Source organism: Streptopelia decaocto (genome assembly GCF_964273445.1).
Source record: "Streptopelia decaocto genome assembly, chromosome: 3".
In the NCBI taxonomy this organism is placed as follows: Eukaryota; Metazoa; Chordata; class Aves; order Columbiformes; family Columbidae; genus Streptopelia; species Streptopelia decaocto.
The window spans coordinates 69,595,114-69,739,292 of NC_138656.1; the positions used below are offsets into that span (position 1 = coordinate 69,595,114).

At 41.2% G+C, this 144,179-nt stretch overlaps 2 protein-coding genes across 6 annotated transcripts; one reads left to right on the plus strand and one right to left on the minus strand.

Annotated features, from left to right (window-relative positions):
* Window positions 1-6,694: 6,694 nt before the first annotated feature.
* ROS1 (ROS proto-oncogene 1, receptor tyrosine kinase) lies at window positions 6,695-79,882 on the plus strand (the record flags this gene model as incomplete). Its single annotated transcript, XM_082049306.1, has 44 exons — window positions 6,695-6,817; window positions 8,576-8,629; window positions 10,305-10,364; window positions 12,003-12,029; window positions 14,828-14,888; window positions 15,574-15,722; window positions 17,137-17,275; window positions 17,765-17,966; window positions 18,616-18,692; window positions 20,870-20,992; window positions 21,890-22,074; window positions 23,226-23,323; window positions 23,860-24,371; window positions 24,979-25,191; window positions 25,933-26,043; window positions 26,527-26,708; window positions 27,673-27,864; window positions 32,049-32,149; window positions 33,713-33,927; window positions 34,245-34,402; window positions 35,007-35,169; window positions 36,000-36,262; window positions 37,185-37,248; window positions 37,885-38,087; window positions 38,831-39,042; window positions 39,545-39,831; window positions 40,764-40,940; window positions 43,370-43,587; window positions 44,264-44,405; window positions 48,410-48,642; window positions 51,228-51,404; window positions 52,433-52,607; window positions 53,082-53,199; window positions 55,271-55,452; window positions 56,093-56,185; window positions 56,960-57,095; window positions 57,502-57,664; window positions 57,936-58,000; window positions 60,646-60,775; window positions 61,404-61,501; window positions 62,540-62,743; window positions 63,995-64,129; window positions 68,986-69,149; window positions 78,811-79,882. 44 exons carry the CDS (start codon window positions 6,695-6,697, stop codon window positions 78,954-78,956), a joined length of 6,930 nt encoding a protein of 2,309 aa, XP_081905432.1. The 3' UTR covers window positions 78,957-79,882.
* A 10,401-nt stretch (window positions 79,883-90,283) lies between these two features.
* VGLL2 (vestigial like family member 2) lies at window positions 90,284-96,692 on the minus strand. 5 transcript variants are annotated; one of them, XM_082049251.1, is made up of 4 exons: window positions 96,574-96,692; window positions 94,062-94,353; window positions 91,807-92,310; window positions 90,284-90,984 (listed from the first exon to the last, which is right to left on the minus strand). In XM_082049251.1, exons 1-4 carry the CDS (start codon window positions 96,652-96,654, stop codon window positions 90,944-90,946), a joined length of 918 nt encoding a protein of 305 aa, XP_081905377.1. In that variant the 5' UTR covers window positions 96,655-96,692; the 3' UTR covers window positions 90,284-90,943. The 5 variants fall into 5 exon arrangements, with proteins under 5 accessions (XP_081905377.1, XP_081905376.1, XP_081905375.1 ...); XM_082049250.1 differs by having other exon boundaries at window positions 90,284-91,146; XM_082049249.1 differs by having other exon boundaries at window positions 90,284-91,146; window positions 95,914-96,628.
* Between the last annotated feature and the right edge of the window lie 47,487 nt (window positions 96,693-144,179).

The following is a 144,179-nucleotide window of genomic DNA, read 5'->3' on the forward strand; positions in this document are numbered from 1 at the left end:
CCACAGCCCTGCCCTGCCCAGCCAAGAGCCCCACTGAGCCATGGGCCCATGTTCCAGCCTGGCCTCAGCCTGTCCCCATCCGCAGGGAGGTGCCTGATGCCTGGGGCTGCCCCATTCTTCCTGGCTGCCCTGTTCCTGGCTGTGGTTGGGACAGACTCTGCCTGCCAGGCCCTGCACTGAGGCAGGGTCCCAGTTGTGGTGACCAGATGCCCCCATCCCTGGGTGAACCTCTGGGATACCCTAAAACAGGGCGGGTATCACCAGCAACCTATATTTAGGCAACAGGACAGAGTCCCAGGCATCCCTGGTGTCAGGGAGCAGATGCACAGTCATGGGGCTCAGCACCAGCTGCCTCTCAGCAGGGCTTGTTCTGGATGTGGCAGCTGTGGAGGAGTGTGCAGGCTTTCCCCTCCACGCAGCAAGGTGACAAGTGACTCCTGAGGAAAGGCCACCTCTTAAATCATGGCTGCTATTGATACTCCAAAGGGATTTGAAACTGTTAGAGGATACAGTCTTAAGAACGGGGTTGCCTATGGTGTTGGCATACATTAGCTACGGCTTTCCCACAGCATTTACCTTTTCATCTGTTAAAGCAGATGGAAACGATGTGCCGGGTTACCATCCCCAAGATTTTTCATGTCAGAAGTCCCAGCTAACCATGGTCTTCCCAGGGGATGTTTCCCTGTCCCTCAAACAAGAAGACATCAAACTTATCTCCAGCCATTTGCAACAGGCATGTGTTTGCCTGTTGGAGACTCAAAAATGTTTTAGAGAACTTGTTTAAAATTATCATTCTTTCTACTACAAGGGGCTTTGTTCTTGCTTGTGTAGAGAAAGGGAACTACTTGTTCCTGTGGACCAGTGACAGTACCTGTACCCAGGGGCACTGCTCAGCCAAGGAGAGGAGGACAGGAAATTTTGGTGGAGAGGGACTGAAACTCTAGATATTTATTGAAAGGTTAGTGAGCAGTGCATCCAAACAGCACTCCAGAAACACACTGTCACAAGCAGGTGATTGAAATGGTCAAAACCAGGCCCTGCTAACTCCTGCCCCACATGGTGGGCACTGTTGCTTCTCCAGCTGTCACAAACTCTGTGCAGATGGGCTCTCTTCTGGGTTGCTGGATGAGCAATTTCTTTTCATGAAACTACTGGGAGATTAAATGTTCAGGTATTTTGGAATACCATGGAAACCAGGAGGTGTTAGAGGTAAAGCCTTTTATGGGAGATGTTTATGCAGGCTGAGCATGACTGTTCTGAAGATCTCTACAAAGATCATGTAATCTGCACTACTGCTTCTGCTCCTTTTGTCTTTTTCTCCTAATCTTGGCTTTATATCTTCTTATACACTGATCTACATGCTCAGAGTGATAAGTCACTCCCTCTGCAGTTTGCAATCTTCTTTCCTTCTGTTCCTCTCTAAAAACCTTTGTAACTCTTTCCCACGCAGTCCTCTCCAGACATGCTGCATCAGGCCACTTTACATTTACACTGTTGCCCTGTCTGCTACTTGTGTAGTTTGAAATGTAGTTTTCTTCAAATTTCAGACTGCACATTTGATTAGTGACAATCACAAGATACCTAATAGATAATACAGTTGAACAAATCACTAAAGTGCTTTGCAAATACCTTGCCAACCTATCTTCTTTAAAGCAATACAATACAAAAAGCAGTGCAAGCTTTATCTACCTGACAGCAAGGTTTTTATTGTTACATTGTTGCTTCCTTTGTCCCCGATGTCATATAGGATGATTACACAAAAGTAGTTTAGTAAGCCCTGATACAGGTTTTTTTTTCTTTCTTTTTTCTGTGTTTTTTTTTTTTTTTTTTTTTTTTTTTTTTTTTAGCAGCATATTTATAGATCTTTGTTACCCTTTAGCATTCCTTATATTTTGTGTCCTGGCCTACCTTTCACATCTCTTGCTATTGTTCATCTCCACAGCCCAAATTTGCCTAGTCTGAAATCCATCATTGTACTTTGCTTAATGAGACATTTCTCCAGTCATCATTACTGCAGATCAATAGAAACAAATCCCTGTCTCCTGACTGGTTTAGCTAAGTATCTCATGCATGACTGTCTTTCCAATTTGATCCAGTTTAACAGTCTGCTTCTCCCCCCTCCCCAACCCCACTTCTCTAATCTGCAGAGATATAAATCTTGAGCCAGACTCCAGGGGGTTTCTCTTGTACGAGTCTTCCCTCTGTTTGTGCAAAGCTCTCCCTGACCGACTGGCTGCTATTGCCAGACAAACAACTGCCTGAGCAGTTGCACTAGCAAATAAAAGGGGAGGGAGGCAGGGGCAGTGTAGGGCAGCTTTTTGCCCTCAGGGTCCTTGTTCGCTTACTTTACTGAGAAATTCAAAAGCTAATGAGGGCCCATTGCTGGAGGGAAAATGAGAATAATCTGTGATCTTTGGAAAAGAGTGAGAATCTGTCACCACTAGTGAGCGCTTCACTTGAGCAATATCTTTTCAAGGCTACCCCCACAAGACAAAGGGGTTAGAAACTGATAAGTAAAAGCTGAGATTTTCCTTTTCATTGCTCTGCCCTGTAGGCTGGCTGCGGGATTTAGTCTTTCCTTTCTCAGCTCTCCCAACTTCCCCCCTACCAAGACAGGACTCAGGAATGTGGTCTAACTTCAGGGAATTTTTAGTGCTATATAACTTGGTACAAGCAGTCCAGATTATACATACGCATTTGGGGCCTTTGGGTGTCCCCCTCCTTGCCTCCCCAGGCATCCCTTTTTCTGTTTTGCAGTCCTCCCAATTGCTGCAGAAAGACGTGGTTTTGTGAAACTATGTACAGACATGTTCAAATGATGGTGCATGGTCAAGTGTTTCGTTTGATGTGATTTTAGGTGCCGGACTCACATGTGGGAGCAGATCAACATTAGATGGCTGGAGTGGGTATTGCCCTGAACTGTTGGCCTCCCTTTTTGATGGAGTTGCTGCCACTGGGGCAGGGATGATGGCATGGCTCCTGGCCTGGGTCGTCTGGGACCTGCCCTGAAATTTGACAGCTTTTCCTCTGGAGTATGAAAATAACCTGAAGTTGGCATCAGTTTGTATTAATGTGTTGGGTTATAGCCCAGGACTTGCTTTCCAACAGATGCCTCCGGCTGTAGGGGTAAAACTTCATGTCTGCACACTGGGGTGTATGGTAGGGGAGGCTGCCAACCCACCCTGAGCCAACAATTTCAGTATTCTGCTCTAAGTACATAGGAGCTCTAAGCCTCTGTCTCTTAGGATCATTAATCTGCTTATACAATACCATTCATGTGTACATATGCACAAATATGTGCATGCTCACATATAGGAAAGATTTGTCTTTACTGATCATGATAATTCCAGGTATAAAGATGATGTTAGGTGCCTTACTGGAAGTAATAATATGTATTTTTCTCCTCAGGATATAATAGTCCATATTCATTACTATCAGGGCTGATAATTTATCTGTATATAATTTTATTGCTTTCAAGGAAGTTTAAAAGATGAATTCACAGTTTGTGAGGTGCTCTGATATATGCTGCTGTTCAGGTAAGGAATTGTAATAGAGTCTGCTTTTCTCTGTTATGCATTACACTGCTATTTTTCTCATTTACAGTCTCCTCTCTTGCAGACCCCCAGATTTTGTCTCCCTGTGCTGGGCTTTGGGATTAAGAAAATTATATTCTATATGTAGATCTACTATATGAAGGACAAGGTTTATTAATGATGTCCCACAGAGTCTGGATTCCTAGTTCTGTGCCAGGATGCAGTTTTATGGAAGAGATGCCCTTAAAAATAACACATACCCCATCATTTACAGATTTTACAAACCCTCCTTTTAAAGTTTGGTTTCTAAAGCCCATAAATACTCTCTTCCTGAAGAATTCTTTAAATTTAGGAGAAAAATTAAAAGGCCTAGGTTACTGCTAGTATTTGTTTGGCCAATGTGTCAGTATAATCATAAACAAGAAAGGAAACAGTTCAGTGGTTTTTTTCTTTGAAGGTCCCGGTTTATGGGATGTTACAGTGACACCTGGTGGAAAACAGCGCTGAAAGTCTATGAAAAACTTCTGCATCCTAAAACGAATTATTCTTTTGCATAATATCTTTAATATTATTTTATTAATTATCTGCAGTAATGGCTAGAGCCCATTTGTTCAAGGTGTGCATGTACTACACATATATGAATGTGAAAATTCTTACAAGATCTATCAGCATCAGTATTTGCAAATCCTTCCAGTGATAAAGAACGGTTTAGTTAGGCGTTTTTTATAGTAGCCAAATTTTCTTGCCCTAAGAGCCAAATGCCGACATTTTTATGTGTCTGATACCTTCCTCAGGCTTTCAGGTGCACCTTGACTACATTCCTCACCAGAATCTTAACTTGATCTCTCCTTTTCCCCTCCCACTGCACCTCCTTATATACCTTCAAATAAGACCCAAGACACACCCTAACAATAAATTGTTTCCTAAAAAACAAAACAAAACCCCGAAGTGTTGAATAATAGATGCAATTATATATATATATATATATATATATAAGATTGAAATTAGACACATTTGTTAACCTGTGCTACACCTAAACTAGCAATTTAAAGCCATGCCTGGCAGCAGTGACCACATAAACCTACTGTTAAACTGCTAGATTTGTGCCTGGCTGGTTTTGGTCCATGTCAGCACTAGCCCAAATAATATCCAGGAACAGTATGTGAGTTAGCAAAAGCTAGGAGTCATTTCTCATCAGTGTTAGAGTTGTGGCCATCCTCTCCTGGAGTATGAATGATTTTTGAAGTGTGGATCTGACTTATCCTATGCCACCTGTTAGGGTGTGGATGTGGGTACATTTAATCTACTGGTGTAGAACTAGAGGTCAAATCCTGAGGGTCTTAAGTCTCCTAAAGATCTACCCAAAGCACAAAGTGCTCTGTCTCAGGAAGAAATTACAGCCTACGGCTGCCTGTCACCAGATTCCTCTTCAGTTATGCTGCTCATGTGAGCTCTGACAAAACTTCTTCAGCCTAGATGAGCTGGATTAGCAAAGAACTACTATTTAAGCAGTCAGACTAGACTGGATTATTTTGACTGGAGCTAAGGAGTTCCCTGTTGAGCAGCTTTGCTGGTGGGCTGGAAGGCGGGCAGCATCCTTCTGGAGCAAAGAAGCGACAAACAAATGGGGCAGTAACTCCCCTTCACCTTCCCCTTCACCCTTAGCTGAAAGCTGAGCTCACTGTAGACAAGTCTTATTCTCTTTCAGGAGTTCCCTTGAGTAGTGGTGAGGAGGCTGAAATAATGCACAAGCAAATCCCCAAATGCTTCGCAGGACAAATGGAAGAAAAGGAAGAAGCCTCCTCCACAAAGCCTTTCCTTCCTCTGACCACCTTCGAGCCATGTGCTTGGGAATATCCATCGCCTCTCTCCAGCCCGGCTTATCTTATGCTTCTGTCTCGGTGCTTTTAGTGCCTCTCACCTGTCATGCATGGGCACAGCAGCACATGAGGCTGTGCTGCAGCCTGAATCAGAGAAAATAGCATCAGGATGATGTTAACCAATTCACTTTTGTTGTTGCTGGGTTAGTGTTAACCAGATTCTCAGCCTGGTTTATCGCATGGCTGCAGGATGTTTGCATGGCAAGGGAGTGGGGCTTGGGAAGGTAAAGGAACATTTACATGTGGTAGGAAAGTGGGTCCCCTGTTTAAGCAGCAATGACACAATGTGCCAGCTTAACCTTATCATTAATGCTCTGTTACGTATAAAATAGCACATTTTATTTAGAATGCCTAATACACATGCACATAAATTATGTATCATTTGTTTATATATACATATATATTTGTAAGCTGGATCAATTTCCTATTGCAGTTCACAGAATTACTCTGTGGAGGGTCCTGTGATACAACAGAGATGTACTACAGACTGGGAGCTGGGTGTTCTCACTGACCTCTTTAATGTGAGTCTCCAACTTTAGGTAGGATTCTTCAAGTCTTTTAAAATTAGATACAGGAAAAATCCATCAGGTTCAATTTTATTGCATGATATGGGCACAAACTTACTAGTACCTTTGTGCCCACTCATGTGGACACTGCCTAACAGATTTGCTGTTGTTAACGTGTCTACGTTGCATCAGAAGACAGACAGGAGCCTGTTTTGAGTGGTATTTTGGTGTAGAAATGGGACATTTGGAAACAATCATTAAAATAGATAATTAATTATCATTTTTTTACTGACTGATACAAACTCTAGTGTTCTAACAAATTTATTCACCACCACAAATGAATTTACTTTATTGTATCCACTTGAAAATACTTAGAAATAGCTTAATCACAGTGGAAATGAAGATTAGGCCAGTTTTCTTTCACTCTCTCGCTGTTTTCGTGTTGCTTGGAGCACCCGATTAACAGCATTGCACTTAGTTTCCTCTGTACATTAATTATATTTATGTAAGGAGATACGCTGTCTTTCATTGGTCGACTCTTTTGTTTCAGTGGTTTAATAAGAAACTATGAAATAGATGTTACGCAATTTCAAGACAAGTGCTCCAGGAAGCTGAAAAGTTGTTGAAGGAACGGAGCGTGAACAAGGATTTTAAAAACATTGAATACACTGAAATGCAGAAAGTTCACAGTCGCATCTCCGTCATCTAGCCTAAAAGGAGCTCGTATGGCCAAGTCAAGGAAAGAATCAGACTGCCAGATGAGACTGTTCAAGTTATGAGGAACATTTGCCTTTGGGATCTCCCGCTAAACAGATTTGCTGCTTTTTACTGTGTATGGATTTCTGCAGTGTACTGTACTTTCTCAAAAAACTGTCAAAACTTGTGTACAAGTAACCTGGTAAGTTTTGAAAAACTGTGTTTAATCTTTTGAAACATAGATGGTTATTAGCATTGTAAGAATTTTCCATTACATATCAGCTTTTTTCAAAATTGTTTTAAAGAATGTAGCTGAGTAAAAACAGAGTTTGAGAACTAATGTTTCATATTTGAATTTGTGGAACTGGGTAAGGAATAAATGCCATTAACCAGTTTGCATGTGTTTTTGTTTTATACTTTATATACTTCAGCTCCAACAGCTCCTGAAATTGCTATAAATGCTAAAGACCCTGGAGGGTGAAGGAGATAACCCTTTATTATTTCAGTTTATACACTTTGCTTATCAGTTTCTGTCTAGTATATGACTTCTCTTTTACAAACCTAGGAAAACTGTAAATTCAGAAGAAATTGACTGGGAATCTGTGGCTTGCACAATTATACCAAAATAGTTTCAGCTTCTTTTTTAAGTCACTTATGCTTTAAATTGTGGATGTTTCTTTAAGTACTAAAGTAAGTGGTTGGATCCTTAAACTTGTACTTTCTTATTGCTCCTTTGAGTACTCAGGTGGAATTTATTATTTTTCCTTCTATTGATGCACAACAAAGATAAGCAAAACCTCTCAAATCCAAACAAGAATTCTACATGAGGCTTTCAGGAGTGACCTCCTTGTTTCTATTTGCCTGAAATGTTGATGTTGCTTAGAAGACCATGTACCTTTGCTCTGCAAAAAGAACATTTTGTGCCCTAGGGGTAACTAACTGTGGAAACCTACTGCAAAGGACTGTCACCTGCTCCATTTTATTTCATACATTTGTCTGACAGTTCCTTTAAAACTATTTCTAATTCTTGCACCAGTGAAAGAGTTAATTGCCTTCCCTGATGGAGACCTATCATGCAATGATAACTTTAATGGGGATCCTTTGATTTAAGCTTAAATTAATTCAGAGTAAGAAGTAAGTTTTTGTTCCTCTCAGCTTTGAAAGACAGGAAAATCTCATTCCTGTTCAGTGTAGAAGGGATTCAGATGAGAAAAATATGATCTTTGAGTCTGAGAGCTGTAAATCTTATTTTTCGCCTCCAGACTACTTATTGCATTTAGATTTACTTTGTGACACCTTTGATTCTCACTATTGTCACGGTGTGCCCAGTGTGCTGAAAATGTCTTCCTGAGAGTCATTTTATTAAGGATGTTCTTACCTCCTTGCTGGACAAAGCTTAAGACCTAACATTAAACTCTCCAAGGCTGTTAGATACATCCTCAAATCATTTGCATTTCACAGGTTGTGACTGGTTTTGCACACTTTGAATTATGTGAAAAAGTAGGCACCTTAGCCCAAGAACACTTTTGACAGGAGACAAAGGGCGGTCACCATATGGCTGTGTAAAATCCCTTCAAAAAGAGGCCAGACAAAAGAAATTCCACTTGAAGGAAGGTCTTTATGCTCTCAAGAGGTCAAAACCACTTGGCTTTGTCATTTATGCCTAACATATTTATGAAACTTTCATTATTGATTCAGTGAACCAGAATCAGATGAGAGCCAAATTCCTATCTAAGGTAATGTAATTGACACCAGCTGATTATGCCAATGTCTTTGATGGTACTCTGAAATTATTCTCAAGTGAGAAGCTACTGGTCTGTCAACAATAAATTTCTCCAAATTAGGAGACGTTAGACAAAGAAAATTTGCTTTACAAGAAAATAATGCTTTAATATATTTCAATCAAAGAGTTTTGGGGAAACATTTTGACTTTGTAAAAATGTATGTATTTCTCTTATAGGAAGGAGAACTTGGAATTACTAACCTTTGCAATGTTAGTGACATCACTGGAGCAGTGAGTAATAGTTTACTTTGTTAATTACTGACATTTTATGTTACTGTTATTTGAATAAAATGGGTACAATGATTATATTGTCAAAGACTTCACATAAAAGTGCACAGTTGCCTGTCTGGCATAAGTCAATAGGTTGTGTGTTTAGACTTGGCTCAAGTTATTGCAGACACAATTGTCTTTTTTGTTTAAAGAAAATGTGTAAAGGGTGTGGATCTCTGCTGTGAGCCATGTTCACGTTTATGATCTACAAAGTTGGTAAGCACTCATTTTTGAGAAAATGAATAAAAATCAGTGTTGCCTTCAAAATGCAAATCAAGACAATTTTATTTAGCTACCTTTGTACAGGTAAGTGTTTTGTTCTGGTTTTAGAGCAATTTGATGGGAGAAAACTTAAAATTACAATTTTTGAGAATTTAGAGATCTATAGGATTTCAATTGTCTGTGTCTATCACGGAGAACTCTTAAGCTTCACATGAGCTTTCCATAACAGCATTCTTGCAACTGTTTGAGCTAATGTTCTCCTAGTTCAGATTTCAAATGCAATTTAAATTGGCAGTTATACATATTCTTTGAAGAGTAGTGGAGAATTCAATCATCAATATTTTCCACAGAGACTAGTGAGAAGCAGCCTCTCGGCACTTGGCATCCAGCAAGGCCAGGTCATTTATGATGCTGGGACCATAAAGGCTGTGTTGTCATGACAATGCATAGCAAGGTTGGCTCACTCATTTAGGTCACTGTGTATCTTTTCTCAGTGTTATAAAGTCTTACTATTTCTTTCATGAGGCTTTGCAAGGTTCAATGTCAGTCTCCTGCTTCCAAAGCCATTCCCTTTCAGTTTCCTTTTAAAAAGAAAAATATACATGATCATGAAGAAGTGAACGGGACTGAATAAACAAGTGAGGTCCAATATGAAGTCCAAACCACATCGTATTCATTATATCTTTGAAAACTCCTTGTTTTAAAGCCAATGCCTTGCCTGTTGGAGAGTAGGAGGCTCGTGTTGTGTGGCTTTCCATTGTGCTTGGCTGTGCTGTGTGCTCCATATCTCTTCTCCACAGAGAACAAGGGGTAAAATAAAGCTGGGAGAGAGGGTGCACTGACCGCACGCACTGTGGCTGAATGACTGGACGCGGACTGTCATTAGCCAGGGCTCCTTCTGCTCCTGGAGCTGTGCGTTAGCCCTTTCCCAGGGCTTGTGTCAAGCTGAGCACTCTCCCCAGGTGACAGTCACAGTCTGCTCAGGTGTCCTGCAATCCTTTTACTGCCCTCAGTACATGCAAGGGTGTCAAATACTTTAGCAGAACTGAACAAGTAGTTGAACATCTACTCTTCTGCACAAACCAATCTTTAAGAATTATTTTTTCTTCTGCTCTATATTTGATTTTGCATTGAGAAGAACACTATGCAACATAATTAACTTAGTGTACATAGCATGTGAGTACCTATAATCTTTGATATATTTAATATTTTTGTTACAGAGTTTAAGTGCTGTAAATGCCTACTTTATTGCTAAGGAACCAGGGCAAGAAGGACCTAAGTGACTTGGTCATGCAGAATATTTTCCTTCATCTGGAAATTGAACTGTTGTCCTCACTCTTAGCATATGGAGTATCCTCTCTCTTTAAAAATGTGCTTTCAAAGTCCTTTTTAAAGCCACTGTCTGTCTTTGCAGTGCACACAGGGATGTGAGTTTTGGAATGCAACAGTGCAAATCGATTGCCCACTGAAATGTGTGAGTATTGCCTTAGCCTTGGCTTTATAGCACTTGTCTCCAGTCCATCAAGAACCTTAGCCAACACCAGATGTGGAAAACCTAACCAGAGGAGTGTTTCTATGAAAAAGATATAATGAACATATTCTCAGTGCATTCATAAATTCTGTCTTCGGAAGTTAATAATCTATGGGAGTTACAGAATCACAGAATGTTAGGGATTGGAAGGGGCCTTGAAAGTCCAATCCCCCTGTTGGAGCAGGAACACCTAGATGAGGTTACACAGGAATGTGTCCAAGCAGGTTTTGAATGTCTCCAGAGAAAGAGACTCCACAACCCCCATGGGCAGCCTGTTCCAGTGTTCTGTCATCCTCGCTGTGAAGAAGATTCTTCTCACATTTAAGTGGAACCTCCTGTGTTCCAGTTTGTACCCATTGCCCCTTGTCTTATTATTGGTTGTTACCGAGAAGAGCCTGGCTCCATCCTCGTGACACTCACCCTTTACATATTTGTAAACATTAATGAGGTCAACCCTCAGTCTCCTCTTCTCCAAGCTAAAGAGACCCAGCTCCCTCAGTCTTTCCTCATAAGGGAGATGCTCCACTCCCTTAATCATCTTCGCGGCTCTGCAGTGGACTCTCTCTAGCAGTTCCCTGTCCTTCTGGAACTGAGGGGCCCAGAACTGCACACAACATTCCAGATGTGGTCTCACCAGGGCAGAGTAGAACGGAAGGAGAACCTCTCTCAACCTACTAACCACCCCCCTTCTATTACACCCCAGGATACCATTGGCCTTCTTGGCCACAAGGGCACAGTGCTGGCTCATGGTCATCCTGCTGTCCATCAGGACCCCCTGGTCCCTTTCCCCTACACTGCTCTCTAACAGGTCGTTCCCCAGTTTATACTGGAACCTGGGGTTATTCCTGTCCAGATGTAAGACTCTACACTTACCCTTGTAATATTTCTTTAAATTTTTCCCTACCCAGCTCTCCAACCTGTCCAGGTCTCGCTGGATGGCAGCACAGCCTTCTGGCGTATCAGCCACTCCTCCCAGTTTGCTGTCATCAGCAAACCTGCTGATAGTACACTCTATTCCCTCATCCAAGTCACTGATGAATAGATTGAATAATACTGGTCCCAGTATTGTCCCTTGAGGGACTCCACTAGATACAGGCCTCTAATATCAAAATTTTCATTGTGTTTGTCAAAATGTGGGGACATTTTACAGTTCATTAAGTTCAACCACTCACCCAGATATTCAGGCAGTGAGAAAGAACTAGTACTTTTCAGGATTTTATTGTGCTGGGGTCTGTGTCAGAGTTGTATGCAGATGCAAATGAAGCACCTGGTCTTTACTAGATTGATTTCTTGCTTTTATGAAACCAATGAATAAGAATTACCATTGGTCTGGGACAACTGGCCTGATAGTTTTTTAACTGCCTTTTTTTCTGGACCTCTTGAAGACATGAAGCTGGCATCATTTTAATGTTGACTTTCTGGTTTTTCAAGTGTGGGTTTTCTTTCTTTCATTATTTGCCAGTGATAAGGTTTTGTAGCATACTTTCACTGCAAGAAATTTTCAATTAATTGATACTATCTGAAATACTCTGTGATTATATTTATGCTAATTCTGCATTTGATTTATTTGCTTCTTGGCAGAACAAGACATACATTAGAGCATGTGAGGTAAGTTAAATGCTATCAGATCAATATAAAAAATCATTATTTCGGTGATTACAATGTTCATATAGTGCTAAGAAATACAATGTGGATACATAAACTTATCAATCCGGGTCTACTGGTTTTGTGCTCCCTAAAGCTGAAGAATGAGTTAAGTACTGAATCCTTTCTTTCCAGCATGGTGAATAAGGACATATTCACATTTAAAACTGCTGTGTAGCAAAGAATATTGCTTTCAAGAAAGCAGACTAATCACACCAGTATGGTACGGAGTACAGATAGAAGTCTTGTTCTATCTAGTTTTTCATTAATGCCATCAAAGATGAAACAGGTGAGAATCAATGCTGGTATGACACCAGTTTGGTGAGAAATGGCAACAAAGAGTGGGAACTAGAAGGCAAAACACACTCGTGCCTCAGTAGAGTCTCGAAACGAAGTAAAATGCAATTTAGTAAGAGATCTCAAATGGGGAGTCTGTACTGCAAGATGGACTGGGTTTACAGTGATAAATATAAGGCAACGAAGCGCTGCTAAAGAGATAGTGCCTTTCTGGGGCCCTTTTAACATGAACATAGAGTGTACAACCAGATGGGGATGGGACTGTTGCAGGATTGTGTTTGGGACTGTTGAGGTCTCTGTCCAAGGGCTGTACCCAGATGGGAGTAACGTACTTCAAGCAGGAGATGGTGGAGTTGGAGGGAATCCTGAGTAGGAACAAAAATGCGTTGGCAAGCTGGAACTTGGATTGAAAAGACTGACTTTTTAAATGCTTTTTAATCTGTGAAATTGTAACCATGACAAAGGTTTACAAATATGCTAAATGATGGTTTTGGAGTGTAGGAACAGTCAAGAAGTAACCAACTTTTGTAGAAACACTGAATTAGTGTGATTTTTGTTGTTGTTGTTGGCTTTTTTTGGTTAGTTTTGTTTTTGTTTTTGTTTTTTTCTTGTCTGGCCACACAATATGCCAGCTAAATTCACTAATTCTACAAGGGCTTTTGTGAGATTATTTTTCCACTGTATCAGCTGGCTGACTTGACTCCCCACATGGTCAGGTGAGCAGCAGGTCACTGCCTGCAGAGGAACAGGTCACTGTGTCCTGCAGGGGAGAGGAGGGTGAGTAACTGTGTGACTTTTCCTTTGGTGTTGGCTCAGCTCTGTCCTGTGACTACACCTTGGGACTGGAATCGGGTAATATTACTCCAGTTGGATATTATCTCTCACCTAGAAACACGGGAGTGCCACTGAATTTGGTGGGAATATTCACAAGGGCAACAGAATCTGGCTCATATAGGGGCAGTTCTGATCAATGAAGAATATGTGACTATTGCTTGTTTTCAGGCAGAGCAGATGGCAAATTTCCCTCTAAGTTTCTAAGGCTAGGAGCTTTAGTAATCCTCTTACCTCAAGCAAAAATTGTGTTTATGGTTCAAACAAAGATGAAGAGAAGAAAGAAAAACACTGCATAAAACAAATGGTCAGAAATGTTTGTCATAAATGAAGCAGAAGACAGTATGAATCAGCACGTAATCTGAGGACACTATCCCATAACAAACTAAACAAATCTTGGTTGTAAATGAAAGCTCCAGTGTACAGCTGGTAACTGATGTCTGCTAATATTTGCCTGCTAACCGTCATGATAATTCACTTGGAAGTATTTTATTTCTCTGAATATAAAACCATCAGAAAAAACTTTTTGAGTACTTGCACTTGGCACTGAATGCCTAGATATGAGATAATGTATGTAGGAATACACTGCTAAGCAAGTTTATAAATCCATCTCACCTGCAACTGTCTTGTTTGAAATAACATGCCTTATCAGTTTCTGTAGGGTGCCGGAAATGTATATCCTAGAATCACAGGAAGAGCAATTAAAAAATTTTCTCACTTAACATAATGAATTGTTTCTGAATGATCTGAAGGTTAATTATCACTTGAAAGGTGGCTGCTGTATGAAGCAAACTTCAATATTTTATAGGGTGAATGAACTTGCAGAATAAAATGAGCCCAAATAAAATACTTGTCTAGAAAAGCTCAAACCATCACTTCTCAAAAGCTTTGGCTTTCCAGAAAACACAGTCTTTCATGTAATTTTTAAGCTACTGAGATGCACCTGGAAAATGTTACTACCTTTTCTTAAGTTGTCTACCTGTAAAGCAGGGTAGCACTATATCTATGTTCCTTTCCTAAACTGAAAACTCTTAGGAGTTTTCTGGTTTTAGGATGTGAGCATGGAGAACTCATTGCCCTGGGGTATTTGTTATATTTGTAGCTTGTAGACATGACTGTACCAGAAGGAGTAACTACTAACAAGGAAATGTGAATTAGACATGGCTGCTCTGATGAATCACTAATTTCAACTATTTTGAAAACTGACTGGAAATACATTTGAAAGAGTGTTCCTCATTCACAGGAAAGACAGGAAGCAGGAAAGAGTGAAACCAAACATGTGGCACGTAGCATTAACAAATTAAAAAGCATTATTTCCTGACTCCATGGTTGTCACTGAATTCTATTCCCAGCTTTAATGTAGCCCCATAGTTGTGCTTTCCACGAAAGGACAGTGTGTGAGGAGGAGAACCCTAATTCAGTGCCCAGTGAACCAATGGAAACGCTCTCAGGAAGTTCTTTGGATTGAGTTTGTGGAACTGCTGTTTTTTAGAATGAATGTAATGACTTCCACAGGGTTTGTATGTATTCAATATGTCCATAGGATTTGTACGTGTTTAAACTGTGTCTGTGTAATTCTAGGAGGAAGTTTGCCTTTGCACAAAACTAACCCGTGAGTTCTGTACCCTACACAGACAGTTTCCTGTAAATTTGGCTGTAGCCGTGCAGAGGATGCATATGGAGTTGAAGCACAAAGTAAGTCTGAATGGAGTCCTGTGTCTGATTCACAGTCTGATAAATTCAGTTTTAACATTATAGTCTTGTTCTACTCTCTGGATTTCTTTGAAAAAATAGGAATGTCTTGAGTATTTTTATTTATCAGAATATTACCACTCCTCTTTTTTCTTTTAACAAGTACAATGAAGTTAACCATTTCTTATGATAAAACTCATTTTCCTCCCTTTCATGGACATCAGACTTTGAAAATTCAACCTCAGCTGTTTAAGATGATACTTTGTCAAGACCTGTCTACTGCCTTGAAATCATTGCCAAAAGCTCCTGAGACTTACATGGGAACAACTGGGCTAATACAGTGCTGTTGAAATAGGCTCCTTGAAAATGTCTTCAGAAGTCTACCACAGCTTCTCTAGGTCTCTATTTAGCAAAATTTTACTAAGTATCTGTAACTAAAAGGGCATTTACCAAAGCACAGAGTTGTAGTCACATACGCTTGCATTGAGTTTGGCCCAGTTCGGGCTTACTTATCAAACTGTGCTTAAAATGTCATGCAATTTATTCAGCAAAATTTTCAATGTATTCTCTTCTGTCTTTTCATTGGCCTCACAACTTTTGAGTATGTGGAGTGACATGCTTTAACCTTTAAGACCCAGAGATTGTCATGGAGGTTTTTTCTCACTATTGAATTATATTTTCCCTTCAGACTACTTGAACAAGCCTAGTGCTCCATTTGCATCTGCCATTGGAAGTCACAATGTCACATTAGGGTGGAAGCCAGCTAACATCTCTGGGGTGAAATATATTATCCAGTGGAAGTTCAATCAGCTCCCTGGAGACTGGAGGTACACAGAGGTAAAGAAGAACATTTCCTTTTACTTGGCAAGGAAATAGGTTCTTCATTTTATTTATAATCCTATCCCATTTCACTGGAGAAAGAAAGGGTAATTTATTACTAGGGTGCAATCATATAAAAAAACTCACGAGGAAAGAAAGTAATGACTAGATTTTGAAACAGAAGTGGCTGTAATTTACTACTGAATTAAGTTCTTCCTTTATCTTTTCCTAGCAGTTGACTAAGACTGGTAAAATACTTTGGGATTCTTAGTGTATTTGCAGGACAATGGTTGTGCTTGTTACCTCTGCTTTTCACTTTATTTTAGAAAAACATTGGATAATATGTTAGGTACAAGAAAGAGGTTTACAAAATCATGAGTATCATAGAGGAGTTGAGAAGTGGACAATTATTATCCATTTCCTCCAACATAGGAACTAGGGGTCCTGATAGAAACTAGCAAGTGTCAGGTTCAAAACTAGCAAATGAACGTATTTTCTCACAGAATGTGTAGTTCAAATGTTCAGCTGCTTTCTGGCAGATGTGGATGCTAAATTACTAAATTTCAACTACTAAATATTGAAATAACTAAAATTACTAAGTGGAGTTCAAAAAGTGACTGGATCAATTAATGGAAGAAAAAATTAGGTTCTAGTAAATGCAAACATTGCCATTGTTTCATGTTGAGCCATGCTTATAAAATGACAAGACTGGGAGTATTTAAAAGAGATATCACTGTAGGCTTTCTCTTTTTTTATACCTTTCCCTAGACATTTATTTTGGTTCTTGTCAAAGACACAATGCTTGGCTTCGTAGACCTTTGTTCTGACTCAGTATGGTTATTCTCATACTATGTACTTTTGCGTCAACTGTACACGTGTTATCTTGCTATCAACTCAATTGGACCAATTTACAGAGCATGGCAAGTTTGTGCCACAAATCAAAGGTAAAGATAATTTGCTAAGCAGGAAGTTCTGATGAATTAATCATTGGTGAAATAATGGGGAACAATTGCTTTGGACCATAAATATTTTAGAGTAACTAGGAGCTATTGGATCTTGAACTTGTAGTATATATATCAACAGTTCAAAATACATTGCCCATAATATGTTATTATTTTAGTTTTTTACCTTATTCTTCAAATTTACTATTATACAGCATCCATCCTTCCATACATTTAATCATTGTTTAGATTTGGTAGTGTGTTCTGAAGAAAAGAGAGGAGAAGGGAAAAAGTTCTGAAAGGATGGGAAATGAAAGTCTATGCTGAAAATAGCTTCCAGAATTTCCTCTTATTTAAACTTAGGATGTTACTTTTCAGTATCCTGAAATATATCTGTTGTTGTATGAGACCTCTTTTGCCCTGATAACACTCTACATAGCAACTGCAGATGGAGGAATTAAAAAAATGATTGTGTCTGTGCATTGATCTAGGTAGTATCTGAAAATTCATATACAGTCAAAGAACTTCAAGCCTTCACAGAGTACGTGTTCCGAGTGACTTGGATCATTACATCTCAGCTGCAGCTCCATTCTTCATCGAGTCCCAGTTACCGGACACATGCTTTTGGAGGTAACAAATAGAACTTTAAATTGCAGCTTTCGGGACCATATCAGAAACATTTAGATTTCCTTGTTGTTTCTTTCACGGAAAACATTGATGCTTAACCTTCAGAATGATGTCTATGTTGTCTGCTGGGTAGCTGCAGAAGACCAAACTAAAATTCTATGGGCTCTTTTTATTTAAACTGGAAGATTTAGGACTACTTCCTGCTTTTAGTTTGAAAAACATGTACAGAAAATAATGGTCAAAATTGTGAGGGCACACTGGATACCTTTGTGCATAATTATGCATGTTAACTTTTTGACTTAAATACATGCATGTTTTCCTGGTTCAAAAAAAGAAAGGTTAACCATTGCTGAAATCTTATGCTGTCCATAATCATATTTATTAGTATAAATGAATTAGTAGGTGTGAAACCTAAAAATGTACCTAAAAAAAGAAAAAAACTATTAACGTATTAAATGCCATCCCAGAGTTAATTACTTCTGTCTCTTGCAGCTCCTGCAACAGCTCCTGTCATTGAAGATATCCAAAGTTCAAGTCCAAACACTGTTGAAGTTAGGTGGTCTCCACCACTCTTTCCCAATGGGCTGATTGTTGGATATAACTTGCTCCTGACCAGTGAGAAGCATGAGCTGCTGAGAGCCTCGAGAGGGCAGAGCTTTCAGTTCTACTCCACTTTCCCAAACAACACTTACAGGTACAAAAAGAAAATACAACCAGGGTGGCCAAGTGTGCTGTAGCTCTTATTGCCCCGATAGCACAAGATATGCCTAAACACCACTGCTGCACAGTTATGCAGCTTACTTATGTTCTTGCCGAAAGCAAGAGTTCCTTCCGTGAGATAAAGGAGTTATTCCAGATAAGTTGGCTACTTATGTGCAACTGAGATGGGGAGGAAGGAAAAGCAATAGATCTAGAAGGCTGCATTTTCTTGGCTGCTGTTTTTCATTTTTTTAATCTTATGTGGCATGTTTTCAGTATATGCAGGGAATAACAGAGCAATACTTCCTAGCCCCTTAAACATCTGGAAAAATTCCTTCATTTTTATTAAACACAAAGGCCTGCATGCTGCTTGCACTCTTTTAAAATGAAGTTGTATTGCTCTTGAGTCTGAAACCCCATCTTGAATTTTAATTTAGAAGATTCTGTTGTTGCCCCACCTTTGGGGAACTCAGATTCTGGTTGGTTTTATTTTTATTATAAATTTCTCAGGGCATTATATTTAAACAGGCATTTTCTGGAAGTCAAGCACTTCTGTAGCAGCTGCCCTACTTGATAAAATATTTCTCAGGGAATCTTTCAAAAGAAACCTGCAAACCAAAACCTGTCTCTTTTCTTTAATGTAGGTTCAGTATTGTGGCAGTTAATGAGTTTGGTGCTGGACCTCCTGCTGAAGCCAACATCACAACCCCAGAATCCAAAGGTACAAAAGTAGCAGAGTCCTTATCATTGTCTGTTTCTGGGGTCAAAGTCATGTTTGCTGGGCTACCATGTACCTGGCTGTAGAGAATAATATTTAGACTGTAAACAGTGCATGAAAAGTGCACTGAGGAGTCAGTAGCATATCAGAGAGACTCCTGTGTTTTATCTGTAGACATTATTGGGCTACACAGCATGGTAATAACCTGCAATGCTGGTAGGCCCAAAGAAATTTGGCCTGAGGTGTATTACAGATGAAAAACATCTCAGTGGTTAGAGACAGTGCCCGACAGGACATACTTTCATTTTCTAGGTGAGATTTTAACAGCTGACAAACAAATGTATTCTTCTTCTAATAATAAGTACTTAATATGAATCTCTTTTGCCAAAACTTCCTCAGTTATCTCATGTCAAATATAAGAAATCCTGTCAATATTTATTGCTCTTTCATAGCTGTATTTATCTTACTATATTACCTAATTAATAATGAAAGTAATGATACTCTGTAGGTATCGCATTGTAGAAATATTAATTAATTGCCAGAGAAAGGTACATGTTGAGATGGAGCACAAGTGATAATTAAATCAATGTTAGCAAAATGTATTTTTAGAAAAGAAAACAAAAAGATGCTCCCCTCCTCCTGAAGAAATCCAGTTGTCAAACACCTGGAAACTCTTCAATTTTAGTAAACACTTTAAGTCTGTCAATCTCTAATCTTCTGCCATTGGTTGGAGAAATTGAGCTTATAGCTTCTCTGGTGCTTTTAAAATCTGTTATGTTTTGTTTTGTTTTGTTTTTTGTTTGTTTTGTTTTGGTTTGGTTTTTTTTTAAATAGCTTAGATACTCTCATATGTCCTTATCTGGAGACTCCATAGAAGTTTGCCCTAGGGCTGGCTGACCCTGAGCCATAAACATTTGTGCCATTTATGAAATGTCCAGGCTGGTACATTTGACTGTGTTCATTAAGCCATTTACCAACCAATTAATTTCAGGTAGAAAACTACCAACCAACCATACCCCCCCTAAACATTTTCTGGGGGTAGAGAACCATTCCACCTCTCCTTCTGAGATAAGGAAGTGATAGTGGCCTCTTGCACTCTGCTTTGGAGAGTTCATTACTGAAATGACTCATTGTGTGTGTGTCATGTGAGAAACGTATGCAGCTCAATCTATGCAGCTTATGCAGGAATTAATTAAGACGGCATCCAGCCACAGTCTTGTGATACCCATATGAGGAAATAATATCTGGTAGCAGACAGCTGTTTAACCTAGAGGGAGAAAAAAAAAAGGAAGGATTATTTGGAAACTGCAAGTAGCCAAATGCAGACTTGAAATAACACACCACTTTTGAAAATGATGGTAACTACTTGTGAATCCATTTAGCAAGTGATGTGTAAGGTTTTCAGGGATCTGAGATTCAGAAGCAAGACTAGCTATCTTTTCCAGAGCTATGCGTAGCCTAGACAGGAGGTATGGATTTGCTGCAGTGTTTTGATGTGAGTTACTTGCGACTGTATAAGCACGAAGTCACCTTATGTGAACAAAACTCTCCTCTTGATTTCAAAATCTGTGACTTAAAAAGAAAAAAACCCACAACATTTTTAAAATCTGTCAAGTCTGAAGGAGATAATATTATCCCGTTATCATCTTTACTTGTGAAAACTACTTATTCCTTGAAAAAACTGGTCAGTATGATGAAATACATTAAACAAACATACTTCCTTTGCTTTTCCCCGGCTCTGTGGGATAATATTCTAGTTTGAATGGGCTTTTCAAAGAGGCCCAGGGGGCTTAAATATCCCACTTACATTGGATTTTGGACTGACATGGATGTCTCAGTGCCCTTGTTTCCTCGGGAGTCTGTAGGGCCTTGTTTGCTCCAACTTCCTTTCCCTCACTGGGGACTCACTGCTGTTACTTGAAAAGATGGTGTGAAATTCCTGTGGTGCATCTTCACCCTGTGGTGAGCAGCCAGAAGGCACTGTAGTGAATAACTCCATCCACTTTCAACATTCAAAGAGTTTAAATTTTAGTCAGTCATTGCTAGTGTAAAAATATATATGTACACGTACATAAGTGTGTGCATGTGTATGCGCATGTCTATTAGCGCTGTATCTGAGTTAGAAACATTTTTCTCTGTGGTGCAGTCACCTATCTTAATTCTGATTTTTTTGTTTTTAGTTAAGGAAAAAGCAACATGGCTCTTCCTATCCAGAAATCAGTCTTTAAGGAAGAGATACACAGAACATTTCCTCGAAGCAGCCCAGTGTCTGCAAAATGGTATTATACACCACAACATTACAGGTAAAAACAGATAGGGCTCTCTCCTCTCATCTCAAGTATGGCTTAGACTTCTGTGTTCACCAAGGACAGAATGAACCTCACCTAGCCTGAGATAGTATCTAGCCTCCCTTCATAGTCAGTGAGGAGCAACAGGAACTTTCAGGACATGATTTGAGCTATTTGAAATGACAGGCATTGGGAAGAGATTAATTGTTCTCCCCAGTGCAACCTTTCCTTCACTGAATCTAGGCAACTACTTCAGAGCTGGACTTTTACATAGTAAGTAGCTAAATTGAGTTAAGATGAAGCCAAAGCAGATGTTTCCCTGTAATTAGTTGGTCCTGTTTGACCAACCTGATCTTCTACGGCAAGGTGAACCACCTAGTAGATGAGGGAAAGGCTGTGGATGATGTGTACTTAGACTTCAATAAGGCTTTTGACACTGTTTCCCACAGCATTCTTCTAGCAGCTCATGGCCTGGATGGGCATACTCTGAGATAGATAAAGAACTGGCTGGATGGCCGGGCCCGAAGAGTTGTGGTGAACGGAGCCAAATCCAGTTGGTGGCCAGTCACGAGTGGTGTTCCCCAGGGCTCAGTATTGGGGCCAGTTTTGTTTAATCTCTTTGGAGGAAATGCAAACCGCATCTGTTTGCCCTGCAGGGGGGAAATCAGTGCCAGTTAGTTTGCATGTCATACATACACCCCCTTCTGAAGGGGAATTGTCTATGATAATGTCACTTACATGGCAAATAGGAAAGTTTCCTTATTATCTGAAAGTAGAAGCGGAGGAGAAAACTGGTTAACTTTTCTCCAATAAAGATGGGTTGCAGATTGAAAAATATTTCTTTTTAAGGCAAGTAGAAAAAGTAACTGAAAAACTGAAACTTTTATCTCTGCACATATCTTTCTATTTTAGGAATTTCTGTGAATGTTTACCAGGAAGTTGTCTATTTTTCTGAGGGGAATTCCATCTGGGTGAAAGGAGCTACAAATATGTCCGATGTATCTGACCTAACACTCTTTTATGCTGGCTGGGGGAATATTACATCCATCTCAGTAGACTGGCTTTACCAGAGGATATACTTTGTCATGAATGAAAAGGTAGTGCTCTAGGGCTTAATTAATTTCTTATTTCATTTGAACCATTACTGTGATTTATTTTACATAAGAAAATTTGATTTATATATAGATATGCATGCACAAAATATAATTATAGAAATAGACTTTTAAAATTTAATAATATTCACATATTTCAGAGATTTAAAAAAGAAGAAAGGCTTGGATATCAGGTCATATTTAAAGCAAAGAGGCTATATGAAACTTTGAGTCCATGTCTTATTTTTCTTCTTAGGACATAAACCACTTTGATTTTAGCTGCTTTGTTTTTGGGACTGACTTCACACCCACCTCATACCCAATATAAGTGACTTCGTTACTTTGTTCTCCATCTAGCTTGTTCAGTTCCTGTTCTGTCTCAAGAACGAGGTCAAATAAGTAATTAGTGATATAATGGGCTTCAGAATTGGCAAATGGTGTTCAAGAGGGAAAGTGTTTCATACATATGATGACACCTGAGATTACAACTGTTTCAACTTGAAGTAAAAGTGATGGCAACTCTGCACTGGATCCCCTACTCATAAAAGATCAGTTACTCTAATGGTCAGACTTTGAATGTATCTTTGTAGTCTTCTAATGTGCAAAGAACTGGAAAGTTTCCCTAAATGGTTAGTGGGGGGATTTATTGTTTGTTTGTTTTTGTAAGCCTCTTGCCATGTCTGATTTTTTTCACTTACTGCTCAGAGAAGAGGGACCAGGAAAAGCAGTAGTAAGAAAAAGATACAAATGAGCTGTAGATGAACAGACTGATGACAGGGATTTCTGAATCCATTGTAGGTTATCGAAATCCCAAGGTATTGCTGCCAGGATCAGAAAAGCACTTGCTTCCCACTTTTCCCTTCTTTGCTAGATTGTTTTCAAAGCACAGTCTGCCTATACCCCCAAAATTGGGGGTTTCCCTCCAGGCAGGAAGTTGAGGATGACTGACAGACAGCTCTTTTAGGGTAAGCTGTCATGCATGCATTCATACGTGCCACACTGACTCGGTGACTGACAACTCAGGAGCCCAGAAGGACCTAAGATTGTCAGAGAGGTGTTTCATTGTCTGGTTCCCCTGAAGGAATCTCAGGTCAGCTCATTTGCTCATTAGCAAATGCGTTATGAATCCATCACCAGATTTTCTTCTCGTTCCCCAGATACATGTCTGCCATTTAGAGAATTGCACAGCAGCTGAAGACATCACTCCTCTTAATGTGATGTCCCCCAGAAAGGTTATAGCTGATCCCTTTAACGGGTAAGTGTCCTCCTTTGAGCATTTGGTGTCAAAGGTGCTATAAAGCTCCTCTCTCATTTTCTTCACTTCATTAGTCATCTAGGTTCCTGCTTCAAACTCTTCCCTTATCAAAACAGAAGTGCAATTGGCAATACAAAACAAACGACGACACAATTGGAACAAGAGTGATGTCATGCAGTATTGTTTTCTGCATTTTCTTCCGAGGGTGTTAGGGGAAATTAAGTATTTCCAATGCATAAATTTGGTTTCCAGACATTCGTTGCTTTTATGAATATGAAGCTCTGTATATTTTAAATGTCCATGCTTAATACTTGAGGTATTATGGAAGAATATTCTCCAATAATCTGCCAGCCAAATCCCCCGAAGGTAAAAAAGTGATATGCTTAATTCTTCCAGGATGTATATTAATAGCACTGAAAGCATTTTCCTGTTGTCTGCATAAAGACAGGCACATCTCTGAGCTGTTAAAATATTTGTGACTCATCTATGGAGTTCTTGTGCTGTAGTTATTTGGGTCTATTTTCCTCCATGGCCAGCTATATTTTCTGTCTCCTGGAGGATGGCATATACAGAGCAAACCTTCCACTCTTTCCTGGCACTGCCTCCACAGCTTCACCAGTAGTGAAATCCAGTGCTCTGAGAGACTTCATGATCAGCTTCCAATCTAAGAGACTTGTTTTCTTCAACAAAACAGAACAAGCCTTTGTGTCAGGTTTTCTTGATGGTTCAGAGCTTCACACACTGCGATCACACATGCCACTTAATGATGTGGAGAGCTTTGTTTATGAGGATGGCACATTTACCGTCACAGATGGCCAGGCAGTTTACCATGAGGAGGTCTCTCCAGTGGGGAGTTCTAGCTTCAATGAGTATGTTGTGGATTGCAATTTGGCCTATCCAGAGTACTTTGGCTTTGGCAACTTGGTTTTCTACGGAGCATCTACTCAGCCTTTTCCTTTACCAACTCCTCCTCGTTCTGTCACGGCACTGTTTGGATTGGACCAAGCTGTGATCAGCTGGAAACCACCTGAACACACTATTGGAACCAGTAAGTTTGGTTGTTTCTTCCTAAAAGTCCAGTCCTTTTGTTTCTAGAAGAATAACTTCCTGGTTTCTCTTCTCCTGATGCTGGGCTTTGGTGACTTCAGTTTCTGATTCTGCTGAAAGTTGTGCAATTACCTGAATTTGAAATACTTAACCAAAAATTCGCCGGTAGAATAGGTAAATTGTCTGACTAAATTAATACAAGTTTACATTGCTAACTCGTTTGTCATCTTCAAGTTATTTTAACAAGGCAAGTAGCAGTAACATTGGTTGCTGATATCACACAGAAAATGCAGGCCAAAGATGTAGTGACTTTTGTTCAGTGTTTGTGCTATAGTCTCTGTCCTCTGTGCATGTGTCTTTGAACAGCAGAAAATTACCTGGTTGGGGAAAATGTTTATTCTTTCAACTTCATTCTTTGTGAGGGATGGAACCACTACTCTTGGTTGGTCACAGAGTGAGCAAGTGTAAATTTTTAAGTTATCCCTTTCCTAATTCCCCTGATACTGACATTTTAAAAATGAGCCTCCAACATTCAGTTTTCTCAAAGAACACACATCTTCTGTTACAGCTATCCACTCTGTAATAACATGATCATTTCTATCTCATAGGTCTGTCTGCCTGGCAGAACTGGACCTATGATGTGAAAGTGTCACCTCAGCACCCACCTGAGGAGGAATGGATTGTCTCAAACATTAGTGACACAAGGTTTACAATGAAGGATCTGTCCAGCTTCATGACATATGAAGTGGCTGTTAGAGCTGTGTCTCCTGCTGGTGAAGGACCATGGTCGGAGTCATTTAGAGGCACAACTTTAGCAGAGGGTGAGAATCGTTTTGTCATGCAGGAGAAAGGAAGAATGAGTTATGCATACAGCTTTCCATCTGTTGAGGTCCAAGCTTTGGGCAAAGACTGCAAAATGAGAGACACAAAAAGAGTTGGTTTAGAACAATTAAAGAATACAGGATAAGTAAATTTGCTTTTAGTTAAAGTAGCAAGATTTTCAACTACAGTAATGGTATTATATACTATGTATTTCTTATTGCTACTTATATACATTTTTCTAATGCAAATACACTATCAAACACATTATTTGATATGCTATCAAATGAACAGCCATGAGAGGTGTTATTCCTTTCCTGTTTTCTGTAAAGCACTTCCTATGATTAAGTGGTTTGAGCACTGCCTTGAGGATTGATGACAGTTTATGGGAAAGTGCAGGCTCACTGAAAGCTGAAAATCACTGGTTTGAGCATAGATGCTAGGGGAAGTGGATGTGTGCACAACGTCTGAAGTTTGTAGACCTTGTAGACCCACAGTGGTTTTTAGGCATGTAGTAGGGTTCCAAACTGTCTGACTGTTCCAGATCTAAACCTGCTCTGAATCTGAGTTTCTCAAATGATGATGTTTTCACGCCTTTCTTCTTTGTCTGTTATTTCTTAGGGCAGGGGCAGATTTAACTGGGCTTCTGTACCTTTCAAGAAACAGAAACCCTTGGTGTTGGAAATATAAATATTATGCATCAAGTATTGGTGTGTACAACTGCAGTTTTCTTTCTTTATCAGCTGAAGAAGAACCATATATATTGGCAGTGGGGGCTGAAGGGCTCTGGAAGCAGCAGCTGGATAGCTATGGGCCAGGAGAACTCCTCTGTCCTCAAATAAGAAATATTTCAGGTAAAAACTAAACAAACTACATGCTGCTGCTACAGACTTGTTGGCATTTATTAGCTCTCCATAAGTTTCATCAACAGAACTGAAAGACGAGTTTTCACTGCAGCAATCTAGGCTTGAATGCAGTGCAGTGCCGCATCTTTGCTGAGCCAAGCCTTTGTGTTCATCTGCTTTCTTCTACTTTGTGGGTCAAATTAATCCTTAGTGAAACCCTGCTGACATCACCACAGTTACAGCAGAGCTAAAATCAACTCTCTGAGCTAAATAGTTCTGCCTCCAATGTTGTAATATATGTCACACGTTTATAATCATCAGGGCTATATATGTGCATTGTATTCCTGTAAGGAAGTATTTGTCTTCATGTCAACTGAGCATAACTGTTCATTTGTATTGATTTTTCTTTCAAAAAATATGTTTTTTTTTTATTTACATGTTTGTGAAATGCTTTATATATATATTTGTTTTTTGTTTTTTTTTTTCTTCAAGACTTCGACTGGTATAATGACACTCTTTATTGGATTAATTCCATGGGCAAAGTGCAGACCTGGTCACTGAGCAAAAGAGAGGGTACCACTGAGAATACTTATATATCTGACATCAGAAATGCAAGGGTGTTGGCCTTTGATTGGTTGGGTCAGTGCTTGTACTGGGCTGGTAAAGCAAATACGGTAGGTATAGTTGCACTTCTTGAAAGGAAAAAAAAAACGCCTTTAAGTCAGTAAGAAAGACTGTAAAACAGTGTTTGGGAAGATAATCCTTACTTCTTGCAACCTGAGATGCACTTGAGCCTTTGCTATTACAGTGTAGAACAAGGAGGCCTTTTCTGTGTGATTTTCCAGAGCTGTACAAAAGTTTGGGGTAAAATGTTCACTAATATTCACTAATGCAGGATACTGAACTTCAGGGGCAAACCAGGCAAATCAAACATGCTATCAGCAGTTTTGTTGGATTCAGCACTGTAAAAAGAAGTGAAGATAGTGAAAATGGAGGCTGCCAAGTTGATCTCAGTTAAGAAGTAGATGGACTTTATTTTAATCCCTATATATGCAGCAAATTTGACACAATTTGTTTACAGAGAGATTTTCATGACTGGCCTGTGTACTGTGATATTTTGCAGATCACTGCAGATAAAAAATAATTACAATTGCACTTTGTACTCTCTCATATCAGGAACATTGACATGCGAATTATTTAAAAGGTATCTGCCTTCAAAATTGCAGTGCTAATTTATGCAGTGCTGTCAAATTATGCCTTCCATTTCTTGTAAGTGCAAAGTCAGAAGCTGTTTTAAAAACTGGAGCTAGAAGGCCAGATTTCACACTGCCTTGCACCCTCATTTACACTTGTGAATAGTGAATAAGAAGTGGATGAGAAACTCTGTCAGACAGAAGGCTGCCAGAACTGGGAGAGCCAAGGGGAAGAGATATTTCAGCTTTTGCTTTTGTTACTTTCTGGCAAACATTAACTAATAATTTTGCCTTATTCTTCATCCTTATACCTGGAATGCAAAAGGTTAAGCTTTGAAAGCTGAAGGCTTACATAAGCTTTTGCTAAACAGATGTGGAAATGTCACTCAATTGATTATGGCTGATAACTTAGGTGTGATGTTAAAAGCAATTCTTTTGTCCCTAGATCTATAGAAAATCGCTGCTGGGAGGCCATATGGATGTTGTGGCTCATGTTGTGTTCCTAGTGAAGGATCTAGTAGTGGATTCAATAAATGGCTATTTGTACTGGGCCACAATGTATTCAGTGGAGGGTGCAAGACTGAATGGAGAGGAGTATCTTGTGTTACAGGAGCAGCTACAGTTTTCTGGTAAACAGGTGACTGTTTTGTTTTTTTTTTTTCAGTTGGGGATGTGTGGTTAGATCTCTTAAATATAGTCAGTGTTCATGGTTGTCAAGATCACTGTGTTACGACCAGAAAAGTAACATGCTTACAATATTGTTATATCATTTCAAGAACAGGATAAGAATTAATTCTTGTAACAACTGTACCAAAATTCTGGCCTGTAATTCTAAAGTCAGACCATTGCAACAAAATGTGATGTAAAAGATGTCCTTATGGCTGTAATGCTGCTTCTTCCCATACGTGAAAGTTACTTGCTTTTTCTAGTTGTCAGTTCTGGCTTTCCCATCAAAATACAGACCAGGAGCTCCATAGCGTCCTGCCTCTTCTGTGATGTTTCCCACCTCACAGGTCCTGACAAAGCTGATTTGGGGGGCAGACACTTGCTGGGGACACCAGAGTGGCACTTCATGCTGCAGATGTGCTGCTGCAGAGACAGCTTTTGCTCATGCTGATGAAAGAGGGGGCATGGTAACTGGTGCCATGCCTGTGCTTGCTTGCTTGCTTGCTTGCTTGCTTGCTTGCTTGCTTGCTTCCTTCCTTCCTTCCTTCCTTCCTTCCTTCCTTCCTTCCTTCCTTCCTTCCTTCCTTCTTCTTCTCCTCTTCTCCCCTCCTCTTCCCTCCCTCCTCCTCCCCATGTAGCTGGGAGAAGAGTGATGGATGACCCAACTCCCTGATAAGAAAACCCCCTACTGCCACAAAAGGTACTGGAGGACGCTGTGAGTCAGTAGGATGGGGACTGCAGACCCGTTGAAGCACACAAGGTCTGACGAACCTATGAACCTTTCCCAGCCTGTATCCTGAGCAGGTCAGGCCAAGTGACTGTCCCATCTTTTGCAGTGCTTTTACTCTATGGAGTCTCTCTCAAAGAAAAGCTGAATGCTCTCCACCTCAAATCACAGCCAGTGTGGGGTTTTACCCTCTGTCCCAAGTGTTAGACTGCCACAGAAGAGGTTAAGTTAGCTATGTTATTGCTGCAACAGCTTTCTTTAAAACACAGCTCTTGCTAAAGAAGCCTTTAAAAAAATTACCATCTGTCTTACAATTTGTGCTCCGATTTTACCTGAAGACAACCTCTCAATTAAAGACCCTTTCTAAACTTTAGACATCTGTGTTTCTTGGTTACCTTTGTATCATTGCCGAGAACATTTCCAGTTACTTTCCTAAAGGAGAAGAGACTGATGTTTCTCTGATCATTAAAACAAAAGCTGGGCTTGGCTTAGTCTCTGAAAGGCATTTAACATTCGGAAAGGCCAGCCAATCTCACAGATCCCTGTTACATTGATGGGGGCCTTGAGGGCAGAGGGAAAGCTGGTTCTCATGTTTGTAAACCTAACTACAGAAGAACTGAACAACTTTTGTCACATGTCTGTGCTGCAAATGGTCACTGTATTTTCCATGGCTCTTCACGGAAGCTGGCTGGTGTGGACTGTCTTCACGGGAAGAGACATGCTGTCCCAGCTCAACAGCGCACTTACCACATACCTTCTGGTTGATGTGTTGCAAAGCACTGACAATTTGCAGTTTATTCTAAGCAGTGAACATCACCTTCCTTGCCCTTTTCTTCTGTTTCGCTACCTGTTTCTCTGAATTGCCTCATGCTAACCTTAAATTTTCTTGTTCTTGTTTTCAAGAACCTTGGCAGCAATAAGACTGCTTGTCTGTTCCTGTCATTTTTTTTCTGCACCTTTATGTCAGTGATACCAGCCTTCAACCATCCACTTATTCACACCTCCTACAAACAAACGTCTCCTCTCCTGCTTCGATGCTGCCCCTAATCTATGCACTGACTTCCTGAACTCAGCCTCCTGCTGTGATGTGTACAGGAAAAAAGCCAAATCAAAATGTCTAGGTTGAGAAGTGACCAGTTATAGCTGACAGGTGTTTGTTCATTAAAATAAACCTAAAATAAACCCAAAATAAACCTATCAGGAAAAAAAGGGCAGTATAACATTATTTAAAGGTGGAATTACCAAGCTGGTCATTATGTTTTGCACAAATAATAATATGTATCTTCCTTACACAATGGAGTCCTTTATCCCAAAAATAGTACCTCTTACCTCAATATTAAAACACAGATGTAATAGTTAATTTTTGTTATCCAACACTTAGAGCATGTTCTCTGCCTAACTGGTTGTTACTGGTATTTGCTAGCTCTTTTTATAATAAAGAGTTGCTGCTCAGCTTGTCAATACAGAATCTTCATCAGTATATAGCTGTATCTTGTTTTAGCTTGAAATCTGACTTATAAGAATAGAAGTGACTACTTTGTAGATGACAGATTTCCTAAACAAATATGAAGGCAGAGGTTTGAAAGTCTAATTTCTTTGGCTGAAACTAGATCCTTTATGACAATTATTTTATTTTCCAATCAGTTGTTTAGCTTAACTAGTGCGTATTGGCATAGCTTGATTGATTTTGGCAGAGCTACTTTGATTTATTCCAGTTTAGGATCTGGCACAGAATTTCCAAAGCCCTTAGTAAGTCGTTTACACGGTACAATGTGCCTTGGACAGAAGTAATTTATAGGGGAGCAGCAAAGTGTTTTGCATGAAGGAGGAGGCAGGACCCTCTCGGTGTGGCCTCTTAGTGTTTCTGGTCAAGGGGTATTTCAAGAAGCTAAATTTATCTTGCATCTCATGATGTGGAGTTATGTTGCATGATCACAACTACATATCATGTCCAGACATTTATAGCTCTCTTGAAATGAAAAAAGTTTGTCTATTTTTGAAGTGCAACAAAAGGAAGGTGGTAAACTACTACCTAAGTCCTCAATATGAATAGTACCAATATTTCTTTGCCTTTTGTTAACGGGGAGAGAGGGATCAGAAGAAAAAAAGATGGGCACATCTATGGGAAAATGTAATAGTTGCGGAAAATAGTGGGGCAAAGAAAGAGGACCCAAGTGTTTCAAAAAACCAGACAGATCCAGGAAGATGTGATTTGGTGTTGAGCATGAGAGGGTGAGTAGGTAAATGCGATAAAATATATCATGCTTGATTAAATATACACTCAGGCACATACATACTGTAAAATATTTTTAACAGGAAAATCTACAGGAGCAATCATTCAAACCTTGATTTTCTGACACACAATGTCAACAGAAATATGTCAAGATTGTTGTTACATAAGGACCAACAGACAAGTAAGGGATGTGGCATTTGCTTTCCTGTCATCATCTTCTGCAGTTTATTAACGAAAAGTTAAAAAAAAAAAGTCTGCTCCACTTACATCCATAATGGAAATCTAAGCTTATAAAAGAATAACTCCAACTAGTGTTTGGATGAGAAGTTTGAGAGCTGCCAGAAAACACTTTCAGAGAAGCCCCTAACAACTTGTAAGCTGTGCTAATGACTGAACTTGATAATATTTAGCAGACTAATTTGTGGAAGCAAATTCTTTGTTACTCACAGAACAGATTAACAGATATCTGATTTCTATTATTTTTGCATATGGTATTGAATATGTTGTTTACTGCAAGAGCAAGAAAGCTCTATTTTTAAATATGGGATCCTATTAAAAATCAAATCTTGCACCTAGTTTAGATGAAGATGAAATATTGAAGTAAGGAAAAGGAAGATTGTTTAATTTCCCTCCCTGACTCTTATTTAATAATAAAAGATTTACAAAAATGTAAATATTTGAATTTCCTGTTTAACCAAAAACATCAATAAAAATTTTGCACATATATTCCATAAATAATGTAACACATTAAATATTTTATGCATAAAATCCAAACTAAAAAACAAAGACAAAATATATGAAATACTTATTTCAAAAAGTGAGTTTGACTTTCAAACTGGATATCAACCACCTGTTTCTGATACAGAATATTAAAATACAACAGATGCTCTGGAAATTTTTATAGCTAGTTTCAGTAATCTCTTGATACACCATTGTCATAATATCAGAAGTTCTCAGATACTCCAGGGGTGAACACTGCCTAGAAAATGCTGCCTAAAAATCATTGTTTGCTATAACGGGGTGTCTACCCAAGACCAGATTATTTTCTAGTGCTACTTTTCTTTGTGTTAGAATAAAGCTTCACAGTAATGTTATTTTTGCCAATAATATTTTTGCCAAAGAGCTACTCATGATGCTGTCAAGACATCAGAAGAGAAGGCATGTTTAAACTGCTATTTGGACTTGTTTTCCTCAGGTGGTTGGTTTAACTTTGGATCTCACCTATGGTTTTCTCTACTGGCTTGTGCAAGATAGTCTATGCCTAAACCTATACAGAGTTTCTCTTTGCAAAGAAGGGTAAGTAAATGCATAGCAGAAGTAAGAAAGTCTGTATTTTCTAGTTTTTGTGATACTCTTTAAAAACAAATTTCATGCAGTGCTGGGCAGACTCATCATTTCTAATTTTACGATGAACGAAAGAGAGATAATGGTCACACCTGACTGATGGCGAACTACATGTTGGGATGGTTGTTAACATGGTTTTACAGTAAGAGTATGGATGGTATGGATAGTATGGAGTATGAATAGTACAGATGCTTAACTGAACTGAGGTTATGCTCATAAATTCTAAGACTTAGCTTTAGGAAATAATCACCATTTATTTTCTATTTTATCTTGACATTTACAACAGCTGACAGTTTTCAAGTGCCCAGAGCTGTAACTTGCTCATCTTGCATGGAGCTTAGGACTTGAACTGACATCACTTTCTCACCTGAGCAATCAGAACTCAGCAGGCTTTCCTGAACTTGAAATGACTTCATTATTCTTGAAAGGCAAAGTTTTTTTAAAAAAATAATAAACCCATCTTTATAGGTCAGCTTGAATATATGCTAAGACCTCGAGAAAAATGGTAATTTGTTCTTTAAGCACCAAGTGCATGATGAGTGGTGGCTCATGAAACTACATTTTTGCTTCTTTTCATATGGAGAGTATGGAGAGTGCCTTTTTTTCTTTCCCCCAAGCATCAGGTTAAATCTCTTAAACTTAATTGAACAGTATCTGTATTTGCATGTGCTCATGAAGTTGCTGGCTTTGTGTGGAATCACCTGAACTTTCTGATTTTAGACTTGCTATGATTAATGGTAAACATTAAAAGAATCAAAATGTGTTCATTACTTTTAGTAATAACATGTATCTCCATTATGAACCAATTGGCAGCCGTAAATCATTGTTCCTGGCATGCCAGAACAGTGAGATTAGAAATAATCCATTCTAATGGACCTGATAGCCTGTGAAAGCTTTTAAAAATTTGTTTTGGATAGCATGTGTCTAAGAGGAAATACATTTCTGACATGGCAAAATGATGCCTCTTATGCCTTATTTAATCCCTTACCCAGAAGACAAATTGAGACCAAAAAAAGGCCTGTAAATTTTGACATAGAAATAACAAGACAGATTAAATAACCAGTGAGGGTGGTGGAGAAAAATGTTAACAGAGTTGAATAAATAATGGAAGGTTATCAAAGAAACTAGTAGGGTCAGATTAACTGGGAACTTGCTGTAATGAAGCAGAATGAATCTCATGCTGTGAAGTAGACTCCACTGTTTCAGTAGGGCTGATGTTTCAAAATCTTTAATTTTCTACATACATACATCAAAATATTAAGTTGTTTTATAATTGTTTTCTAAGGAGATCAAGGGAATGAAGGCTTTGTTTTGTGGGTGTTCCTGCAATGTGCCATTCTGAAAAGTGTTCTGCTGCAGAGAACTTCATGAAAACTTTTTGAATTATTTTCCTGCCTCCTACATGAGTATTAAAAATTTGAAGGATAAGAATCTTATTAATGTGTCAAACATTGCATAAATTTTGTTCTCTCTACACGTGTTTTCAGTTTGCTAAACTCATACACGTTTTCGCAGTTGTGGTAATGCTATCATCACAGAATTTGTAGCATGGAGTATCTCAGAAGTATCTCAGGTTGCACTGGAGTACTACAGTGGTCGTCTGTTCTGGATTAATAGTCTTCAGTTCATTACAACTCAGGAAGTCAATCAGAGCCTTAGCATTCCCTTCTCACAGCCAGCAGAGTTTGAAGCCTTTACACTTGTTCACACATCACTTAAACCTTTGCCAGGTACATTATTTTCTTTATCTAAACTCCTCAATAAAGGTGTTCGTTGTCACCCCATAATTCCTCATTCTTCAAATTCTTTAGCCATTTGACAAAAGATAATAACAACAACTTATTAATAAATATATCAGACTATTACTGGATAATGTACTGATGGGTATGGCTAAAAAGAAAACATGGTGGTGCTAGTCATGGTTTCTATCTAATGACAGCTTACAGGATTTTCCATAGTACTTTAATATTCTAAGTCAGGTTTGAAAAGTCCACCTATTGCTCATATTCTTTAAATTATTATTATTTCTTCCTCTCTTTGTGGACAGGAAATTTTTCTTTTACACCCAAAGTGATTCCAGATTCAGTGCCAGAGTCTTCCTTCAGGATTGAAGGAAATTCTTCAAGTTTTCACATCACTTGGAGTCCTTCCACAAATGTGGACTGGGGAACCGTCTTTTACTGCACGGGATCAAAAGCTCTACAAGTGAGGATATTCTTGCAATCCCTCCTTATTATCCACATGTGTTTCTGTGTCTGCTTGCTGGTGTATATATTTTAAAATCAAAATACAGTTAATTTCTTCTCCGGCATTTGCAAATCAGTCAAACAATGAAACTAAATAGTAAATATAAAGCAAGTTGTCCTGTTTCTCCAGCGCTGAGGCCGGCACAGGAGGAGCACAGGCTTAGCAGTAGCTCTGGGTGAGCTGCTGGGGTGTGAAGAGTGGGTGAGAAGCTCCCAGTGCTCGAAGTGTGAGAAAGCCTTTCACAGTAAGTCAGAGACAAGAAGTGTCCTCTGAGCTGCCAGTGGGACAGCCTTTGTCTGAATGTGAAATCTAGCCTTCATCCATGCTTAATTTCAGCATGTTCAGCAGTCTGTACTTTAAATCAAAGGGCAGATTGCTAGCAGATTGCTACGCATCACTGCGGTGCCACAGAAGCTGGTGGAAAAAAAATCACTCACAAGAAGAGAAACTTTGTCTTGAATTAGTTGACCAGACTGGTGAGGGAATGTTGGAAAACTGAAGGCCTTTCTGAGAGGGAAATAAATGCTTTGTTTTATTTTTTTCTGTTTTGTTTCATTCACAGTCTTTGGAGGGTGAACGATGGCTCCATCACCATAACCTGAGAGTGCCATCCTACCGAGTTGATGGCCTGGAACCATTTGCACTCTTTGATTTTACTGTCACTCCATACACATACTGGGGCAAGGCATCAACAACATCTGTATTCCTTCGAGCTCCTGAAGGAGGTACCAGAATTTTAAATCCCATTGCTCACCTGTAACAGGTACTGGAAACAGGTCTGTGTCAGCAAGTGAAACCCTGGAGAGAAATGAGGAGGTTCAGGGCTAGTCAGCTGTAGGCAGAGTTGCAAGGACATGTTCTTGAGTATCTTTGGCAATTATCTACTGCACACAGAAATGCCTGCAGCAGCAGCGATAAAATTTGGAACAGAAAGCGCATGACAATATGCACCATGTGCCTATGACTCTGAACAAGAAAGAGAAATTGAGATCCATTACCATGACCATCAAAGGCTGCATGTAATATATTAACCGCTTATTAAGTTTTTACTAGAGGTTATGCACTTTTTACTTCAGTGTTTAATTTTGTACTCATGCAGGTCAAAGTCAAGTCAGCTAAAATATAGTGCTGAGTGACTGGAGCGCTGAGAAAGCTTATGAGCTGCAGCAGATTTTGAAGTGGTGAGGAGAGTGAATACAGTACACTCTATACTGAGAATATTCTTGCAGCTCCATTGTTATCTACAGGACTTGGCTAAATAGGTGTGTCCTAAACTAAGTGCAGGAGTGCATTTTTCTCTTTATACAGCTCTTTTTTGCTAAGCAAGTTAAAATCAAATACCTACACACCAATGAGAAACAGAAAGGAATTACCATTAAGTTTCAGATATTATTATCTAATTTACACCTCACCAATTGCTATCTGCTTCTGCCAGCATTGGAGCTGTAAAGTTCACGCTCAAAACTGAAAGAGTTATTTATGAAGTAGAGCTTGTGTTTTAATAGGAGTACTTCGCTCTGTGTTTTTACCTTTTTTCTTTTTTTCTTTGATACAGTTCCTTCAGCCCCTACGAATCCCAGAATATATGTGTTACGAAACAACCTATATAGAAGTGATGAGAGCGTCCTTGTGGAGTTCAGATGGGACAAGCCCGAAAGGGACAATGGAGTATTAACACAGTTCAGGGTTTACTATCAACTATTGAGTCAGAATGGCACTGCTGACACCTCCACAGAGTGGAACATGAGCAACATCAAACCCACCCTGATGGTCTTTTCTCTCAAGAATGTGTTTTCTAGCCTCACAGTAAGGTTTCAGGTATGAAAAATTACTGAACTTAGCTCATGCTAGATGGTAGATGTTATCAGTGCAGCCTGATGGGTTTGCCCAGGAGATGGTATTGAACTTGGGGCAAGAACTTGTGGTTTTTGCTTATAGAACTGCTGATTCGCTGACTCACCTTTGGATACCTGGCTTAACCTTTCTACATATTGTATTGTTCACTAAATAGGGTGCAAAACAACGCTGCAATATTATACAGGTTTGGTGAGGCCCGAAAGAACATTTTCTAGAGGTCTCTTAAAACCACTGCTAAGAGCTACAAGTTAAACACAGATTCTGCTGAGCTAGTGGAGGGAGATGGGTTATTAAAACAGAGCCACAGAGTGAGATAAATTCCCCTGCTGGAGAAATGCAAGGGCTTGCATGGCTTTCATAAGAAGAGACTTCCACATTAAAGCTTCTCAAGAGGTCATGCTTTCATTTTGATAGAAGGTTTAGAACACACAGATTGTGTGCTTGAAAGACAGGTTAAAAACACAGGAGCACGTAATAGGCAGGGTACTGATGGGAGAGAACACCATGTTGGTTGCAACATCAACCAATAGTGGTAACTACTCCAGCCTGGGGAAGAAGACAAGCCTGTCTGGTGTCCTTTGAGCAATAATTGATAGATGCAGCATAAATTGTCACTCTCTGGACCACTGCTTAAAATTCTCTTCATAGCCATGGTCCAGCCCTGAATGCAGCCTTTAAATTGACCAGCACATCTTTAGGTCAAACAGAGCACATGGATGGGTTCCTAGCTGAGCAGCCAGGGGATCTGTTTGTTGTTGTTGTTTTGTGTGTGTGGTTTTTTTATGTTTTGTTTTGTTTTCCTCATTATCTGTGATTCTACAGACTCCCAGATGCAGTGACTTTTGTTGCTATTTAACACATATAACAATCTTCTGTCCCACAGGTGCAAGCCTTCACCTCTGTGGGTCCAGGACCTTTGTCTGATATAGCTGAGAGGAACTCATCAGGTATGTATGACTTAGATGCCATCTCATGGTTTGTGTCTAATATCTGGTGAAATCTGCAGTATGGGAATTTGGTAATCTGATAAATAGCCTCCGACACTTCGTGTGACCTTTGTTATACCCTACAGTAGACACCATAGAGTTACAGCTTCTGACATGAAATGGTTAACATATTTCTTATCATTAGATTAGATGTCAGGCATTTCAAGCCTTTCCTCAAAATTATGTAAAATTAACTTTTCTAGGCAACCTCAGGAGAGTACGGAACAGCAGGTTTTGATCTGTAACCTGCATATTGCTAGAGATCATAGAATATTTCTAATTGGGCTGTGAAAAGTAACCAGGAGAGCTAGAGACCTAGTAGGGATCATAGACTATTTATACTTTGGTTGTTAAAGATAATTAAGTGAGCAAATCTGCTTTTACTAGGCTTTTAAAAAAACATTTAAAAAACCTCAGGAGTTTATACATGATGACAAGAAGATATCTCATTATTTTATTTATTTGCTGTGACATATGACCAAATATAATTTGTGCAGGGCCATAATTTATTTTTATCTTGTACTTGCTTTCCTTTTGAACGGTTGCTATTGTCTAGATTGGTTTTTTGTAAATTCTGCTGTGCACTTTTCTTTCCAGATCTTTTCCCTGTCCCAACTCTAATAACTGTTTCTGCCAAGAAGATGTTGCTTACTGACATAGACAATAATAATACCATATGGGAACTTTCAGCAAAGGCAAATGTAAAGGACATCTGTTATACTGTTAATGATGACAAAGCGTACTATATTGTAGAAGATTCTCTTTTTCTCCTGGATATAAAGACTACTTCAAAGCTTCAGGTATTCCATTGTTCATTCCCTTTCTTGAGAGAATATAGGAAAATATGTGGCCATTATTGCATTATTTTTTGGTTAATTATGTTTTTGAAAAAATCAAAGCTTCATATTTGAAACAGAAAAAAAGCAGCGTGCTGAACAAAGCACATTTAATGGCAAAATACAGAGGGGAAAACAGAAGTGGAAAGACAATTTTCTTAATGACTGTCAGTTTGTTTGAGATGTAATATGAAATAGATTAGCTGGAAAATTTTCCTTTCTAGCAGTACAATAAAAATACATACAATTTTAAACTAATAACATAACATAACATATTTTTTGTGGTCATCAATAGCTATTAGAATAGACCAGAGTATGCCAGTGGTAAACTTTTTCTATTAAACATGTATGATTTTACTGTCATCTGCTTTGTTGATAAGATATTTCAACAGATATTTAATTTTAAATTAATATTATTAAATACAATATTTTCTGTTTGTCAAATGTAATTGAATTAAACTTGATTTCATTCTAATTTCAAGTACATGGAAGCAATATTGAAGCAACAATTGGTATTTGTGAGATAATAATTTCAATTTGTATAAAAATATTGAAATCTTTACTCCATGGGATCTCTTTATATTTTGACTTCTACTTGTCAAGTAGAAACTATTTCAGAAAAAAATCTAATTTCATAATGTACTAGCATCAGGTGGGAAAATTCTGCTCTCAAGTAGCATTAGTAATGTCTTTATTTTTCTCAAAAGTTTTTCAAAGATGCATATCTTCACAATGCCACAGCCATCACAGTTGACTGGATTGCAAGACATATCTTTGTTGCCCTGAAAACACCATGGAATGAAACTGAAGTGTTTGTTATTGATCTTGAGCTCAAGATAAAATCTCTAAAAGCCTTGAACATACAGTTGGGTAAAAGTAATTCAACTGTAACATCTCTGTTGTCATATCCTTTCTTAAGGTAAGACATATATTACTAGTAACTTTTAAAAGCATATTCTAAACAGGATTTTCATGAAATCATCAACTGTTGGGACCAAAAAGGACCTTTTATAGTATACGAATCTTTGCATCATGTAAATCTCAGAAGCTTCGGGATGTAGTTCTACTTTTATGCTGCTAGTTGAGTTTGGACACATCTAATTTCAAAAGATGTCTGTGTTTGAGTAAAGATTTCAAATGACACTTAAATACTGATAGGTTCTTCTACTTAAGTGATGCAAAGTCAGCACCAGACAAAAATTTTTTACAGTAACTGTTTTATCCAGAATACTAAGTTATTTTGATGTTCCACTCAAAATTATCCTTTAAACACCTGGAATCACGCTGCAAATATGCTACTGTAGTTACCTTGTTTTAAATGTTTGGGAGGTTTGCAAATGTAGTCACTTATAGAACTGCATTTAGGGGAGATTGCTCAGATTGAAGTTTCTCAATTATAAGCAATGCATTTTATTTGATAGCCGCTTGTACTGGATTGAAGAGCTTGATTATGGCAGACGCATGTTTTGTTATGATATTCTGAATAACACCGTGCACCACATTTTGGGATACATATCAGTAGAAGAACAGATGAGGAACTACTGCACCTGTAACGTAGCAGAAGCAGAGCTAGGAAGACCTATGAGTATAGATGTGTCTGACTCCAAGAATCCTCAGCTGCTCTTTGTCAAAGGAGGAGAAGAAATATGGGCCTCAGACATGGATGGTTGCCACTGCTGGAGAATTACCAAAATACCAAGTTTCCAAGGTCTGAGCACTCTGTTATGTTTCTAGGTAGTTTGTGATTCTTGCTGTCTCTTATGTCAAACAATGTTCATTTCAGCAAAATAACATTTATGAAGCACTTTATTTATAAAAATGATTGATCTATAGGCAAGATGGACAAAATGTTCATGTTCTGTGTTTCCAGCTGTGTATCCTGTTGATACAAACTAAGAGGAGGAGCAGTGTGAGGATATTGATGCAAGTATGTATTCTATTAAGATGTAAATCAAAGGGAGACACTACAGCCTCGAATGTTAAATGTCAACAGATTTTACTTATAGTATTAACACATTTTTTTGCTAGGGTTTCATATTAGATACACCTGTTCCAGTTTATATCGATGAAAAGTTACAATACTCTCTTAAATTAGGCCTGAAAGTGGCATTGCAGACTTCAATATGTGGGGAGGGTACTTCATACTGGTAGTGTCTTGTATGACAACTTATCAATGTTGTGCTTCTTGTAATAATAACATTTAATCTTCGTTGCTCAATTTTCAGCTTGATTCTGGAGGAGTGTTGGTAAAGCTGTTCTGTTACCTGAGGAGCTGTCTTAATTGTTCCTGGGAGATGGCAGAGCACTGTGGTTTTCATCTTGGAAAAATGAAGTTTCCATAGGCAACACTTGCTCTTGTGTTTTATTTCTGGTGTTTGTTAATTGTATTGGAGTTCTCATAATTGTGGATAATAAAAATCCTTCCAATCTACACTTGTACACTGAAATAACAAAGTATCTCAGCTTCATGAGACATACTGAAAAATATCAGAAATCTCTTTTCCAGGGGAGGTCTTTGAAGATATGGTATGACCAAGATACTCATAATGACTCACTGTGAATACAAACAACAGTTTGCTCTTGTAAAATTGTTTGCTCAGGGTTTATTCTGAAGCTTAACTGTACAATGTTTTCCTACAGGTAAGAAAATTGGCAGCTTGACTGTAGATAAGAAATTTATATACTGGAGCACTGAAATGGCGGAATACACGGAAATCTGGCTAGCAAATAAAGCAAGCACAAGACACTCTCTTCAGAAGAGAGCAAATCATAAGCTGAAAATCTTAGCGTACAACTCAGCGGCGCAGTTGTATCCAGGTAGAGGAGATCTGGGGTTGTTTTGTAAATGTAACAAATTTATTTCAGAGCACGTATGTAAGTTGCAGACCATGCTATGTGTATTTATATAAAGTGTGCTTTGTGGATTCAGATGCCTTCTACAGGGAAACAACTTGCTATATATGTTTTTAAAAGGATGAATGCAAGGACTGACCTTGTGTTGGATCACATGGAAGGTCATGATGAGGGACATTGCCCGTGTTTCAAAGACTTAGGACGTTAATGCCAAATCATGCCAATTTTCAAAGTTGTGCCAGACCTGGAGATTTAGAAAAGGTGGTGCACTTTAAAACATAGAGAAAGAGCAAACATGTCCACAAAGTGTAGCAAGAGTTTGGTAATTATCCCCGATACAGATTTCTAGTTTTGTTCACAATTATGCAAAGTTAAAACAAATGAACAAACAAAACCCCTGCCCTTCCAAAGACAAATAAGAACTGTGCTTATTAAAATGATTTATAAAGAAGTACCTGAGAGGCAATTAAAGCTCACATTATAGTAAAGCCAGGTTTCACTTAGGATTCCTAATAATTTAAACAAACCGTTGTAGAATGATAATGAAAGAAATAAAAATTAGTTTTAATAGAAAGTTAGGATTCATGGTCCCTCTAGGGATTATCTTTGTAAATGTAGAGGTTTAGAACACCTATTAGCCCAATGAATACATTAAAAATAATTCTTTAACTTCAGTTTTGCACAATAACCTGTCAAATATACAAGACAATATTTTAACAGAATGGACTTTTTGGAATAAAATAACGTCACACTCTTTTGGGCAGCCAGTAGTTGCTCCTGCCTGCAGCTGCCCTGACCAGTGCCCAGGCTATTCTCTCCAGCACTTTGGGCAAGTTTGTTCCCATGAGGTCTGTGTGGGCTTGGTGTTGGTGTAGGAGCCTGGTTTGGAGCCCTGTTCCCAGGGACAGGGGGTCATGCAAGAGCCTCAGGCTTAGCTGATGCAGAAGGGAAAGAACCGAATTTCAGTCCAAAGAGATTATTTCTACCCAGAGATCCCCATAGAGCTTTTCTTATTTACATTGACTGCTACAAATATATTTGGAAAAATACACAGCCTTGGCATTTTGGGGGTGGGGGACACACAATGTTCTGAATTATTCACACAAGTTTGAGATAAATGAACACACTAAAATAAGAAAATAAATTCTTCTTTCAGTACCAAAAGCAAATGGTGTATCTGTGGAAAAGTGATATTTGCAAAGACCAGCTGGTTTGACTGACATGCTTTTTGCTGCTTTAGTGATGTGAGCAAGGAGTACTGCTAGAGTTTCCTTTCTTTCTAACCTATTTAATTGCCATCCAGAGATGTGATGTCAGTTGATCATTTAAAACATCAGAAGTACTCAGTGAAAATTATTGTCCTGTCACAGATTCTGTGAGAGAATGATTTCTCTTCAGGGTTAGGAGGAAGGGGACTGAATATGAGTGAAGGATTTTCTTGTCAGGGTAAACACATTTCTATGGAACAGCCTGACAGAAACTTTGACTCTGAAAATGACTCAATTCTTTATTCCATCTGGGACTTTTCCCGTGGGAGTTATCCTACTCTAAGTAACTAAAAAATTGACAAAGATTCAACTTCACATTTATTTTTGTTAAACAGAATTTGTTATTCCCCTTCCCTTATGTGCATGAACCTGCCTTTTGTAGGGCTGGTGGGGTTGCCCCGAGAGAAAAGATTTCAACAATGAGGTCAGTTGCTCTGGCCTAAGGGCAAACATTGGTCCTTGTACCATCTTCCTCATGCATCTCCTTAATCTTTTCCTTCTTGGCAGCAAGTCCATTTAGAACCATAGAATCCTTTCACTTGGAAGAAACCCTCAGGATCATCGAGTCAAGTGATGAGGGGTGTTCTTTTGTTACTTTTTGTTTACTATCAGAGAGCAGTTTCCTATTGTGTTCTCTCTATAGACTCCTTTTCTGCTTCCAAAATTTGTCTCCCCTTTCCCTGTTGTGTTACTGTGAACTTTGCAAGTGAAAATCTGTTTGGAAGAGAAGAGAGAAAAAGTTGCTAGAGAAAGTTGCTCTCTGTTCTGCATATCTGTCCTTTCTGCGACAAGTAAGTTCATACTCATCAGTGTGTACTGTCCTCGATAATACAGCAACACGATCTGGATTTCCAAGGTCTTTAGGTACTTGAACTTAAATTCTTCAGTAAATCTGTACCTTAAGTGAATCTGTTAATGAGCCTTTACTTTGATGACTGCCATTTTTGTGTCCATGAAAGTGATCAATAAAGTACATTCAGGTGGGATCTTTTTTCTATTTCTGTTTGTGAAAGAAGAGAGAATAATTTATGGTTACACTTTCTCATAGGAATGGTAATTGAATGCCATGTAAGTTTGAATTGGTCTAGCAGTAATTTTTTTTTCATTTTTTGATGTTTTTCCTAGATGAAAGATGCCTGATTCTATTGCTAGACACTGAGAAACCTACTATTCTTGATACGACAAACACCAGTATTACATTAAGCTTGCCATCTGCCACACCACAGCAGCTATGTCCTGGCATATCGCAGCCTACGCCAACATATCTGGTATTTCTTGGACAAATGACTAACAGCCACGGGAACTCAAGCTACCATTTGTCTGCTCTACAGCAAAACCCATTGGTATGGTTATTTTGGAGTAAAAATGGACATGATATCATATGTGAACAGGGAATGTGATATCACTGCTAGTCATTTTACAAGCCATTTTGTTACTTTAAGTCAGGGATTTTTTCCACTTCTATATCCCCAATAGTAATTCCCCTTTCTCATCAGTATTTGTTAAGTGGTAGATTCTTTAGCTTTCCTCTGTGCAAGCACTCCTCTACTTTTTAACATGTCTTTGCTAAAATCCTGTTAAAACAGGTTTTCAGTTTGTACTTGTAAAAAGAGTAGTTGTGGTTGATATTAATCTGTTTAAATAACCCTTGAGACTCTCCAGCAATCATAAGGCCTGCCTTCATATGTTTTGTGGTAAATGTACTTGCCTAAAGTAATTTTTTCTTCTGTTACATATTTTTGGACTTTGCCATTTCCTATTTAAGCACCAGCCACTGAACAATATGCTTTCGTAGCCATGCTAATTACACCTCAGCTTGTTTTTTAGCATGTATTTTCCATAGTGACCTATTAATAAAACTATCATGTTAACTTTTTTTTTTTTTTAATGCTAAGGTGTATTAGAATGCAAAAGCACTAATGTATTTTTTTTAATACTCGTTTTATTGACAGATGATTGGATTGACATATGAATCTCTTTTCTAAGAATACTTGTTTATTGTCTGATTTTGAATTACAGGAATTTCAGGGTCCTATAGCCATCATAGACAATCTACAGCCATTTTCAAGTTATGTCATACAAGTTGCAGTGAAAAACTACTATTCAGATCAGGAAGGGCTGCCTATGGGAAAAGAGACAATTGCCACAACTCTGTATGGAGGTTTGTTTCACATTTTATTCTGGCTTTGAACGCAATTCTCATCTCAGTTAGAGGTGTGCATGTTTGGGTTGCAAATCAGAAAATAGAGAAATTTTCTGCTTAAAATGTAACCTGTGTAGATCTTCATAACATTTTGGCAACCAGACTTGATGAATCTGTAAGATTCATAACACATGTATGTATTCTTCAGTGCTTTTGCTCATTGGCTTCCTGAGGAAAGATAAACTGTGGTCATAAGTGGCTAAACAGTTCCAGTTTCTGCCTTGGACCACATTTTTAATAAATTGTATTTGAATGTATATGTGGTTATGCATGTTTAAATACATGCATTATTCAGCATTAAGATTTTTCGCCATGGCTTGACATTATTCTCATAATTACTATTTCTTAGGGTAATGCAGGTTTGATTTATTGTGAACCAGGCCAAAACCACAACACTTTATTTTTACTTCTCTTGGTCTGAATACTAATTGCACATTTTCAGCTGATTTCAATAATTTTGATGTGCCCTTCTCAGGCCCTTTTACACTAGAAGAAGAAAGGAGTAGTGTTTTGAACTTGAATATTCACTGTGTAATTTAGGGCAGAGAGTGGACCGGTTAAGGATTACTTACCTTCATAGTTATCCTCTCCACCCCGTGCTGGACTTTCCATTGCAGAACATAGATCTGGTGCTGCCTTAGTTCCCTAACTAAATAGAAACTAGAAATGTTGGACTTTGTGCATTCAGATGTCTACTTGAGTCCAAAACTACTGACTACTCATCTTGTTGTACTTGTTGAAACATGGGGCATTTCATAATGAGGAAACTCCACTCTCTGCTGCACTTCAATGCAGACCCAGGTGCTGACACTAGGAGTGCCAGCATGTCTCCCATCTGTCCTTGAAGCCAACATGGCCCAGAAGCTTTGCTCAGTTGCCACAAGAGCAACTGAGATTCATAGGCAGCCCAAGTTGAAGATGTCCCTATTCTTTGAGAATACTACTAGTCTGAGCTAGATGTTTTCTGTGGTTGGAAATATCTTAATTAGGGCAGTAAGTTGCATCTTGTCATCCCCCAGAAAGAAAAGCATTATCTGAAGATGCATGCTGTGCCTTTGCATGGGTTGTGTTGCCTTGCAACCCAACACACTAGAAGTAGCTGCTCAGGACTTTTTCTTGTTTTGCATGTGTGTGTATGCACATGTACACTTGTATCTGTCTTCATGAGCAGCTGAATTTGCACTGCTCTTCAGATAATTTTCTCACCATTCGAGTGGAACTGCTGGACTCACTTGATGAAAACATGGAAAACTACGATGAGAGCTAACTATTTCCTGTAGTATACATAGCACTTGCTCTTCTACTGGGTTGGTTTACTCTGCAACTGTGCTCCATTGACTGTGCCTGGTGTCACCAGCCAGGGTCAGCTTGATCCACATAAACTCACCACTTGCAGAGCCATCAGGCACCTCTGACAATAACCAGGTCAGCAAGGCAGAATTGTAACTAAGCCTACATGGCAGGCAGTTTGTATTTTGCAGGAAAGACTGTGGAGATTGTACCCAGAGATGATTGCTGTTGAACTCACAGTGATGTGGGAATGCTATAGCTGCACCTTCACTAGCTTTCCTGTCTGGCTCTTGTCCTGCAGCACTGGAGCAATTCTTCTCTGAAAGAAGGTGATGGAATGAAACTGAGAGGCACGGCAACACCTGGTCCTTGGGCATTAGCTCAGTTAACCCAGCTACAGCAAGGCTGCCCATAGCTGGTGTACAGCTCTGCAGACTATGGAGCTATGGAGATATTGCTGTGATATGCAGACAGGATGCCATAGCAGGAGTCCTATGTTTTCCCCTTCTCTTTCTTTACCTCTGCTTGGCCTTTGGATGCTTCAGAAGGTGCTGAAGCAACTGGAATTGGAATAAGTGCAGCCACCGCTGTGTTTTTCTTACTTGTCTCAGTGTTTCTTTAAAGGTCCATCCATAGAAGAAATAACGTTTCTTTTTGTCACTGTTGTCCACAGGAGAGCATCACCTGTGAGCTGTCAGTGGCTCCTCTTAAGGACAGATCATTCCTTGTTTCTTGTCCTGAGAGCAGTTATATTTTTTCTGTTAAGAAAACCTCAATTTAAGATGAGCCTCTCTTCGTCTTTCAAATGAAAGTGGAACAAGAGGTGCAGGCACACTGCCACTCTTCTTTCAGGATCCAGGGATGCTATGCTTTGGAAATTCTCTTCCACCATGCAATTTTTTTTTTTCCTCTTAACAGTCTGACCTTTTAGCATCTGCAGCATCAAGCAAATAGGCTCTCATCCTGTGTGGTTCTCTGGCTATTATGAGCGTATTTTTTAGGACACTATGGCAAGAAATAAAAAAAAAAAAGCTGGCCTCTGATAAGTAGATGTCAATTCTTTGCATGGGAATCCACATCTGTATTGTAAAAATCTATATGACACACTGATCGGATAAGCCTGAATACTATTGGGATGTGATAAGAATTCACACTCTTGCTTCTGAGCCATCCTGCAGCAACGTACACCCTCTCAGGGACAAAACACAAAGGTAGCATAAGAAACGGGAGACTGGGTTGCTCCACTCAAATGAAATTTTTCAGTCAAGTTAAAATGAAACATGAAACTAAGGATGGGCTTCTCTAGTTGGGACAAAACAGAATGTCATGATCAGAATAATGTCCTAAACAAAGAAAATCAAGCAAAAAAAACAAACAAACCAAAACAAACCAATGAAACAAAAAAGGCAAACCAAGCAAACAACCAACCCTCCAAAATCAAACAAGAAACAAAAAAATCCAAACCAAACCCCAAACCACACCAGCCCCAAATCTAGAGCATTTTAAATATATATTTGTATCAGCATTCAGAACTTCTCACAATTTGTTAAAAAATTTCCAACCAGTGTAAACAGAATGTATATGTGTTCTTGCACTTATGTTCTCAATTTATTGTATGTAACTGCTAGTTTAAATTGTAATCAGATGCTGCTAAGGCTTTTTGAAATGTGTACACCATTTCGTACCTCTGAAGCTGTGTGAATTCTTTCTGTCTTTCCCTCAATTCTGTAATGAAATGAAAGAATTTTGGATTAATCTGTACTTTCCAACAAAAGGCAAGGAAGACAACTTGGAAAAACTACTGCATTGCTCTTGCCACAGAGTGTCACTCTTTCTCCACATATGTTTTAGCTAGTGAAATTAGACTTTGTCTTTACTAGTCCAGCTTCTGTATGTTTCAGTTAAATAATCTGCAGTCTTGCTCCTAGAATATACATTATAGCATATGTACTCATAATTATTTTATGCTAGGAACATAGATAATGCCTTAACTTTTTACCTATGTAGATAGTTCAATAGGAAAAAATAATTTTTAATGTGGAGTTGGGGCATGTCATATATGATTTCAAAGTCTGTGATCTCAAAGTTTCAAAGGAAGGTTTAATTTTTCCAGAACAATTAGTGAGTAACCAGTTGGCATGGACATTAGACCAGCAACCCAGTTTCTGATCAAAACTGTAAATGATGGCAAACAATGCTGAGTTTAGGGTTTTCTTCCTTCAGACTATTCGGTTCAAGAAAGGACTTTCCAATTGGAATAGTACATGAGTACTTTTGCCAGTGCATATTGAAGTAAGCATCATATTAAACTCACATCTGAGACCCTGATTAGGAAACAGACAGCAGGAATTCAGTGATACGACTACAAATGTAGAAGTATAGGACAGCAGCTGGTGTTTTTTTTGTTTGCTTGCACGGTAGGATAACCAAGGCAATACTAAAAAAGTCCCTCAAAATATTTTGAACTTGTCTGCAGCTGACTGACTATACAAGAATATAAGTTTTACATGTGTAGAGTGGCAGTCCTGTAAATGAGTTATATCCATACACTTGTAAGCCTTTTTTCAGTGATATTTCTTGACTTCTCTAAAAATAACACAAGAAAACAAACAAAAAAAACCCTCTAGTGATATCTGTCCCTGAAAGGAAATTATTTTTTCTTTCTGTTTCAGTCCCAGAGGCAGTTGATTCCATTAAGACAGTGGTTTTGTCTGACACCACCATCAACATCTCTTGGAGCGAACCTTTGAAGCCAAATGGACCTCTGGAATCTGTCCGCTATCAAATCTCTGTTAATTTATTACCTCCTGTCCCAGCGACACCCTTGCGAAAAAGTGAATTTCCAGATGGGACACTTGCCTGGTCTGTCAGTGGGCTCCAATCTGGAACAATCAATTCATTCAAGGTATAATATAAGCAGCTTTACCTGCACTAACTTGCAAATCTTTAAGTTGCTCTTCTGGAAAGCTATATGTGTGTTTTGAAAATATGCATTCAAAACTTGGCAGACATCTCTCAGTCCTTTAGTCTTAAGGAAAAATAAACACCACAGTTTATTCCTGCATAGATAGTTCAGATAAAATCCTAGAACTGAGGTCTTTTCTATTTGGGGAGCACATCACAAATCTCAAAAATAAATAGGAGTTTCTGCTGCAATCCTGTTGTTACTGCCCTCAATCTCCATGCAACACTCTAAGAGAGGGTCAAGTAATGGCTAACCTCTGTTCTGAAAGGAGGTTGCCTGGAACTGTGACCTGCTTTTGAAGGACTAGTTGTAGTGCAATAACCTGGGCTATGTGAGTGCATGGCCAAAAGATAAAAGCTTTTCTCAGGAAAGCAACATATCTGAAACCTTCATAAAGAGGAAACCTCCTTATGTTACATCAAGAGCAAACTCAGTCATTTTGTGAATTGCTGCTTTTCATTTAATCAACAACTTTTCATTTAGAAAAAAAAAAATTCTTAGTCCAATAAACCAAAAAGTATCTGAAATATTCATAGAGATATAGTACATGACCGGATTAATATTTGCCTGATTCTGTCTTCCAGCAGTCACATTTTAAAGAAAAGTGTACTATAAAATATGCATGCAAAGTTCATAACAAGTACAATATATCAATGCTGATCCTTTAACAGATGTAGAGGACTAACAATAATTCAAACATGCAAGTAGGGGCTTGGCTATTTGGTGGCCTTTGAAGACAATTTCTGTAGACAAGAATATTGAAGGGTGGTTATAAACCCTCTGATTTTGGATTGCATTGAAATATGATGCTGTCAGTGCAAGGGAAGAAGTAGTTTCTTCCACTGTCCAAGCAAGTCATAGACAGAGGAAGACAGAAATAATAAGAGGCCAGCCGCAGGCTACCTAGCAGAAGCAGCAGAATGGGATATCCATCCATCCGCTGCTGCAGTTCATGTGGACTCCCACGCCAGTGTTGCACAAAAACTTCGGTGTCTTGTGTAGTTATGCTGGGCTATGAATGGTGAGAATTGGGGGCAGACAGAGCAGCCCCCCACCCCGCCCTGCTCTCAGACTCAGGCAGCGAGGCTTTTGGGGCAGCCAGGGCAGGGGAAGCATCATCCTAAAGTAATGTCAGTATTACCTCCCTGAGCAGTAGTCATTTCTGTAAAAGTGAGCAGGAAAAATACCTTAATGTTGAAACAAAATCAAGAAGGTGGAGGAACAAAAAGAATTCAAAGCAGCAAGGACTAAAAAGGCAGCTGGGAAGGCTCTATTAGTATGCTGAAGAGGAAGACAGTAGGAAGAATAGGTTGCGGTATCTAGTGGGTTTTTTTTGTTTGGTTGGTTTTTAGGAACAGGAGGCTTGTGACTAGATATTTAACACAATTGCATGAAGCCAATGTTAGCAGAACAGATCAGGAGAAGAAAAGATCAGGTTAAAGAATATTTATGTAGGTTATATATATTTAAGTCAACAGCACCTGATGGCCTTAAGCTACCTAAAGAGCTGGTTAAAAATAGTCTATGAATGTTCATAATTATCTTCAGTAACTTTTGGAAGAGAGGAAGTCCCACAGAACTACAAAAAAAATAAAGTTACACTTCACTTCAAAAAGGGAATTATAGACTACTTTGTGTGAATTTAGTACCTGAAGTTATTTTAGGGATATATATGGTTTTACTAGGACTATATCAGAGCATATATAGGTATTATTAGGACAAAATGGTAAATAGTTGGTCTACAACCATCTAGAGGATAACAGAAGAATAAAAATGTCCAATGTGGATTCATGAGAACAAAACATACTGCTTCACCCTTTACAGGTGAACGGTTAAAAGGAAAATAATAACTGATGTATCAGGTCAGCAGGGCTATCACCAGGGTGACGTTTTCAAAAGCAACCAAGTAAACATGTCTGCAGAATGCACACTGAGTGCATCACATACTCTGAGAGAGTGGTTATCACAGTTCACCCATGGTCAGAGAGAATACTGAGGTGATGACCGGACGGTATCTGTTCTCTCCTTAAACTGATTTTGTGCTTCTGTGAATGATTTAGATGGTAAAATGAGGAATACCTACAAACCTGTATACCTTTATGTATATCTGTAAGTATGCATACTCAAACATCTTGTCATATTTGTGGCTTCCTGGAAGGCAGTATACTAGGGCATTTCCTTACCTTGTATTTTTTTTATTTTGAAACACTGCACAGTATGTGATGTGAGACCTGTATGCCTGTGTAAGAGTTTGTGGCATTTAAGAGAAGTATAGAAAGAGTCTTTTTAGAAAGATAAAATTAGAAATTAAGAAGAATCTCTGAGGAAGGGAACTCTAGGCTGTGAACTTCCAGTCTGAAGATGTGTAACGCCTCAGCTGTGAGGCTCAAAGTTTTTCTACACCTATACCTATATTGCCTGAATATTGTCTTGTTGAAAACAGCCAATCTTCCAAACACTTGGAGTTGCTAACACTACTTTTCCAGTTGGTCTGGTGTTGTACCGTTTATCTGTTTCCTGACCAGGTTCTTGCTTTTCATCCCAATGAGAACTGGTTTTCTGAAAGTGTCCCTGTTATTGCAAAGACTTTTGAGACTCCAGCTGCACCTGACAATATAGTTCCCAGAAACACCAGTGTCCAGCTGGAATGGAGAGCTCCTCTACATGTCAATGAAACCAGCTTTTGGTTTGAGCTGCGTAAGGTAAAAATATCCTTTAATTTTTTTTTCCAGATGAGAAAATTTAACCCACTCTGTCCTCATGAGCAGCATGGGGTAGCAGGATGAATCTGAAGAGTCTCAGTGGTTAATTTGGGCAGGGTGATGTCAGTCTCAGTGGCTCAGAAGGGGCAGGATGGAGGCAGTGTTTGCCAGGAACAAGGGGGAGTGCAGCTGTAGCATTTAATACTCCATAGTGCCAAAGGACATCCTGGATGACCCCACCAGAATTCCTCCCAGGTCTCCTGTTTCAGTAGAGTCTCCTCCCTTTTTCCTCACTGCCCTCCCCCAAGCTGGCTTGTAGCTACATATCCTATGTCTGCTCTGCACAAGAAAGAGAAGAAAGGGATTTTCAGCATTTAATATGAGCTACAAGCTAGTATCTGAATTTTATTTTCCTGTAATAGAGGCTAGGAGAAAATGATGGAGAGAAAAATGGGTCTGGAAGTGCAGACTGTCGAGGTAAGTGCTGCAGTGAGAGCAGCATGGATGGAAGCTTCAGATTTTAATGTCTGGACCACTAGACACAGAAAATGTCATGTGCTAAACTGGATCACGTAGATTCCTTAATATAGATCATCAGATTCATTAGACCTACACCAAACATTTCCCATCTGCCCTAAAACAAATGTCATAGCACAATTCCACTAAACTGCCTTCTTTCAAGTGCATCATGGCAAGCTGAACTCATGGGTCCGTCACAGTGATCCAGAAATACAAGATGTACAGAGATAAGCAAGGGAAAGGCTCCTTTTGGCTGTGCAAAGGGGTCACTTAATCTGTTGTCCTTTGTGGCTGCCAAGACTTGTAGGTCTCCTGAAAACAAAGAAAAAAATGGGTTTTTTGTCCTTGGTCTCCAGGAGGACAAAGTCGTGTGATTAAAACAGCGCATGCATAAACTTTCCCCTATGATATTAAAAGGCGGAAAAGTAATTAATCTACCCAGGAATAGAACTGTGACACACTTTCAGCAGAGTAAGAAAGTTGACCATGATGATATTTTATTTTTCTAGTGGCAAACAAAAAGTGACTGGTTTTCTCCTGCAAGCGCTGCGTGCACAGCAGATCTTGTTTACACATGCAATCTCACAGGAACTCTTCCTTCAACCAACTACTTTGTAAGAGTAACAGTAGTTTATGTTACAGGAGTGCAAAGTACTTCCTCTTCAACAAGCTTTAAAACTACAGGTAAGCACTGAATGTAGCATAACAAGGTTTTAAGACTCTTTTCAGGACATGAATATTCAAACATGATATTTTATAAAATTTATCAGGCAATTTTCTTGTACTAAAAACCAATAGTTGTGTGTGTTTGAAAAATAAATAGCACAGTATCACATCTGCAAAAGTAAAAGGGTGAAACAAATGAGGTTCACTTTCAAGTGGAGCACAGGAAAAGAGTGAGGGGAACTGAAATGAAATGCCTATATGCATATGACCTCATAACTACAGGTGAAAGGCTGCATGTGAATGAAAATTTGAAAATTGTCCATCAAAAAGCAAAGGCCGAAGATTCATACTCCATGGGTATTATTGATAAAGATCCTCCATTGCTTTGTAAACACTCATGTGCACATGTAAATTTTTGTCTGTGCCTATTAGCCCCTTGTCTTGCTATAAACACATTGTAAGTGTTCTGTTTCTCCCCTCTTCTGGTCTTAGCTGGTGTTCCCAGTAAGCCAGGAGTTCCAAAAAAATCAGAAGACACCAAAAACTCTGTACAGTGGGAAAAGGCTGATGACAATGGAAGCAACCTGACCTACTACATCTTAGAAAGCAGGTAAGCTATGCATGGAGGTACTCTTCCCATAGAGAGCTGCCCGTAACAAATCTGGGTGTGCAGAGGCTTTCAGTTTGGCTCCGATAGGAAGAGTGAAATATCAATGACCCTTCTCAAAATGGCCTTTTTCATGGGATCTCTTTCTCAGGTAAACTAAGTAGCCACCATTTCCAGAAATTCCTGGAAAACTTAGAAGAAAATGCACACTAACAATATTACAGACCAACCCTGAAATACAGGGATATATTTGGATATATGTTGGTGAATTAGAAGAAGATTTGGAGATACTGTCAAAGCACAAATTTTAAACACTTAGTATGTATTCTCAGCTAAAATATATGTAGAAATAGTGTTCAGAGGAATCACGGAAAGGTGTTACAAAGTGGCCAGAAAGAATCATAAGGTATTACCTCTAACTTGGGATGACCAGATAATTTTTAAAGCATTCTGTCATCAAATACAGTTTGTCTGGACTACACATGTCACACTCATTAGGTATCTATGGAGTGCCAGTTCTCACTCATTCCTGCACTGGCATTGTAAGGGCTGAATGGACAGGTTAGAGTGTATTGTTGTGGTTAATGACTTTGAAATTTCTAATTTTTTAGGGTTTATTTAAGGTAGGCAATGCAAGACTTAAAGCATTATTTAAAAATGGGGAAAGTCCATCTTCTGATATATTCCTATGACATGTTTAGAAATCAGGACTGATGGAGGGAAGCAATTTTTTAAACTCAGATATTATTTCCTTTTCCTCGGCTAACTCTGTGCTTATGAAAGCTAACGACTGACAGCACCGTGGAGCTGGGCATACTTTACCTATATAAGTTTTCACCCAGACATACTTTCCTGGTGCTGTAAGCTTCCTCCATACAGTTCTGTGAGTGTGTAGCAGCACTGACCTGCGTGCTATGAGACCACCATAATTTTGATATGCCAACTGCCAGTTTGTACCTGGCTTGCTGTGCATGGGTAGAGCCCTGGCCTGTGTCAGGGCTATGTGTTAGCCACTGTGTTCTCTAGGCTCCAGCTTCTCATTCATCTCTGAAATCTTAATACATTGCTAAGGTGTTGGGTTTTTTTAATGAAATGAACATTCTTCCTGCAGTTTGAATGTGCACATGCTGATATTTTTGTCTGAATTTAGCTTTGAACCTCATGGTCATTTTACACCAGGTAGAAAAATGTTAGGCCAGTGGTATAGCATTCTAGAAAATATTTGCACAGACTTTTGAAACAAACCCTGTTTTTCATACAGTTCTGGTAGGGATATGTACACACCAAGGACATGAACACACAGTTTTCCCATGTCTTTCTGATTTAGAAGTGTTTGACCTTTTTTTTGCTTCATTAAAGTGTGTTGGGAGAATGATTGACATGCACATGAAGGTCACTTCATATGAAATACTAGTGTCTTGCGTGACATGAAATGATATTTCAGATATGGCCTTTCAAGTTGAAATACATGGTCTGCTTTTGGTCGGTGAATAATCAGCTCTGAATTTATTGTGAGCAATCAATCTCAGTCCAATGGGGAAAGGAAGAAATATACCCAGCAGTCAGCAGATACTGTGGGAAACTGGCTAGCTGAAGAATCGGGGCTTCCCTGCCAATGACCTGCTTCCTGTTTAGCTTGTGAAACCTGATGCACAAGAGCCACTGAATTACTCTGGGCCCAGGAAAGCAAAAACCTCTAGCAGGACACAAAAATAAATGTCTACTTTTTTTTTTTTTCTGAAAGCCAAATAGGAAAGTTTTGAACTCTTGGCTGTGAGGTGTTTACTGAAACAGGTGAAACAGTGCTGGAGATTTTTTATGTCTAAAACATTCTAGCATTTCATTTCCAATGCCAAGCTAAAGATGTGTAATTCCTAGCATTGCTGAAATGGCATAATACAATCTTCTGCTCTGTAGCCAAAACCCCATTATGAGATTGAGCTTTCTTTCATGCAGGCAGAGAGAGATATTTTGAAGGCCATGGAACTGAAGTGAAGAAAGATGGGAGGGAAAGAAGTAATCTGCCCTGACTATGTTAATGACATACCTGTGTTTTTTGCTCTGCCTGTTGCAGGAAGCATTCTAACAACACCACAAAGTCCTTGTGGGAGGTGGTTTACAATGGCTCCTGTACCAGCATTTGCACATGGGAGGCCAAGAACCTAGAAGGAACTTTCCAGTTCAGAGTGGCAGCTGCAAATTCCCTGGGACTTGGTGAATACAGTGACACAAGCAAGGATATAATTTTGGGTGAAGGTATGTCCTGTACTTTCTTACTCTGTTAATGAAGTTTTGTATTCAGAATAACCATACCAATTTATGAAGACAGACCTACTATTTTAATAATTATATTGCTGAACAGGTAACGTAATGTGTCTAAGCACTGGTAAATGGCGACTTTTATATGGTGAGCCCAGGTGCTGGTGCTCATCCAGGCTCTTCTGCACAGCACAGTGGGCCTGAAATTTGCTTCTGATCATTTATACCAGTTAATCTCTGTGGGCCTGAACCCTGCATTGTGGTATGATTCCTGAAATAAAGGCAAGCTCCCACACCAGGTAAAGATGTGAGGATTACTTTTTGCCCTTAGAGAGAACATTGGACCTGCACTTTGTGAGTGTTTTTGAAAATCCCACCTGGAGTGGTTAAACAGTTCAGCATTTTCTCTTTCCATGTACACAGTAGGTCATCACCCCAGGAGTGGCTCAGAGCTGTGGGAGTAAGATTAGTTTGACCAAATGTAGACATCTACATACAGCTTGCAAGAGAACTTTGTGCAGATGAAAACATTTACACAGCAGGCAGCTCAAGGGTTCTCTCAGGTTTGCTCATCTCTTTAGGACTGATTTTGTTTGTGTACAGAGTCACTAACCAATTTTCCCCTTCTATTTAATAGATACAGTTATCTCCCCAGACACCATCATTGCCATTGCTGCTGTGAGCGGAGCTGTTGTGCTGAGCTTGACTGTGGCCACGCTATTTGGCTTTGGTATGTAGCTGAGTTTTTCGCATATCCTTGGTTTGCCAGGTCTCAGTAAAAGGCAGTTCAAATGGTGGGACATGATCAGCCCCTAGGTTTAGGGAAACGCTGAAAAATCCCCAGGGTAAGAGCTGACAGGAATTTGTATTTTCTCATCCTTTGAGGCCCTAGAGATGGTGGATTATGTTTTCAATATCAAGGGCAGGATTCCAATTCACGCTATCCTCAGGCAGCTCTTGCTGTCGATTCCCTGCAAGAAGAACACAGGATTGCTGAAGAAACTCTCAAGTTGGATACTGCTTTTATTCTGCAAAGGGTCCCATTTTTTTTCTCTTAAGCTTTGTGCCTGAAGAACGGATGTAGAGCGGGGGTGTCAAACTCATTTTCAATGGGGGCTACATCAGTCTCGCGGTTGCCTTCAAAGGACCGAATGTAATTTTAGGACTGTATAAACGTAGGCATAGTTACTGATCTCTACTCATGTAGAGATTACCCTGAGATGCAGGTGTTTGTATGTGGTGGTCCTGCCCTCTCACTCCTCACCCTCTCCCTGGGATACAGTAGTAGCCCTTTGTGTTCAGGTCTTGACTAATTTCTCAGCTCAAGGACCAGTTGTCTGTGTTTTGTGGGAAAAAGATGGTGACCAGACAGAAATGTCTTGCTTACATGAGCTCTGAGGGGTCATATTGAACAGAATACCAAAACAGCTGTAGCCTTTCAGCCTGCTTGCACACTGGGGTGCTCTCAGAGTGAAATGTCTGATGGTCTGCTTTTCTGTTCCAGTATGGCACCAAAGATGGAAATCCGGAAAACAGGCCATGCCTGGGCAGATACTGTTTATGAAGGAAGATGAAGAATTATCTCGACTCAGGGGAATGGCTGAGACAGTGGGACTAGCCAATGCCTGTTATGCTGTAAGGTATGTTCCTGGAGCAAATTTATTTTTCAGGACAAAAACATCTAAGAGGGCTTCCCTGGACTGGTTTTCATCAGTGACACCTCAAGGTGGAGTTAAGGGCTGCATCTGCACTGCAGGGCAGGTCTGCTCTGAAGTAGGCCATGCCACATTGGCTCTCTGGTGTGCACCCTGGCCTGGGTCGCCCCCAGCCCACCCTGCACACTCACATTGGCAAGAAACACAAGTACACGGGGAAGGTAGAACACCTAATGTTTTACAACAGCTTCCAAAACATCCAGGCCTCACTTGAGCTCCCTTTAAATGTGTCAAATGAGACAAATAGTACCAGATTCATTTAAGGAAGAATTTTAATAACATTTCAAACATTCTTAGGTATGAACAAGTGACTACTATTGCTGTTTTGTAGCACTCTTCCTTCTCAAGAAGAGATTGAATCATTGCCAGCTTTCCCTCGGGACAAACTGAACTTACACAAATTGTTAGGAAGTGGAGCATTTGGAGAGGTGTATGAAGGGACTGCAGTAGACATCCTGGCAGATGGAAGTGGAGAATCCAAAGTAGCAGTCAAGGTAATTGCAGCTATGCATTCCTCTGGCAACAGAGTGGGGTGGGCAGAGGGATTTGGCTCAGAGGTTAAACCACAGAAACAGGTGTTGACAGATTTGGGTATTTTACTGCAGTATTTCTTGCAAGTCACTCAGGGCTGAGCCTATCTCCTTGTAATGATTGCTAAATGTGTATTTTAAGGCCATGTCTACGTCTGATTACTTTACTTAAGTGCTACATGATAATGGTGGTGGTGACCTAAGTGCTATTACACTTTTGCTTTCTATTGAGTAGACTTTGAAGAAAGGTGCGACAGACCACGAGAAGAGTGAATTCTTGAAGGAGGCACACTTAATGAGGTAGGGACAGCTCTGCCACTGGGCACCCTTTGGAGCCAATATCATGTGAGGGTGGTGGCCTTCAAGAGGAATGAAAGTAACACTTTCCTCTAAACAAATTACTGTGGTGTTTTGTGGGTGTTCTCTTGCTGCAAAAGAATTAAATCCCTGTTGATTAATATTTTAAAGATAAAACTATGAAACTGATTAACAAAATTTAACATACAGACAGCAAGTTCAGTGTGCTCATGTCATGGATTTATTGGGTTTGTACAGATTATTTCAGTATCTTTGCTTCCTTATAACTGCATTTGTTGTTAAAGGCAATTGGGTAACATTTGGCTAATCCCATTTTACCAAAATAAAAATATCAGAACCAGCTGGTGCCTTGAAGTTTCAAATAACTGTTTTTTAAAAATGTACATACTTACCACTAGAGGTTGCCACATACCTCTTCTATTGAAGCAGACTTAAAAAAATAATGTGTCTGTCATCAATGAGAGAATTTCACATAGTCTGATTGTCAGCTAGAAATCTGGTTTTCCAGAGCCTTCATGAAAACAAATAGAAGTTTGGCTGAGTTTTCAGCTGGTAACATAAGACTGAGAATGTGGTTTAGTTTTCAGATGCACTTCTGCACTTCTCTTCCTTAATATTCATGAATGCAGAATTAGAAGCATCTTTCGAAAAATGAAGGAATTTATATCCTACACAGAAAATATAATGTTATTAAATTTGAAATTTGTTTTCATGGCATTCTTTTTTGTACTTACATACTTGTAAAAAAAATCTTGTGTTTTTTGCCTTTTTCCACATACCATACACTGAATGAGATAAAAGACTCCTGAAAACCAATATGGATCCATGTCATTAAAATGTAAATTAATGGGAAATAGTAAGTTTCATGTGTAAACTTCCTACAATCTATTTTTAGTCTACCTAGCAGTCATAAACCCAGTTAAGGTTTCTTTTCTATGTAGTGTGGAAATTATACGTACCCATAGTTCAAAGTCTCTGAAGATTCCCCAATACTGCTTTCTTGTTGCAGCTAATAATCCAAAACTAGAAATCTTGGAAAAATATATAATTGGAAATTAATACATTTAAATGTAAGCATTGATGTACACCAATACAATCAGGCATAGTAACAAAGAGAACAAAGAAGCTAAAACATTATATATTTCCATTAAACAATATTGTTTTTAAATAAGTATGTTTTAGATGTTTTAAATCTTTCACTTTTTAATGTGAAAAAAGAATGATTTCATTCCCTCATGGAGGGCTTAATGATGTTTCTTGATGTTCATCTGTAAGGTCTCATAAATGAAACCAAGAGCAGAAAGGAAAAATAAGTGGACCTGATTGCTTACAAATGTTGATGCTAGATATTTAAATGTAGCTTTTTTTTTTTTTTTGCTTGCCTTTTTGGATGTTCATTAAAATCTGGATTGTAGTGTTAGGGATACTGTCCCAGTTAAGCAAGGACTATTTGTTTCTTCCATTAATGCTATGCAGCAATGGGGAAATTGAGTTACCTGTATTTCAAAAAGTCATTTGATATTGATTATTGGTGAGTCCTTTGTATACAAATATATGTAGCAAATTCTTGTGTGTATCCCATGACTTGGGAAGTCAGGAATGACAGCTCTGTGGAGAAAGGTCTGCGTGAGCTGTAAGGAAAGTGCCAGGTGCTCCTTCCCGTTTGTGGTCTTGGGAGTGCTGAAATTTGGCTGATTGAGAGGTATGTGTTAGGGGCTGGGGGGAGCTGTCAAATTCAAATTCACAGTTTTCTCTAGAGTCCCTACCCACACCTAATAACATGTGAATTGAAAGAGGTTAGAAGGAAACTGTCCCTCTGTTTTATTTGTTTGTTTACATTGGTGTACTTGACAGCATTTTAGACACCAACGGTTTCCCCCAACAGAGTCAAGTTTCTCTGACTGCTGGTGCAAGTCATTTCACACAGCAGTGCAAAGGGAACACCATTTTCTAACACAATAAATGTGATTGTAAGAACACAGGCACTGGCAGAGGCTATAAATATTCTTCATTCTTTGAGAAGTGCTAGATCTGAGAGTGCTGATCGCTCTGTGGTAATCCCCCTCTCTTTGGACATACACGGACAATCACTAGTATATCTGCAAGTAGTTCTCATGCATATTTTGTTTCTCTTGAAAATGTACTGTGAGAAACGGTTCTCCTCTGAACTGTGAGAATAATATGTTGCACCTCGTGCTCTTCCTTTCTCTGCGCATTTCTCTGAATCAGCAGTTCTACTATGAATATAGTAGTAAAAGTACTCTATTAAAATAATACAGATACCTTTAATGTGCGGGTGGCAATTCATGTTATTCCTAGAAGAGATTGCCATTTGGCTACCTTTCTTTGCTTTCTGGAAATATAATGAAGTGTGCTTTTAATACACACGCATGCATTAGAGTACCCATCAAGGTACAGTGTAAGCCCATGTCTTGAAAGGATGTCCCTGAACTCTCCCTGTGACTGAGCAAATCCAGGCACTGTGAGTTGATAAATCATCTTGTTGGTAGAGGCAGGATTGTAAAGGCCAAACTGCTCATTCATTGCTTCCAGCTATATGGACTTTATTAGTCATCAACCAACTGGATTTCTTATATGGAATATTACAGCTCTGTCTTCCTTTTCAGTAAATTTGATCACCCTCACATTCTGAAGTTACTTGGTGTCTGCCTGTTAAATGAACCTCAGTACCTTATATTGGAGCTGATGGAAGGAGGGGATCTACTTAGCTATTTACGAGGATCCAGAAAGCAAAAGGTAGGTTGAAGACCATAAGACACATATTTTTAATTTGTAACTGCCCACAGGTTCTCAGTTTTTCCCTCTCTCAGAGGCCAACCTGATGTTCAGCTGTTTGTGTACCTGCAAGATCTGACCTGACTTTTCCCTACTACCCTGGGACCTCGATGTTGGGTGCTGACGTTGCATTTAGAGTTGCTGTGAACCAGATTGAATGTCATTAGGTCACTGACCAAAATTGTGTTTTCAGTAGTGAGATGTCTGCTGAGTAATAGAATAATAGTATTATACTGAATAATAGAACAGCAAGCAAACCTGATTTCATAGTGGGAGGAAATTTTCAGGGTCTCATTTCTTCCACTATAGTGAAGAAACAATTCTGAAGGTCCCAGGATATTTTTAGCCCCAAATCAAATAACGGGATGTATTCACCTGCCTTGCACTGCAGTGATTTGACAGTTTACTGTGTCAGTAATTAGAATTCACTGTGTTGACATCCAGAGATTTTGTATCTGTTCTTTGCATGTTTTGGAAAAATCCTATACATTACAAATGAGGAAACGATACCATTTTTGCATGAGGAGGTTGTTGTTCTGAGCTTGTAAAGTTGGAAGACACGGCTAACTTCCATTTTTGTTTTTTGTAGCTCCAGAGTCCCTTACTGACAGTGACTGATCTCTTGGATATATGTTTGGATATTTGCAAAGGCTGTGTCTATTTAGAGAAAATGCATTTTATACACAGGTACAAGACTAATTTCCTTAGTTTTCCAAGGTTTACCCACAATATCAGGACTAATTATCTTACTTGGGAAAAAATGCTTAGAAAGATGTCACAATGTAACAGGGAAGATGAGAGCTCTAGAGTAAAATTTGTCATGCTTTTCTGCTAAAAAAAGTTGTGTCACAAAATGGTGGGCTACTCTAAGATCTGAATCCAGTACTTGTTGCACTCTAGGCAAGAATCATATCCTGTGCAACAAAGGGAAGGGCAAGAGGGGAGATCCATTTACTGTTTTCACCCTCCTAACAGGTAGCTACAGAGAACACAGAGTCAGGCTTTTCTCAGAGATCCAAAGGGAAATGAAGAGAACCAACAGGCACAAGTTCCAGCAAGACAAACCAGACTATATTGTTCACAATGTGCAGGATCAATTGCTGGAACAGGTTGTAGGGCAAGGCTGTACCATTTCCAGTCTTGAAGATATGCAAAACTTAACTGGATAAGGCCCTAAGCCACTTGATGCAACCTCAAGGCAGGAATTGCTCTGAAAAGAGGATTGAACAAGATGACCTCCATAGGTCCCTTCTGACCTGAGCTATCATACAATGCTTGGTGAGACCGCACCTGGAATATTGTGTCCACTTCTGGGCCCCTCACTTCAAGAAGGACAGGGAACTGCTGGAGAGAGTCCAGCACAGGGCAACAAAGATGATTAAGGGAGTGGAGCATCTCCCTTATGAGGAAAGGCTGAGGGAGCTGGGTCCCTTTAACTTGGAGAAGAGGAGGCTGAGGGGTGACCTTATTAATGTTTACAAATATGTAAAGGGTGAGTGTCACGAGGATGGAGCCAGGCTCTTCTCGGTGACAACCAATGATAGGACAAGGGGTAATGGGTTCAAACTGGAACACAAGAGGTTTCACTTAAATTTGAAAAGAAACGTCTTCTCAGTAAGGGTATTAGAACACTGTAACAGGCTGCCCAGGGGGGTTGTGGAGTCTCCTACTCTGGAGACATTCAAAACCCACCTGGACACATCTTGTTTCTGCCTTTCTAATCAGGGACCTGGCTGCTCGCAACTGTCTTGTGTCTGAAAAAAAATACGAGAGCTCCTCCCGGGTAGTAAAGATTGGTGATTTTGGACTTGCCAGAGATGTCTATAAAAACGATTATTACAGGAAAAGAGGAGAAGGCCTGCTCCCTGTGAGATGGATGGCTCCTGAAAGCCTCATTGATGGTGTCTTTACAAATCGCTCTGATGTCTGGTGAGTTATAGCAGTCACACAGCTGTGGGAATAATCATACTAAATCCCACAGCAAGAAAATATTGGTTTACAGGGAGAATGATAAGGTAGTATACTGTCATCCCTAATAATTTTTAGGCTAAGGCAGATTTCCTCCTAAGTGATATTTTAATGAACTAATGAAAAGTTTGTCATCATGACAGTACCTGCATGGTTATATTTCTTAATGCTTTGAGTTCTACCTTTGGATTCTGGCTGGAAAGAGCTAGTGTCACTCAATTAAACAACTTTGTTCTGGGCCCACAGCATAATTTTTGCTTGATCAGTCAGTAAATTGACTGCCTGCATGCTGTTCCATTTTGTTTTCCATTAGGTTGATTGACATTTCCTTCCTACAGCCAAATACTTTCCCATTAACGTTTTACCCTCTTCTGGTGATTTCTTTATTTTGAAGCCAAATTTTCTCAGCATCATCAGGGGAACGTCATAGTACTTTGCTACTAAAGGTTTATATTTGGGTGGGTTTGAGTTTATGATGAACAAGCCGAGATGCCTTGTCGGGAAGAGGTATGGTGGGGGATGAGAATAAAAAAAAAAAGGACTAGATCCATTAAACCTGAGTTTCACACAAATTTAGATTTTGGTAGCCGTAGGTACTCATGGTGGGCTATAGTGCACCAATTTTCCTGTGCAATCTGCTCCAGGTGTACATACTTTGGCAGGTAAATTGGACTAGCTGATTTCCAGAGGTCCCTTACAGCCCCAGCCATTCTGTGATTCTGTGATTCTGTGATTCTGTGATCTTGTCCAAGTGCTCAGTCCCTGCAGCCCATCCATTTGACTGCCACTCTTACATTTATCTAAGCAAGTGGTTCTGTGCTCTGTGCCAAACCAAATGAGGTGCTGACTGTTTAATGAGTGGTGCTTAGGAGAACGTGTCTCTCTCCATTTCCAACCGCACCTCTAGAGATTTCTAAACCCTTGTTTCAGTGAGGACTTGCTCAACCAGAGAGCATTGCCGGGGGAAGTTGTGGGCTCTCAGTGCCTTTTAAGCTGCATCTCTGTGAGTCTGGGAAATTGTGTCAGTTATACACATTTATTTTAGCTATTCCAGAGGCTGGCTTAAGGAAATATGAATCATTTCACAAAAAATTTAAACTTCTTACTCCTAATTTTTGTAACTGAGTCTTAGGTTAGAGACACTGTAACTGTTTATGAGGAGATTGTTCATGATGACTATGGTAATTAATTTTTTTTGTCGATGTTTCTTAGGGCTTTTGGAGTCTTAGTGTGGGAAACATTAACTTTGGGTCAACAGCCATATCCAGGTTTCTCCAATACAGAAGTTTTACAGCATGTACGATCCGGAGGAAGGCTGGAATCTCCAGATAACTGTCCTGATGACCTGTAAGTTAATTTTGTTTAAATATTTTTGGTAATATTTACAAGAAGCATGAGGCTTATTGCCAAATGGCCATCATTTTGAATGTTACTTATTCCCATTAAGCGTTCAATGTCCTCCATGTTTTTTTTTGGATAAAACAGCTAGCACCTGTAGCTGCCAACCCACTACTAACTCACCCAGTAGTGCTGCTTGCAAGTAAGAATTTAAGTGTTGAAGTTGAATGGTGGATATTTCAGACACAATGTAAAGTCAGTCTTGAGCATGAATCTGGTAGTAATGTGACAACAAGCTGAGTGTGCCTGATGGCATTGGTTAAAAGTTAAGATGGCTTTAAAAAGTATTTGCTGGTCCCTGTACACCATGTGCCTGTAGTAGCAGATATAACTGGCTTTCTCAATGGTAGTTGCAATAATTAAGCTAATATTAGAGCATACATGGAAAATAAACTGTGCTCTCTCTGCAGATATAACTCTTACAAAAGACAATAGAAAAGCTGAAGCAGTACAGCAAAGGGGAAGCCTGCACTTCTGGTTAGTTTTTCACTGAACTGTAAAAACAAAGCTTTCAATTTCCATTTGTCTCTTGAGCACAAAGTTTGGGTTTAATTGCAAAATTCTTGCAACTAAAAGAATAAAATGAATACATATAGTGGATCAAACCCATACTGGACAGAAGCGTACAAAGGAGGAAGTTGAACCTGAGCCCAGTGACCACTCAGTATTGTCTAATTTCATGTTGCAGTTCCTATATCACCCACTCTGCACAAGCAGTCACAGCAATGCACTTCACAACAGGTCCTACCAACTGAAGGACAGGCTACTTAAAGCGCACAATTCTTACTCCTGGGGCTGAGGAAATGGATTGAGAATAATTCTGTGATTGGCAAGCCCGGATCTCTGTGATAGGTCGCACATAATTACCATGCTCTGAGTTCCAGAGAGGGTGATTATTTATCATTATGTAAGCATAGCTGAAGCACCATATTAGCAATATTTTTTTTTTGAAGTAAGCTTTAGCACTTGGAGGAACTGAAGAGCTGAAGAGATAAGGATTTTCTTTTAAGAACAGGGTCAAAACTGGAAGTCACAGAACAAATGAAAGCCCAAAGGAATTTCAATTTCAATATTTTTTTGCTGAAAAAGGTTTCCTCAAAAAATTCCTGACAAGTGTCATGTGGACAAAAAAGCATAGGAGGTAATGTATGGCTATGTACTAGTGTGATATTCAAGCTCACACAGAGGCTTAGAAGTTGCCTTTAAAACAAGCAATCAGATCTTCAGAAGAATCAAGAAAACTTTGCTTGAAGTCATTTTTACAGTCCCAGATCTTAAATTTAGCCCAGAAGGTAGGGCTTAAACACTGGTCTGCCTGTTGCAGCTTGTAGGATCAGGGCCTAATAGCAGTAACGTAATTTTTGAAAGCCAAGGGGCTGAATGAGCTCTTAGACTCCTATACCATCTTTTATCTCATTTGGTGAACACTCAGCACCTGCACACATCTTCTGTCAGTAGCATAAATAGCTTTTTGCTACTTTGCTGGGTCATTAATGGCATGCTGGGATTCTTGACATTCCTGCTTCCCTCCTTGTGGTTTTGAACCTGCATCAGGACACCAGCAGTCTGTAATTGTCTCCTCAGCACTTTGGCTTGCTCATTGTCATTTGACAAAACAAACCATCACCGATAGGAAGAGAGTTCAAAGGCCAAACTACTTCAGCTGAGAAGTGTTTAGGAATCTGTGGTAGGCTTACATTGCAAGGGCAAGTAGGGCTGACACAGAAACCTTGGGGCGTAAAATCACTAAGGAAGTGGGACTACGTTTTTTTTTGGGGGCAGGGGGGAGAAATGCTTTCCCTTGCTTTCACAAGTTATTACTCCAGGGAGTAATCGTTTGCTTTCCCCCAAAGAAGCATGGATAAGTAAAGATTGCTAATGAATTGGAAAAGGGGCTTGGGGATCTATAAATGAGCCTCATTTAGTGAGATGAATTAGATGTATGAATGGCACTACTTTTGCAGTCAGAGATCCACATCTGGCACAGCCACCTGGTAGTGAGGCTTGCATGCAGGAGTATGCCAAGGTTGGGACTGAACTGAGCTAACTTAACATAGATCCTCAAAGGCAGTGGATTACAGTCAGGAGAATTTGTACAGGCGTGGTGCTGCTTGCTGACTGGCTGTGGTTTCACCAAATGCTCAGTCCCATGCAAAGATACACAACTAAGTTTGATGAAGAAACTTTAGTTTGCTAGTTAAAAGCTTTTGCTACTTGATTCTTAAACCTAACATAAACCTTCGGCTAGTGTTGTGTTTGAATCTGTTATTTTTCATTTCTTCCTGAAAAGCTTTCCCCATGGTGTAAGGGAACCGTCTGAGTCTCATCCTCATACTGAAGGGGTGTACTATTTGCTAGCCCATGTTTGGCTCCCAAAAAAATATAGGAATGTTTCAAGCCATCATTTATATATATCTTGGCATATTAACCTGACTTTTCACCTGCATCACGTTGATGCCTTTCTGGGCTAATGAAAGTTTATGCCACGTGACTTAAAACTTTGGATGTCACAACATGCCTTAAAAGCTAAATATCATGCCACAAACAGCTGTTCATGCAAAATTTGTAGATATCTTCTGAGAAAGCATGAAAGTTTTTGTTGTTAGAAACCCAAAGCTTATCTGAATTAAACACTTTATGAACAATATCAGTTCTATCTGCTATTAATATTTTAAGCCCACCAGCAAGTTCTTTGAAATAAGAATATGGAATATAATAAAATGAGAAAATTCTAGTCCTGAATGTTTTGACAGCAATGAATATCCCCACTCAATAACAAAACTGAACAGCTTTATAAAGCATATTGTCCAATAAAAAAATTGTTATTTTGAAATATAGAGATTGGTCTTAGGAATACAAAAATATTCAGAATCCATTTTTGTCATGTTCTTATGTCATAAATGAAAAGAGGGTACATTTAGATTCTATACAAAGAAGAAGGTGAGGCCCTGGAACAGGCTGCCCAGAGAAGTCGTAGGTGCCCCATCCATGGAAGTGTTCAAGGCCAGGTTGGATGGGGCTTTCAGCAACCTGGTCTAGTGGAAGTGTCCCTGCCCATGGCAGTGGGGTTGGGCTAGATGATCTTTGAAGGCCCGTTCCAACCCAAACCAGTTTATGAGTCTATGACTTATGTATCATTTTCTGTTTCTTTCTCCCTCCATTGGCCTGTGGACGTTTGTTCCTTTCCATCAGAGGAGCAGAGTACTCAGTCAGCTCTTTTCCTTCATTGCACTTCGTTTCCTTCATTCCTTGTGCACCTTGCACAAGGCTCTGCTCATGAGAGTCCAAGTTCTAACCCGAACTCATGTTTTTTTATTGGATATCCTACCAACCAGCATCACCAGAAAACAGATTGTTTGCCTTCCAGCACCCAAGGCTGGCTTTCAAATTCCATGTGACAGACACTTTGCTGGCAGCAGAAGTAAAATTAGTGTTATTTCACTTTGAGTTCTATTCAGTACTTTTCCATCTATATTTTCAGGGTAATCAAAAAACAGTACACCTGAAGGTAAGCAGATGAAGTGATTCAGAGCATTAAGAAGTCATTATCACATTTTTAGATTCTTAAAATGGATTTTCAAGTTTTCATTGGACCCTTTTGAAAAAAAAGAAACATTCTGTCCAGCTCCACAACCACACAATACAGGACAACGTAAAGTGGTTTTGAAACAATTTTTCTACTCACATTTCTCACCCAATGCCAATATTTTAATATTATTGAAAAATCAGAAGTCAAGATTACTCCCATCTGTTACCACAGGTTTTGTAAAATACCCAATTGTGCAGAAGGACAGCAGTCTCCTTTTAAAGATGGGTGAGCAAGGATCTGAGCAAGCCAGTTCATTTCACATAACTCAGTAGTGGCTGGTGTCACATAGCAGCAGATCTGGGACGTTGCTTGTCAGGGGAGGATTTGAACTTAGGGCTTAGAGGTGAATACTCCACATTCCAGTAGCAGCTTCCTAAACTGGCCTTTCACTGGCTGCTCAAACGACACTCTGGGGTTTTGAGACTCTAAGACCTCTCTCCACTCCAAACAATTTGCACGTCCAGGTGCTGGCTGTGTTTTGATTTTCAGCCTGGCTCACCCTGGCTTTTGTAGGATTTGGTTTTGTGTAGCCTGGACTCACCTTGAGTAAGCAGTATAAATCAGCCCTGTCCTTTAGACAAACAGGAGGGGCAGTTTTCCACTGAATGGTACAGATAGTGTTGTGCAAGGTGGGCTGTGATCCCTGCACTGGGAGGAAACTCATACCATTTTTGCCTTTGATAGGAAAACTTATCCCTATTTGTTTTGGTCTGGAGGCAGAAGTCTAAATTAATCCTCTCTCTACTGAAGGGTTTGTGTTGAACTTCCCCTAAATTTAAGGTACCACAAGCTGAAGGAGGATTAAATAACCTGATAACTTCAGAGTAGATTCTAGGTTTAGGCATCTTTATTTTTTTTTTTTTTCTATTGTGGAAGAATTGCCTCTTTGTCTCAATTCTTCGAAAATATTGGTGACTTCTTTGGCGGAAGCAGATATTAATGGCAAATGTGTCTTTTTCAATGTTATAGATGCTCACAATCTCAAAAATATCCATCTTTAAAAAATTAAAAGCATTCATAGTGAGTATTCCTGACAACCGATCTTTAATCTGCTTTTCCTTCCCTCAGCAGCTGATGATAGTCTTTGTATCACATATAAAGTTTTTGGAAATTAAAATCTAGGCCAGACTTTCTTCTCAGGTGATTTAATGTTAACTATTGAGATGAATGATTCTATTATATTTTCTGTTTGCATTTTAACTTTTTTTTTTCCCAGATGTGATTTAATGACAAGATGCTGGGCCCAAGAACCTCACAGTAGACCTACTTTTGCATATATTCAGGACAAACTGCAAGAGATAAGACACTCTCCACTGTCCTTCATCCACCACCTTGAAGACAAACAGGTAGCAACTGGAGTCATCAACCAAGCTTTTGAAGGTGAGTCTGGGCCAGCAGTTGCTGTCCCCATGACCTCTTCCCCACTAACAGAGTGGGATTCAGCAGTTCTTTTCACTGCATTTGTCACCGCCTCAAATTCTTTGCCTATAAGATGGGGAAGCCTCTCTCATAATGAACTTGTAACGATTCACTAGGTGCCATTAGGTATGATGCATTAGGTAAAGCACATATAAAATTACCAAACAAAAAGACCCCTATGAGGTTGCAACTGAGCCTGCTTCACAGAGACATCCAGCTTGCATCTACATTTTTGATTCTTAATGACCCGGTTCCACTAAAGGAAATGCTTAAGATCCTTGTACATCCAGGAGAGCCTTAGAAGGCTTCTGAGTGGAAGTCTGTTCCAATTTCAAAGGCATCTACTTCCTCTCCATCAGGTAAACATGGCAGTTAGGCACTTACTTTGGGAGCACTGATTCAGTAGTTGCTAGAAAGTGAAGCATAAATAAGGTACCTAAGTAAGGGCAGCCTTGATCCTAGCCCAAACTGTGACAGCTCCAGTCAGGAGTCACACCATATCTGTGCTCTGCACACTGGGAATGAATAGAACTAAGTGTTGTTAGGAAAGATATACTTAAGACATGAGACACAGCAAAGCTCAATTATACAAGAACATTATTAAGATTGTGAAGACAGGAATTAAAAAAATAATAGGTGATGGTAAATTTGAAGTCATTTGTGCAACTGTGATTCAAATCATCTAAACATGGAAATGAACATCCTTGTCTAGGTGAGAACAAGAAACAGTAATTCCTGACTGGCTAAACTTTGAGAAAATGCGAAATCTTAGTAAACAATGTGATCTGTAAATCTACAAAAAGGAAGTTTTTATTATTTCACTTCTATTTCAGAGGGTGTTTTTTTTTCTTTTACTTTAATTTAACCTGTTTGCATTCTATGGTTTACTAATGAAAATATTTATTGTTAAAAGTATTACTTTATATTCTAAAAAAGCAAAAACTAGTTGTTTCTAAAATATCTAAAGACTCTATTTTTTGTTTCTTGTTTTGTTTTGTTTTGTTTTCCTTCACAAAATGTTGTTGAACTAGGCACTCACCCTGTTTTATAAGCAGTTTTGATACATCAGGATTTCCTAAAAACTTCCTGATCTATTTCAGGAGTGGCTCAGTACTCAATTACACAACTATGTAGTCATTTTTCCATAGGATTCTACCTATAATCAATTCCCTAGCAATGTCAAATGCTCAGTTAATTATAGTCTAGTTGATATTTTACTATCATTATCATAACCTATCGTTTTCTACTTTTTTAACAGCTGATCTTGCACCTTTATATATAATGAAAAGGTTTGTGTATTTGCATTTAGTGTAATTTCTTAGTTTTTTAAGGGCATCTTCACTGTGAATAGTGGAGTTCAGGAAAGAGACATTTAATCTGGCACAAATCTAGGCCTGGCATTAGCTCAGGAAAGGATTACAGCCAATTAATTAGGCACTATGCCCAAGCTAATAGGCCTCACATTTTGGATGGGCTTCATCTCACCTAAATACAGCTGTCTAGAAGCTAGGACATATTAGCTAAGATATCTCTGTAGTCAGGGGCAGAAACAGACATCTCCAGAGAGTGACAACTCCTATGTTTTATGGATGTATCATAGCATGAAAGGGGTCACCTTTTGCCTTTCTCTCCATCAATGATGTCTGGAATCTAGGTGACTTGCCATATTTGACTTGGACACGGCATCTCAGATTAGACATTTATTTTTCAGACGGCTACAGGAACACAACATCCGCTGGACACAGGGCTGTACTGATTCAACTGCTTGCACCTACTCCTGAGCTAGTGTGGTTTCTAAGCTTAGACATCTCTGCTCTGTATTCCCTAACTCCCTGGGCACAGAGACATGAAAACTAAGTGCGTTAAGAAATTCTTGTGGCATTGCAGTGGTACCTGTTAAAATCTTTAGCAGGGCTGAATCTTTTAAATACAAGCCTGCCCTCCTGCTCCTGAGAGTTGGGGAAAGAAGCTGGAATAGCAGGCCTGGCACAGGTGTAACATGAAAGGATTTTCGTTTCAGTGCAAGTCTCTGCTTAGCATGTACCAGCTGTTAACTTGCTCAATCTAGCCAAATCATTACTTTCACTGGGATGACAAATTCATATTTTTAATGTAAAAGACATTATTTTGCCAATTTTTCAGGTTCTTCCATACAGCAGAGATCTCAGAGAAAAAGCCATTGCTTAGTCAGGGAGAAATGTAGTGTTCTTAGAAATGGCCAGACTATTGAAAAGAAAAATATGGACTGAGGCTTCCATGCAAAGCCTCAGTTTGAATGGCTAAAATTTGAAAAAAAGGTTTACTACAGAAAATGTTGTTGTATAATGGACTTACAGGTTAGTCTTAATAATAGTGGTACTCCATAACGTAGGTTATGTTCAGGGAATCTGTTGCCTGTGGTCACTTCTTAAATCAGATTCCATTAAGCCTGTTTATAATAACCTAGTTGGTTAAATCTGGCCCACTGTGCTAAGCAAGGCAATTCAATGCAGGCAGAGATTTGGCAATGGCTCTCAGAGCCAGGCTGTTTTGCTCAGCACATTCTCTCCCCGAGCCCTGTTCCCTCATGTGGCTTCCTCCCATTCTTCCCTTTCCATAGGCTCTGCCCAGCTGTTGTTGCCACAGAGCCACTGCTGAATCTGCATTGAGGTGGGATGGCAAAGCAACTCATATTATTTTTCCATTCATTGTTTTCATGCTTCGGTTCTTGAAACTCCTCAACTTCTCCTCAGTCTCATGTGGTGATTTTCATAAAGGGAGTACCCATCAGGAGACAGTGTAGCTTGAATTTTATTCATTTATATATCATCCTTCCACTTAAATATATTCTAAAAGGTTAAACACTTGACTCTTTCCCCAAGAAGGCTTTATAAGCCTGTTAAAATGTTATGCTGCATACTTCACTGAAGGCCTAGAGTCTTGGTGATGTCTCAGTGTTGCTGGATTGTCTGATCAGGGACACATGCATGTCAGTTTTCTGTAGCTCTCCAGCATTAGATTAATTCAACGTTTTTTCTGCCTGCAATGTAAATCTCGTGCAGCAGAGTTCAGTGAAACGTGGGCTTCAGAAGTGCAATTGATTTAAGCAATTAAATGGCAATTCGGGTTCTAGTCAAGCTTCTGGACTGAAATTCGTGCTCCATTATGACTCTGTGTAAACAGTTCAGGGCATGAAATATATCTCAGTTTGTGATTTGTAAAACACTATACAATAAGTAAACAATTTTTAAAATTTGCATTCATTTTTGGTTGGGACTAACTGAAGTACCTCTTGTGTTTGTAGTGGTAGTAGAAAGATGACAGCCAAAACAAATAATCCAAAAGACTGTTCCATGATGGATTGTCCTGGAAAACATTTTCCAAAAATGTTATGTGGTCATTGGCCTTTGTGTGTAATGAAACTCCTGTCATGAGCTTCCTGCCAAGAATTACTTGCTCTCACCAGGAGACTTGGTTCCAGAGTAAGAGCCAAATGTCAAGCAAAGTGGAACAACAGGCCTCAAAATAACTGTGATACTTAGCCCTACATAGAATCATACAACTTCCAAATTCTGTTGAGCCTTACCTTTACGAGGTCTGTACATATTGTCAGTGCTGTTTCATAGGTGTGAGAGCTGGAAAACTTTAGATTTTCTCAACAACATTAATGCTGGTGCAGTATGACACACAGCTTGCAAGTGTGGGTGAACTAATATGGACGGTATGTTAGTGGTCTAGACAGCACGCTAATGGGATAGCATGGAGATAGCAAAAGGGCCACCGGGTGTGTTATTGCAAGAGTTACCCTTCTAAAGGAGGCATCAAATGGCAATAAATATGTCTGAGAAATACCAGCAGCTCCTAGCACTGCTGCTTCCGAAGGGAGAGAAGCAAACTGAGTACCAGACACAGGTCTAACAGTTCAGAGTTTTTTCTTCTTGTTCTTACAGTCTTTCCCAGGACATTGGTTGTGGGCATTAAGTAGCATTAACAATATTTTTTTGAGTAAGGAAAGGACTATCCAGTTGGATGACTGAGACAACAGTGGGTTTTAAATCTGGTGGGAATCAACTGAGCAGAGGCTCCATCACCAGAGTCCCCATTCATTGCTGAAAGATCCGCTCTTTTTCTCCCACTTTCAATGAACGCAAATGAAATGTCATGAATCAGCATGCTAACAGGATTGCTGTAAAAATAACCAGTCCATCTATTTTCAGACATAGCTTTTTACATTTGCACATATAAGACAGCACTATATGTTTTTGGGCCCCAAGCGTGCACCTTTATGGATAGAAACACCTGCTTGTTTTGGCAAATATCTTTTCTGACATCAGACAACTGGACAATAAACAGCTGTAGCAGCTCCTTGCCTTTATGATCCAGGAGGACTATTCTTATCAGTACTGCTCCCCACAATCCTTTTTGGACCTATAAGGAAAAAAAGTCCAGAAGCCCAGAAGCTGTGTCACAGCACCACACTTTTACTGCTAGAAGTGGCTCCTCTGGTGAGAGGAGATGCAGGGCAGCTGGAGAGAGCCTGAGAAAATCCATGGCAAAAGACTGAAAATAAACACATTTGGCCTCAAAACTGTCATTTTTTAATCTCTAAGCTGGAGATACTGCTTGAAATATACGGGAAGATAAAACAGTTAGAATTTTGTAATGTTTCCTTTTTTTTTTTGCTTTTTGTTCCAAAGCCACTGGCTCGGTGTATTTACTTTTTTTTTTTCAGTAATTAAGGTACTTGCTAAAAATGTCACTTTTTTATTTTTTTTAAATCTCAATGCAAAACCTCATATTGAAGGGATTTTATATTAAAATCTGGAATCAGTGATTTTAGCATTAATTGTCTGCCCTCTCTACTGGCTGAGTAGTACTGGTTTGCTGTTCTTTGTGTAAGAGTCATCAGTTTATTTTCCTAAACCAGACAAATTTAGAAACTATTCTGCACACCTCTCTGAACTTAAAGTAATCACTTGGACAAACGGAAGCTTCTCTAAAGCAGATGTGTTGATAAGAGACATTTTTAAAACCTAGCCTCCTTTGTATTTTTCTGAAATTCAGTAATCCTCTTCCCCACTTAGCTTAGTGAGTGGCTGACCCAAAGCCAGCAGAGGTCAGAGAAAAGGCTTCTTCCAAAACAGCAAGTGGTTACAACACTGCACGGAAAGGGAGACTTGGTGACGTGATCATTTCTTATTTGCCCCCTAGAAAAATTCTGTTTGGTTCCAGAAAGCACACACAAGCCATATGATATGGCAAGGAAAGTCATGCTAGTATTTTGCCTTGGACTGAGGAAAAAAAACCCTGATTATATGATAAGAGCTGACATTTGTGTAGTATAGGTGTATAGATATAAGTAACTAAAACTCAGGCACTGCATTTATGCTGGCTGTCTAGGCTGTTTGACAGTCACCAGTGAGTTGTGGACATGTTCAGGGAATGTTATTGTGTAAAGGTGAGGATGTAAAATAATCACCTCTACAAAGGGATTAATTCCTCCTCTCTCCATTGACTGGTAAGGCAGCCTAGGCAAGGAGCTTAAACCAGACACATAAGATCTGGGGGATTCAAACTTATTAAAATGAATATTGCTTTGTGACCTAGAGAAGAGGGAGGTAAGGGGGATGCTTTTCTGTTTATACAGCCTTATTGTATTTCAGCAAATATGTAAATGACTTTTTTTATGCTCTTATATTATAAATGATAATAAACAAGATAACAAACAAGTTTATATCTGTATTTCCCAAGACAGCTTCTTGTACACAGAGGTTTCATTCCACAGATCTCTGAAGAATCTGTTAAAATAAGAAGAAAGACAGGTAGTCAGTTCTTCAAGCAGTTTAGTGCAGTGGAAATGCAGGATGAGCAAAATTCTCACTTTTAACACCTTTAGTGTCCGACAGAATAGCAAAGCTTGGTGAGTCACCCTCAAACCATGCAAGATCATATGCTTCATTAGACAGGAAACACAGATATATCTCTGCTGATATATAATACAGAGTGGAGTATTAAAACGGATATATATTTGTTCTATTTATATTCTTACTGGCAATGTGCAGAAACTGAAACACAGCACCTCCAGCTCCAGGTGGCCAGCAGGTATCAGGAAAATACTCCCTGCACAGGAACTGTCTCCTTGAGCTTACGAACATAGCTGAGGTGCAGAAGTCAGGGTTCAATAGCTACCTTTTACGTCCTTAACAAAGATATGTCATCAAACGCGTCTTTTGAATGTGTTCACTGCGGGGCACATCTTTCAGCCATGCCAGTAAGTCAGTCACTCTCTTGTTTACTACAATGTGCCTTGTGTGGCAGGGACAAAGGGCAGAGCAGGTATGAGAAAAGCAAGAGGATATTAGTGGGAAAAAGTAAACGTGGCTTCACTTCCAAATACCTTACCATATTGAAGGTGTTAAGCATCATAGGGGATTGTGTTACCCAGAACTAGTAACGTCTCAGGCTAGCTACTTAGCTGGTGTAAATCAGTGGCATCCCATCACTTTCTATGGAGTGTTTTTAATTCACTCTAACTGAGGATCTGTCCCTGAAATAGCTGTGATTAGAAGAACAAAATCTCTAGATCAGTTTGTTCAGTCTCTACCAATCAGCTTTTCTATGGACTTTTTTTTTTTTCTTCTTCTATGTTGTCACCTTCTGAACTTAAACACCCAAAAAACCATCTGCTTATCAAGACATCACAAAAATTTTCACCCTTCCAGGCAAGACTTCAAAACATGTGAGCCCACACAGCCTACGGAGCAGACAAGGAAAGCCACTCTGCAACCGCGAGGCAGGATATGTGACCCAGCTCAGCACCCTAGCTGCCCTGTGGCAGGAAGCAGCCGACTGAGATGCTGAGACTGGGGAGGGGGAAGCAGAGATTTTATCAGGCTGGGACCAGTCTCCTCAGAGGAGGCTGAGCAAGCAAACTCCATCCCTCATTAGTATGAGTCAGGTGACCACAGTTTCTTGTGTCAATTAATGTGGGGGTCTCTACAGTAAGCTTCTGCCTACCCCCGGGGAGATGTGTTGTGATTAATTTACCTGCAATTTGGCTCAGAAGTTGTGCTTCAAGCACACCACTACTAGGAAAAGTGTTCAGCAACATCAAAGCTACGTACATTTAGGACCTGATAACATGTATCTATGCAAGTACAGTGCTGAGCTTTGAATGTGCCATTTTAGTTACTGAAAGCAGTCTACCTGAGAGACCATGGAGCTCGGTGGGAACCTGCTCCTCAGCAGAGTACTTCTCAGTCTGTACAAAGTTCTGGAGTGCCAGAGCTAGCCTGCCTCCTGCCCTGAGGTAGGGTGTTCAAAGCAGACATGGGTAACTCTACACTATGCAGCAGTCCAGGGCATAGACAACCCCCCGGGATTTAAGTGTTTGGAGCTTACTCCCCAGCACGACTTCAGATTCCATGAAGGTGTTCCTTGGATGCCTCGTCTCGGGATGTTTTGTTGGGTCAGCCAGGCTTTGCTTGTGAAATCTGAGGGGATCACATCACATGGTTTATCCTGCATTTACTCACGTATAATCCAGCATGACTATACATCAATCAACTAATTTTAGCAATGTTAAAACTGAAAGAAAACTAATGATATCTCGTTAATATACTGACCTACCTCCTCACTCCATCTTCTCTCTATCTTGCTTCAAATTCTTAATGTTTTTTGGAAGGGGCTTCTGACATTTATTCAGAATTCTCTGCATTTGCTTCTGACTTCCCAGGGTATCGGTGGAGCTTCTAGATCTCACATTTCTCGGGGAATTTCATAACATATAACGATATTTTTTCCTCAGTTACTCAATTATCTTTTACCTCCATCCATCATATAGCTTAGTAAGCAAAAATTATTTGCTTGCTTTGATGACTTACATGAGAGGCAAGCATGGTACTACTGACATATTTCCATAGATTTTTTGGCTTGTATGGCAGAATGGTGCTAAGCTTTCATAGGTGCTGAACATTGTGTTAAGAGATGACACTACAGTGAAGGAAAGGGCACTTGTAGTCAAAAATCTCATTGTGAAAGTGGCAATATGTAGTTCATATGTGTCATGTCACATAAGAAAGGACGTCAACATTATATTCTTCCTCCGTTTTTGTATAGGGTAAGAATATTCTGCAAAAACAATCCTTCCTGCTTATTTTGTCTCCAAAGTCAAAAAGTAAAACCAAGGCAAGGTGTTTGATATTTTTAGCTCTTTTTCTCTATAATGAGAAATGCAGTGGCACATAAGCTGAAAAAGGATTATAATATTTTATACATTCTGCAGTTCTTCAGACCTGTTGGGGAAAGAATTAGTAATGTATCTATATATCTGGTAAAAATATCTCAGTGACCTCATACTCACATTTGTGTAAACATCACCTCATCAGTTCCAGATACTTATACAGGAAACAAATCTGAATGCTCCTCTAGTGTTCTATACTTAGGCAGGTCAGCCGGCATATGTCTGGTCTGTAAATACCCAGTTTTACTTGGGTCCTTATTTTAAGGTTTCTCTCCTAAGAGTTTACTGCAAACATGCCCTCTGCATTTCCCAGTATGCATTTTCCAAAGCAACTTGCCCCAAAGGGTTTCAATTAAAAGCTTTATGAAACAAAACCCAAATACAAAGAGCTGTACAGGTTGGTAAAGTCGTCGTTGGGATTGAATTACTAAATATTGCCATAATAGTCCTGAACTGACAAAGTGAGTATCAAATGATTTTTCATAGCTGTCAGTCACTGTGGTATGTGACCACAGTTTGCTCTATGTCTCAGTCCTCCTCTTGCTAACGTGTTCCTAAAACCCAAATTCTCCTTCAGACTTCTCCTTTCCTAATGGACTCTAGCATGTGGAACAGACTTCTGACTTTATGGCTTGGGAGAATGTGTGATTATAGTGACATAATAAATTACATATTGTCTTGTGCAACAACACAATGCTTGTGTTTGTTTTGAACAGAAAACCTTGAATGTTGCATGCTTCATTTTCTAGTTATGACGTAAAAAAAGGAGAGAGTGTAATAAAAGAAGGTATCTGTTACAAAAGTAAATCCACAAAATGGTAACAATTATCACTTAAGCCTTTAGTTAGTATTTTTACATTTAGAAAAATATATATCCCCTGCAATAGACTTCAGGAAACTGCATGTGTAAACAACATCAAATTAGGGAAAAAAAATAAAGTTTTCAGAAATTATGAAAACACACTGGATTGCCAAGTTTAAGCTTCTAGAAAGACAATATTACAAGTCCTTTAGAGAGACAATACGTAACGATTTAGTAGGCAGAGAACTGCCTATGTTACAGGACTCTTTAGCAGTGTTATTATCAGGGTGACACAAAGGTACAGATTAAAATCACTTTGGCTTTATGCCAGGCTATCTTTACTACTAAAAGAAGAAAACCATGTGTTCATAACTGTATTACTGCCTGTGGAGGTACGGATAGTGATGGCCAAACTTCCCTAGTGATTTGCTTAAAGCTATAATCCACATAGGCAAAAGCAGAAAACAAATCTGAATCGTCAGTCACTCTTTATGTGGTCACTAAGCCAACTTTCTCCAACAGCTGTTTGATGTTGTTTACTTTCTAATACTACATGTGTATCACCGGGCTGTTGTCTTTTTTTTTTTCTTTTAATACAGAGAGTGATGTTCCATGTGCAGATTCAGACAGTATTCTTTCAGCCATGATGATGGAAACGAGGAATCAAGAGGGCTTAAATTATTTGGTATTAGTCAAAGAAGGCAAACAAGATCAAGGAAGCTTTAGTTCTGCTGAACATATTTAATCTGGTTCCCTCTGTTTGAGAGAAGGAGGGAAAGAAGACAAAAAGCTCTATCAAAGAAGACAAAAGCCAAGGAAAATAGTCAGCACATTGTCACACTTACAGAGATGTCTTAAAAACCCAACAGCTTTCTAAAACACTAAAACTATCAGAAAATATCATAAGGTACTAAATAATGTGTAGCAGAATAAGACAACAATTATGTAACTTTTAATTTTCTACATGTTATGGTTTGGGTGTTTCACAGGAGATAGTTTAAGGGAATAAAACTTTTAATCAGACAGTAAATGATTTTACTGTAGTGTTGACCAAACTCATGCAATCACATATGCCTCAGACGCAGGAAGTCCTTCTGAAAAGGGAGCACCGGTGTGCTGTTTCAAAGAAGGGACAAACTCACTCATGAAAAGAAAAAAACAGTTGAAATATAGCTTCGTTGTGCACAAATAAGTCTTTACAAATTAAAAAAGTAGCATAAATTCCTAGTGAACTCCAAACCAGAAAAGAATTGAAGGGGTCTGGGTTGTCCATTGCTGGGAATGGTCTATTTCATTATTTAATTTAAGCAAATGTTTGCAGTCATCTTGAATGTTTAGTTGCACAGTGATTGATGTGTGAATCTAGACAGTCCTTTTTTCTTACATTTATTTTCCTTTCCCTCTTCAATGTTCATCATCCTTGCTTATTTTTTATCAGACTGGGTGAAGGGAGGTACTTTTCCTTGATGTGTTTGAAGATCAAGTCAAAGGATATAATAAAATTATATATAAATCATTATTGAATAAAAGACAACAATGAACTTTTTGGAACATTTCATCATGAATAGAAGTTTGCAAATTATGCAGAGCTTTTCATTGACATCTGTCAGGAAGCTGGAAATATGCTCTGATTTTATGCAAATATTTGATAATGGGAGACACTGGAAAGTAATAAAGGCACTATCTGATGTCAGAAGGTACATATTTTTAAGATGTGACTCCACTGAAATCAAGCTTCAAAAGTTTTTTAAATGGAGATCCAACACAAATGAACAAGAAATTAGGGATTTGACAATTTTACTCAAAAGAAACAGAAATGGATATCTTTTGAATTAGGATTCTTCAAAGTCCCTGACAAAGCTCATTCAAACAGTCTATAATTATGTAAATTTTTTTCTTCATCTACAAATTAGTGCACAAGCCAGATTTGCTAATAACAATAACTGCAACACTTTGTTTTTTAATCCTAAGCTATGCTTAACAGACCTTGAGTGACAAACAAATATATAAATACCATATAATGTTTCCTTGCTCTTCAAGTGCTGCTTGAGTGGTTGTACAACCATTCCTTCCATTTCGGTAACTTAAACATGAGTAATGTTTACTAACCAGTAGCATGTGCTGGTCAGAAACCAAGAAGACCCCAGTTCTGTACTCATCACACCCGGATGACTTCATGTATGTGGGTAATTTCACCTGATTACAAAGTACTGCTCAGTCAGCAAGCCACAAACAAAGGTTTTGCAAATCAGTGGGACTTCATATGATATGTTTTTCTTTAGCAGGAGAGGCCTAGGATCCTGCCAATTTTTTTGTCTAGGCAACACCTTTCACAGGCCTCATGACCTTGTCTGTGATGTGATAACCCAAGTCAGTTCAGATTTGTGTAGGTCTGAGTTGGAAAAGAGCCACGCAAGAGCCTGTCCAACACAGGGAAAATAGGTTGGCGGGCAAGATGAGTGTCAGTGGCATACAGCAGCCAGAAGTAACACGCCTGAGTTCTTAAAGTAGCCATGAATACCCAAAGCAGCACAGAAAAAACAAAGAGGAAGATAAGTCTTGCTTTCTCAACATTTTCTAAGTGTTTCAAGACAAGACTAACTTTAATGGAGGATTTCTCACAGCATGATGAAGAAGAAAATGTCAAGTTTAACGCATTGCCAATAAATGAAAGTTCAGGATATCGACCAGTGATCTATGCCTTTTGCACCTAACAACATGAAAAATGGATTGGACCGGATAAAACACAAATCTTTCAATCCAAATCTAGGGATCCTGATCTACAACTTGCTGAATTCAGTGAAAGACACAATACCTACCCTTCCCCATACGTGCAGTGATCTGAGGGATGCTCAGTGATATAGTTTGTCAGCTCTGAGCATGACCCTATCCATCACTCCATTCTCCCTCACTTCCCTGCCTTAGAGAAAGGATGCAAACACATCTATTCCACTGAGTCATGGTAAAGCTGAATTTGCTGTATGCAAACTTGCCTCACTTGCATTCACTCGTGATGACACTCACAAAGAGTTTCTTAATCCCTTATGTTTCCCTATCACCCTTTTCTTTACACGTCTTCATCACTTCACCTTCTCTATCTCATTGAAGATAAGCTGCTATGAAGAAAGTGAACTTCATCCCAGCCAGACCCCGCACAGTCTCTAACCTGCCCAGGAAGAGGAGACGTGTGGTGCCAGGTGCTGATGTCCCAGGTGAGTCTCTGGTTTGCAGCCGGTTCCTGTCTCAAGATCTTGCTTGCTTCCTGATGCCAACACAAACACTTGGCGAGATCCCTGAGGAATGATGGTGAGTATGCTGCAGGACGTGATACTGCACACAACCCACTAGTGCTGGCAATGACTGAACTCTGAGCCGTGCTTGGACAGACATGGACATACTATGTGGCTTTAGTTGGCTTATTTAATCTCTCAGCTGCAAACTTGACATCCCTATGAATGGACGAAAAATAATTACTGCTACCTATGAATAGTATTTACTACAACATAACACAAATACTGTGGTGATTAATTAAAGTTTTTAAATTATTTTGTAAATGTGAAGGGCCAGGGCAGATGCTACATATTTACTAAGGCAGCATTTTCAGTGGCATCAATTCTAGGTCTGCTGTCATCATTTCCCTTGGTCTACAGCGGATGGTAACACCTGACCATCAGTGCATTTCTGTTTTTCAGAGTTGTTTGCAAGGGCCTTTGAGCCTCATGACCAGATCTATCCAAAACCTGTGTACCTCATGTTTTCCATTCAGGACCACAGTCAAGATCCTACAACAAAAAAAAATAATGCTTTATGACAAAAATATTAAGTCCTTACTGAGTCACAGATAAACTTATAGAAAATTTACATGTAGCTGCTGCTGCAAGACATGCCAGGCTTCAGTGGGATCACTCACTCATGCCCATGTGCCGCAGAGGGACCACTCAGCAGCCTGACACGAGTTATGGGATTGTGGCTGTCAGGATCTCCAAAGACAAAACTTACACAGTTTGAAAAGAGGATTTTTCGTGATATGGAAAGCAAAATATATGCTTGCTTGTACCACATAGGACTAAAAAATGTGAGGCCTTCAGATGGTTTCTTTGCCTTTTTTATACTTAACATTCAAGTCTCATCTTCTCTGGGAGACTTTACTGTCAGTCATTCAATGGCATCGTCCCAAGATTCAGGGAACTTAATAACTACCAGAAAGGCAAAAGGTCGTGCAGCTACACTGCTAACATGAGCATTTTCTATTAGTCTTCTTTACCTGCAAAAAACAAGTAAGTGGCAGGGACAAGAAAGGAAGGAGCTGAGTTCACCACAGCCTCACTTATCTGAGAAGCTTGAGCCAGGGCCCAGGGCTGAGAAATAAGTTGTTGTTTCTCAGCTTTCCTGGTACCCTAGATAAGAGAGACTAGTAAGATCCTTCAGATCACAAGGTCCCTCAAAATTTGGTTTCCTAAATACCTGTATGAAAGGGCACAAAGATCTTTATGGCAGGGCCACTGAACCCTTTCTTCCCTCAGCTGTTTTCAGAACAGTTTTACTGTCTACTTTAATTGACTAATACCTCCATCTTTTGGTGGCTTTTCTTTTTTTTTTTTTCTCTGGTATCTGTGGCACGCTGCATATGAAGGCACACAACCAGGTGAAACTGACTCTTTGTGATACAGGTTTAAGACTCGGCATTTTAATAAGAACTGTGAAGGCAAGCTTCCTTCTAGATTCAAATTTATGTCTTTCTACACAAAGTTGATCTTAACTCAGCTACAGCAGACTTGAAAATAGTCATTATAGAAAAGAATGTCTGTAAAATAGCCCTGACAGGTCTGATGGTGGTTAAAAAATTCTGATTTACCTTCATTTCTTTTAACCGATTCTTGAAAGTTTTCCTTACACACAAACACACATTGGAGTGAGTTGTAGGAGCTTGCATACCAGGTGGATTTTTCAAGCGATCATGGGTCTATTTATAATGACACTTGGCACCTCCAACTGACATTATGTTTTAACTCTAATAAATAACCAGAAACCCAGTGCATCAAAGCCAAGTGATGATGCCAAAATATTGTCATTATTGCCAGTGACATGACTGATACTGCCGTATAAAATGACCTTTTTAATAATGTGTTAACTTCTTCTTCAGATGACGTCTTCCATTTGGAGGATGTTCATCACCACCTTCTATCTTTTACGGTAAGAACTGAACTGTGAAACAGCCACTCTCTGTTTAGATACCAATCTCATTTGCAATGCTGTTGACATAGCTGGATCTTCTTTTTCCTGATTTTTTTTTTCTCCTATCTTCTCTGACAAGTCACTTAGTACTTGTCAGAGATATGGTGACTGAAATGCCTTTGTTCTCCTATGCACTACAGTAAGCAACTACAGTTACCTCTTCATCTGTCCTATAGGAAACTCAGTGGAGTTTCAACATATTTTGTAGCACCAAAATCTCACCACTCTGATTAATCTCCTGGTGTATTTCTCTTCACCTATCCAATTTTTGCACCTTTCCAGGTGGGCTGACCATGTGTAAGTGCTCAGTACTTTCCAGTCACAAATATATTTAGCTTTCTCTTACAGAGAAACAGGAGAGGCAGAAGTCTGGGAGTCACAGAATTAACCTTTTATGAAAATATCTTCTCTTACATCTTTGTATTTCTTCAGTCTGATATCACCACATCCCCAAGGATGAAAACCTACTTACACGGCGCAGCCTTGTGTTCTTCAAGTAGGACTTTTCCAGCTTTGTGCTTCCATCGGTTTGTCTGCGGACATAGTCTTTGTTATCCTACTAGAGGCATTACTCTTTAATTTTTGAGTCTGTTGCTTAAGGCACAAAGAATTATCCCGTACCTGAATCTACTGAAAAAAAACTAGTGGCCATGATAAACCACAGTTGGTTGTCAAATATGTCCTCTTGCCTATCCCACTCAGAGATGGCTCTTGGCTTTAGTGGCAGCATCACCAGATCAGATGCTGTCACTTCTCTTCACAGAAGCAAGCAGAGAAGGGACTGTTGGTCCTATTTCTTGCCAGCATTCAAGGCTGGCATTAAATAATTAATACAGGCATCAAAAATGAGGGAAAAAAATCACACATTTAGTAGTATCTTTAAAAGTCTTTGTACACTTAATCATGTGGTCTTGCAGCAGTAAGTTTAGGTGGTCACTGAGAGCTGGGTGACGTGTCACCAGGAAAAGGGCTGGACCTTAAGGCTCAGTTGTCAGGCCTGCATGCCATAGTCATACTGCCACCAAAATCAAGCTTTTCCACTTCTAACTTTTGGGTTGCTTCCAATGTTTTTCAGATCTTTTGTGCAAGGAATGCTTTCTGAAAGGCCTACCTGTCTCCATATAGAAATTAATTTATGGGGAAAAGTGTTACTAGACCTCTTCAGCATTCTTAGATTCGATTTTGTATGAGTAAAATACTTGATCTTGAAAGCAGCATAAGAAAAGGTGGTGACAAAGTGACTAGAGCTGCAAGTGCCTGGTTGCTACTGTGTTTGTACACTTGTGTTTTGTCCCAGATCATAGACTCCTGCAGCTTCGAAGTAGTTTATGTGTTTCTGGGGCATGAGAAGAAAAAAAAAAAAAATGTGAGCAATAAGATGGCTTTTAGAAAACAGGCCTATATGCAAAGAGTTTGGACTGTGACTAAAAATTTATGACTGTTACTCTAAGGACTATGCATATATAAAAATTGCAAATTCTTATCTGATTTATATTTTTTAAAAAATGCAAGAATGTCAAGAGAAGTGGCAAAACAAACCAATAAAGTGCCCTGAGAAATATGCTCCCAAAGAGGGCAAACAAACCAAATACAAGTGCCCTCTTAAACATGGGATTTGCGTTTTCTTAGCAGAATAAATTCTCTGCCTTGACTCTCTGTGCTCTCACTGAAGTGGAGGTCATGGCTAGTGACAACTGGGAGCTGCTCCTGGAGGCTCTCTTGCCTTTTTAGGTTATGAGGGTCTCCGTGTGTTTAGGATAATATGATTGACAGCTCCACTCCGGCCCCAATTAGCACCCTATAATTTATTAGCTTCTGCTTTCAGATTATGCGCTAACTTCACAAATATTTCAACCACGGAAACAGCAGCTATCAAGTGTCTCTTTCCTGATCCAGCTCACTGGGACTGCAGTTAGATACAAGGAGGGAGCTGTGCAGCTCTGTCAAGAGAGAATAATCATTTGTGTCTGTGTGCGACTGGGGCTGTCGCAGCTCTTTAGACCTCTGTGGAAAAAAGAAGAGTTGTTCCACTGGATCAGGGATTAGGGCTTGGTTCCTACCACAGGGATATGGTACAGGATCGAGGCCACATACTGGCTCTTCTGCAGAGGATTTATGTTTGTCCAAGTCTGTTTATCGTACAAATACTCGTGCTTCAACTCCATGCAAACAGCAGTGATGGGAAAGTTTGTGTCCCTTCTAATGCCATTTCTTTGCTCCTCATTGCTGCAGCATGGGGCCACGGAAGTGTGTGCGGGAAGGGAGAGACAGGGTGTGGCAGGAGAACAAAGAGGGGATGAGATGCAGAGTCGGGCCTTGATCCAGAAGTCAAGAAGAAGATGAGTGGAGAAGTTGGGGGGTGTGATGAATGAGGAGGGTGCACTGCAGCCGTTCCTTGGCCAGGTGGGAATATCCCATGTAATGGGGAGATGCAGCCCCCTCAGTAACATCCAGTGTGGTATTACAACTCCTAGTGGGACAGCTCTTCTGTTTTGTATTTATCCTGCCTTTACTGTGGATGTAAATAAGGAACTGGCACAACCTTAAATGGTTCAGTCCCCTGTCAGCCTGTGCTTTTGTGAGCTGCAAGCAAGCATGGCAAACGGAGATGGCCTTGCGAGTGAGTGGGGCCCAGGGATGTGCACCCCTGCACCCTTGCAACCTGCACCCTGCTCCTGGAACCCTGCACCCCACACCTCTACACCTTGCTTGGGCTCCTCCAGTGCCTTCCCCTTCTCCCACAGGACCTGATGCACAGAAGGCAGGGGCAGAAGGAGGGAAGAACATGATCCCTCAGCGCCTCTCTGTTACAGTTTACACTCACAGGTTGTTGCACATGATTCGTGGGTTATGCTGGGCTGTGGAGGCAGTAGAAGGTGCACTGCAAAGGTAACTCCTCCTCTGTGATTAGAGACGGACCTGAACAGGGGACCTGCTGGCCTGAGCTGCTTGTACAGTCAGTTTAGGGAACAGTCTAACCATTCTGGGAATTAAATTAACAGTATGATTGCCAAGGCTGGAGACGCAAAGCCTGGGCGCTGACTGAAGTAAAGATTTTTTTTTTTTCTTCCTTTTCCTTTTCCTTTTCCTTTTCCTTTTCCTTTTCCTTTTCCTTTTCCTTTTCCTTTTCCTTTTCCTTTTCCTTTTCCTTTTCTTTTTTCTCTTTTTCCTTTTCTTTTTCTCTTTTTCTCTTTCTTTTTCTTTTTCTTTTTCTTCTTCTTTTTCTTCTTCTTCTTCTTTTTCTTTTTCTTTTTCTCTTTCTTTTTCTTTTTCTTTTTCTTTTTCTTTTTCTTTTTCTTTTTCTTTTTCTTTTTCTTTTTCTCCTTCTTTTACTTTTACTTTTTCTTTCTTTTTATTTTTTCTTTTTATTTTTTCTTTTTATTTTTTCTTTTTATTTTTTCTTTTTATTTTTATTTTTTTCTTCTCCTTCTCCTCTTTTCTTCTCCTTTTTCTTTTCCTTCTCCTTTTTCCTTTTTCTTCTCCTCTTTCTTCTCCTTTCTCTTATTTTCCTTTTTTTCCTTTTATTTATTTATTTTTTTTAATTTAAAAACATGTTTATTTTAACTCTCCCCTATTCCCATTTCCCTAAGCAAAATTCCCTAGCCTACAGAATCAATACCTCACTCCTCTGGATAATCACACCGTGAGCCTCTCTCCTTCCCCTGCCACAACTGCTCCTCTGGGTAGCAGGCCAGGGAAGCCAGCCAGGATGCCGCAATCCCCCAGAGGAGCTGTCTCACCCTTCTGTAATCAAAAGGGCATGTTAATTACAACCCTTGCCCAGAAAAAGATGCACGAGAACTACCAGTCTGAGAATGCTGGTGCATCTAAAGCCACCAGCAGCATTTTCCTCCCTTCTTGGAAGGGACCAACCTTTAAGCCCTCACTAGAGCTTGCCGGGAACCTAAACAGGACTTCAAAGGGAAGGCGAGAAGGGACAGTGGTCCCGCCTGACCCAAGGAGGAGACAGGGCAGATACATTTCCCCAGAGACAGGCAGCACACAGTCCAGCGGAGGCGCAAGGGATTACTCAGACTCTTTCACCCTCGCTCTCCTCGCCTCCTCCTCCTCTGCTGGGCAGTCCTATGGAAAATCCACTGGAAAAGGAGACGGGAAGCAAGGAAGGTTACCCTAAGGCTCGCCAACATCAGACTGTAAGTGCAGGGCCACATATGGATGTGTCTAAAGAGCTCTCTGCCACGTTCTTGCAACTGCAGCTGTACTGAAGTGAAACCCTTATTACAATAAAGTGGAGACTATGACCACAAATACTATATCCCATCCTTACTTCTAGCCTTTCCTTGATAGATCAGTGTTAACCTTGGAGTTGATTTAAATGGTATTCTTTTGTGCTTTGCCAAGTTTCAGTAATTTTCAGAATGGGAAATAAATGTCTGCAGTGAATACACTCAGAGTTTACTCTGCAAACTTCTACGAACCACTCTTGGTATCAGTGGATCCTCTTGCTACACCCTGTACTGCCATGCTCTGGGGCAGATCCCATCCCTCTGCCTCCTTCCCTGGACTCTGCATGAAAGGGCTGGGAGCTTGTTTGTCTGTCTGTCCCAGCCAGGCTCCTTTTTTTGTCAGGTGGGCAGCCAGAGAGCACAAGCCGGTTCAAACCTCTGCACAACACTCACGAAAGGGGCAGTGGGATGATCTGCTCTTTGGGCTACAGGATAAGAGACCCACAGCCCTGTTCTTTTGGTGCGTGACAAACACATGACATACAAGACATATGTAACATATAAGAAGTATTTCTTTTCTATTTCCAGATTTCCTGCAGGCATTCATGACTAAGCAATCAATCTATGAAGCAAAGAGGGATAAAACAGACCTGTGAAATGGCATCGAGGTTATTTGCCCTGTTACTGCATTAGGAGCTGTGGCTCCAGTCCTGCAAAGATACACTCCCAAACGTTAAAGGTAGATGCTGTGAGCAGTGCCTCTGGAGTCAGAGTAATGTTGAGTGCGCAAAACTCTGCAGGGATTAGCCAAAATATGGCATGTGCACTTTCAGACTGCACTTCATCTGAAGTAGGAATATTTTTTTAAAATTGTTTGCATAGCATCTAAGACCTTGAGCCATAATCTTGCCTTCAGATGCTCTCACAATACAACAGTAAAAAAGAGTACCTGAAGAACAAATGTCAAAGAGAATATTCATGTATTCATTGTTTAAATTCTCATGCTTGGAAACATTCACAGTCCAAATGGATTGTAAATGCCCATAAAGTATATGACTGGTTTGCACTTATGTGAATATTTCTGAATGTATTCGGGCTGTATTGCCCAGTCCTTCTTATTGTGAATTGTAGAGGACAGGGGAGAAAAAGAAAGAAAAATGAAACAATTCTGGTGAAGCGCAACCAACGCTAGAGCCACATTAATATTAAAAAACAACAACAACAACAACAACAAACAAACAAACAAACAAACTTTAAAAACACCCTAAAGAAAACCACAGGCAAATGCTACAGAATGATCCTGTTAGCTCCAAGCCTCTGCAACAGTAAAGTTAAATGTCATTTTCAGCTACTTTTCTCCTGCAAAGCCCTGCTGCATTTTTTCTTAATAGACACCTTAGAATGTTTTTGGTTTAACCAGTCATATAAATTCTGGACTCCTTCCCTTGCCCTTTACAGCTTGTCTGGGCTCTGGCTGATTGGAGGCTGAGAGCGAAATGCTCAGGTGTGCGTTTGGCTAAAGGAATCACAGCAAGTCACCTTCTGCCATGTGCCGAGCTCTGGCCAGGGATGTTCCACACACAGTGTATTTCAAAGCAGCTCCTTGTCAACTTCTCACAGTATTTACTCACACTGTGTTATGGCATTCTTACTATTGGGATTCCTATTCTTTCCCATAAAAGGAGTTACGGCTGAGCTGAAACCTAGGGGAAGAGTGTTTTGGTTATTCATAACTCCATTTCTGACACGTGGTGAGCATTATGTCAGATTACGTGAGAGCGTCAGAAGTTAAAAACTCTCATCGTAGCAGAAAAGTCCATTTTCTACTGCTTCTCCCAGTGTCAGAGAAGTAATATTAAGAAAAATTAGAAAAAAACAAAGGATAGTAGTGTTGGGAGCAGATGCTTTGCTTGTAAATAGTCAGCATTTAAGGGGAAATTGCCACTTCTGCTCTGTTTCATTAATTGTTCATCACCCTATAATAGTATTTTAATTTACTTGTGCAATAGCAATGCTGAATGCTACAGTCCCCTCTTCTATCAGCTTTATGAAGGAACATCTGCTATTATGGAGCAGACCCCTTACATTAACCTATCTTACAAATACACCGTACACTAAAATGTAGCAAACTAGTATTTTCTTATCTTTTGTATTTATCACTGCATTTTTTACTCAGTAATGAAATATTTTCAACTGCTAGGATTTCTATTTATCTTTAATGCAAAGTAATAAAATAACTCACTTCATCCACATCACAGGCATTTTTCCTGTTTCATCCTGAAGCTTCCAGTATGTTTCATTTCTCTTATTTAACTTTAATTCTTCATAAAAGCACACAGGGTGAAAGAAGGAGATACCTTTAATACAGCTTTTCTACTGTTAAATAGATACCTTATTCCTCCTTCAAAAAAAAAAAAACCAAAACAAAACAACTATTAAAGTGACAAAATGACAGCAACAAGAAGACAAAGAGAAATGTTAGAGGCAACTCAGACCTATTGTCCATTATGTGCCTTTCCTTCAGATGTTCCTCGTAAAGGCTGCTGGGTTGAGGGCAAGCAGTTCTTCACAAGTTTCCTTCCCCTGCTTTAAAGGGGGAGTTTCTTTCACCAGAAAATGTTTCTTGTAAAAAACAAAACAAAACCAAAAAACCACAACCAAACAACTGCTTTATATCCAATGCAAATGTTGTGCCAAAGTCTGATAAGTGCCACCTTGCTTTTTTGTCTTTCTGGGGTTTGAGCAGTTGTGCGTGGAACAGCTGCATCTCTGTAAGCCCAGGGCAGGTGGCCCCAGCCAGACACTTGCCACTCACAACCACAAAGCTGAAAAATCTGAACAGTTCCTTGATAATTCAAAAATGTTAATGAGTTCCAGTTTCTTCTCCTTTTACTTTTCTATAATGTAAAGTATAAATCCAGTTCAAGACTGCTAAGTAGCTTTCCCATGTTTGCATTTGAGAAATAATTTTCACTGCCATAAAAAAATATTCATACCACTACGAAAAGCCCCCATGATTTCCTCTGCCCCCTGTACGAAGGCCAGTGGTTTTGCATCACCATCCATGATGTCATTTAACTCTTTTAGAGTAGTCTGACTGCAGTTCTGGGTATGGGCTCTGCTTAAATAGAACTTCAATGTCTTTGGCTCTCCTCTCGCAAGAACAGGATCTTCCTCTCCAAAATAAGTCTGAAGTATCATCCTTGCAATGCCAGGTCCTTTTAAGTCCTGTTGTCTTTCCCCAAGCTGCAGGGCCACAGTGGGCTTGGAAAAGGGCAAGGGGGGATCTGGGAGTCTTTGTGTCAGCACATCAGCTCAGAAGGGATCCACCACAGAAGGAGTAACGGCGAGCTGCAAACCAAGATCAGAAGCTGTTACAAACTGACCCGATTTCAGCTCCGAATGCCACCATGTCTAACAGGCAGAGATCTACAGGGGAGAGCCAGGGGAAGAAGAGTGAAGGACAGCTCTAAAACCAGTATAGATCCTTGCTTTTATCCTGAGGCTGCAAACCTGAGAACGGAGAGAAGAAAAAAAAAAAAAAAAAAAAAAAGGAAGAAGAAAAATAGGTACAGGCATTTAAGGACAGAGAAAGATGAACTGCATTTCTGCCAGGTGAAATCAGGAATCAGTCTAAAGCACGGACTCTCTGGAGCCCCAGGAGGCTGTGGAGCAAGGAGAAGACCCCAACCAGATGGCAGGCATGCACACCTCCCTCCTGCCTACAGTGAGGCCACTGTAAGGAGCCATTTGTGGTGGGACTGAGCCGTGACCTTTGGGATAGCTCTGTCCTGCTCCCAGCTCTTTCTGCCCAAGGCAGAAGAGGGGCCAGCACCGGGATAAGAGTACCACAAAGCAACCTGTACCCTCAGGGCATATTTGTGGGTGTCAGAAATTCAAAAGAAGTTGTGGGGGTGTAGGTGTGTTGCCCTGTCCCATCTTTGCCCTCCCCTTCCTTACTTGCCTGACCTGAGAGCCCCAAGAAGGGCACCCAGGGTAGAGCTCAGATAACTCCCATGGGGCTTCCACCCCCAATTTGTCCTCCTAGAGCAGTACCCCATCCACCCCACCACAAAGGGTCCATCCCCACTACTCTGGGTGGTGTGAGGGCGGTGGCGAGCAGGGGTGCAGCTGAGCTGAGGGGACCCAGAGAGGCCAAGGACAACTCTTTACCTGCATCCACATTGAGGCTGAGGCTCTGTGCCATGTCCCCTGCTGCGCTGGGAAAGGGTCCCGGTGTTGTCCAGGCCGCAGCGGTGCCTGCCTCGCTCTTGCCGAGTTCGCAGGGGGGGCTGACTGGCGTGGGCACAGAGGCGGGGGTGAGGCGGTGGGGGCGGACGGAGGCGGTGGGCACCAGGAGCGAGCCGTAGCGGGGGTCGAAGTGGGGCCCGTAGACCTCATGCATGGCGGCAGGGCGGGGGTAAGCAGTGCTCTGTGTCCCGATGTAGGGATGGTGGTGGTGGTGGTGGTGGGCATGGTGCCAGGGCTCGGGGCCACCCTGGTGCAGGTGTCCGTGCAGAGAGGCGGGTGCGTAGGGGTCAGCGGCGGCGAAGGGCAGCTCACTGTGGGCAGCAGCGGCCAGGGGGCTACTCAGAGTGGCTGGGACCGAGGAGGGCTGGTACGTGCTGTTCCAGAAGGATGGGGGGAAGCTGCGCTGGCTCATCGGGAAGGAGCCATCTGGGTGAAGGCGGGGGGAGAGAAAGGAAAGACAGCAATGAGCACATCCAGCAAACCCTGACCTCTTTTCCCTAGGGCTCAGCCCCTTCCCAAATGCCCTCAAGCCAGCCCTCACCTTCCCTTTATCTCCCCCAAAACTGACAAACACAAGAAATTACTTCCAACAAGTACAGATTCCCCTCCAGATAAACATCCATCACACCTAGCCCAGGGCTCACCCATGGAACTGAAACTATTTGCTCCAGGTTTCTCTTACTATGTATTTAAATAAAAGGCTGTTATCCAAGGTGAGGGAAACATCTCTTTTCAGAGAGTAACAGAAACTGAGCGGGAGCTTTTATGCACCTCAGCAATTTCCAGGATTGGATTCTTCTTGTTTGTTTTTGTAGTAATCTCCCTGCCTAAGCATTCACATCCAACACCTCAGAGAATGCCTGACCCTGCCAGGAAAGCGGCTGCTGCTTCAGTGCAGTTTCAAAGTGGGCAGGAACAGCATGAGATGTGACTAAGGGCCAGCTCAAATTTTCTAAACACGTGGGGGCAATTTCCCATCTATTACACTGGACTTATGGCTGTTTCTTGGGTATATTGTTAACATATTTGAGAGGCACTCTGCAGATCTTTGGAGACTGGCAGGGCAAAGGACAAGGACCCTACATTTTCTTTACTCAGTAAGCAACATACAAGATGGACTAAGGATTATTAATAGCGCAGATAGACATTATGCGTTATTAACTGGGAATGCACACTGTTCCTGAGACATACAAAACCATGCTCCTGATATGTGTTTGCAAGAAGGTAGGTCAGTTCTGCCTCCTGGCATTACTCAGGAGAAAGGAAAGAGGTTCAAGACGAGTAAAGGACTCTCTTCTCCTGATATCAATTCCAACACCGAATATCTTTCGCCCGTGAAATATTTAAACTGCTATTTCGTTCTTAGAAACTACCAAGAGCAACTCAGGGAGGGTCTGGGAAACCAACTCTTGGCTAAGTGGGTGACCCTGTGAGGAAGGGTCCGCAAACTGTCACAGAAGGTGTGCCTGCTCTGACTCTGGTGGGCAGAGAGTGGAGAAGGTTATTCCCCTCTTCCTCAGGTACCCTGGCAGGCTCGTCCATGTTGAATCGGGCATGGCTATGGAGAACTGTGCATCAGCTGCAGTCTCAGCCTTGCCAGCACAGGGCCATTGCTGTGGGCAGGTCTGAAAGCTGTCATTTTCAGAAATTTAGGGTCCTTGTCTCTGCTCCAGAAACAACCAGGGTGGTGATACATGTAGTACAAGATCCAGGCACATATGTAATCTGGTTCTTAGCAGTGGGAAGCTGGCGAGATGATTTCCACATTTGCCTTTTGCTTTGTTCCCACCTTTGACGACCACCACACTAGACTTAAAGCTGCCCCGGCTGGGTCGACAGGGGAGGCACTTGCCACAGCCACAGTGAGAGGATCCCTCAGCAGCTTGTTTGGCTGCAGCCCCTGTCAGGTAAATCGTCTGTGTAAAGGTGATTGGGTTCTGCCAACCACCTCGCTTGGCACGGGCAGCGGGAAGCACAGTGCAAACAGAACGGGGGTTTCTCTTCCTTTTTTTCACTAAGAGACACAAGCAGCTCGCGGCTCCCGAGCCGGGACAACCGGTTCCCAGGGGCTGCCCGCCGGGCACCCGCGGCCGGCGGAGTGGAGGGAGATGTCCCGGACGGGGGTCCCGCCGCCCTACGCACCCCACCGCGCCCCACCGCCCTTCACCGCGCCTCACCGCGCCAGGAGCCGGCGTTCCGCGCCACTTTCGCGCTGCCGAGCGAGAAACTGCTGGGCTGACTGAGCGCCCGGCTGAAGTGCTCGTCCACCACGGCGCTGATGTCCCCCTGGAAGTAGGTGAAGAGGACGCAGCGGGAGCTAATGTACTCGGCCTCGGGGGGTCGCTCCTTCTCGGGGCTGCAGTCTTCCTCCTTGATGTTGGTCGCGGGGTGGCTGGAGAAGGAGTTGCTGACGCTGGCGCTGCTGCTGCTCTCCGGGGCTTCTTGCATTTTGGAGTAAAAGGCGAGTTTCTAGAGGAAAGTCGAGGGGTCGGGGAGCGGGAAGGAAGAAAAGAAAATAGAGCCGGTTACGCAGCGCAGCGCGGCAAGGTGCGCTGTCCCTCTCTGTGGCAGCCGGGATGCAGCGCCGAGCCAGCTCCTGCGAGCTTTCCGAGAGGATGCAAAAGTCTGGTCCTCGGCTGCCGGCCGTCCCACCAGCAGCACCCAGCACCCCGCAGCAGCATTTCTGCCCCACTCTGCGGAGGCAGCGAAGGGGCTGCAAGTTAGTCTGGGGACCCGAAACCCAGAGATGTCGACCGGGATGGAGCAAGATAGCCTCCGTACCGGATAGGGGGATTACACAGGCGGGTCCCCAGCACGAAGTCCCGCACAAGAAGGCACTTTGAAGGCCGGCTCCTGGGGGGGACAGTGGCCGCCAAGGGGCTGAGGTATGGGGGGACGAAGCGGGGGCCGCGGGCAGGCGGCGGCCGCGCACTCAGGGATGGCGAGCGCTGCTCGGTCCCCGGCTCGAAAAATCTGACCCAAAGAGTGTCCTGCAACTCACAAAGGCAAGGAGGAGGAAGACAAAAACAAACAAACAAACCCCAACCACACAAAAAACAAACAAACAAAACCAAAACAAACCACTGGCAGCCTCAAACACATTTCAGGGGAAAAAAAAAAAGGTATTTCCCCGGTCAGCAAGAAGTTCCAGGTATTTCCTACGAGATCATTCTGTTTTTACTGGATCCCGCTGTGTGGGAAAACAGAAGTTTGCTGAATGTTTCCCATTTTCTCTTTATCAGCGTTAGCGTGTCCACAGCTGCTGGGAGTTTCTTAGAAATAAGCAACGGGGACGTGGAGCCCGGGCTTGGCCGCTGCGGGCAGAAACCTGGGGCGGGCCCCGGGGGAAGCACCGAGGGGACGGGTCGAAGTCCTGGGCCAAAACACGCGAGATATTTAATAATGTCACTCTTTCTTGACGACGGCCTTTCCACTTGGCTCCCGGCTCTGCCATTGAGGTAATGGTCATTCCCCTAAGTAATGTCACAAAGCCGTGTGCGCCGCGTAGGGGGTGGGAGAAGAAAGGAAGGTGGGGGAAGACATCATTTGCTCTTTCTAACAGGTATTCCGGCTCCCCTGCCAGGCGCTGAAGGTGGCACACGGACCACCACGCCGGGGGTTACGCATAGCCGCTTGCTCCAGCACCGGCCCCGCGCGACGGGGGCTGCCGCCCGCCCCGGGCCCGGGGTGCTGCTCTGTCTATCCTTGCCCTTTTTTCGTTTTGCTGAGGGAAGAAGGAATTAATTTCTGGAAGGGATAAGGGGGAGGAAAAAACGAGAAAAACAGAGGGCGAGAGAGAAAGCGTCGGGCAGCAGGTGCAACCCGGGGAAACGAGCCCTGGCCCACGCGGGACAGCAGGCATCACGCGGCGGGCAGCTCCCCGCGCACGGCGGGCTGTGCTTGCCGCGAAACATCCCCGCGGCCAGCGGGATCCTTTTAACGACTTTCAGTGATTAATCGGTACCCGCGATAGTCGGGCGGAGCTGCACCCACTGCGGCGGCGAGACGTGGCTCTCGGCCACGAAGTACCTGCGGGTCTCGCAGGCCACCGCTGCCGCCGCGGGAGCTCGTGGAACGGACCGGGTTCTCGCCGCCGAGCGGGCGGCAGGAGCGGGGGAGCCGGTCTTGCCCGGTTCGGGGCCGGGGCTTCCTCCCCCTCCGCCAAGCCGGGGAAACGCCGCAGTCCTCCGGCACTCTGGCGTCCCACTCTTCCAGAGGGTAATTCCGGAGCACCTTGCCAAGGTGCTGGTAAAATATCTGCCCGAAGTAGCTCCCGCGGCTGCGGCCGGGATGCCGGCGCGCAGGGGGTGAGCAATGACCCGGGCAGCTCGTCCTCGCCGCTGCCCGCGGGACTCGTGCAAACGGCGGGCATCGCTGCCCTTGAATAGAACCCGTCCCGGCAAAAGGAAAAAAAAAGTCCCTAAAAAACCGTCGCAGGGATAAAATCGCTCTCGAGGCAGCCCGCAACCCGTCGGTCGCCGCGGGGGTACGTACCCTACCAAGCCCCGCGCCAAGGTGGGATGCGGTTCTGCTCCGCTCACCATCGCAGGCTCCCAGATCTTCCCCCCTCCACCCTTTCCCCTCCCCTTCTCCTTTTCCCTTTTTCCTTTTGGTAAGGCCCCAGACGACCATCCTCCAGATGGCACCCCTCCCACCCTCTGCCTCTTCACCGCTGCCCCCCGCACGTACCGGGTGATAGGGGCTGTAGGCTGCTGCGAAGTAGGACTGGGGAGGACCGTAGACTTGGTACATAACATCCAAACAGCTCATGGCTGGCCGCGGCCGAGAATTATTTTTTTTCTCATCAACTCGTGTTCTGCAAAGTGGAGTAGTGCTTCGCGGGAGGGAGGTTCCTGGGGGTTAAGAGGCACAACTCATTGGTGGGAGGAGTGAGGGGGCATGAGGCCGCGCTGGGCTGATATGACAACCCCTCCCTGTCCTCTTTCCCTGCCTCTCTCCCTCCCTATAGCGCGACTTTTCCCCGCAAACGCGCCGGGGGCCGGCGGGGCTCCGCGGGCACCGTGTGGGGGGAGTAGTTTCATCCCCGGACCCAGGCCCGGCGAGAGGCAGGGGTGGGGGAGCCGGGCAGAGCCCCCTCCTGAAGCCGGGGCTGCCCTGGAGCAGCGGGGCGGGAGTTGCGGGGGAAGCTCCAGCACCCACCTCCCACCCCGACCGCGCCGGGACTCGCCGACGGCCGCGGGGTCCGGTGGAGCGGAGCGGCTGCAGAGGAAGCGGGGGGCTTGCCCAGCGGGGCAGACCCTCTCCGGTTCCTTTTCGTTTCATTTATTTCATGTGCTCACCGTGCCGGGTGCTGCCCCACCGCCGGTGCCGGCTCCCTCCGCGCCCCCCGGGCAGGACGCTCCTGCCGCCCCCCGGCTCGTCGAGCCCCGCTATCCAAGTGGATGAAGCCGGGCCTCGGGAAAGGCAGGGATGTGGGTAACCCCTTCTAATCCCACCGAGTCCGGCGTCCACCGCAAAATGTCACCACCAAAGTTACATGAACTGAAAGGTCTGACGAAGCAAAGGAGGAAAAATCGGTGGCTTCGAACGAGGAATCTTCCGAGAAACTTTGAATCATTAAAAATGCCGGGAATGAAGATGCTTTTGCATTTAATAGAAACTCAAACAACGCCGAGGGCAAAGGCACGTGCAAAGAACAAATTATCTTGAAGGTAAACTGGATTTACTCCCTGCCTTTCTGCTGAGTACGACACACAGAGGTGTAAATAGGCGAATGCATCTTAACCGCTAATTTTGACGGAGATGCATGGGAGGTCGATTTCAATATCAGCTCTTGGAAGCGTTCGGCTTCATGGTATGGGTCACAACTACTGTGAAAAGAGACCAGTTTTAAGTTATGTTTTAAACATTTGTAATAAAAAATACAGAAAATGTGAGCAAAATAACATTACTTGCTTTTCAAATGCTGATTGTTTACAAAACTATGGGGAAAAATATCTGAAAAGAACGAACACTTCAAATTCTGAATACCTGGAAATATTAAAATTCATTTTTGCAGAAAATACAATTAAAAATTAGTATTTGACTCTGTCTCCCTCAAAATGTAATTTTTGAATTCCAAGTGAGAAGAATTGTTCTGAATGTCTGTCCTTCACCACAATAATATTTCAGTGCTTAGTGAGCATAAGTTTTATTTTTTTCTGCACCAGGTGCAACGTTTAGAACTCACATTTAAACATTTTTTTCTCTTCCTCTTCTAGTTTGGTAAATTTGTATTTCATACTGCAGTGCACCCTGGAACACCATGGCTGTGGGGTTCAGCCTCAGCACTGTTCCTTCCCCCAGCAGAGCAAATTTGGTGTCAGTGGTCAAGAAGAAAATGAGGGGAAATGTGTTTCATACTCTATCATTTTATTTCTCCTGAGTAGCCGGCAAATAGCCACGGTGTGGGGAAGGATTCACCCTGTGGCTGGCATCCAAAATAAGGCAGTCAGCTAAGGAACGCCTCTCCACCCCGCGCAGTGAGAGACTGAGGGTCCTCTCTTGGAAAGACAGGATCTCGCTTCTCCTGTGTGTCCCTGCTCCTGAGATGCAGGGAGCTTTCTCACCACACAGAGATCTGTGCCTGTTTCAAAGGTAATGGTGCACTGGGTGATGTACAAAAAAAGTTGATTTCTCGGAAGATGAGTCTGTTTGAACATGTACTCCAAAGACACAGCACACCTTCCTGCGGTTCATATAAGCTCTTCATCCATGACTTTGTGCAGTAGCAAAATTAGGACCTGACACTTGCCACGTGTGAGCATTTGCTTATTGTGAAGAATAAAATAACAACATGTGCAAACGGGTGCTGCAATGTGGCAGATAGTCTAGTTTGTGTCCCCTGGGGAATCTCTTCTTGAGGGATGAATTTAGGAATTTTACCTCACATTCAAGTATATGATAGAGGCATTAGGTCTGATGTGGCTCAGCACAAATTCAGTTATTTTATTATAAATAGCTATTTGACTGTCAAACTGTCCAATATAAGACACAAGCAAACTTTAGTGCCTTAATGCAGAGCAATACAAACATTCATGCAAAGGTGTTGGCATTGTTTTGCCTTCTCAGTGCACTCTGTGAAACCAGTCCTTGTATAGGAAATTATCCTGGAAAACAAGCGTCAGAAACTACATTCACTAGTGATCTCACTGCATATTTACAATTATATATAAGTAGTTTTTCTTGGTCTTGACTAAAGAATTTTAGGTGGATTGAGTCACTCGAGGAACAACAAAGGCTTGGACAAAAACAGCTGAGACAGAGAAAAAATTATGAGAGCAATGAAGGAAAGCACACTTTTAAGGACATGGGTTAAGATTTGGCTGTGTATCATTGAAACACTGGCATGGGATTACTCCTATGGTCATACACTGGTATTGTTTCACAGGAGCAGTGTGAAAAGAAAATCTTGTTAGGAATAACGAATGATGGGTTCTGATAAACAGCAAGATGCAAAAAGTTACACCTTGCCTTGGAAAACATTCCTATAAAGCAAGTCAAAGTTATCTTCTAACTAAGCTGGAACCTTTCACGAAAGAAGAATTGGGCATTAATGTGAATGGCTCACTGGACAGGCAAACAGGTCATCAAACAAAACATCAACATTCAGAAAGGCTGGGGAAAAAAAAAAGTGGAAACATGATAGCACTGACCACATTTGTTGCTCACCTTCCCAGGAAATCATACATCCAGTGCCAACCTGCCAGCACCTGGTGTGCAAATGTTTAAGCAGGAAACATAATGTTTGATAAAATGATTTTTTGTTAGCCAGAAGATACCTTTCTATTTTGTCGATCTGATGTCATATGTACTTCATGCTGTTGATAATGCACTTTTTTAGAAGCTCAGGGAGACTTTTGCTGTTTCCAGGAAGGACGCTTTCCTGACTGGAAGATACGTGAGGTGGATGGAGAATCCAGCCCTGGCTGCAGCCATTTACCGCAGTGTTCAGCTGCCTTTAGTGTTTCTCACTTCTAGCTTGAGTTTGGCTGGCTTCAGCTTCCAGCTGTTGGTTCATGTAATGTCTTGCTTCACTTAGCTAAACAGTTCTTTGGTATGTAATATTTCTCTTATGAAACCTATTTTGTTCTACATAAAAATATTTTTGGTTTTGCCAAAATAGATGCAGCTCCTTAATATTCTACAGCAATTTCTTCAGTCCTCAGATGATTTTAGTACCTTTTCTCTTTGCACTCTGCGCAATTTTTCAACATTATTTAAAAAATACTTACACAAGAACTTGTTATTACTCTAACATCTCTCCTGCTGAAGGTATACACAAAGTGAAATCCCTTCTTAGCAACTGGTGCTTACGGCTATTTTTTTTCCCCCCCAACAACACAATTGTAAAGGCACATAATGCAGACATGCTTTCCCAGTATTGGGATACCACGGTATTTTCAGGATCACTATTACAAGTTTGTAAAAACCAAGGACTACTTGGTGGTATTGGGCTGATGGCACCAGGATGTTTCTGGCCTTTCTTCTGAGGTCTTACATAGCTGACTGTGATTGCAGGTAACCAGGCTGAAACCTTTGGTGATCCTATGTGAACCTATGACATCTACTCACAACCCCTTATAGAGTCATCCTTTCCAGGACCCTTTCCATCACCTGCCTTCCTTGGTCCTAGATGTGCAACCCTGGAAACAGCTCCATTTGTGTGCTGTCTGTTCTTGAAAGTGCCAAAAGACTTAGCAAAAACTCAGGTCTTTCTATATGTCCCACTTCCCACCTTACTCACCAGTCTTGTCACTATGTTACCTGCAAATTTATTGATGTGATTTTATATCACCTTCCAAGTGGCTGATGAACAACTTGCACAGTTCACAAAATAGCTAATATAAATAGTCATATATAATGTTCATATACTGTACTCCTATATAGCAATATTAATACTCCTAAAGATTTTCTGGTGACTCCAGTTTCTTTCAATTTTTGTCCATTTACTGTGTGCATCACAGTGTGATGTGTGTGTGCAGTGCCTCCTCTATGAGACAACAACTTTGATTTCACTCATCTTCCTATTTCCGCTCTCTATCTTATTTTTTAATGCCTCAATCTGTCTGTAGAACTCAGTACATACTTAAATTTCAGTAGAATGCATTGCTTTGACTGAAATGGATGAAGAGCAATATTGCTGTTCTTCTTTCTTATCTTGTCAGTCTTTGTGTTCTATCTGCCTAAAAGCTTTTTGGTCTTCTAGGGCTTGGCAACTGTTACCATGGTGTTCCCAGGGACCTTTTTGAGGTGCAGCCTCTGGGTCTGTATTGATGCAGAAGACTTTAGGTTAAAGAGCTGCTGGCTTGCTAGTTTTTACAGGAACTGAATTAACCGAAATTAAAGATAAAAATTAGTATGGTAAACCAGCATGGGGACACAAACCACTGGCTTCGTTGTCTCCTTCACTGTCCTGAAGAACATTTTGGTTTTAATTTTCAACCTCAGAGGCCTTTTATAATTAATTGTAATCTTCCTTTGAAGGCATGATGGTTTTGTTGTTTGTTTGTTTGTTTTTCTTTTCCTATTTTCCCAGTGGCTCTATGAATTAGCTGCTAGTTGCTAATTAGTAACACGTACAGATACTATTTGGTGCATGTTTGTATATGTGACAACACGTCTACTCCAGTGACACACTCTGCAGCAGCTGGAATGTACGTGGTGATTTTTACTCCATGATGTATTTACAGGGGAGCTGCAGTCTGGCTCAGGGCTCAGCATCTGGCGTGTGTCACTCACCCGTCCCACCCAGCCCTTATGGGCTGGAGGCATCACCTGTCTCTCCTCTACTGATCGCGGCAGATGAAGAGATCGTTATGCAGGGCTAGAAGGGAAATTTAGAGCTGTCATGAAGGAATATGTTAACATGTGTGAGAACACACTGAATTTAGGACTTGATTTTGCAATACAAAAGCTCAGGGAAGTTGGGTTTTTTTTCACAAATCAGTATAGTAATAGGCTCAATTTTGTCCCCAGAGGTACAGCTAGCAGCCTTTCTGATGCATGTGTTGTGGCACATCCAGATCTGAGCTGAATTGCACCCCTCCGCCGCCAGCACTGAACCACTGGTGGGTGAATTCAGCTTGTTCTGAGATTCATTCACCAAGATGCTCTACAGATATTCTTGTATTTATATATAAGCTGTATAATACATATTTCCACAGCTGTGTGCAGGACAGAGAGGCAACTTCAGACAAAGTTTTCCCTAACAATCACCCCCAAGCACAAACTAAGTATTTTTTCGGTTTGTTTTACTTTTTTTTTTTAAATTTCTGTGATGTAGAAGTAGAAACAGGCCATGTCTGAACTCTGTCAAAGCTGCTTAAACACTAGCCCTATTAATATAATACATGCATTAAATTCTTGGTGCAATTGTGATATGCAGATCCTCTGCAATATCCAGTTTCAGTAATTTTGATGGCACACAGTTACAGATTTGTGTGCTTTGTTTTGAAAAGAAAATGTTTTTTTAAGCAAAGGCCTTAATTCCTAGAGTATTTTCATTTTAGAAGTGTCTTTCTTTCCACTTCTGTAGCTAATATTTCAGACAGAGGGAGGTAGGTGGCAGAGAAAGACTACAGCTTGAGAGAGGAGGTGGCTTGATGCAAGGAAACAAGATGATCAGGTTTTTGATAGAGCACAAAAAGGTAAGGTATATGCTTTACTGTCAGTATAGGCTTTCATATAATACTGTCAACATGAAGCTGGGATAAGGAAAAAAAAGACCCTCATTTAGTTCCATGATTAAGCCTTCCTCAAGTGGAAACTGCTATTGCTCAGTGTGGGCAATATTATATCACAGCACACCAGAGGGGTTTATTGGTTTACTTCTGTTTTTTTTAATGCATGTTTGGTTCACTCTCAAGAAAATGTCACTAGAAAATGTTAACCGAGTAAATTTTAAACAAAATAAGTGCAAAATTTAGCAAAAAGAAAATTCATAGTAAAATACTGGAGGTGGAGCCATGGTACAGCGAATTGTGTTCTCATTGTCTGGAACTGCCCCAAATAATGTAGCTCCTGGGTTGAGTGTAAATAGGTGTGATTTCACAGGCTGGAAGATGTCCTGACTTTCTGAAACTGAACAGAGCCCACATTTAACAGTTTTTATGGTCATATTTAAGAGAGAACTTAGTCCTGATGGTGAAGAAGTCAACCCCATGTTTAGAAACCAGTTTGGAAAAACAAGCAAAAGAGATGAAAACAGTAAGAAAGGTATTGAATCAGTCTGAAGGAGAAGGGGACAAAATAAAATGTCCTTTGATTTTCATAATAATACTTATTTATTGTAGACCAATCCACTGGAAACCAGTGTATACATAGCTATATTGTAGCCCATCTGGAAACTCTGCCTTAATGTCATATTCGTATCTGTGTAGATTTATCTGATTTAATATGGAAGGCTAAGAAATAGTATGCAGATGAAGTATTTGTAATAAATAACAATGCTCCAGATTCTATTGAGGACACATGTAATCTGTGTCCTATGTTCCTGCTTGTACACAAAATACTAGAATGGGGATGGAACTATGCAATCTCGTACAATAAACACACCTCTCAAAGGGAAATCATAAAGAGAGTACCAGGGATCATGTGCTGAGGTCTTCACACATGATGGTCATGCATTTTAAAGAAGGAACTTTTCTCATGCTGAGGTAGGCACTTTCCCAAACTGCGAAGTGTTTTCCATGTACATGCAAATCAGTCAGTGGGTTGGCAGAGGAGGTAAGAGCCATCAATTTAGAGAAAGTAAGGCATTTCATACTTCTCACATGATTATGTTTTCTTCTTTCAGGAAGGCTTGTGTGCGTTAAAGAACTTCTGGTCTACTGAGTGAAATTTGTGGAGATACTATCCTAACAAATCAAGCTTTTGAAATGCAGATCTGTCTCATACATCAAGGTAAGAGAATACAAATTTCAATTCAGAGAGATATCTCAATTGAGCAAAACTTCAAGAATTGCCTTGAAGTTTCCGTTGAGGTCCTGTATTAGTCAGCAAGAGCCAAGCACACAGGGAGACAAATACTTGGAGTTGCTGCTTCAGAAGAAATTAATAGTCAGGAGTTCTTTTAGGCCCAGAATTTGACATAACTTTTTGAATAACAGTTTTCAGAAATCCATTTTTAACTCACACACAGTTCACTAGCCAGATGGGATGATATTTTATTGTAGAGTAGAGTATGAAAGCTGAAGAGCTGGCCAAACACAGTGTGGAGTGGGAAGGCAGCTCAAAGACATACATATGTCTCTGGCTGTTGAAATAATACAACTGCTGCATTGAACAAACCAGTTTGCCCATCATTAAGACATTAGTTTTTTTATACTGCCTATTGCTGGTCATGGTGACAATTTTACCAGCCTGTGTGACTCTTGTCCTGATTTGCTCCTCTAGTCCTGGCCTGGGAATAGACTGGCACCTGGCTTTACTGTGGGAGGTGGTTTGGCTGTGCAGGGATGTTGCTGCCTCCTGGAGCCCTCAGCACCTTCCTGGGGCAGGCTGGTAGTTGCTCGGGCTGCTCCAGCAAGCAAAGCAGCTGAAGCTGGGGCTGAGGGTGTTTTCCAGGGAAATCAGAAACAGGTAAGAAAAAACTGTTGGGAAGGTCTGTCACCAACCCCATGACACAGAGGAAGGGTGGGAGCCTCGGGAATTCCTTACAGCTCCTTCCTCTCCCACGCACCCCACACTGCATCCCAGCCTCCTGCACAGCCGAGGACAGACGCATGTCTTTCAGTACGCTGTGTCTTTCCAGCTGGCGTGTACCGAGCCATACCTCAGTCTCTCGCCTTCCAGCACCATGCAAACTCCACAGTCCTCACATTCCCGCAGCATGGGACATCCCACTCCTGTCCCTTCCCATAGAGAGCACAGCTTGTGGCCACGCTCCAGGGGAAACCACACACTGATTAATGGGCAGTGAGCCTTTTTCCAGGTAAGCATCTTCTCTCGGGGGAGGACAGCGGTCATTATTCAGCAATACAAACCAGGTGCCTGCTCCACTGACCTGCAAGTGCCATTACACTGTTTGAAGATGATGTTGGAGAAGATGTCATAACCATTTGTCTATATGCTTTCTCTTGCCCCATAGACCATATATAAAGAATTATGGCTACGCTGCTGCTTTTCTGCTTGCTGACAGTTTGGGCTGTGTGTCCTGCTCTTCACTGGAGCTTCAGAGGCTGGCCACTGGTTCTTTGCCATGTTACTTGTTCTCGTTACCTTGGCACAGTGCTAAAAGTCAGTCGCCCCACAGAGTTAGGGTGGTGTTCAACTGTTGAGTGTTTTTCAGTTTGCTCAGCCCAGGGATCCCTCTTGCAGCACAGGAGGAAATGTGGAAATGCATACCCTTCTGTCAGTCCCAGCAACATCCTAAAAGCAACTGCCCTGTACGCTTCTGTACGCTTCTGTTATTTGAGAAAAGCAAGATGACTCCTGCTCCATGAATTGTATCAGTGTTAATCTCCTAAATCAGTGATGCTGCCTTACAGCTTTTACATACATGAGAGAAAGCTGGCACAAGGTAAAATGAACTTTCAAAAGGGTATTCAGGGCATCCTGAGACTGCATGCTTTCGTCCAAGTAGTTACATGTGCTTTAGTCAGAACCATGTTTTCTTCTGCATCTGGGAGAGCACATGCTAAGTACTGATTCCACACATACAAGAAACACTAAGCAGAGAAAAAAAATACTCTACCATCCTCATTAACTTAGTAAAAAGGCAATTATTTCTAAGCCAACACACCTTTTTTCTTCAACTACGTTCCTCTGTACTCACCATTTGTCCTAAAATATAAGTCAGTTAGAAGTTTATCAACACAAAGAGTGAATCATTTTGCGCTCCAAAAAAAAAAAAAAAAACATTGAAAATATGTATGAAAACATGCACAAAATATATGCAACGTCTGTCACACTGAAGAGCCCCAAATAGTTTGGGAGTTGTAGTTTACATGTCTGCTAGAATATTCTTATCAAGATTATTTCTCTCTCTCTCTTCTACCTTATCTACCTACATACATACCTGCTTAACTACACAATACCTTATTATACAAATTTGTCACAATTATCAGCTACCTAAGTAGAGACAATTTGAAAGTAATTTCGCGGAAAGGGAAGGCTGAACACCTAATATGTAGAAGTCAAGCCTTCAGATCTAAAAGAAATGATGGGGGAACTTCTAAACCAAGGACTGGAAAGAACACTTTGGCTTACTGCAGTTGGTCAGCCTGGAAGTTAATATGCAGCAAATTCATGGAGAAGATTCGCCTCCAATCTCTTTTAGGGACCCATAACATTTCCAGTTTGCTGTTGTCTTTGGTGGAAACACTTGGCTTAACCAAAGCCGTTGATTTCTCACAGCTCTACTGAGTTCATATTTTTCTCTCTTTTTTACTTATTTTTTTTAATTTATTTTGATGGATGGCTGAAAATCTCCTTGTATTGGGAAGATCAATGTCTTTAAAAACCCTAGCATGGGTTAATTAGCGTTCAGCTATACAATAAGCACTACAGCTGATCACTGTTTAGTTCTGTTGTAGTTGATAGTTTTGACAGGGTTTTCCCTGATGCTGTTGCTTTCTAAGTCTGTTGCTGGTCCCTCAGTCATGGAAGGGAGAACTTTCACCTTATGCCTCATTCCTCTACCAGGGTCATCCTTTCCACCCTTTTTGCTGGAGTCAGGTGAAGTCTCAGCTCCTGGAGATGCCAGTGTGGTTCCTTCAGTTTTTGTGGGGAGATCTTTTTGCACATGTGCCTTCAACAGGTGCCCCTCACTCCTGCAGGCCTGGTTTGGACTGGGACATTTTCCTAAGAACTTGCACCCTCATCTCAACCTTGCCAGTATAAGCAACATTCCCAATGTGGATGGCCAGCTGGCTATTACGCCCTTCTTTGACACCATGCTATGTAAACCTACTCAGGGCAGGTCTTGTTGATGTGTGAAAAATGCTTCTGACAGCCTGCTCCCACCTGCACAGAGGTTTCCAGCTTCACAGACTTGCTGACCCGCAGTGAGCAACAGCTGAGAAATCAAGAAAATGGTTTGCTATTGATGGGAAAGGAAGAAGAAAAGGAGCGGAGGACTACCTTTGGTTTTCAGAACAGAAGTTTTCAGAAGCACGCTGTTGGCATGGTGGGCCAACAGCAAGTACGTGAAAAATGAACCTGCAGAAATGCTTATTAAATACACAGTTCTTTCCAAAAACTGTTTTCTTCATCAATTTACATGTATGGACTGCTTTCCACCGATCAGCTTACCTACAATACATGTATAATTGGCTTTTCTTGTTAAATGGGGTTTGTGACTACTCAGAATGGTACACCACTGGTTTGTCAACCACTTGGGATGTACTCTCAGATAAACATATTCTGACACCCTGTCACAAATGGACAGTTTATTGTGAAGAAGACAGGAAAAGTGGTTAAAAATGTATGCATGTGTATGTAGAGCTAAATACATGCACACACATATGTGTATGTATACATTATATGTAGGTACACACATGTTCTTTTTCATTCTCTGGCAACCATAAGGAAAATCTGGAAATGAAAATTGGCAGCAACTATCAAATTATTCACTAAAAACTTGGGAAAGGATTATTTTCTTTAAAAAATCCCTAGTATTTAGTTGAAGAATTGCCTCAACATAAAGCCAATGTCCAGGCCAGTAGATAATGTTTCTCTGAACCCAGAAGATGCAAGCAGCAGGTTCTTCTTTCTCTCCTGGAGGTCACAGCAAGGGGCTGTTCCCAGAAAGCTCCTGCAAGGGAACACTTCTCCCACCTCAGGCTGCAGCTGTTTCTGCACCATGTACCATGCAGTTATAAATGGTGATGGGAGACACTGGCCAAACCTATGGGGAAAAAACCCAGAGCACTGTTCATGTTCATGTAGCAGTGTTTGGTGGAAGTGTAACAGCTGCCCATACTTTGGAGGAAAGCTAGTTTCTGCCTTCGAAATATCAAATCCACATCACAAAAAGTACACTCCCAAACCCACTGTGAGTAGCCTGTGTTATTTCAAAATCCAAGGCAACTGGGACTGGGAACATTTACAACCATCAATGAATATTCTGGACCTCAAAATGTCACTAAACTGTCTTGAAAATTTTTTGTTTCTTTTTCCCCAGGTTTTGCTTACCTCTAGAGCAAGTTGGAAAGTTACAGTTTTTTCCTGGGCCCAGTTTTTGAACAAATAGGAAAATATTGAACAAATAGGGAAATATTTTGGAAAAAATATTCCATCTTCATTACACTTCTGGAAAACTCCTTCTGCGGCCAACCTCACCTGTGCTGGAAGATTACATTTGGTAGTGAGTGAAGTTGTTGGAAATAAATTCTCAGTGCATATGGCACAATCTTAATCTAAAAATGAACTGCTGACTGAGGCAGGCACAGGGCAGGGTAGGAAAAAATTGGATTAATTAGGAAAATAATAATTTAGAATTAATGCAATGGAAGGTCATCAGGGATAAAAATAGTTTTTCACCACTTTCCCTTTCTACATTTTTCTGGTTCTGCCTGTTTGCCTCTGGTTGAGTGTGATATGAACAGACCCCATGATGTGAGATAGGCCAGCTGGGCACCGCATGGGGTGGCTCTCAGGGAATTCTTCCTCCGGCTAAGCTTGCTGGAGGGAGTACGTTCGGATTATAACGTCTCACGGGTTTTGGTAGCACTTCTGATTTGATCTCAAGTGCTTCTCATGGTGGGAAAATCACAAATCTCCCAGGTGCAGAGGAGGCTTCGGTCAGGTAAAACGTCTATTCTAATAATCCAGCATGGCATCTCCAAATGCTTGCGTGTCAACTGGGAGCTGTGGAACATGATCCCATTAGATCTGGCTGCGTAGTGGAGATGGATCTATCAAGTAAAATATATGGGCCATAATCAGCCCCTGTTACTGCTTTAAAAGAGCTGAGGATGAGAGGATTTTTGTTTTATTACTGGTTTGGAAGGTGTTGAAACACTTCTGACTCTTTGCTCTTCTTTTGCCCCTGGGGCAAAATCTAGAGCAAAGAGCAAAAAATTAATCTAGAATTAGTTTAAACCTAGATACCACCCAGTGATTTATAAACTCTTGGTTCAAGCAGCCTGAATGCAGACATGGAGCAGAAAGCAATCCTGTAGCCCTGGTCTTACCCCCAGTGAACAGAGTCTCATCCACTGACTCCCGAACGGCTATTTTAGAAAGAAATGCTTGAAGTAACATGTAGAAATAGGGATCTCTGTAAAATGTACTTTTAAAGACTTTCTTGTATACATTGGTTTCATGTTATATAATGGCATGTGAGACACGCTCTGCCCCCATTCGAGGGCTGAGCCCTTTTGCCTCAGTGCAGTATGGAGCACACACAGAGTCCTGGGCTGGTAACAACTCCGTGCTTCACATGGATGACATATTTTGGAAGACATTGAGAGACTGGATTCAAAACAGATATAGAGAAAATAAGAAAGATGTAATGTGTAAATGAATATTTCACGCACGTCCAAATTATGCCCGGACAAAATATTCTTGTGAGAAAAATAGCACAGTGCAGGGAGAGAGGAAAGCTCAGTTTGGTGGGGTGGACAAAGAGCCAGCTCAGGAGGATTCGGCCGAACAGCAGTTACTCAGCTGTAAAAAATGGACATGGCAAATGTACTGCATTTGCTAAAGGCTCCATGAAACTCCGGGGAAAACAGAGCGTTCACAGAGTGGCTTTGCAGACAGCGAGAAAGTTTCATTATTATTAGTCATATGCTGAGGATGTCAAGGAATTTGAAGGCCGCACTCTTTGCATTTTTAGAGGTTATTAATGAAATAGCATAGCAAGGTGAATTACATTAAAATATTTTTCTAACCATTCCAGAAATCTTGGTCCAAGTTGGCATAAGGGGGCTGGCAAGTGGTGAACTTTTGACCGAAGCTCGGATTGCCGGGAGACACATCCTCCTTGTTAGTTTCGGGTGACAGTTCACTGTACTAGAGGGATCCACTTGTGTGTAAAGAGGCGAGTGGGGGAGGAAGATTTAGCGCTGCATTTTCACAGGGGCAAGAAATTCCATCCAGCTCAAATGTGTTTTGGCCTGCTGCCCGGCTCCTTGTCAAACACATGACCATCACTCGGCTTCCTATTTCTGGCCTGAAGTTGGATCCTGGGGATAAGCGAGCCCCATTAGTGGTTAAAATTAGGCAGCCAAGCTGTGACAACACATGCTGACTCTCCAATAGAGGGTAGACATATTTAAAAACCAAAAAAGCGCTAGACGCACCAAGATTTAATGTCAGTGCCATGCGTAATTCGTCAGTTTGGGCTCCTATAATTCAGATAGCAGCTGATCTACTTCATGAAAAGGACTTAGCAGGATTTTCTGGCTTTCTTCTGACCAAAGGCTTCCCACAATAATTGCAAAAGTTAAGATTATGCCATTAGTTTTTTCATGGTAGAAATCCATAGCTCTGGCTTCTCACCCTGTCATGATCTAGTTGTATGATGGACAACTCCTGACCTGAAAATGATGAACCAGGACATCTGGTTTCTACAAGGCTGCACTTTAATTGAGAAAATTTGTTTCCAGTTGAACCATCAACAGACTAGATGGTTAACAAGTAGACATTCTGGGTTGCTCAGTAATCAGAAGTTTCCGTTTGTCAAAAACAAGTCAGTCAAAATGTTTATGCCTGTATGGATGACTTTTTTGGATGCAGCACTCTGATGGCTATTGACACTTGCTTCTCTTCCTATCACACCTACCTCCATCTGTTTGGTCAGTGACACCAGCCATGGCAGCCTGGCTGGCAAGGTCCTGCACAGATCTCTGGGATTTATCATGCTTCCCCATAGCCTGAGATGCTCTCCTTGAATCCATTCATGGAAGACCTGGACATGGACACCAGACACAACAGCCTGAGCCGGTATGAAATACCCCTCTGCAAGGACAGGCATCTCCTCTTACAGCAAAGAAGATGCTCAGAGAGCTCTCTGGAGGTGGGGATAGGAAATGCCCCATCAGATCTCTACTGGCTGCATAGAGAAATAACTAACATCTCAGGGAACTAACCCCTAAGCTGCTTTAAAATGCGTGTGTTAAAAAGGAGACTAAAGTTTTACCCTGAGAAAAACATGCTGGGTAATTCAGGCTTGAGTAACATATTCAATGTAGAAAATTCTGCTAAGGAGACAGCCTGAGATATGTTGCTCTAACAGAAATTTCCAAGAGGTCTTCAGTTACAGCACAAAGCAAGATACTTGAAGTTAATAAGAAATACACTTACTAAACAACAGAGCAATAAGAAATGTGCCTGCTGAGCTTTTGCAAACGTCTGCTGCTATTAACAGTCTGGTATTTTAAATGCTTCCAGTCTAATGAAAGCTTTGAAGCCAAAGGAAATACATCTGATACTCACAGGCTGGTTACTCTTTGTGGGTATAAGCGATGCTGTAGACACAGAGAAACTACAGGTGCCCACGCAGGTGTGACAATTTGTGGTACTCTTTGGATGGAAGGATGCCGAGGCAGATCCACACCAGATACCCCAGCACAGCATTTCCAGCCCTGCCTCAGGGCTCAGTGCAGTGCAGCTGGCTCCAGGTCTGCATGCAACATGGTGTCTGTGCCAAATAAGCCCATGCAGAGCCAGATAAGGGAACCTGGGGACTGAAGCAGTCACTCCAACCCTAAGAAAGTCACCTGGCACCATAGAGAGTTGGCTGTGCCTGTTTGCACCTGAATTTAGCAGTCGCCAGGCATGTGTGCATGGGTTGGTGTTTTAGTACATTGTCATTGCAGTCAGGTTAATCAATCTGGTCCAGACACAAAATGGCACATGGGGTTGATTACTGTTTGGACAGAAACTAGTCAAAAAAGCCTTATACCTTCAGGTCTGATGCAACAGTCTCCTCTCTTTTCTTTCTCTTTTCAGTGCTCTTCCCCCCTCCCAGGAGGCAGGGCCTCAGTTGGCTTTTCTGCTGTGCTCAGGTGTCTGCTGTGCCTGACCCACAATATGCCAGCAAACTCCCTGAACTCATAGGGTGCCAGCAGCTGCCACTCAAGAGAGAAGATCAAGAAAATTCCAGACAAGGCAGAGTTGGCCACTCCAACTGGCAAAGGGGCTGTCACCAAGGCGAGCAGGCTTAGAGTAGCTGCTGGAGTTAGACTTGGTGTGTGATTATACTAACATCCTCATTAGTGGGATGTTAAATCTTCAGATTTAAATCTTTTGCTTGATATCTTTTAGTCAAGTTGTATGAAATATTTTAATAGCAGAATCTAAAGTTTCAAAAAGTGTGTAAAAATCTATCTTCAACAGTATCACCTTTATTTAAAAGATGCAGGGTTTGCATATTTTAGTGTACTCTTCTTTGAGTCCATTAAAACACACATTATTACTTCTGTTCTCTCAACTCTGAACATTTGACTCCCTCTGCAAGAAAAGTGATGTGTTTGCTTATTAACATAAATCTGAATGCTGACCTTCCAGGCATCACTCAATGGTTTGTGATTGCTTGGAATGATAAGCTATTACAAGAGGTGCTACAGATTCCTCTTTCCTGGGAAAGTAGCTTAGGATTTTGAATTGTTCATTAAATCATAACTTTAATAGCTTCCTCAAGATGAAATTTTCTAGTTCTCTTGATATTCTTTTTTGTTTCTTTTTATACAAAATCAAACTTTCTACTTAATTTCATCATTCTGCTCAAATAGAAAAGGTAATATTCAAGAATTGGCTTGAATGTGCTCTTCTGTGAACATGATGAAGGAAAGATAATGTTTGTTTGGCTTAAGACTATGGAAAAGCAAGGACACAAAAAGGTCATGAATGTCTAGGGGAGGCCAGAAGATTGATTCCTCCTTAAATACTCTAGCATCTACATTACTTATCTGAGTTGAGCTGCTAAATAATTGCAAATGCCTAAGTTTTTGTTGAATAGGAGGGCTTTCTGTTCAATTTTTTTGAATCCCTTCTTGTTGCTCTTGGGTCTCACCTTCCTTGCTTGTAATTGCCAGTTGACCTGAGCAGTATTGGCCCAGCTGCCATTTTCTGTCACCCCTGAGTTGCTTCCTACTTCCTTTTGACAGCGCGTATCCTATAGCAAGAGTTTAATGGAGACTGACTTTGCTGTTGGTGAATTAAGCAGCATACTGATTGTGGCTTTCTGAAAAAGTTTAAAAATGTAGCGTAGATGTCCAAAATGTCATTAAGGAGCTCTTACGCAGACATGAAGAGCCTGTGGTCTGATCCTGGTCACACACAGCTATTCGTCTCAGTCTCCACAGTAGTAACAAATGTCATCTATATACAGAAGCTACTCACGTATCTCTTTTGGCTGACATTATTGATGCTTGTTTTTCTGGATACATGTATTGACTAATTGCAACTGCCAATGTTTTAGGAGTCAGATCAAACAGTAAAAACTGATGGTGGCTAAGTGATACTCTGAACTCCCAGGGCCCTTGGCAATATTGAAGAATGTTTTCTGTTGGCTTGACAAAACAGTATATTAGACATCATGGAGAAAATATTCAAAAAATGTGCTCATTTGCCTCATTTATTCCTGTAAACATGCCATTAACAGCACTATTCCCTGAAAACAACCCTTCCTTGCATTCCTCTTAAGAAAAGGAGCTGATGGAATGGAGGAAAGAAAAGCAAGAGGTTGAATATGGCACCTTGCAGACTGCTGTGAATTATTATCATAGTTAACTCCTGCCTAAATCTTGTACAGGCTGGAGCTCCTTAATCCATACTTGACTTCACCCACTTGGCAAGGAACTATTCCCAAAATGTGGTCAGGTCAGGTTGACCAAAGGAGCTTTCTCTCCATGGTCAGAATTGTTGGTGAACCTTTCTGGTTCTTCTTCTGCTCTGCTGTCCCAAAAGGTTAATGTCACTTTTCTGGTTCTTCAGCTCTTCCAAAACCAACTTCAGAGATAAAGAGCTGAAAAATGTTTCCAAACTGATGAAGAAAATGGGCTCAGCAGCCTCCGCCTTCAAAACATTTATTTTGGAAAACAAGAACCACTCTGTAGGGTGAGAGGTGTGAGTTATCCATGAGTTTACCAGGTAATGCAGGCTTTTTGAATAAATACTAATGTGTCTTTGATATGAGAGAGCAGGTAAGGATGAATGAAGAAATGGTACATTCTAAATTCTGGTGAGCAGGGAAGCTAGTCTGGAGGTAAACAGGTCCTTGTCTGTTTTTTCTTAGGAGAGAATTTGTTTCTTCACCCTTTTTCCCTTAGGCTACACACACATGCCTATATTCTTGCATATGCTACTTTTTACATAAGCTTTGCTTCTTGATTAATTTTCCTCTTATAGAAGCCATCCAAGTCAATATTCTGACTGCATTAATTTCATATTCCACAACTCAGTTGTGTTCTCCACAGTTTTTCTTGTTTGTTGCTCATAAGGACTAAATGTGCCTCACAAAGCCATTGTAACTATCACATAATGCAAACCATGTCTCTGCCACAAGTGTCTGGGTGGAGCAGGCATCTTGTTCAACCTCATGTAACTACTTTTTGAGAGTGTCTGTAAGTGCTTACTCATTTTGCTGACACAGGCATAATTAATCAGCACTCACCTGACCTGGTATAGAACACACTTTCATTCACTTGACATTTAATAACCTGTTATCCAACACCTTGCTTGTGTCCTCCTTGGCATTTTGTCTATTCTAAGTATCCTGTATTACTAAGACCATGTGCATGTCACATTCATATAGTTCTGACTTTTAACATTTTCTCTGCCAGTCCCATGCAGCATCCCCATTCTTCCCCCCTCCTCTCTGCTACTTGCTTACCCTGAACATTACTTCTGAGTCACTGCACATGACCTTTTTATTTCACAGAATCACAGAATGTTAGGGATTGGAAGGGACCTCAAAAAATCATCTAGTCCAATCCCCCTGCCGGAGCAGGAACACCTAGACGTGGCTACACAGGAATGTGTCCAGGTGGGTTTTGAATGTCTCCAGAGAAGGAGACTCCATAACCTCCCTGGGCAGCCTGTTCCAGTGCTCTGTCACCCTCACTGGGAAGAAGTTTCTTCTCATATTTAAGTGGAACCTCCCATGTTCCAGTTTGTACCCATTTCCCCTTGTCCTATCATTGGCTGTCACCGAGAAGAGCCTGGCTCCATTCTTGTGACACTCACCCTTTACATATTTATAAACATTAATGAGGTCCTTTGCTGCAGCATAGTGTATCTTATGAGATGTATGGGTTGCAGTATTTTAAGTAGTCCTTGTCTTTCTGCATTCCCTAGACTCTAATGAGTATGAGGCAGTTGTGTGTCAGGTAGACACTGAAATGAGCCCACTATCACCGTGATGTCTCTGTGCTTGCCATCCCATCACATCTGATCCACAGGACTGCATTCAGTGAAAGGCAGAGGCTTGGTTTCTGCTTATTGATACAGACTTTTTGTTAGTGGAAAAAAAAGATGGTTCTCCTAACAAAGTGCAGCTAGCAGTAAGTCATCAGTATTGTTTGTAAAGTTTGGAGTAGTAAAGATGGAGAGACTTTATCCACCAGTTAATCTGTGCCTTCTTTTCTCTTGCAACAATACTGGCAGCACTTGGGTTGCTGTTCTGTAAGGTTGAGTGGGGCAGGAAACAGGAGAAAACAGGAGGCATGGCTGGTGGGGAGAGGCAATGTGTCTTCCCACAGCTGTTTCTGGAGCTCTTCTTGGTCCACTGTAGCTATACCTTCAGGCAGAACTCCCCTTTCTAGTCTGCAGTCCAGGGAGCACATCCTTTATTCCCACCTGAACCTGTGAAGTATCAGGGCTTCATCTCCTCATCCGCAATGCGTTTTTCTGTTCCTAAAACAGATGGTCTTGATCCAGTGATTATTCTCCACACATTGCCACTGAGCAGTTACCACTACCATTCAATCCTAGGATGTAGCCTCATCTTTGAATTTTAAGGTCTTTCTGGAAAAAAGTTCTTTCCTCATATCTATCTGGTAAATGAAATAATTAAAATCACAGGCATTTTTATTTATCCTGCACTTCCATTAGACTTTATGTAGGCTCTTCACAGAACCAGGGCTTACTGCCAGGGAGAGGAACTACAGTCCAAGTTTGTGCACATAACTCCAGGCTTAGTCTAACACCACCTTTGTTTTTCAAACATATGCTCTAAACTGGCAGATGTTATTTAGTTACCCTCCATCAAGCACCTGACTCAGGCTTGCAGCCTGGAAAAAGTAACCTCATGTTAGGCTTTGTGGATTGCCTAAGAGCCTGATATTCCTAAAGTTCCTCTGCAGCCTTCCTAGTGAGACCTCATGGTGGTGACATACACTTATTGCCTTTTAAAGAGGGGACACAGAACAAGAATTGAATACGGCCAAGGTGGCTGTGCTTCTGGGAAGTGAAAGAGAAGTACAGTATCTGTCCTCACATGGAGATTACAGGGAACTCTTCCCTCCCATTCATCATGACATAATTTTCCTATGGGGATTACAGAATATGTTGACAGTTAAATGTAATAGTAGGAAATTATTTTGATATGTCTAAGTGATGCTGCACAGGTGGAAACATGAACAAAAGCTTCCACCTGCAAAAGCAAAAGTCAAGTGCTCGTCTTCTATTGACAACACTTTATTTTTTTAGTATTCTGCAAGGACAACAAGTAGAAAGGTCACATCTAGGCTGGGGCTGAGAAATCCAAGTCATCCAGCTGGACAAAGGACAGAATACTTGACCAGTTACAGGTGGGGAGTAAGAGAATAATGTGTTGGGGAATGTTTCAAGACAAATGAGAAGGGAGAGGAATGGAGACCATGAGGCAAATATATCAGAAAAGGAAGGTAGATGTTTCAGGTTCATCCTGGAAAGGGCAAACATTATGACTCTCTGTGATTTAGGGAGTGTGAAAGCTACCTGAGTAATTAATATAAGACATGAAATTGCACCTATGAGTTAACTCAAAGTTCCTACCCAAGGGACTGCAGCATGGCACGTTGCATACTCAGCATGTCCACTACCAAGAGTGAATATTGGACCGCACTTACGTTTTTACATCCTTCTTGGCAATCTTTTTGCTTTCAGCCTCTGCTTGAAGTTCGGACGGGGTACAGAATACACAAAAAGATGTTTCCAGGCCTGGAAGTGAATGGCTGTGGGAGCTCGGTTTAGTTGCGACAGATTTAATAGTGGTGTCTACAGTAGGCTTTGCAACTGAGCGGTGTGTTTATTGTTCATGTCTTTGAGCGCTGGCATATTGGTGAAGCCCAGGCAAGGTAAGACCACCATTTATTAAGCAGATATATTGTAATATAATGATTTATACTTTTCCCTGTTTAACCTCATAAGTGACATTGTATCACAGTATCACAGTATGTTTGGGATTGGAAGGGACCTCAAAAGATCATCTAGTCCAATCCCCCTGCTGGAGCAGGAACACCTAGGTGAGGTCGCACAGGAACATGTCCAGGCGGGTTTTGAATGTCTCCAGAGAAGGAGACTCCACCACTTCCCTGGGCAGCCTGTTCCAGTGCTCTGTCACCCTCACTGAGAAGAAGTTTCTTCTCAAATTTAAGTGGAACCTCTTGTGTTCCAGCTTGATCCCATTACCCCTTGTCCTATCATTGTTTGCCACCGAGAAGAGCCTGGCTCCATCCTCATGGCACTCACCCTTTATATATTTATAAACATTAATAAGGTCCCCCCTTAGTCTCCTCTTCTCCAAACTAAAGAGACCCAGCTCCCTCAGCCTTTCTTCATAAGGGAGGTGCTCCACTCCCTTAATCATCTTGGTTGCCCTACGCTGGACCCTCTCCAGCAGTTCCCTGTCCTTCTTGAACTGAGGGGCCCAGAACTGGACACAATATTCCAGGTGTGGTCTCACCAGGGTGGAGTAGAGGGGAAGGAGGACCTCTCTCGATCTACTAACCACCCCCCTTCTAATACACCCCAGGATGCCATTGGCCTTCCTGGCCACAAGGGCACAGTGCTGGCTCATGGTCATCCTGTTGTCCACCAGGACCCCCAGGTCCCTTTCCCCTACACTGCTCTCTAATATGTAATCTCCCAACCTATACTGGAACCTGGGGTTGTTCCTGCCCAGATGCAGGACTCTACACTTGCCCTTGTTAAATTTCATTAGATTATTCCCCGCCCAACTCTCCAGCCTGTCCAGGTCCCGCTGGATGGCAGCACAGCCCTCCGGCGTGTCAGCCACTCCTCCCAGCTTGGTGTCACTGCATTGTCACTGCATACCATCTTGCTTTGTAAATCCCAAAGGTAAAATTCACTTCCATTCTAATTTGTCTGACCACAAACCAGAAGTGAGGTCAGCTGCTAACGGTGTAACTGAGCTTCAATTTCTTCTTGCTCAAAGAAACCAGAAGAATATAGAACAATTCAGGTAAAGCTAGAAAACTTATCAACAACTACTTTAGGATAGGAAGAATGCCTCATTCTGGATATTCCTGAAATCCTGCTGCTACATACATTGCTCAGCTTCTGTTTTCATAAATCCAGAGTTTACCCCTGTTGCAGACTTTCCTAAAGTGGTCTTCTCTGATATATGAATTAATGTCACAAACCTGGATGCTGGCAACCTCAGTACTACAACACAGCAAGCTCAGTTATTTCAGGTCCATTTTCCAGGCAGACTACGTAAATTCTTTCAATACTTTATATTCAGCCATAGTTGTAGCCCGTCGCTACAGAATGAGTATTTTTGGCCCAGATTGGAACTTCATTTTATCTTAAAACTTTAACGTCATAACTTTTCATTGAATCAGTCTTGAAGATGAGTTTGACTAGGAAAAGAAAATCAACCTGTTCAAGCACGTGGAGCAGCAGGCTTCTCTATAGAATGACATCACTGACTTGGTCATACAGTTCTATGATGGCAAATCCCCTCCTGCTTCACAGCAACAGAAAAAGCTCTTTTCACTCCAGAAGGTGGGCTGTCAGCTGTCTTCCTGCAAGCAATCTGTAGCTATGTTTCCAGTGCTTTCCAGTACTCAGTAGTGTTGGTGTGTTATGCAAAATTATCATGGGAAAAGCTGACATCAAGCAGGGGCTAGACCTGGTAGTAGAGAAACAGCCTGTACCTCTCCTTAGGAGTGAGATACAGGAATGGCAAGAATCTCCTGTGATTGATGGTCTGTTTACTTCTGTCTCAAAATTCCCATTAATGTACCCAAGAATGTGCAAGATCTCAGATATTTCTTCGCATCAAGTGGCCACAGTTTAGTACTGTCTGTAGATTTGGGACACTGAGACATTTTCACGTGTAGACAAATGGTTCCACTCCAAATCACACTGGAGCACTAGCTCTTCTGGTTGTCAGTCTAATTATCCAGTTTTTAAATTTTGCCAAATTCTGGAAATATTCTCCTACAATATCAAAAGTGGTGGAAATTAAAAACATTTAATCTTGCATCTAATTAACAAAATATTACAAACATACAAGTCTTCGACAGCAAATATGCCTGACATGAATTGTTCTTTCCTAATAGCAAACTGTCTTACGATGTGTGCAACGTAGAATTTTTCCTATAATTACAATCACACAGGCTGAAACTACATAATTAGAGATTATAGCTCTGCTTCTACAGAGCACAGGATATTAGCTTTCTCTCTGCAGACTCTGACAGCATGGCCTGGTGTCACATCAAAATTTATTCACCCTATTGAAGTTCATCATGTTTTAAACGCATAAAATCCTAATCATATCTTTGCAAGTATGAACATAAACTGAACCACAGTTTGTCTGGCACTGCTCACAGAAGGAGACACATCTCTTAGTGCTTCCAATGTTCTCCAAATATACTATGGGTGTGTGTTTCACTCTGAAAGTGAAACTAGACAGAATGCCATTTAAAGAATAAAGTGGGTGACATCACTCCATTCGTCTACTAAATTAGAAGTTTACTCATTGCCTCTTCAGGTCTCAGCTGACCTGATTTGGATTTTAACCAGCAAGTAAACAAGCCCTATTAACAACACTATTCAACACCACTTCTAGCAAGATGCCAATATGCTTATAGTTAAACAGTATTTCAGACCATCAGCACCCAGTCACTAATTTAAAAACTGACCTTTTGCATTCGCCAGGTGGATGAGCCCGGTAAGTCAAAGGACAGGGAAAAATCTTGTAAAAAATAAGAAAGACAGCTGCCAAGGGTGCAATCGGATCAACTTCAGAGTAAGTCTGCAGAACAGAGTGGCATTTGCAAAGACACCGAAGCTCTCTCATGGCATCAGGCTGGTGGTGACAGAGCCATCTGTCCTGTCTTTTTTGCCCTTTCCTGTCTGCCATTAATTTTCCACAAAGGCTCCAAGCGACAGTCCCCTCATAGTGACCATACTTGGAAACAAGGTGTATGACAGGCAGGGGGAGAATGGCAATAATCTCCAAGAGCCCCTGTGTTACGACTTGGGAAAAAATAGCTGAGAGTTTGCAAAGTAGCGAAGAAGAAGTGAAAACTGAGAAGATCTGCTGACAGGAGGATTCGACAGGCACGCACCCCCTCGTTACATGCGCCTTTGAATCGCGGTGCAGGAGCAGAGGCGAGCTCTCCTGCTGCACGCACTGCCGGCAGTAAACAAGGGAGCATTTCTGGAGCAGCTGCCTGTGTAAGAGGAGAGGTGCATGTTGCTCTCCCGTAAAGTTACAGTCTTATAGGAGTGTGTATCTTACGCTTCTTAAACTCTCTCATTTCTTGCACTAGCCATGTCAGGCCTCCATTCAGCAAACTGCTCCTCAGGGCAGAAGCCCCTGTTTTGAGTCAAGATATTTTGCTGAGCTGGATGTATAACAAGTAAGATTGCATGCCACACTTTGCCTTTTAAAATGAACAACTATTAGCATGATCTCAATCACAACATACATAGAAATTAATACATTTTGCTTTATGTTCAGATTGGTGCTTTTCTTAGCAGTAGGCAAGTCTAGACATATTTTACAGAGCTTGATTACACAAATTTCAGTTCAGTTCTGCTAAAATTCAGTTTTTCTCCCCATATATTCAGTTACCACATTCATCGTTAGACTGTCTGAATATCTTACAGTATTGCTTCATTCAATGTAACTAACACTTATCCCACATTTATTGTCATCTTTTCCCCAAGAAGGCACCATGCACCAGAGGAGTTTTTTTTTCATAGAATCAAAGAATCATGTTGGTTGGAAAAGACCTTTAAGATCATCGAGTCTAACCATTAACCTAACACTGTCACGTCCACCTCTAAACCATGTCCCTAAGAACCTCATCTACACGTCTTTTAAACACCTCCAGGGATGGTGACTCCACCAGCCTGACAAGCCCTCCTAATAACCAGTATTTCCTAATATCCAGCCTAAACCTCCCCTGGTGCAACTTGAGGCCATTTCCTCTCGTCCTATTGATTACTGCTTGGGAGAAGAGACCCTGATATCTTAAAAGTAATACGTGTGCACACACCCACATGCATGACCGTGTGTATTAAATGTGTATTACACATGTATTAAATGATCTGTGTACTTGGAGGAGAGACTATTTCATTCAGGGCTGGTTGGTGGTTGCCAAGGGAGGTTGCACAGGCTGGCTCCTGTGAAGGATCTCACTCCTTGCTGAAACTACTACTGTGTCCAGACTGAGTCCAGCACTTTCAGCTGATAGGCTTCCTCCAAACTGATTTTAAGACAGAAATGCCTTACTGACTCCTGAAGTTTTTTACTTCATCCTTCATTCTGTGGAGGGGGTGAGAACTGGATGTTTAATAAGACTGCAACTGTACCGAATGATGGGCACTTCCCCAGCCTTTACTCCCATTCCACACTACAGTTCTCAGGACCCAGTAGGATAAATGAGCTCATATGATGAGCTCACATTTTTATTTCACATTATTTCTGTTACACTGGAGATGTACTAGTAATTTGGCAGGAACACAGGGACCTGCAGAGACATGATTCCTAGTGACTTGTGTAGATATTCATGACAGCAGATAAGGCCTTCTCAGACTTGGTGACTTTGCTCTCATTTTCTTCCTTTCTATTAAGAAAAGAAGGGAGATATGTAAATTATATTGTCCCAACAATGCCTGTTTTGCTTCCAGAGCAGAAACAATCTTTGATTCTTCTTTTGTTTCAACTTCTGAGACAGCTTCTGCTTAATAAAGTTGGACATCTCTCTCTCTCTTGTATCAAGTATGTTCTAACATTATGTGACTGACTAAACCATGACATGGTTAAACCAAGTGCTCAAAACAGCTTATTTGCTTGCAGATTATTTCATTTATTTTTGATGCCCTGGGTAATTTCTGCTGGCTTCTAGTTAGACACAGAGGTACAAAGTTTCTGGAAGTTTTGATGCCCCAGAAATCAACATTTCTTCTCAAGGTTTTTCAGGTTTTATTGTACTTCTTTATTTTCTAATAACTGAAGTTTTAAAGGTCAATGTGGGCTACTTACTTGTAATTAAAATGAAATTTTCTTAACTTTAAGAATATGAATTATACTGTTTAGTTAGAAAAAAACAAGTGTATGTTTCTAGTAGAAACAGTAGAAATAATAGTGTTCCATCCTGGATAGTTTAAGAACACATGCAAACTTTGCAAGAAAAGTAACGTCTTTTAGCTGCTTGTCTATCTACATCATCTCTTCCTAAAAATTTTGGGTTCATATATGTGTTCTTTGGGTTCAAATAATGAAAGCAGAGCTTATACCTCTCAGCTTTACTTCATGAACATGTATGTGGAGATATTTTTTGTATTGCTAACACTGCACAATAGCAAGTAATTTGACGTAAGGAATAGAGGAATTTTAATAATGTACACCTGCAAGTTTTCCAGGCAAGTAACATCATGTGAAAGGCTTAATTTTTATAGAGGGAAAACTGATTGCTTTATGCTCAGGAGCTACATCCTTTAAGAAAATACTCTAGAGGTTCTCTCACTGTTCCTTCCAAGACTAAGTATCTCTTCTGTGTGGAATATATTTCCTTTTCATTTTTTCGACGCTTTCAAATCTTTTGCACAACCATCTGGAGGAAAAAGTGATGAAGAAAACAGCTTCATATTCTGAAGTTCCCAGGTTTTCTGCTGGACCTTTAAGCAGCCTGCAGGGGCCCAGCAGAAATGCTGTACCTCCCATGTAGTTATTGGCAGAGAGGATGTCACTGGTTGGAGCATGTGGCAGCTGTACAAGAAGGCAAAGACCAATGGTGGTATCTTGCCTCTTCCCCTTCACTCATCTGGAAGCTGCTGTGGAAATACTCCTTTACCCTGAAAAAATTCTGACTGTGCTTGGTTAACACTCAGGATTCACTCAGATGAGAGACTTTTTTGCATCATCCTTACGCTTGTGGACCTGCTCGAAGTTTAGATCTGAATTCAGTCCTTGGGAGTGCCAAGATGTATGATTTTGTCCACAGATGACACCTGGGGACGCCAGTGACTAAGTAACTTTGTAGGTAGTGTTCAATGGAAAGAATTAAACTACAATTGACCGTTCTCTCTATGTTAAGGTAGGCTGTCCTTCAAACCCCCTTCTAACAGATATGTGAGTGAGGTTCAGGCTGGAATCAGATCCAAGTAATCCAGTTACTCAGGACATTCTCTGGCCAAGAGCTGTTGAATATGACATTGTAACGATTGTTTGGCTACTTAAGTGTGAGGTGTTTTATCTTCCTCTATTTATCTCATTAGTATTGGTGTTAGTGTTAGTGTTATCTTTCTAATAAAGGGGAAGAACCTATGGCCAGGAAGAAAATACACAAGCACCCTGCCCTTGAATAAGTGACTAAGATGGAGTGTCTGAGGCTACCAGCAAAGGCTTTGCTGTCATGGGGTGACCTGTAAACACTGACCACACATGGCCACAAAAGCCTGGGCTGTGCCCTGTGCTTTGAGGTAGTCTGTCTGACAGAGAAGAGAATGTGTGACAACCATCTGCATCTTTGGGGACTCTTGTCCTCATCCTTTGGTTGAAATCTACCTCCAGTAAGTCAAATCTGGATGGGGATATACCATCCATCATTCCTCCATCATATTGCCTGGAAAAATTGCAGGGCCTAGCTCCCTTTAAGTGGTATGGGACTACAAGGTCTGGAAACTCTCCCTGGGTGGAAACTGTGTCACAGGGCTGACGGTGGGTTTAATGTCTTACTGTCGGACATGGCCAAAGGACAAGCCTGTGTCATCTCACCAGGAACGGGGACGGGTGGGGAATGGAGGAGCTTTGCCAGGGACCTCACTCGTGACTGCGTGGGGTCTGCTCACCCCGTGAGCCCTTGCTGGCGTTCCTATGACCACGCAGCTTTGTAAGTCACCTTGGAACATTATGTTTGTTGGAAAAAATGAAACTGACGTTTACTTTTTTGCTTGTACTAAGGTAAGCTGCCCTTTGAACCACCTTCCAGCATTTTGGGAATGTAGAAGCAGTGGTTAGTGCTGTGAGACTCTGCATTACTTGATTTCAGGAGAAAGAGGATCTTCCAGATAATTCATACAGCCTTGCAATGGAAAAGTTCATTTTTCCCACTGATGCAATGACTTCTCAAATTAACGGCTATTTTGCACGTCTACATTAAAACAATATACATGCAAAATGTAACTACTACTACTTATTGTTGTTGTTGTTGTTGTTGTTATTATTATTATTATTATTATTATTATTATTATTATTATTATTATTATTATTATTTTCAGGGTGGGGAGAGAATTACCAATGTATATGAAAGAAATTTATTAGTAGCTGATAGTACTGAAAACTCTGCAACGTCTTATGGCACAGTACATTGGAGGCAAATGGCAGAAATGAGAAAATTGGTAGTTACACAAGTATTCAGTTAAATACAAACTGACAAGGTCTGAAAGTGGGTCTGCTTTGTTACCACCACTTACCTTATTGTGCCAGGGCCATTTTTGTCTAGAGCTTGGGCTTGAATTGGGGGACAAGATGAGTTTGAAATATGAGTCCCTACAACTGAAGCTGAAGAGCTTCTTTAACGTATTTCTGTACACTGTGAGGTGGGTCTACACACAGCAACTGATTACACAGATAATGAACCTCATTTCAATATTAGATATTCTTTAAGATTCTGTATTTTTTATGGCTTGAATGTTGCCTCAAACTGTTCTTGCACATGTGCAATGAAAGGTCCTTACAAGCAAATGCACCAATATCAGGACTACTCATGGTCAGAAATTCCTGCTTGCTGCTGATGCTAGACCTCATCTGCTGGTGTTAGTGCAAACAAGATGTCCAGACATACAGGAATTTCCAGGAAGATGCTGGCAGTTTTAGGTTTATATGGACAAACACAGGTGTGTTGCTCCTCCTATAGTGGACTATGTGTTGGCCATCACTTGAAGTGAGCCTGAAAGGATTCTTAATTCAGTGGTTACCTGAAAGGATTCTTAATAACCTAAGGAGGCCAAATTGTTTTGAGTCACTCTCACTGAAGATGGAAAATGAATGTTCACAGGAAATCTCTAAAGCGTGCTCTCTGGAGACTGTAATACTTGGATTTACTCTTCACCCAAACTGCCCACTCAAATAAAAGACATGGAGAATTCACAGAGTTCCTGTGGCAGGACTTGTCATGTCGCTTTTGACAAACTGAGAGTTTGGGGCAGTTTTTTCCCAAAGAGTGTTTGTAAAATTCATCCCTTAACCAGTTTCAATCAGCTAGATGTGTTTGAGGGAACCCTGTTGCTTGACTGTAGTCTGTGGGGCTTCCCTTCCTTCGATAGAATGAGAGCAGAGGATTAGCAGAGGGAGAGTAACATTGGCCAGGAGGGTGGAAGTGTACAATTAGAGGATGAAGTTACATTTGTGTTAAATGACTGGAAACCTGTGGTCCAGGCCATCCGTGATCATAGCACGTTTGGTACCTGAGCTGGCCATTCAGTTGGAGGAAGTTTGAAGCACCTACATGGTTTGAGACATCAAGAAATTTTACTACATAAGTGTGGATAACACAGGACTATAGGCCAGGAGCTATCCTGTACAAGGGGAAGGTTGGATTTGACAAGTGAACTGAAAAGAGATTTAGAGATCCTGGATGGATACAGTGATGCACAAATAGAAGTTCATGAGGACATTGCTTCATGATTATGTAATGGAATTGGTAGCTGTCTATAATTGTCCAGCTGGACTACTTAAATGAACTGAATAACTAATTGAACCTGTCTCATGTTATAAACTTTTTTCATCTGGGCTTTTTCTCAGTGATCCCTGTAATATCATCGTGGCTAATTTTAGCTGCCATTTTCCCCTTGAAGATATTTACCAACACGGCACCCTCAGCCTGTTGTAGTACAGGAAACTGGGGCTGCAGGATGTCCCTCCAGGCTGAATGCTCTCCTGTCAATGAGATCGAATTATAAGTAGCTGCACTAATCTGCCTATCATCAGAAATAGCCAAAGAAAAATGCACAAATGTAAACATAAAAGGGAACTTTCATAATTGGCATACTTTTCATAGTTCACCATAAATCAGCCTAAATGCCAGTGGGCTTGTTCTTTTTGACACGATCTGGAAGCTAGCCTCACTTGTTGACAACTTATCTTCTCACAAGATACTGTATATTAGTAAAGTTAATTGACTAATCATTTTCATCACTGGGAGTGTAAGTAAATAATTCCATCTATTTCTACCTAGGCTTCTGTTTACGGTCCAAGGGTGCCAAGCATTCAGACTAAATGAAAATATACCCTGTAGTAACCATGTGCGGCATCCCCCATAACAAGCTGCAGAAACTCTCCGAAGCATTGCTGTTATGTTGTGGGGAATCCTGAGAATCTTAGGCTTAACTCACCATGCTGACCAGCCTCCCGCAGGGCTGGCCAGGCACGGGCTGGGGCGGTGGGGGGACGCTTCTGGGCAGATCCGTGTTAGAGCACTGGCATCTGTCATTTTTAGGGAAAGGGGGCAGGTCTGCAAGTAATGAATTAGCGGTGGCTGGGAATGTGCATGAGACGATGTGGTAACACATGCTTCTGCTAGATGAGAGGAGCTGGAAGGTTATCTAATAGCTCATGTTTTCCATCTTTTGACTGTCCCCACACAATCAGCCATAAATATTCTGTTCCTTTGACCAGTTTTTCATAATGGTGGGGAAGGAAAATTTGCTGTTTCTTCTTTCTTCCATATCTTTGCCATCTGATGAATTAAAGAAAAATTGACTGTGAATTAGGCTTTGGCAGTGCATGTGGTTTCAGTGACAAGACTTCAGTGGCGGTGAGAGTTAGTGGTCCTGAACTTTTACCTTAATTTGTGATGAAGATTAACTAGGTGATGTAGAAGCAAGTTATTAAGTTGCTAGCTCCCCGTTTGTTCCACAGGAATACAGGAGCAGGTTTTGTTGTTGTTATTGTTGTGGTTTTTGTTGTTGTTGTTGTTGATTTGTTTTCTTGTTTTGCTTTTGGTTTTTTGTTAGTGTTTTTTTTTTTCCAGCTGTAGCGATTGCTTGATATCTGCAGATTGTCTGTATGGTGTGCTGTGTTCTGTTTCTTTCTTCGTGCAAAATATTACTCCATCTAGAAAAGTGTCTTGGGTTTTCTTTGAATACTGTGTATAAAGGGTACAGTCTGGACACCATCACTGATTCCTACCACACTGACTTGTTTGTATGACTTGCTCCAGAAACTCTTCCCTTCATGCCCCCCCAGCCTGTTTAGAGAAAAGTGGGGTCCTGTGCTGGCTGGCATATTTCTCTGCTTACTTTGGTCCTGGTTCTTTCTGCTGTGACTTCTGCCATCAAGGGTATGGATTAATGCTGGGGCTTTTTGTCCCGCACAACCACCTGGTTTGAGACCACGAACTTGTTCTCCCTGCTGGGCTGTAGCCATGAGAGGTAGTAAGTGCTGCCTGCTGCAGCAGATGGCCCCACTCACACCCAGGATTTACAGGTGAAGACCTTGCAGAGAAATGCTGAGACCAGAACAGTCCATTCCCTGCCAGACCATGCCAACCTGGCTGTCATCAACAGCTTTGGCCTACTTGCTTGTCTTAACCAAACTAAACCCTATCTTCTACTTCTGTACAAAATGAACTTTAAAGAACAATGCTTTTAGATTTAAAAAGCTGAATCGTAATTGAGAATGAGACCTAAACACATGCTTAAGTATCTCTAGATTTATCTGCACTTAAGGAAGGGCTTTCTTGAACAGGTAGGGACCTAAATGCTTCTAGTAATGAAGATTTTAGAACACAGAGTCAGGGAGCTTGCAGTTTTGTGCTCTGAATGTTTAAAATGTATTTCAGCAAATAAAAAGGCCACTTTACTTTAAAGAAACAATAAGTAATTCCAAGGTATGTTATCTCACATCTATAGCATGTTCCCACTTCCGAAAGCTCTCATTAATTCCCCAAATGAAATTCTGTTGACATCTTTGTGTGTTTAGCTTATGGACAGTCTTAGTTTGTGAGATCTTTACTACTTTTCTTCTCATTGTAGCATGCAAAAATCTTTTATGTGGCTATATCAAAACACGATCTTGTATGCAAGTCATATTTGCTTCAGACCAAGTTGTCCTCTGAGGAGCAGAGTTCTGTAAAAGGTGTGGGAGGGAGCTAAATGTAACATATAATGGGAAGTCCATTCAAAATCTCTAGCAACTGGAACTAATGGGGACAGACAAGGTTGTGAAATGTGATCTCCACTGAGAGATATCCTTTCCACTTTGTCCTCCCAGGCCTTACTTCCCAGAGATGTTGGGTTCTTTTCTTTAAATCAGTCTGGATATTTACAAATAAGAGCAGTACTACAGTGATTTCTTTCTAAAGGTATTTCTTGAAATCAAATAAATCTTCTTTCCAAATAGAGAGAGTGTTTCTAGCAGGGCTTCAGGCTGCCAATTTTCTGAAGTAGCATGTTGTTTCTTTTTTTCTCCCCAATGCAGTGAATGGGTCTCTTACTGTGATTTGATTCTCACAGAAAACAAAACAACTTTCTTTTTTTTTTTTTCTTTTTTTAATAATTCCTTAATGAAATGAGCATTAATAATAGAAGCTTGTTGCATTGGAATTAGTAACAGTTTACCCTTACACAATCCTTAGGAACATAGCAGGTGTTAACAAAATAACAGTATCTTGGGTAGACCTTTCTGTGGAAGGTCAGCACAGATTATTGCAGATGATGGAAGAGTCAGTATTTTAACAAAGGCAAATATCTGCAGATGAGCATACACTGCAGGTTTCTGAGTCTAATTCTGAACTGTTTATATACTGGACACTGAACACTGCACCATCTGAACACTTTGAACATCTGAACATCTATGAACATCTGAACACTTTATGTATAGGGGAAATTAAGTAGAGACACTTCCGTTCTTCCTGGTCAGAATTCAAATTTTGAGACCAGTGTAATCAGCCACCTTTAATAATTGGAAATATGCTTCATTACCAGCTAGTACCGGAGCAACTTCATGTCAAGCTCAGTATGAGCACCAACTGCAACAGCATGAGCCTAACTGAGGTTACTGAGTACCTCGTGGTTCTGGACACGTGGTGCTGAAAAGGACAAAGCAGCCTTAGAAAGTAGACAGGACAAAGGAATTCACCTGGCTGGCAAAAATAAATCTTTTTACTTCAGAGTGGTGGAGGGAAAGGAGAAGGAGTGGGGAAAAAAAAAGATGGTCCATTGATGCAGTCATGAAGACTCACAGACATTGTTGAGTGAAGACTAAGGAGAAGTGCAGTCTTCTGGGATGCCATAAGATTTAGTCAATTGGATTCCACACTTGCCTCTGGGCAGTGAGGCATCCCAGGCCAACTACTTTGCATGGATCAGATTTATTACTTTCTTGGCCACCCAGATGTCTGGAAGATGGGTGGCATGGTAGTGAGAAAGTCTTCTGGACCTAGTTTGGTGTACAGCACCTTTGATATTTATGTTGCATCCTTCTAATAATATCTGAGCTGGAAATGCCCCTGATTGCAAGGATTAGGGAAGAGAGTAAGGAAAAAATATGATAGGCCAGCAAAGGAATTTTCATGATGAAAAGCACTTTCGTAAGACTATTCCCTGGTGGCTAAGCTGCTTCAGTGGCTACAAAAGCAAGCATGGAACTGGGTGTACTAGCAAGTCTTAAGTGCAAAATGAGGGCACTGCAGACTGTGCTGGGGCAGCTGGAGGCATTTGTAGCTGTAGTGTCACTTGCAACCTGCACCATGTTCAAAAACAGTGTTACTGTTTCATTGACTGCATTTATAGCAAGGAAAGACGTTTAAGAACAGAAAGGAACGTTTCCTTTAAATCAGAAGCAGTACTGTGCTCATCTTTACACTAACATGTTCAGCCAATTAGACATGGAAGAGAAGAATAAGCATAGACTACTGTATGTTTTCACTTTATACAAAAAGCTTTAATCAACCTACTCACAGCGTATAAACATTATATCAGCATATAGTTAGAAAATGGCATACAGCTGTAAAAGAATTCAGATGCTTTTCTGCCTGACATAGTCTTTAAATTACGTGTTTCCAGCAAACAAGATCTTCTGTGAGCATCCTTGCTTGAAAATATTGTGCCTTTCCAAAATTAAAGCTCTTGTTCTTTGAATAGTGAATGTATGTTATTGCTAAAAATGCAAAGAGGTGGAACCCCTGCTTTCATGCAAAAATTAGTGCAATCTTAACAAGGGAGTCAGGATCATAATGAAAGCTTTTATATGGCTGCAACAATACACGTGCTGCATAGAATTAATTATCAAGAAATGAAATGTGTGGGTGATGTCAGTCTAGAAATACCTAATCAAGATGTCTGCTGGTAGGTTACCTTCAAACATGTAACCTATTTAACCTGTAACATAATGAGGATAACTGTAAAGCTTCAAGTAGCTTCCTAGCAACTCTGGCTATTGTTTGGGGATTATTTATGTTTAGCTAGTCTGGTACAAAACTCTAATGTGATGCTCTCACCTGCCTGGATGGTTTACAGTTGACTCATAACTGTGATAAGCTTTAGCAAAAATTAGCTATTATTTGTATGCTTTTTAGTGAATTTGCCCAGAACTTGTTTTTGTCTGCTTACAAAAGCAGTATAAACCAAATTCTGAAGCCCTGCCACTCCTCTCCCTAGACATGGGACGAAGAAGGGCACACTGAGTACTCGAAGTGCTGAGTTCAGTTTTGCTCTACTTAACAACTCACCAGGTAACTGCAGAGCTGTGCCTGGAGAGACTGTGTGCCCAATGTCCCAAGAGATATCTGTGGCTGGTTTTCCTGGGTAAGGATAAGCGTCGTGAGAACAAGTTAACTGACTCCTCCCTTGTACATTTTTGCTAATATGATCTCGTCAAGTTTTCCCTATTTACAAAATTCTAAGTAGTTTGATTTACCTTTTGCTAAGTAATTTAGCAGCACAAGCTTAGAGAAAGTCAAAGACACTTTTCCTTCTCCTTTACTTAAGGATATAGGGTCTATTAGTTGCACATACAGCTGTAAATTAAATATTACAATTTAATAATTGTGTTTACCTAGACAAATTAAAGAAATGGATGATCACCAACCATTTGTAATTTAACAAGGGCACATGCCAGATTTTGTACCTGGGACATAGCAACCCTGGCTGTATATACAGACTGTGGAGCGAGATGCTGGAGAGCAGCTCCACGGAGAGGGATCTGGGGGTTCTGGTCGACCGCAAGTTGAACATGAGCCAGCATTGTGCCCTGGCAGCCAATATGACCAGCCATGTCCTGGGGTGCATCCAGCACAGCATTGCCAGCTGGGCGAGAGAGGTGATTGCCCCACTCTGCTCTGCACTGGTGCAGCCTCACCTGGAGCACTGTGTGCAGTTCTGGGCAACACAGGATAAAAAAAGATAGTAAGCTACTGGAGAGTGTCCAGAAGAGCACCACAAAGTTGGTGAAGGGTTTAGAGCAGAAGCCATATGAGGAGTGGCTAAAGTAATTTGGTTTATTCAGTCTGGAGGAGACTGAGGGGAGACCTGATCATGGCTACAACTTCCTCACAAGGGGAGGAGGAGGAGCAGCTGCTGATCTCTTCTCTCTGGTGATCAACGACAGAACCCGAGGGAATGGCAGGAAGATGTGCCAGGGGAGGTTTAGGTTGGACATTAGGAAAAGGTTCTTCACCCAGAGGGTGGTGGAGCACTGGAACAGGCTCCCCAGGGAGGCAGTCATGTCCCCAAGCCTGACAGTATTCAGGAAGCAATTGGACAACACCCTCAGACACATGATGTGAATTTTGGGGTTGTCATATGCAGGGACAGGAGTTGGACTTGATTATCCTTGTGGTTCCCTTCCAACTCAGGATGTTCTGTGATTCTAGGAACCATTCACATCACCTTGTAGACTCTACTGTTGCTCTGTGGCAACCTATAATAGCTCTTTGACATGCCTGGGAATGCCATTTTTCCAGGGTCAATTTTTCCTAGTTACCTATCCAGAAATTACAGTCATTCAGCTCGTCAATGTAATTCTTAGCTATGTTGTAGCAGAGAAAACACCCAAGAGGGTTGCATCAGTTTAGAACAACTGCACAGTCACCGTGGCTTTCTCAAACCTAGTCTGTAGGACACTGATTAAGAAGGCATCTATTGTATTGGAAAGGTGTTTACAGTCAAAGTGAATGAAATCAGATAGCGATAATTAGGATGGACATACTACTGGAAAAGAAACAGGGACCAAGCTCCTAATTCTATTTGAAGCTAATTAGGTGGCCTGTCACTTTGATAAGATGTGTGGGCTCACAGAATCTGCCTTGTTGAGGATATTTCTTCTTTAATTGGCCTGTCAATTACAATTCATCATGAAGTGCTGCAAACTGCTTACAGACCCTTTTTCAATCTGTCTTACAAAATGGTTCCCAGAAACAGTTGTTTGTTGTTTGCTTGTTTTGTTTATTAAAACAAAAGCAAAACATTAAAATGCATACTCGTTGTTATTCTCCTGGTTTGTTTTAACTGTTTTTGCTGTTCACTTTGTCATCTCCAGGACTGAACTACTGAAGTCTTCCACAACTGCAAAGGCAGGAGTTATGCTCATGATGAAAGTTGTAATGGAAAAATTAGATGTAAATTAAACACGGTACATGGGACACTGTGTTGCTTTTTCCTGGGGTGATAAGCTGAGAATGCTAAACCTGAACAACAGAAACAGCAGCATAGATGCCTTACTGGAATAAGACATTTCATATCATTAAGGGTTAGCTGAGAAACTGGAAATTAACAAGTACTTTTTAGAGGGAGCATGGAAATAATCAAGCATGAAATAGCAATCTATTGACCTCTGGTAACTTGGTGTCTTGATTTAGGTAACGGCTTTACAAGCTTGACAAACAACTTAATGCCAGCGATACTAGACTTTTTATGGTAGTTCACTAGTTGCTCGGATGAGGAACGGTCACCATGTGACAAAATATTAACAGCTGACCCAAAGGCATGCTTGGTCAAAGCAAAAGCAAGTGTTTTCCATGTCGGTATTATTTGTTTCTGTTTTCCTGGCTGAGAAAAACAGTTTGGCTAAATGCAAGGGTGCTGTACACCCTGCTGAGGGGTAGCTTTCCTTTAGGAATCAAAAACCAAGAAGAATTTGCTGTAAACCTACACTGTTGACAAAACCAATAGTGTTAACCGACATATGAATTTAATTCTCCTGTTACTGGGCATGCAGTGTCAGTATACTCACAGAGCTGCAGTAGCCATTATCTAGTCCCTCTTCTTGTCCTTTCCCTTTGGACCATTCAGGTAGTATGAAAGAGTTACTTTTAAATATATTTCTATAGGAAAATCTCCCTTTTTCTCTCCAAAATGACAGAACAAGCTGGAGATGGCAGGAGGAGCATTAAGTGCTCTTTAACTGTGTGTGGAATTAAATGGGTGCCATAAATCCAGGAATAGGCGTGTTATGGATGTGGATGTTGAAACTGAAGTCACTATTGGGCCCTAGTAGCTATTGAAACTATGTGATATTTCTGTCTAAACCAAATCCTGTTTCTCCCCTCTCGTGAATTGCAGCAAAATGTCCTAATCTTACAGGATGTGAAGTGTGTTCTGTAAAACAGCGTTTGTTTGAAAACACTCAGCCCTGTCTCAGATCTGAATGGAGAACAGTCTGCTTTAAGATTTTTTCCAAAGTTTGGATTAGGAAGAGAAATATTCATTTCCTCTGTGGATTTCCTTTCCTTTTTTTCCTGAGGCCAGGTTCAACTAACGCATATTCAGCAGCTTTCCTCTGCAACAAAATGTTTATATGTTTACAGCCTTTGCTTCATTTTCAGACATTTCAGCTGGAAGAGAGCTAGAGACCTACGTCAATCATCTAGTCCAACAGCCACTGCAGGTTTTGCTGTGACTCAGATTTGAAGCGAGGTGGCTGCAGCCATGACGCAGACTAGTGACCACTCTGCAGTCACAGCCGACCAGCATCTGGTGTCACCACCATGCATGGACATTGAAAGCTTACTTCTTATTCTGATGCTATGTCTAGTGGTGTGACTTAAAATTTGATTTGGGTAGGAGAATTAAAAAAGCTAAATAAAATGATGACTCAAAACACTACACGTTTGTCAACCCCTTGAATAGCTGTTTACGCTCTGACTTTTACTATAAATTGGTACCTTATGGCTTCTTTGTATAAGACAGTGAGCTAGTCTAGCAGGATGACCTAGTTATTTTTAAAGCCCGCTTATGTCAATGCTCTCTGTCCTGTGACCATGTTGGCCACCATTATTTCAGGGTGAGGTCAGTCTTTTTCTTTGCTCGGGCCTCTTGCCAGTTTCTCAACACCTGCCTTGAAAGTGACAGCTCTATGGGTGTCCTCATAAATTACAAATCATGTGCCTCTACCCTGGTGCCTTGGGACAGGCACAAAGTTAGAAACTGTCCTGTAACCCAAGCCCCAGGGCTGCTGCGTGGGACAGCTGAGCAGCAGGCAGCGAGCCGCAGCAGCAGGGGGCCAGCCACGCCACAGGCCCTGGGCAGCGCCCAGGATGGCGTGGTGGAAACTCTGGGTGTGTTGGTGCCAGCAGGCATGTGGCTGTGCTTGGTGAGAGCCAGGGCTGGCCCCCAGGTAGGGGTTTGCCCCCATAGGGGAAGGGTGGAGGAACCAAGCAGGGCTGATGGGGGTTTTGTGCAGCACCTCTGCCCTTGCATGCCTGAGATGAACTGGATCAGCAGGGATGGGATGAGGATCGGGGAGCAGGGTTCTCCACACTGAATGAGCAATCCTGTGCACAGTCGTCACTATCCTTTGCCGACTCCCAGCTCCTCAGTTACAGATCTGGCATATAATTGACCAGAGCACTAATTCAGTGATGTGTTTTCCTCTTTCCAGTGTGTGTTTCAGACGCTCTGCCAGCATACATGCACTCCACAGCCTGACACAGTCCTACAGCTTGAACTCAGCAAAACACTTAGGCATTCCCCTTTGCCCCAAACCCATCTGCTCAGTCTACCTTGCACTGACCCCCATCACCATGCAGGTAACGTGCACCTGCAGGGAACGTATTAAACAAGTCAGACAAGCTGCACCACCCCACTTCCCTAATCTGTCCACTCCTTCCCCAGATGTGTGTTGTCCCTCTCTGTCACAGGATCCATTCCCAAAAGTGCCATAGGTCTGGGGAGCAGTACCTGGTGTATCACAGCACCACGAGCCTCTCTCAGAGTCCATAACTGCAGGTGTACGCTGTGAGGTCCTGGAATGGAAAAGCAATACAAGCATCGAACGGAGCAGAGACTGATCAGGCATCCTTTTCAACCCACCTGTATGCTGCCTGCAAAGGCACAAGCAAAATCTGTTACCCTATTGGCGTGGGATCCTCAGCTGGATGACTAAACTGCAGCAAAATGGAATCCTGATTTTTTTGAATGATCCATGAGGTGTATTTTAACAGAGACGGCTTTCTCTCTTCCAGCTAGTGGGTATCTCTTATGTTCCTTTTGATAACTCGATAGGATGTACAGTTGATGCTTTAGCCCATTCACTAGTAAGAAAAAACTGCAGAAGGGTGCTGATCAGAGCTGCCTGTAAGCATGTACCACCTTGCTTTCTTTTGATTTTAGATGCATGTGAAAATAAATTGTATTTCCTTACAGCGGTGCTTCTGAATATTATGAATATTGATTTTTAAGGAAAATACTGAGCTGGAACTGATGAGCAGGCTGCAAAACAAAAGTATTTGCTTTGTGAAGTAATGAGGTTACATTTTTTGTTTTGTGTGGTTTGTTTTGGTTTTTATTTTTTTGGGGGGGGAGGGAGCATAAATTAGGTCTCAAATTGGCTGATTGGAGGTGGATGAGTGAGGCTCCAAAGATAATTTGCTCTAAGTTTTGTAACCTCAATTGCTTCAATTCTTGCATGTGATTTATCTTCCCAAGCACATTGTATGGTCTGGGGTTTTCACCCTGGATCTGGTATGTATGATATTTTACCTTCTAGAGGGTGGTATCTTCTCCTCAGAAAAAAAATCTGTGACCTTCAGCCAGCTCAGGCTAATTCTCGCAGGGATTTCCCAATCAAATTTTGTATTGTGCGGTTCATAAGCACACTGCCACCACAGTGATGAAAAACTCTCTTGGCATAAAAAACATATCACAGTGAAGTAGCTATTAATCAGAATGACAAGAGGTAGTGACTTGGAGCACTTATCGCCCAGTTTTTCTGCAACACAGACCGAACACCTTAGTGATAAGGTCCCGGTCTCATTCAGTACTTCCCATACTGTATCTCAAAATAAATGCATAAGCATCTATTAGAGTTGGAGTGCTACTGGTAGTGCTGCACTGTGTACTTTGGCAAGTCGTTTGGTATGCATGTTCCTTGAGGTCCTTTCAGCTATTCTGCAAGCCATTTTCCTCTTCCTCTCCCAGCCCTGGTAGCAACAGCCAGCATTGAGGACATAAACTCCCTTTCTCCAGCTGGCAGCAGCAAGAACAGCAATGAAAGTACGGACATACATATTAATAGTTCGAAGTCTTCTGCCTTAAAAACATCTATCACCTAATTCCTGGATCTGGTGACATTTTATATATAGATAGACCAATCCAGACAAAACTGTAGTTTCATAATGCGCAGTTTTCATGATACAGGACATACACACACATACAAACCCTGAAAAGGTTTTCTTTAGGTGGTAGCATCAACAGGTGCAGGAAGATACCTGAATCTTGAAGAAAATATATTCAAGTGATTTCCTGCTGAAAACAGTGGAAAATTAGTTTGTTCCTGCAACAAGGATTTGGAATTTGAACCTGGTGAGAACAAAGGATCCATGTTCATGTTTTGGTAAGGAGAAAAGTATGAGAAGTTGAAGCTCACTCTACAAGCTGAAAATCTAATTTGTTCTCTCCAGTTCCAGCTCTCTTCTTCTAAGATCTCATACTGTTTCAGGAAAAGGCTAGGTAGGGTTTGTCACTTCTCTAGTCTGAATTTTCTTTGGATGTGAAGGAGTTCCATGAACTAACTTTAGAGATGCCATGGGAGGACATCCATAGTAGGGTTTGACAGTTACAGGACTATATTTGCACAAAAGGTGTCTGCATATAGATTTGAAAAGCCAGGTTTTGGAATTATATATTGAACTTCAGGCCATTTATCTTATCTAGCCTTCAGTGATGCAAAAGCCCGTGTCTGGCTGTGTCTTTCAAGAAAAGAACAATTTGATGTGGCTATTATTTGCCGGAAAACAAACCAAAAAAAAAAGGAAGCAGCCGTGGCTCAGGGTCCTTGAAGTGACCCATGTCAGCAAAGGGATCGAGAATAGAAATGAAGTAGGACAAGCATCTCTGGGGAAGGCTGCCCCACTGCCAACAGAGTGGGGAGCCAGCTTCTGCTGCTGCTGCATCCCCCTCCCACCTGGCACAGTGCTGGGCACACACCGAGCAGAGAATGTGTCTCCTGTCCTCTGGGCCTGGTGGTGAAAACAGCCCCTGGCCCCTGGCCAAGGTGGCTGCGGCCTGTGAGGAGATGTTCAGAAGCCAAACAGCTGCTCCTGGCTCACGGGGCAGGCAGGGGACAAGGACAGAGCAGCCGGTCAGGGACTGGAGCACAGCCCCACGGTGGGGAGGGGAAATGATGGGGCTGTAGGAGAGCTCAACAGGGGCTAAGGCATGACAAGACAAGGGCAAAACAAATGGGAAAGAGCTCTGTGCCAGTTAGTAATAAGTACAGCAAAAAAGTAATAAGTTTCAGCAAAGAAAGTAAGTGCTTCTTGCCATGTCATTATTTTCCTTTCTTCTTCTCTTCCCCTAATGGAAAGCATCCAATATTGTTAATAAACTTTGGAAAAATGTCACCTCGCACCTTTCCAAATTTTGATGAAATTATGCCATTGGACATCCATGAATGACAGTAACAAGTACTTAAAATCAAAGCAAGGGGTCATCCCGGTGGCAACAGCACAAGAACTTTGGTGGACTAACGTTTTGCATATGTTGGTTAAAGGTCTGGCTGAGAGTGCCTTGGGGAAAATAAGATGATCCTTGTCACACCGATCTAATAGTGCCTACAGCTGTCTTCAGCGGATCAGCAATAATACAGAAGTAAGGAATGATCCATTGGAGTAATTGTTTCAGGGAAATATTTATGACTGTTGTTGGAGAAAGCAGGGATTATGGTATTTCTGCAGGTGAGATCAAACACAAAACATGGGAGTCAAAGTGCTAATAATAGTTCTTTTTGTCTTTAAACAGAACTGTTGACCTGAGCCAACATGTTCTGAAATCAGTGGAAAATGTAACCTTTAAGTTACTCAATATTATAAAAATCCTGATGGTCTTGTATTACACTTGTATCAGAAAGCTGGTATTGATTCACAGCTTTAGAATTTTACAAGACGTCACAGTATCACAGTATCACAGTATGTTTGGGATTGGAAGGGACCTCAAAAGATCATCTAGTCCAATCCCCCTGCTGGAGCAGGAACGTCTAGGTGAGGTCACACAGGAACATGTCCAGGTAGGTTTTGAATGTCTCCAGAGAAGGAGACACCACAACCTCCCTGGGCAGCCTGTTCCAGTGCTCTGTCACCCTCACTGTGAAGAAGTTTTTTCTCAAATTTAAGTGGAACCTCTTGTGTTCCAGCTTGATCCCATTACCCCTTGTCCTATCATTGTTTGCCACCGAGAAGAGCCTGGCTCCATCCTCATGGCACTCACCCTTTATATATTTATAAACATTAATAAGGTCACCCCTCAGTCTCCTCTTCTCCAAAGACACCCAGCTCCCTCAGCCTTTCTTCATAAGGGAGGTGCTCCACTCCCTTAATCATCTTCGTTGCCCTACGCTGGACCCTCTCCAGCAGTTCCCTGTCCTTCTTGAACTGAAGGGCCCAGAACTGGACGCAATATTCCAGGTGTGGTCTCACCAGGGCGGAATAGAGGGGAAGGAGGACGTCTCTCCATCTACTAACCATCCCCCTTCTAATACACCCCAGGATGCCATTGGCCTTCCTGGCCACAAGGGCACAGTGCTGGCTCATGGTCATCCTGTTGTCCACCAGGACCCCCAGGTCCCTTTCCCCTACACTTCTCTCTAATATGTTATTTCCCAACCTATACTGGAACCTGGGGTTGTTCCTGCCCAGATGCAGGACTCTACACTTTCCCTTGTTAAATTTCATTAGGTTATTCCCCGCCCAACTCTCCAGCCTGTCCAGGTCTCGCTGGATGGCAGCACAGGCTTCTGGTGTGTCAGCCACTCCTCCCAGCTTGGTGTCATCAGCAAACTTGCTGATAGTACACTCTATTCCCTCGTGTTAATCAATAATGAATATATTGAATAATATTGGCCCCAGTACTGACCCCTGAGGCACTCCACTAGATACTGGCCTCCAACTAGACTCTGCACCATTGGCTGCCATTGACATCAGGTGACTGCTAATTTTATTCTTGTTCTGTGGTGCACCTGTGCTTCCAGAGACCTGCTTGTCCTTGAACAAGTCATTTAATTTTCCAGAGCCTCCCTTTCCCTTCCCCATGACTCCTCATCAACTTTGACAGTCAGTGACCAGGCATGATGGCCCTGTCTCAATCTCAGCTTCTCAGCCCTGTAATGTTATGGAGACGTAAATAAAAGCAATGTCATGTGAAAACAGAGGACCATTTGGTATTGTGTAACTTGTGCTATTGAAACAATTATACATCAGAAGAGTGTCATCTGTGGGAATCACGGTGAGTTTACTGCAGCAAAACATGGCTTGCCTGCTAAAAACTTTCCTAGTTATTCTTTATACATGCCTAGTGTGGCTATGTTTGAATTTCTGTTGTCGATAATGTAATTAGTGCTGAACACAAAACGAAAGGCAGCCTGCCTTTCTCCTGGAGGGCTGATAATCCAAGGTTCTGAGCCTGACTACATTTATTTCATGAAGATGAGAAGACGACACCTACTTGTGTATAAAACAAAACTACTTTTCACCTATAACTACTGTGTCAAGAAAGGTCTTGACTAAAGTTTCTGTCACTCAAGTTCCTTTCTACTTTTTACCCTTTCCTCTCCCTAGTTTTAGGGTTACTTGACTTGATTTATGTGGGACAAGTTGTGTGCCTAAAGTAGCCTGAGAAACAAAAAAAAAAACCCTTGGTAGGATCTGGGGCAAGCAACCACAGCATTGTGGCCTTGCTTCAGCCTGTGAATAACTTGCAGTATTTCCATGTTTAGCCAACAAAGCATTTAAAATTTCAAGTCAGATAGTAACACTAGGAGGTAAACGTTTTGTTTAATTAGAATCTTACATATTTTCTTGGCTGTGTCATCATGTGAAAGCTTCTGAACTAAAATTTGCAAAAGAAGGTTAAAGACCCTCCAATTTCATTATACAGTCAAGAGTTTTTGAGGAAAAAAAAATATGTAGAAAGAACACCAATGATGTCAGTTCAGTTTTATACTTCAAATACCAACACCTTGAAAGACCACAGTTACTAACTTGTTTTGTACTTTGCCAGAGCAGAGAAATAGTTTATGTTGTAGGATCCCTGCTCAGAAGAGAGAAATACATAAGAATTGGTTTCTGTGACCACATATGTATTAACAGAAGTCTGTAAGAATGGGAGATGTTCATGGTTGTGCCCATGATGTGCTGGTGGGTGTCGAGCAGCCATGTCTTCTGGTGACTGTTGATGAATGAGCACATTTTAGTAGGCAAGGAGGTCCTGCAGCGGCCATGAGGCAGAATAAAACTTCTGTAGCTTGAGTTTCTTAATCTCGTCTGTGGGGCTTTTACACCTGTTACAAAATGCTGCTTCACTGTTGTTTTATTCATGATTCTGTAACAATGCTTTGTTCTGTGGGAAAAGCCAGCATGTCTGCATAAGGCAAAAAGTGAGGGAATGGACTGTAAGTATCGTCTGGTAATTTATATATTTGCATATGGGAAAAGCTAAGTTTGTATTCTACACATAAAATGTTAATTCTCTTGTTTGTATGAAAGTTAATATAGTTGACTTTGTTCTCTACCCTGGGGTTACATCAACTTTCAAGATCTCTTCCGGCACTATTCTGACTCCCCTAGTAGTCACAATGTAGACCCTAGCACCTTGATCCATCAGGATATACATAGGCAAACTTTATTTTTTAAATGTTTTTTTGCATTCAAATATTTTAACTTAAATAGTTGTTTTAGGTAACTTCCTCTGTAATTTGGTCCTTATATTCAGTGTTACCAGATGCGGCATATAATTTTATGGTGACAAGAGGCAGATTCATGGTTTCTCCTGGAGCCCGTCAACAGTCCTCTTCCTGGCCATAGGAAAAGAATGTCAGGTATTCACTCATGTTCTTAAGCAAGACAGTAGACCCATAGTGATGTGGGACCTGTTCATGGAAATAATACAAGATCATTAAGCTTCCCAAAGAGGTGTGCCACAGCATTTTGCTTCTGGTATTTTAATATATTTGAAGAGACGCACAACTATCACAGGCAACAAAACATCTCCCAGTCATTGACATCCCATGGAAACTCACGGCATTTTTTTATTACAATCCAACAAACAGAACTGAACAATAAAAAGGATTCCAGAATATGTTTAAAAATATTTTTGCTTGTTGAATTGCTGCACAGGCTTTGTTGTTTTCAAGGAGTTTGGTATTCAGGTCTTCTCTGAAGCTAGTGATAAAAACACCTTTCATCCCTATAAAAGCTGAAGGGCTGCCTTAAGTGCTGTGGAAGCAAGTTCAGCACCTCTTGATATGAATTTGTCTATATGTAGGTGGATCTGTTTATACTTGATACATACAATGCCATAACACATTCCAAGGCCAGGAGAATTCAAAAGCAGCACTTATTGAAAGCTTTCCTTCCTTTGTCTTGTCCCTCTGAACTTAGCACTTCACTGGAAAGCATAACAGTAAGTTTTCTATCCTAGTAATATATTAATAAGGGCAAATAACATGTACCAAAATGATCTGGAGGATATCCAGCACTCCCTGTTCTCCATGTCTTCATTACAGGACAAATTTAATTACTTATTTGATTTTGCATGCTGTGTTTTACCTGGTTTATGCAGTGAGAAGGTTTGCATATTCATTCACTGTTTCCCCACATGCATTGCCTAACTATGCTGAGAATAGCAAAACATTTAGGCGACTTCTCCTGCCCTTGTTTTTGCCATGGAGTGCTGTTGAAATGTGCAACAATTTAGGAGTGATAACAAATAAAAGGATCTCATTGATTCATGGATTTTCATCTTTAAGTTGTGATAGAGCCATCTCATCAACTTCAGTGAAGTTGACCTAGTCAGCTCCAAAGGTGATTATTTCCACATTTGACTCAGGAGAGACAAGAACATGTTGTTCGTTTCCCTGTTATAATAGCTCCACAATGAAGTGTGGATGGAAGAGTGAGCTGAAGCATCTATGGCAAAGAAAGGCTGCGTGCCGTGCTTTCAAGGCACCACCTGCACAGGAGCCGTCAGGGCTCCATGTAACAGGGTGCACTAATGCAGCCCCTCTCTCCCTTTGAGGGCTCAAATTTGCTAAGTGCTTTATTTCAGCAAAGTTCTCTTGGTGACCAGGCTGGTATTGCCTTCCCTGCACAGACTGTTAAAGTGCATAGCCTATTATTCGCCTACTCAATTAACTGCTAAGGAGACAGAGAAAATATGTGCCTGGAGGAGAAAATGAAGCCATCTTTATTTGGTGGCTAATCAAAATGCAATGGCTTTTGAAGACAGTGTGAAATGATCATTAATTAGGAGAGATACCTAAATTTGGAGTTCAAAGAACCTTGTATGAGCGAAGAAAAAAAGGCCTGGAGGGCAGAGCTTGTTCCCCCATGTTGATAAGGCTTCTGTGGACTGAGCCAGCAGGAATGAACCTGGATCTGAACTGGACCTGGCCTGAAACACATCTCCAGTTCCAACAGGGACATGCATCTGCAAGCCAGAAATTCAGTGCATTATAAGATATGGGTTCAAAAGAGCAATAGGTTACTTTGACTTCAGTGTATGGCAAACAGAAGGTCCTCAAATGAAGGTGGATTGAGACCACCACTGACTGCTCTTCCATCTCTCGTGCTCTGACATCAAAAAAGGCATCAAAATGCCAGGTGGCAACCCAAGCCAAATGTGCTCCCAGCTCTCCTTGGGACATGTGAGCTAGTGTATGAGCAAGTCAAGGAACAACCTAAATGACAGTGAGGCTCAGCTGTGGCCACCGCTGCACACATGCCAGGGTCTATGTCCACAGAAAGGCTCTGGAGCTGTGCTTGTGACAATGACAGCGGGACAGTCTTGGTGAAGTAGAAAGGGCAGGGGAAGTGCTATATGGGTTGACACTCAGGGCTAGGGGGAAACAAACCATGCAGCTGCTGAACAAAACCTGCCATGTGGAGCACAACAGAACAGGCAGCAGCTGCCCTGATGGACAACACAGACCTGAGGCTACACATAGCAAAGGCACCTGGGTGAAAAGGAGCAGGGAAGGTGGTGGAGCTGTGGTGTGGAGAAAGTGGGACAGGGAAGAAGTGACTGCATGGTGACGTGCAAGCCCCATGCTCTATGGAGAAAAACCTGCCCAGACGCATAAATTTTTCCAGTGTTTTCTTGTTAGGCTTTGCCCCAGAAGGGAGACAGTTGATGGTTTCTACCGACAGAGGTCCTGTTCCTCCATGTCAGTTGTTTGTCCTTCCAGAGGCAGGGCATCTCTGTGGTGACCTGAGCACAGCCACTGTGGTGCACCAGGTGGGAAGTACTTCGAAACTACTTAAAATAAGTATATAAGGCAGTAAAAATAAAATTTGTTTCAAACTAGGAAAAATCTGAAGGTCTGCAGACCTCATAACATAAGCATTTTTAATTTGTAATAGACCTTTGCTTTGTTTTCACTGAAAAAAAAAAAAAAAAGTGATCACAAAATTTACTGCCAATAGTGTACAGAGAAGTTGATTTAGGAT

Excerpts from the sequence above, each read along its gene's own strand:
- VGLL2 (XM_082049249.1), bottom strand. The coding sequence starts at position 96,516 with ATGGTCGTCTGGGGCCTTACCAAAAGGAAAAAGGGAAAAGGAGAAGGG. Across the intron at positions 94,354-95,913 it reads GTGGCCTGCGAGACCCGCAG|AAACTCGCCTTTTACTCCAA; the intron begins GTACTTCGTGGC and ends ACTTTCCTCTAG. Across the intron at positions 91,147-91,806 it reads CAGCCTCAATGTGGATGCAG|GTTTGCAGCCTCAGGATAAA; the intron begins GTAAAGAGTTGT and ends CTCCGTTCTCAG.